This window comes from Xiphophorus maculatus, chromosome 5 (assembly GCF_002775205.1).
Source record: "Xiphophorus maculatus strain JP 163 A chromosome 5, X_maculatus-5.0-male, whole genome shotgun sequence".
Classification (NCBI taxonomy): Eukaryota; Metazoa; Chordata; class Actinopteri; order Cyprinodontiformes; family Poeciliidae; genus Xiphophorus; species Xiphophorus maculatus.
This window is the reverse complement of record NC_036447.1, coordinates 8,677,661-8,815,792: the sequence shown is the minus strand read 5'-3', so window position 1 is coordinate 8,815,792 and position 138,132 is coordinate 8,677,661. Positions and strand designations below refer to the sequence as shown.

The following is a 138,132-nucleotide window of genomic DNA, read 5'->3' as shown; positions in this document are numbered from 1 at the left end:
TGATTTTGTGATTACAGCTAATAAACAAGATTTAAGATCAGAAAATTACATTAGAACAATTGAAAAAAAAACATTTTAATACAGAAATGTGAAGTTAATAAAAGGTATGTTTAAAATCAACTTAAGGGTTATTTTAATCTGACGAAACACAAACTAATTTATGAGATATAACTTCTTTTTTGGGACATTTGACTCAAAATGAGGTTAAGTAAAATGTTTTTACAGATAAAGTTAATTTTTTTCCTCACCACTGTTGACTAAAAAAAATAATCATTTTTGCTCCAACTCTGCAACTGGGATCTTTCTGGGAAGGTGAATGAAACATCTTGTTTTCTCTCAGATCGATTCCTCTATGATTGGTTCCATTTCCTGGTTACTTCCCCAGCAGACTTAGGAGCAGAGGTATCACAGCTTCTCACCCACTTAAGCTAATATCATCTTCCATTATGTACTACTCCGGCTTTGCCTCATGTTAATGGGTCTGTGAGAGACCAAAGGAAATGCTTCTCAGTTTTATGCATCCCACAAACCCGACTCATCTATCTCTCCCCATGCGTGGACATACAGAATTTCCTCAGTGACTTTAATGCAGACTGAAAGCGCAGAGGAAGTAGCTAATTCAGAAGCAACTAATGGTCTGCCAGCTGTTGCTTCTGTGTGCTAATGTAAGATCCTTTGTTGATTCCCAGTTTGATCTCGGTTTGAATTGAAATATGCTCCATTTGCTCAATTGTGACTCGGTGTTTGAACTGCAAGGCCTTTATACCAACAAAGCGCCTCAGATCAAAAGTAGGTGCCTGCACCAGCAAGCCTTTCCTCTTCCTGCTGTATTTGTGGGCTGAAATAATAAACTCTGCAGGCACCTGAGTGTCTTTTACCGTGCAGCTGTCTGAGCTGTGGGGTGTCCTGCAGCCCACGCACAAAAGAATAGGAAGATCTAAAAGAAGCAGGTCTCTCTAGAAGAGGCTTTTGAGTTTTCAGCCAGTCGTGGTTCTGTTTAGGATTGGAAGAGCCCGGTTCTGAGCCACACCTCTGGGTAACAACATTATGTAGCAACATTATGAAGCTATCTGAAATGGATGGAGCCCATTAGTGTCAGGCTTTATGAGGAATTGCACAGGAAAAACACAGACTCTTACAAAGTATTTTTCAAATGCAAATATCTCATTACACTTGAAGTAAGACAAAACGATCTTAAAAGCAACTTTTCACCAAGATATCAGAGCTTGTTTTAAGTCAGTAATTCTTTTCTTAATTCATAAAAATATATATTTTCCAACCCTTAATTTTACCACACTTTTCAGTTTGTAAAAACCACAGGTATTTCCTTCTATTTCACAATTATGTTGTATTTTGTGTTAGCATGAGATCAGATTTAAATACATGGAAGTTTGTTGTAATGTGACAAAAAGTGGAAAAGGTTTCCTTGACTGCTTGACTGAGATTATGGTGAAACCATGACAGATAACCACTGGTTACCAGTCACTCCGATTTCCAATCATCCCTTTCTTTTTACGTTAAATGTCTTTGTTCTTCTTTCTCAGCATTTCAATGCAGAAAACAAGAGTTGATGTCTGAATCTTTTCACCCTAAAAGTCTTTCCAGGGAGCTGCGTGTTTCCCCTTTGTCTCCGTTTTCTATTCTGTGCTTGTGTTTTGCTGCAGCTGCATGTTGAAGAATCAGCATTCACAGAAAAAGCATTTAGCCTTCGTCCATTCAAAGCTTGTACCATAGGAGAGAGAAAACTATAGGAAAGTTTGGGAACAGGAAATGAACAATGTAAACCTTACAGAGACTTTCCCATGGCTCAAGTTTCAACTATCCAAATTTCAGAAAACAGACACTCCTTTATTCAGCTCTTGCAGTTTAGTGTCTTGGATTTTTTGTTGTTGTTGTTGTTTAAAGCAGGAATTAAACACAATGGTGGAGTGGGGAAAAAACCCAGCAGGGAGGAGTTAGTGTGGAGATTCACTGATTTACCAAAGTGCACAGAAATTTTGGAAATGTTCAGTCTTCTAAAAGATTTAAAAACAAAACTGGTGGATGCAGTTTTACTCCTGAAGACCCAACTGAAACATTAACTTTTACTAGAAGTGGGAATCAGTGGCGACTGGTGAAATAGATTCTTGACAGCTTGCCATCATTAACTTTATCACCATAGCAACGCAAAACTTTCCGGCAGTTTCTATGGCAGCGGTGGAATTCCGAGAACCCCAAAGACTTTAACTTTAGTGATCCTGATTGGTCAAGAGTTCTTCTTTTCCCCTAGCAACCAGACATGATTGACTATTTAGATTCTCTTCTGGGGTGAGAAATGTGAAGAGTCTGTCAGGGGAAATTTCTTGGATGGCTACTTTTTACTTTTACTTGAGTAAAAAAATATGCTGAAGTATTGCTACCCTTCCTCTGAGTTGGGTAGTAACTAGTTACAGTAAATTCTTTGAAAAAAAAGTACTTTTAAGAGTATTTTTACGACGTACTTTTTTCTTCTACTAGAGTAATTTCATTATGAAGTATTGCGACTAACTTCACCGAATGAAAAACAAACATGTTTTTTTATAAGGTTTCATAAATGTTTTATTGAAAAAAATATTTTGCCTGATTTTTGTTAGTTTTTGTTACTTGTATGAATTATTGTCATTTTTACCAAATGTTCTACTTAACTCTATATTTAGTTATGTCATTTTTAAATATTAAATGATTAATTCGATTACTTTCTCAGTACTTCAGACAACATTTTACCAAATACCTTTTTACTCTTGCTTGAGTATTTTCTTGGTTGGGTACTTTGTACTTTTACTTGAGTAAAAATATGTTGAAATATTTCTACTCTTCTTGAGTATAACTTTGGGTACTCTGCCGCCCACCCGGGGCCTTGTTATGAAATAATCCGCCTCTGTTTCAGTGAACCACTAATATCCTTTAGCATCCAGGCAGTGCATGGAGGCCCCCCTCTGACTGGGCGGAGCTTCCTGACATGGAGCTCGAGTCTCATTTTGACGTCACCTTTGTTTTGCATAACCACCACCGTTTGGCGGCTTTGATTGGACCTTTTACATGATTTTAAGTCCATATCTCTGTGTGTGTGTGTGTGTGTGTGTTTTCTTAATCTGTGCAGACCACGCTTCTTCGTTGTTCTGCAGCTGGACGCTTTGTCACTGCCTCCGTCCTCCTCCTCCTCCTCCTCTTCCTCGCCCCTCCTCACCCGGGTCCATCCTTCAAGAAGCAGAACCGCCTGTCGCCGTTGAAACGTGGAGGGAAGGGCACGCGGCGGGACGCTCGCATCAGGGCGCGCGGCTCCATTGTTAATTTGGTGCCGGTTTGTGTCGACATTATTTGCTTCAGGGCTGGTTCCGGTCCGGAGGAGCTGCTCTCATCTTCAAGTGGTGCTGAAGAGCAACGTCGCTCGGTCCAGAAGGTAAAATCTCCTTTAGTGACGCTTTTGTCGTTTCTGTTCAGGGTGATTTAATTTAAGTCACGTCTCGGCACCTTGTCGTCGTTGTTTTCTCTGCTAAAATAAAGTGCATGTTGGGTTTGAAGAGGCTGTTTTTGTTTTTGTGTTACGTTTGTTTGCGTTATTGGAGTAGCCGGCTTGTAGCCAGACGGCTTGGGTTCGGCTGGGCCGTGGTTGGAGTAGCTTTTCCTCCCCAAAAAGGACATTGGTGTCTGTCTCCGGCGGTAAAAGAGTCGTCTGAGGTTGCTTTGCTTTCAGTTTATTGACTAATCTCATGTGCTTCACCCTGCAGGCTCCCTTTGCGCATTATTGCTATTGTTCTGTCAAGGCTGGACCGTCCTCTTTTTATTCTGCTAAACCAGGGAGGGGAGGTTTGGTATTTTTTGTTTTCAGAAACAAATGGCGTTATTAAAGCTCCACTTGAGCCCCCCCCTTTAAAAAAATCATAAACAATCGGCCTCCTGGGGCCACACTGAGGCCCCTTTTGGGGTCCCATTAGTGCAGTATGCGTCCCTCAACGACCTGCTTTTAAAATATTTGTATCTATTTTGTAATTAGGGATTAAACGCCATGTATTGAGTGTTTTTAATGGTAAATCTTTTTGGGAAAAGTGTACCTTTCCTCATAACTCCCTGCTAAGATTAAATCTGTTTTTCATATTTGCATCATTGTTGACTGTTCAGGGCAGAGTGAAATGGGCAGTCTATCGGGAGTACAAATCTCAGTGATGGAGAGATGCTGGTTTGGCTCGCAGCCTGCATTACATAATCAGAGTGTTGTGGACATGGCTGGGTGTGGTTGGCAGGGTTTAGATGTGACGAGCTGCACTTCTCCTCCGGCTTTAGAGTGTTTGACAGGAGAAACCCTCAGCTGGGCGTGGGATGTCTTCTCTCTTCACCTAAAACTTTACTCGCCTCCCCCAGGGTGTGAATTGCATCCTCTTTGTGGTTATTCTGATTGCTTGATGAATTTCCAAAGATTCACTTTAGAAGCATAATTTCAAATTAATTTATCACCACTTTCCTAAAATAAAGACCCGAGTCTCTTTTTCTGTTTTTGTCAAAATCGGTTCATTTTTTTTCCCCCATAAATCACTTTTGGCAAAAAAAAAAAAAAGACTTGGGTCATTATTTTAGGAAGGTGATAATATATTAATCTAAAACTTTTGGGTCCATAAAAGACAGGTTTGTATTTCTGGATGTGAAATTGGTGTCAAACATTTGTTCAGCAAAAATCTTTGTTCGTGCTGCTATAATTTTAAAAGAGATTGTTTTCAAAATTCAACCAATAACCCACATTTACAAAATAATACTAAATTTGGTTTGTGCTGTTGTAAATTTTAAGATTTAGAAAAAGTCAAAGATCAACCTACACTAACAAACTCAAACTAAATTGATACGAATTAATTGTGCTGCTTTGTGAAGCTAAAATTTTAACTCTTTGTAGCACAGTTGATTGACAGTTAGTTTTCTTTGACCTTTGACCCCTGGAAATATTTATTAATATCTTTTAAAATGATGGCTGCACAAATTTTAATTGGAACGTGGATGAGGCAACCTCACTCGGGTGTTAAACTCTCTTTAAGCCTGAATAAATAACTTGTATTGACGTTTTAAAGTAATGTTTAAATTCTAACTTTCTATAACGGATTTTAGTTTTAATATTTAACGATGAGCAGGCTCTGTTTTTTGTTTGGCGTGTTCAGCTGTATGTTTTACTTCATCGCAACTTTTCCTTTCAACACCTCTGTTTCCGTTTCCCTCTTTCCTTTTCCTGATGTCACAGCACCGCAGAGGAGCTAAGGAAACATTTTTCTTTTATTCAGAAAATCTGCTGAACTTTATGGTTCTCACTGATTTAGTTTACATTAGGAAAATGAAAAGTAAATGGTGATAACTCAGTCGTTTTGCTCTGACTTTTTCTAATGTAGTACTTTTTGAAATTAAGGAATAAATGTAAGTTATGTGTCTCTGATTGAAGGTTCGTGTTCATTTTAGGGGTTCTACCGGTCTTTAGCAATCGATTAATCAGTTGGATTAAATAATTGGCACCTTCTGCAGATTTTTAGCAAAAAAAATTTGTTGCGTAAAATGCAATAACATGGCATTCCTGTAGTGGATGCTTTTTTTTTTTTTTTTATAGCCATAAATGCAAAATGTATATATTTGTACAACCTTTGGCTTAATTGCTACTCTGCTTTCTTTCAACAAATTTAATTTTTTGTGTCTGTATACACCATTACGCCATTAAAGTATTATTCAGTTACTAAATTAGTTGACAATGTATTTAATGCAGTAATGGACATTCCCTATAGAATACAAATCTTCCTTGACTTGAATTTCAAAGGTTGGTAACATTTACAAATCCATCCTGTGTAGACAAAGGGCTTGAAAGCTAAAATGATAAAACAGCAAATTTATTTTACTCGTTTCAGCCGTCCTCTTATCTCCTGAAAGCCTCTTCCAGCCTGAATGAACAGCAAACATGTAGAAAAGACGGGTTTCCTTTTAAACGACACATAAAGGAGCTAACTTTGGGCTTTCTCCCTCAGTAGTGGCTTCAGCACCCAAGACAGGGTTTCCCCCAGGTTATTATAAGCCTGACGGGCCACCAGGCTTTACTTGTGCCCACACCAGGCTAAGCATTGCTTATTCATTTAAGTTTTATTTTTTTAAAGTTTGCATTTTTTAAGACTTTGTAGTTGGTGTTCAGATATTAATCTTCCAAACCTTTAATAACACATAATTACCAAGTGATATTTTGAAATTTCCTGTCACCTTTGAAAATTTTTTTCACTCAAAAACATGGCGGACCGCTGGATGACTGACTGCCTGAGCGCCCAACCACCGGACTCAGCAAGTTTTCTGGGGGAAACCTTGTAGCAGTGTTGGTGCAATGCCTTGGTAGTGTTTGATTGAGCTTGGACAGATTAGATTTTTGAGTTTCTTTCTGGTTTGGAGTTTATCAAGTTGGGATTGGCTAAATGTTGTAACATTGAGTGTAAAAGCTGCCGCTACATTTATACAAAGCTCAAGTTTCCTACTTTTACCCATTAGTATTTTTCCCTCCTGCATTTGAAGTGTTGCATACTTCTAGGTAAACTGCAGGAGTTTACCATGAAAGTACCAGATCTCTGGTTAGTTGAGGTACATTTAACACTGATGTCCTCATTGTTTGCATACTGGAGTACTTTGTATTATCGAACACACAATGTACCTGATTCTAATCTACCTCCATGAAAACACCAGGAAGGGGAATTCTTCTTAACTGCCTCTTGCTTTTGATATGTTATACTTTACTTTGCAAGACCAGCATAATGTTTCTCTCGGTGAGAAACGCTGAAACTTGCTGGTAACTTTCATTTCAGTCCATTTTCAACATGAGAATGCTGTTAAAAAAATGTAAACTGGATTGGAGAAAGAATCATGTTTTGCATGTTAGATGCTGGAAATAAAAATCTCAATTTGTTGGAGCCCTTGATTTGGATTATTTTGGTAATCGGTTAAAAAAGTCGTCACATTCTGCAGACTTTTCATGTAACCGCCTAAGATTTCTTTTACATGAGTTAGAAACAAAAGATACAAGTAAGCAAATTAAAATGAGAAAATGTTTTTATTTCCTGGAATAAATTAAGACACAATTATTTTCGTATACTCCTGATCATTTGCTGTATCCACAGCTAAAAAAATACTGTCTACTAATTGGTTTTCTTTATAATAATTCTATACCAAGAGGTGCTTATTAGGAGGTTTTTAAAATTGTTTTTCACAGAATTTGGACCAGGTGAAGCTAAAGCTGCCGTTTGAAGAGATCTGGGTGGAAGATATTTATAGACAAAGCAGATTTTTCACCTTGAAAGCAAAATGTGCACCTTGTTTGTACAGTTTTGGTTTTATTGCTGTCTTGGGTGTGGTGTTCTTTTAGCAAATGGTAACTTTTAGAGTATGAATACTCCAGTTAAAAGGTTAGACAATTATTAAATTAGATTATTTTGATGGTCGATCAATCATTTTCTCAACCTTCATTCCTCTTTTTACTTCTGAATCACTCTTCTTCTTGCACACCAGAAAGGATTTGCATGGGTTTGGATGTTTGCTCTGCTTGTTCCTCTGCAAACTGAAAGCAAACTCTCTCCTGGCTCTCTGTATCTTTTTAGAGAGCATTTAAGAATAAAATCATTAACTCTGAAAGTTTTTTTGTTGTTGTTTTTTAAGTTGTGGGATGAAATAATGATGCCCTGCTGCATCTCTCATCACTGGTTTACAGACTGGTACTTTCCTACCTATTAGGATAAAGTGGTAGCTGCTAACGCTGCAGTTTCAGGAACCCAGTCTGAGACTGAAACTGGGACCAGTGCTCTGTAATTATTTAACGGGTAATTTGGCCCTCTAAAAGCCGGTCTGTTTACTTTCAGTTCTCTGGAAGCTCATCGTTATGAATAAATTTTGCTGCTTCTTGTGCAGTTTTTTAAAAGCGTAACGTTTTGAGGTGTGGCAGCAAATGCAGCCGCTGCCCATCTGGCCTCGGCTCACCCTGCCCGCTCACTGGGACGGTAACGGATCCGGCCCAGAGGATATCCAGTGTTTTATTGACGAACTGTCGGCTTGTTTATCGCGAAGCGGCCAATTCACAGGAGAGCAATCGGTCTTGGACCCAGTTTTACTAAAACATGTTTGCTGTCCCAGGATTTTTTTTCTTTATTTTTTGTGCCAGCTGCTCCTCCTCTCTTTTTTGCACCAGTTAATCCAGTCGTCACCCACCCCCACACCTCCCAGCACCGGCCCGAGGCTGGATCTTTGATGCAAAGCCAGACAATAGAGCTGCTGGTCTACCATTCTCTGGTGACTTCATCCATATCAAATATTTACATACTAACGATGAGAATAGATGGACTTATTCTGAGATTATTAAAAATACAATTATTTGTGTTCAGTGTTTAACTTTGCTGTGGTTAGCCTGTGATGTTGCCAACGTTGGGTGTTTGTTTGCCGGGTTTAGGACAGATTGTAACCCAGTTCTCTGTAGCGTTTTGGGGCCGCCGCTCTGCCAGTAGCTGGGGTTACCTGGCGTTTTGACAGCCACTCCCTTTAAGACTTGCTGGCTTCGTCTGTTCAACTCATAGCTTCACTCAGCCACCTGCTTTAGAGCGGCTTTAACGAGACGCTAACATTCACTTAACACGCCGTCTTGTGTAGATTTGATTAAGTAAAGCGTCTCTAACAGTTTGCTCACCTTACTGTGGCACAGATGAGACAAAGGCAGAACTTTACAGATTGTAGTGACCAGAGCAGTTTGGTATTTTATTCTCCAATCCACTTTTTAGATATCATGCTACAGTAAGGCTGTTTATAGTTGAATCTTATAATCAGCACACTGGAGGATATGGATTGAAAATAAAATGAGATTTTTTTTTATACCAGATAAGATTTTTTTTTTTCTCCCCTCATTGCTTTATGTACTTCACAAAAATGTAAAAATATAATATAAAAACACAATCTTACAAGTATTTTTGGTTACATTTCAGGTGTCAATATATTGGAAAACACTGAGAATCCTTTCTGTAAGAAATAGGATCTTGTTTTAAGTCAATAATTGCTTAATATTTAAGAAAAAAATACTTCATATGTGAAATTATCTGCCATATCAAAAATTAAAATGTATTAATTCGATCAAACCGATTAATTTTTTTTGTGGGAAATTTTGTTTAGTGACAAAACTCATTTTGTTTTTTATTTTAGACAGTTAAAATGTCTTCCAGCGGTAAGTGTTCTTTACAAAAGTAATGTTTATTGGATAAGAGAGTGAGAACTTGCATTATTATGCCATTATTAATATAATACTTGAAATTAGTCTTGCAACAACAATGTTATTATTTATCGCTAGGCCTGTCGCGATAAACGATAAATCGATTAATTGTACGATAAATTAAAACTATCGAGGTCATTTTAATTATCGGCATTATCGTCTCTTCCGGTCTTTTTCTCTTTCTGTTAATGACACCGAATGAAAAAAGGGCTCTGCTCCGGTGCTCTCCACTGACCCTCCCTTCCTCATTTCCTCAGTGTAAAGCCCAGCGCACACGACACGAGCTGTCGGCCGATTGTCGCCCATTTTCAAAACCTGACAGACCAAACATTAGCCGACAGAAATCCTTGGTATAACGGTTCGATCGGATTCGTTCCTGCCCTGTGGTGTCCAACAATGGGCACAAAATAATGGCTACAAGTCCAGTTAACTCATTTTAAAACCAGGCATTAATCAATGCTTTACTACAATCTACCTGCAATGCATGTGGCTAGTGTCAGCGTAAAGTCCTGACTGAATGAAAATCATTATAACCTATTTATGTCACGTTAACGAAGAACAGCTGAAAAGTTACCGGGTTTATCAACTGCGGTAGCAATTTCGCTCCAACTCCTCCTCTTGTCATTTCTATATTCTTTGCATGTTGAATAAACATTAATGTTGTTTCCAGTATCATCTCCAATGGACTTCGTGTTGCGCTGTGTCAGCTGTTTGGGATTCCCCTCAATTTTCCCTCAGAAAACACGGAGGAGAATCCGCGCTTTCTGATTGGCTACCTGTCACATTCAACAGGCTGCGTTAAGATCCTAGTCGGGGGAAAAAACCTGATTTGGAGCGGCAACGACGATCTACTGTAACACACCACACACTCTTAGAAAGACCAACTTATTAAGATTGTCATAAGGGGAAAAGTAGGAGCAAAAAATCATGTAGTGTGAATTATTGCATCAGGTAGTCGATGTGCCCATCTTCTCTATTTAAATCTAATTATTACTGAAGGGCAACATAGTATACAGACTTCATAATCTGCACTCTTTTGGTTGAATGCAGTATTTATTTCCACTTTTACTTTATGTTGTTTAGTTTTTTTTTTCCAAGTGCATTTTTTGTTAATGGAGACTGAGAATATATTTTATTTTCGTTTTTGGTTGTTTTGTTTATTTTGTTTATCAGTTCCAGTGTTTAGTGTTCTTTTGAAAATAAAGTGTATCTACCTTTGGCAAGAAATCGCATGGATTATTATGTCATTTCCATTAAATCAGTGTAAAAAGGTTTTCAAACAATATTATCATTAATCGCAATAATTTTTGAGACAATTAATTGCTGAGCAAAATTTGCTATCGTAACAGGCCTATTTATCGCAATAAATATTGGGACAATTTATCACCCAGCTGAATTTATTGTGCCAGGTCTGTGTGATGACTTATTTGTCCGAACTTGAATTAAGTTTCTTATCCTTTGCTCTCCTCCATCCATCCATCGGTGTGTGTGTGTGTGTGTGTTGTGTGTGTGTGTGTGTGTGAGAGAGAGAGAGAAGTCCTCATACTGACAACAGAAATGCCACTTCCTTGTATGGTCAGTCTGAGCAACAGGAATCTACACACAGCTTCTCATTTGTAGGAGCCGACTGAAGTTACTTGAGCCAGCATCAGTTTACTTTAAAAGTCTTCAATAAAAGTTGCCTGTGAGAATCTAAAAAGGACACAAGAAAGCAGTTCTTTTGCATCCTGTGTTGCTGAATTTTCTCCACAGGAAGTGGGGAAAACCCCTTCCTTTCCCTTTTGGTCCCCCCCACCCTCCCTTCCGAAGCATAAATTTATGCCACCTGGTTCCCGTCAACTCTTTGACCATTTGAAACACTTTCACTGGGATTTACAGTTGGGTTGAATTTACAGCAGCAGGAAGTGCTGTTTTTTTTTTTAACTTTCTGAGCTTGTAAAGAGGGAATGTGTGGTTCTGTAATGTAAAGATCAGTCATGTGTGGTGGTGGAATTAGGAGCATGAAGGAAGTGGATTCCACGTCTTCATGGCAGCCATTGATTGTCCAGTCACTCCTCGACATGCTGCTTCTCATCCATTAACTTATCACTCACTCGTATGTGTAGGTCCGTCTGACCTCTCTGAGATATAATTTGCTGCACACATGCATGAGCCAGATGTCTCTGCCTTAGGATTCCTCATGAGAGCTGGAATGTAGGTGGGTCAGACGTGTGTTTACTGCTGCCGATGCTGAGCTCGTTGACTTCCTTCAGTCGCTGCAATGGCTTCAATCCTCAAATAAAAGCATCTGTCACTAATTGGAACCAGTTGATTTTTGGATGGCAAATGCGTGCCAGTCATGACTGTGTCTGAGTCCAAGTTGTTTCAGTTTGGGAAACTTTTACTGGCCATTAAGCTGTCATGCAATACGGGCTTTTCAGCACAACACCCAGCTGGGCTGGTATGTAGACCGGACATCACTTTTGGAAAATAACTCGATTTTTGAGTTTATTCCAGATTTCCTAACCGTAGCAAAAGTAAATGCCAAAAACATTTGAAAACTGAAGCAGTACTTGCCTCTTAGTTGGACTTAAATAATCTCAAAGGGGATCTATTATGCAAAATTTGGTTTTTTAGAATATTTTTTCCATTTGGGTCTCTAATGCTTTTAAAGATGGCCCAATGCTTAAAAAAAACCACCAGGCTGTTTTTTTTTTGGCAATAAGTTTATGTTGAGCCGTTTTAGAAACCTACTGTCCATTACCTAGCAACCAAAGAGGAGCTCCAGCATGTTTGCTCAGTTGGTTTTATCGCTGTGTACAATGGCTGCTGGAAAAGACACACGTTTTGTTGTGGACTTGTCATCCAGAAACCGCTTGCTGCATTCTTGTTGTTTTGTGCAGGAAGCTCCACTTTTGCTTTTCAAAGATGTATGGTTGTAATTTTGCACATCTGTTTGCAGCCGTTTTCACGGAGTATTAATGTCGAGTTGAGAAAGCGTGGCCAGCAGCAGCTTATTTGGATTTAAAGTGACAAGAGGCCCTGAAACACCTCATTCTGGAAGGAGCTTAAAATGGTCAGAAATGAGCAGACTAAAATATCATTATTTAAGAAAATTGTTGACATGTTTTGTGATCCATCCTAACCTGTTCAAGGAAGCATAGAAGATCATCTTTAAGCTTCAGCTCCCCAGAATATCAAGTCAGACGTGACCTCAGTCTGTTTGAAATGCTAGCTTGTGATTCTTGGTTCACCTACAAACCAACAAACCCCTCTTCTTCCTCCTCCTCCTCCTTTCCGTCTGCTTGGTGCTTTCCTAACTCCTCCTGTGGCTGCAACACAGCGTAATCTCTGCCTATGATAAACGCAGCATTAAAACTGACCCATTTTATCAAGCGCACACAATCCAGCACCTTAACATGCAGAGGAAGGGCAGATGAAACTAAACTGCAGACGGCTGTAAGATTTGAAGACAATAAATCTGTTAAAGATGGAATGTAACGGATTTGGTCAATTTTATATTTATTCAATATAAACAGGCTGTTTTTTCTAGTTTTTGACTGTTTTTAAATAGATTTTTGATAAAGATGTCAATTGGATTTGCATTTAGATGTTTGAGTAAAAGGTAGGGGAAATGCTTTTGTTTCGACTCCCGTACTTATTCAGTTTGTTTTTGATGCCTAATGGGGCTGAAATGATTGATGCTATTGAAATAATTGTCCATTAAGTTAGTGATGAATTAATCTGTAACTGGAGACTCAAACAAGACAGTTTTCTGAAAAAAAGAGAGCAGTTATTAAACAAAAACTGTACATTTGTATACAAATGTACAGTTTGTATTAAATGCAAAATGTATACAGTTTGCATTTAACTCAAGTGGCCAATTTTGTCACCAGGTTTAAATTCTGTTAACTTTTATTCTGCATTTTCTTATGCATTTCTAACACTGTATAAAATAAGCTCAAGCACTTAAAAGAATAATCTGCACAATGTGTGATTCTTAATCCAAATAATTGATTAGTAAAATAATTTAGTTGCTGCCCTAAGGCCTAAATTAAAAGGGTGTTACCAAGGTGTAATCTGATGAGATAAAAGTTGATTGTTTTTCCCTTATGTAATTAAGCAATCAGTTTATTAGTGTGAAGGGACATTTGATGAATTTCTGCCCCTTTGTTGCACCATATTGTCAGCTGGTTGGGTTTTTCTTGTGGTGATTGCATGAGGAATGTGAGTTGGCCCAGAGTCTCTACAGGATGATCTTATATCACAACCACTCCAGACATTTGCTGCTCCAGCAGAACAAGGATTGCTGCAGAGAGTTTCTGTAGAACTGCTCAGGTTTGAACTGAGCCGTCCTAACGAGTTGGTCCAGGTTGGTCTGGGAACAAAGAGTCCTGTTTTACACTGGACTGCCGGCTTCTGAAATGCCCAAAATGGAACCGTGAATCTGTAGCTTTTTAAAGTTTTTTTGTTTGTTTGTTTGTTGTTTTTTTTCCCAAAAGTGCAAAATAGGTACAGACCTGTTCAGTAAATTAGAATATTTAGAATATTACTGAAAATCCGTTTATTTCATTAACATTATCACAAACCGAAACACAGACAAATGTTTGCATCTCTTTGTTTCTGATAATTATGATTATATGATCAGTGGGCTGCACAGTGGCGCAGTAGGTAGCATTGCTGCCTTGCAGCAAGAAGGTCCTGGGTTCGATTCCCGGCCCGGGGTCTTTCTGCATGGAGTTTGCATGTGTGGGTTCTCTCCGAGTACACAGTCACAGCCCAAAAACATGACTGTGAGGTAAATTGGTCTCTCTAAATTCTCCCTAGGTCTGAGTGTGTGTGCATGGTTGTGTGTCCTGTCTGTCTCTGTGTTGCCCTGCGACAGACTGGCGACCTGCCCAGGGTGAACCCCGCCTCTCGCCCAGAACGTTAGCTGGAGATAGGCACCAGCACCTCCCGACCCCTGTAAGGGACAAGGGTGTAAGAAAATGGCTGGATGGATGATCATTTTCTAATTACACCAGTAAAAATGTACATTTAGTTCATTAAACTAGGTTTAATGAAGCAAGTTTAATACCTTCTTAAAGGGCACTTCTTTTGGGTGGCTGTAAATGAAACTACCTGGCAAGAAAATAAATGCTTGTTGGCATTTAGAGAATTGTTGCATCGACTAAAACCAGTTTCTCTGAACGTTTGAGAAGAAGATTGATAAAGAGCCACAGCATTTCCTTGAAACCTGGATTACAGTTGTTTTATATAATGTTAGATTATACAAGAAGCATCAGAAGTTATTTTCCTTGTCAGCTGGAGGACCGCCAACATTAAATTTATTTAGTTCTTTATCATGGTTTCTTTTCCTTTTTCCTCTATGTTTCTTTCTATCTGTAAATTTAAAGGTTGGCATGTAGCCACAGTTGCTTCAGAGTACAAATGGTTGACTAATTTGTTGAGGAAACAAAAATGATTTTTCCAAGGTCAAAATTAACTTTACAGGGTTTCTGCGCTTCTTGTCAAAGACACTGGGCAGCTTCAGCTTGTTTCTGCTGCTGTAACGCCCTCGTATCGTCATTGGATGAATCTGTGTTCAATTTCTACGTCTGACTTTTTTTTTTTTTAGTAGCTAAGATGCTAAAGCTTAGACTGATGAGGAAAAATCAAGAGAATAAAGTTACATAATGTGTGTTAAATGATTGACTCAACCTTTCTCAGCTTAACCAGGCTTTTTTTTTTAAATTAAAGAACAAATTCAAGACACAAGAAATTACACAAACATAACATAGCACTGACTAGGCTTTACTTGAATAAGCTCTTATGAAATGTATTTTGTGATTATGCTCACATAAATTCTTCACTGCAGCTTTCTCTAAGTGCATTTTTCTTCCAGTTCTAGTTTTATCCCTGTTTTTCTGAACAATCAGTTAAAGAAACGGTAGGAAGATGTCTATTTACATTTAAACAAATTGAAATGTAAGTTGCACTGCAGAAACAAAATCTTACTAAGTATTTTTGGTCTGGTTTCATGTGAAAATATTTTAGTTTTCTCTTCTTTCAAATGTACCAACTTAGAGGTAACTTTTTAACAAGATGTGGGAGCTTGTAAGTAAATAATCCCTTAATATTGATTTTAAAAGTCCGACTTCCACTGGCGGACTTCACTTATGAGGAAATATCTTTTTAGAATTTAAATCTGCCACAGGAACTTGTATGTTACCATCAATACTAAGCAATTATATACTTAAACTCTTATGTTGTGTTGAAAAGTTACTTGTAAGTTAGTTTTGACTTATTTCAAGATACCTGTACCACAAAATAGACCAAAAATACTTGGTATTTATTTTCTGCATTGTGGACGATTAATGCACTGAAGTTCTGGCTCTTTGCTTTCAGCACACAATCCAGTTTTTTTTCCTCTTTTAGTTTCCAGATGCCTCCAGATGTTTTAGGGTTAGGAATGTATGTTTATTAGGAGTTTTTGTTCATTATCGTCTTACGATTACATGTTGGAGTGTCACAGTGGGCAAGCTGTTTCAGTTATTTGCTGCCAACTTGTTCGGCTCACTTCCTGCTTTGCTTTCTTTCTCTCCCACACTCTGAGAACTCTTGACCATATTTGGTCTTTCCTTGAGATTTTTTTTAGGCTGTTTGTTGCATGAATTCCTTCCAAGTTCAGAGCAGTACATTATGGAGTATTATTGTATTTTGGATAACTTAAAGATTATTTCCTTTCCTCTCTCTTCAGGGCACTAAATTGTTACAGGAACTGGCCGGTGTGACGCTCCACACTGAACATACCAACCTGCGAAGGGGATGAAGCCGGATGGAGCTACTATGGAGACCCCAGAGCTCGGTGAAGCTGCTGCTGTAGCGGAGCGCTCATCTCAGGAAAACATAAACGAGGAAGCCCAAATTCAACCGGAAGCAGCAGCACCTGCAGAGACTCAAAAGGCCAATGGGAAGCCCTTAGGAGTGGATCCCAAAGTCAAACCAAAAGCAGCTGGAAGTAAAATCCAACCAACATCCTGTGCTGGCGCTGCTGGGTCCACCTCACGGCCGGGAACTGCTTCACACCGCACAGAGAGGGATATTAAATCTTCCTTTGCAGGGAGGAAAGCAGCAGCAGCAGCAGGAGGAGTTGCAGCATCAAAACCCTCTGCTGCAGGAGCTGTGCCTAAAAGACCAGTAGGTGTGCCAGCAGTTTCATCCACAGCTAAAAACCAATCGAGAGCTCTTGACAGGAAGCCAGTTGGACCCGTGAAGACTGCTGATGCAACAGTAACCAATGGTACCAAACTGAGAGTGCCACCCAATGGCATTAGTAGGAAACCAGCAGCTGAGGCTGCTAATGGAGCCAGACCAAAAACCACAGGCAAGTGTTCTCAATAAAATAAAATCAAAGGTTTGTGATATGATCATTGCTTCATTGGCTTTTTTTTGTGTGTGTAGCTGCTACTAATAGACCGGTTGCTTCAGCTGCTCCAAAAACAAACGCATCAACCACAACGAAACCTGTTGCTCCAGCCTCATCAAGAACAAGGTATGGGTCATATTTTCCAGTAGGCAGATGGATGACTTCATATCGTTTAAAGTCGAGGTCAACATGATAAAAGTTGAATCGACTAGTGAATGTAACATCTTAGAAACGCAGGAGAAATCGCTTCACAGCAACTTAGAGGCTTTATTTCCCCTCTTCAGCCGGACAGAAGTTTTTTATACAGAGTAAAAAAGGGACAAAACATTTTTCTGGACTTTCCAGCTGCAGATAGCCTGGCCGTTGTCTTCCTGTAAAACTCTGCATGATTCTAATCTCACTTCCAGCTCAGTGAATGGGCTTTCTCCCATTGAATTTCAGCACGAACAGTTAGCAAACGACGTCGATTCTCTGCGTTGTTTTAGAATCATAGTGTGTCTGTTGTTTTACTCATGGCAGAGGAGGAAGTGAAGAAGCTGTCGAGTCCGTGTTTGCCACGCTTCCAAATATTGAATCAACTTTAACATCCATCTAGTTTGGCTCAATATTTCTCTCTTTGCAGAAAGACGGTTCTTTACAGCGCAGACTGTTTCTGATAAACTTTACAGCATCGATCTGGCCCATTAAATAGCCAAACGTTAGCAATTGAGAAACAATTTCTTCCCGGAGGCGTGGACTGTGAAGCTTTAAATTTTACCCAATTGCTGAGACCCTGTATGCAAAGGAGCAGAGCGCTGAACTTCTGCTGCTGTGGTCTGAAAAGTTGCACAAACTAGAGTCCGACTGTTTTTCCTCAAACTCTGGTGGTTACTGATGGGTATATTATAATCTTGGACAGCTGCTGCATCTATAGGAGTTAAATTGACCACAATTGCAGACATTTTAACTTTATAAACTAAACTTATCGTAAACGGATCACCTTTGATTCACCCACCTGCTGCTCAAGGCGGCTCTCCCTCAAGGTGTAGCCGGTGGCTCTGGACAGCAAGTAGGGAAAGATTGTCAGATCCCCAGAACGTTTCTTAATCTGTGCCCAGATTTGAATTGTATAAAAATATAAAGTAATTTACCAAGGTGGCACTGCAAACTGTGACAAAGGCTGTCGAAACAAGACATGGCCTGGTGTCTGGCTCTTTTTCATCCATCCAACCTGATCAGCGCCAAGCTTTTGACCTGTTGTCTCTATGTTTTTATAACACTGACAACAAACTCGCCTAGATTTTCATTTTCTTGAGTAAATCAGTTTTGTTGCGTGATTGCGACTTGTTGACGTGAAAGAAGCAAAAGAATCGAGTAGTACGTTCAACCCATAAGAACGCTTCATTAACACTTTGTGAGTTTGTCTGAAGAACAGGTTTTTTAGGTCTTCCTTGGACATTTTTATTGTCTAGACTTTATGAATGCTTCGTCTTTATGCGATGGAAAAAAAGACCTGTGATGGACATCTGCTGGAGTCTTAATGAATCGGATTCTCTTCAGCTACATGAGTCACATCAGCAGGAATGACCTGAGACAGAGAGCCTTAACACAGCATGCGAAACCGAAGAACCAATGCTTTGTCCCTAATAACCCCCCTGGCAGAACCAGACCTACCTCCCCGGGGCAGAGAGCTGTTGACTTGGATCATAAAACCCCTCATAGTGGGCCAATACTCTTGGACTTCTTTTTGAATTCTGTTGGGTTTTTTTATCCATTTTACACAGGAAGTTGTTTTTAGAAGTGGCTGTAAAATTTAATAGTTTTGTTTGCTGCATGTTTTCCTTAATTTGTTTTTTTTTTTGTTGTCTTGTAGATGTAATTTCTATTACATTAAAGCGTCGGTTTTCCACAGAATGTAATGTTCTGTGTTGAAACTTGATTAAATCCTGCCGTCTTCCCAGCACAGGGTCACTTGATTCCCATTTTCCTTCAAGCCATTGCTGTCTTTTAAAAATGCTCATTATGTTCTCCTCAACAAAACATTCTACGTAGATCTGTAACATGGAAAGTAGATGACTGTGACGAGGAACGGTAACTGTATTTGGACAAGAGACGTTAAAGGACAAGATTATAAACTGTTCCAGCTGATGCCTTTTTTCTTTTTTTTTGATGATGGTTTTTCTGGTTTTTGTATTTATGATGCTTGATGCCAATCAATTTCCAGTTGGGATCTGAATAAGAGTGAACAGATCAGAACCGTTTAGTCACTCAAACACCCTCGGTAATCCTTGCTATTGATGTCGTGAATTTCTTTCTTGATATCAGACAGAAATGTGAACTTATTGCACCGGTTTCTGTTTCATCTCTTTGTCGGAGAAAAAACTTGAAGTTAGTTGGATTCTGACATATGAGGAGAGGCATATGCAATATTTCCGGCGGGGTGGGGGAGCTTTACTTAATCTGTATTTGGAAGCTTGAATATTTTCAAATGTGTGTTGAAAATTACAAAATGTCAAGTAAAGTGTTGCAGAATTAAACTACATTTAGCAAGTAGTGCGGAACTCTGCTTATAATACCAGGCTTCTTGTTATTTTTCTTCAGCTGCTATAGCTTGTAGTTTGTTTTTATTTTTTGTTGTTGTTGTTATGTTGCTCAGGAGCGCACATCAACTAGGAACCTGCTGGGAAGGGTATCAAACTCTAAATCTAAAAAATATTATCCATTTCTTAACAATTTTACTTTCAACTTTTAAATCTTTTTTTTTCAGTTTCTTTTTTCTAACTTTATGGCCCCAGTTTAGTTCCATATTTAACCTGCTATGCCAGATGGTTCATATATAACCAGTGGGGTTTGTGCTTTTGAATGGAGAGGATTCCAGGAACAAAGAACTTTAGAAAAGATTATATTTTCATCCAATCATGCATCAGTCAGCTGAATATTTCAGGGCTTTGTTTTTACTTTGCTCTGCATCAGTCTCAGTCATGCCTTAGATTGGACTGATACAACAAACCAATCTACGCTCCAATCTCCCTTGCAGGGCAGAGCTGCTTTAACTGAGAAATTCATTTGAAGGAGGACCAAAACTAAAATCCTACTTCAGATTTAATAAGTGTAGAACAGGATGGATGGATCCTGATTTGTTCCTTCAATCCAATTTAAGACCCTGAACTCTAACAAGCATAATGTATTGGAATTACAGAAGTTATTAAATGTTTGTTGTGATAAATGTTTACACTGATCAAGTTCAGCTTCAATATTAGGGCTGGAACAGTCGGTTATCGAAATCGTCAACTAGTTCAGTAGTTTATTAATTAACCAGAATATACACAAAAGAACAAGTCAGAGCACACATTTAGTATTTAAGATGAAAAACATCCTTTGTACATACTTTACCCAGAACTTCTCTAATATCAGTTGTAGCTTCACGAGTTTCAAATTCTGCAAAATAAATACATCTCCGATTAAGTAGCTTTTCAACATGTTAGCCCTCACAGTATTATGTGAAGCAGAAAAGGGTTAAGTTTTTCACATCTTGATCTTACAACATGATTTTATTTTTTGTTTTTATCTGCAGATGCATATTTTGCTACAAATTACCAAACGTTCACTACAGGAATGCCATCATTGCATTTCAGACATAAAGATATTTCCTATTTGAAAGAAAAATTTATTTATTAGCATTTTTTTAATGAATTGAACTTTATCAATTTTTCATCAAAAATACATAGTACAGTTCCACACTTAGCATAGCACAAGCTAATGCATGCTAAACTGGAGTAAATAAGAAAATAAAAGAAAAAGATGATAGAAATTAACACTAACAGAAACTCTACACACATAAAATAATAATGCTCTATAATCCAGATACATCTAGATAATTACAGCATACCAGTAAATCCATGCAGTTAAATTCAATTATTTGGATTTTTTTAAATGCATGCATATAAAAGGTTAAGTATTAAAAATGAGTGCCAATTTGTTATATCCTTGAATAATCAATTACAATAATTAGCTGCAGCCCTAATCATTAGTATTTTTTTTTCTTTTTTTAATGAACAGTGTAAATTCAACCAAACCACAGCAGTATATTTTGGATTTTTCCTCTGTTTTACATTTTCTCTGAAAATGTAGTTTCTCCCTGTGAGAAGTCCAGTGTGCTCTGTGACGGCTGCAGAGCCAACACAGAGTGCCTGACGGCTGCTAGGCTGCAGAGCTTCCTCTGAACTCTCCACTGAGCCGCTTTAGGCATTCGGTCTTTGTGAAGGAGATGACAGATCACCCACACAAGCGTCAAGAATGTGTGCTGCTCTCAGGACAGAGTAAATCTGCTGGTTTTGGACGCTTTACAAGCAAAACAAGGCTCTGCGTTACACTTGAATATCTAGCGTGCACTGAAGCATGGGAAAACGGTATATTTGCAAAGCAAAAAATATATTTTATGCTTTTAATTTATGAGGCATTTAATAGTTTGGAAAACTAATTAACTGGTTTATTTCCTTCCAGTAGGTAAAAAAACCATAGCAGTCACAGACGAATGGTTTTTAGCTTTTAAAATGCTCCTTCTGCGTTTAATAATTGGCAACCAAATGCATGTGGTAGGCTAGCTTTGTTTTGTGAACAATAGAAGTGTCATCTCTTGTAAACACACTCAACCTGACAAATCATACGACTTTTTTCTGTCAACAGTGTTGGTCATTCAGGACCTGCTGTTTATCATTAAAGTTTCATAGATGACTGTGTGAGGCTGATCATGTTCCTTTTAGTGGTGGTTTGTAATGATTTGAACCTTCTGCTGGCAGGAAATGTAATCTATACTAAAACACAAGCGCCAGTCAACACCCGCAGGCCGCGTGTGGACAGCCGGCATTAGCGAGTCTTTCCTCGCTGCCATCAGTCAGATTAAGGCTTTGAATGATTTCTCCTTATGAAGCGATAACTTGATGCCTTTGCCTTCATGTTCACCAAAGAACAGGTTCCTTCCAGAAGTCAGGGGTTAGTTTTGTGGCGGCCATCTTGTTTCTATTTAGTAAAAGGAGATGGTGGGCTAAAAATTTTTAAAAACCGTGGCAATTTGTGACAGTCTAAACTATTTGATTTCTTATTGGTTAAATCTTAACACTTTTTTTGTTTTAAGTCATTCTAGTTTAAAATTTTCTTTTACATTGTACCAGGATTTTTACTGGCAGATCTCAGCTTTCAACCGTCCAACAAGACTCAAGTAAATCTTTGTTTTGTTTGTTTCCACCAATGGGGGGGGTAATAAAAAATAATCAACACTCTTTCGCCACAATACAGTCACCTTTAAATCAATCACGTAAAGAAAATTGGCAGATCAAAATATGTACAAATGGTTCATGTTGTCCCCATTTTATGTTTTTCTCCTTTTTAAACGTAATTGTTTTTACTAAATATTGCAGCCATTTATGTTCCAAAACATAAATAAAAACCAAAAAGCATTGGTTGTGTTTTGTGCAGTGCTTAGCACCACTAATTAATTGCCGCTAACCCTGAAACACTAATCATAAACATTAGCTATGCTAAAGCAGTTTACCAACAAAGTAATTAGTAGAAGTGAATGTTGAAGCTAATTTGAATTCAAATTAAATCTGCCTCTCATACACTAACCCTCCAGTATAAATAAATTTTAGTTCGTACTCTATAATCCCCTTAGAAATTATATCTATTAATATCTTAATTATAGTTGGGGGGAGGGAAGAAACTCTGAGTCGAGGAAATGGAACTGCTGCATTTTCACCCACTTCAAAATAAGAGCATGACTATAAATATCTAACTGCTTGACAAATTGAACCCAGATGTCGACCTCTATCCAACTGAGAGGTTGTAAATTAGTGCTTTAAAATTTATCCAGATAGTTAAATAGTTTAGGGGAAGCAAAGTGTACCAAATGTTTTCAAAGTTAGCTAAGGTGCTAAATGGAAAGATTAGCTCTGCTATTAGCAGAAGTGTGCCCACCACTGTTTTTGTGTGAAGTAGCCTAGCTTAATTCAGTAAACGCCTGTTAATGTTGCACTTTCTGTTGAAAGTTGGAAGGACTTTGAATCTGTTTCAAAGTGTAACCCAGAGTTGAGGCCATATTTTAAAAAAAATACTACAAAATGGACACACCAGCACAGATGCGTTTGGTTTGTTTGTTTCCACCAATGGGGGGGGGGATAAAAATGATATTTTTTGACTAAATATCATCTTAAAATTGTCAATATCAAGTACAACAGAGGTGGTTTTCTTTTATTGACCATGTTTTTGCCTCTATTTTGATCCCAAAACATCCAGTGTGCTTTACTCAACGTGTCGAGTCGGGAGCACACTTAACATTTTTACTTTAGGTAATGACTGCAGTATTAGGTAATGCTCCTTACGGCTCTTTGAATGCTGAGATCAGTTAAATAAGAAGACTGGGCCAGACCAATTAAAAGTTTTAAAAGTCCATTTTAATTAGTAAACAAATGGGAAGTCAATGGAGAGATGATGGGATTGGAGTGTGTTCGTGTTTTTTAGTGCCACCTAAGCAGAGCTGCAGGATTCTGGACAGTTTGGAGTTGATGGAGAGAAGAGTGATTCAGACAAACATGCAGCTAAAGCACATAAATCACTTTTCTTTTTTTCTTTACCCTAAGACCTTTGATGGGTATATATGACTTCACTTTCACAAGAACACATTGAAACTGGTCCAAACGATAAATGGTACTCCTGCTACACAAAGCATACTTGAAATTTTCAAAAACCTATAATGGCTTTGGTGCATCTTTCTCTGACAGAGCAACTCACACAGATGGTGTCTAAATTTGGAGTGATCTTCTTGCAATTGGTGGGCAAATTTACTAAAAACAGCTGGAAATGCACTAAACTGCCATCCTGGAGAGATTAAGTTCAGAGTAAATGCATTTTTGTTTGGGTAGAATTCGAGGAAGGCATCACTAATTACAGTGAGTAATGCCACCTTTACCTTTTTATTGCGTTTATATTTATTTACATCCCCTTTATATCACAGTTTTGTCTCTCGGAAGAGAATCAAATGTGACGGACATCAATGGCTCCACTTTCTTTAAAGCTCTTTCTTCCTTATTGAGTTTGTTTTATTGTCTCTCTATTTCCTTGGCTGCAGGCCGAGGTCAGCTGCGTGTCAGACTGGCTTTGAGCCGTTTTGGCCAAACTAAAGTCCGGTTCTACGGTCTAATGGGAGCCAATTAGAACATGCTGCCGCTCTGACTTCATGTCTGTACACTGGTTGTCTGATCTTGGAGGAACAAATGGTCATTGTAACGGTTGATTGTAATGTGGGAGCGGCATCTCTTTGCAGGCATGCTGCCCCGCTAAAAGTCAGAGTTGTCCCAGATTATTCCTGCTGCAACTTCCACATCAGCGGACAAAGTCAAAGGAAACGTAATGCAGATTATTGTCGTTGATTTGATCACTCAATTTCTGAAGCAAACTTGGTTGGAAAATGATGCCGTGGATATTACTTGCAGGCCTATTACTTCCTGATGACAAATGGGAGAAGGTTTAAAGTTGGGTAAAGTTTTCTGGAAACCTTTTCTTTATCATCTTCTAATTCAAAAAGAGGGCAACCTACATTTGCTAGACAGTCAATCTCATCAGTATGAGACACAAATGTTTTTGATAATGAACTTTCATTCCTGGATACATGACCTTTTTGTTTGAGTGGATGCATCAAAAAAGTCCTGACAATATTCAAAATGTCTTTTTTGTTGTGTGTGGGGTTTTTTTTTTTGTTTTTGTTTGTTTTTTTCAGCAAATATCCCATGGAAAGTTGAACTTCTGCTTGCAACTTTGAGCTATTTTCCAATTAACTAATTATTCAAATAATCAATTCTAGACAATTGTTCTACCAAAAAACTTTTATTTGTGTTTTTTTATAAGAGTTTGTTTCCTCCAGCACGTCAAAGTGAATACATTTGGCTCTCCTGTTGATGTATTTATAGATTTTAAAAAGTTGCATTTTCAAGAAGTCAAATAACTTTTTTTTCTTTATGGTAATAAGAAATAACTCTGTTCAGAGTTATACTCCAAAGAACAAAAGTCTTAAAGCCTTTTAGCCAAAAGGTAATAAAGACTGCAAATATATTTTTTATAGGTTACAGCATTTTCCTCCGCAGCGTGCCAGCTTTTGCAGAGGCTTAGTAATAAACCATTACTTTGCATTAGGTGCATTAAACCAGAAAATGTCTGAAATATATGGGACTGCTTTTTGAGGACTGGAACTGGTAGCGGTCAATTTATTTTTATTTACCTTAGCAACTCGATGATGTCAGACTTGGTAATAAAATGCAGTGAAAAGCATCGTTTCCATGCAGTTCTAAAGCTTAGAGTTTGATTTTTATTATTTTTCAGGACTGGATAGATTTTAATGTTTTCTACTCCACCTGCTTTCTTTTGATTTACTTCAGACAAAATGATACTTCAGATGTTATCCTTTCACCTGTTTTTCTTTTTCAGTTCTCTTTATTCTTCATCTCACTGGACTTTGCAGGTGGACATTTAAAAAAATGCTACATCCTTTCTAAAAAAAAATTTATTTCCTTTCAGGCTTGCTGCAGGTCCCTCAACATCTCGAGCAACATCCACCTTTTCAAAGCCGGCTGCTGCAGCAACGACAAAGATTTCCACCACTGTAACTTCAAGAGTTGCTTCTTCAAGAGCCACTGCAGCGCCATCTGCTGGCAGGAGTGCAGGAGCACAGCTGAATAAAAATCCTGCTAATAAAGGTGGGAAGGTCATTACCATGTGGAGCAGGTTTTTCTTTGCTTTAGTGATTTGCTTGAAGTCAGAAGTTTACATACATTGCATCAGTTTTTCCTCCAAATGTAACTATGATCAATATGGCCAAACAGTTCCACCTTAATAAAGAAAATATTTTACCATCTTGTTAATTTAAATTAATGCTTTCCAATTTATTAATATAAAACAACTGTACGTGTATTTATATACAGTGTTAATGTTTTATCTGCAAATATAAAATTGTTTTGCCTTTTTTACTCCAGATATTAGTCGACCACCTTCTGCTGCAGCTGCCAAGAAACCCCTACCAACAACACCATCAGCATCACCTGTAGCCAAAAAGAAGGAAACATCAAGAACTACAACTACAGTGAAACCAAACTCTGCTCCAACGGCAACCAAGGCAGCCGAACCTAAAGCATCGCTGGGCAAAGTTAAATCCGTGGCAAAACCGACCCAAGCGAAGAAACCTGCAGCCACGGTTCGCTTCCCTCCGTCGACCAGACCGCCGCTTGGCCAAACTCCACCCTGTTCTCCAGCAGGCAGACCTTTGACCCCCGCAGCAAAACGCGGAACCAACAAACCGACTCAGACCGTCTCGCCTTTCGCACAGAAAGCTGCAAAAGTCGCGTTGCGTTTTGCCGAACCGCAGATTGCAGCTCCTCCAGCAACAGCAGCTGAATCTGTTCAGGTAGCAGACACCGTAACCGAGGTTACGACAGCAGCTATAGTTTCTGCTGTCGAGAAGGTCCAAACCCAGGTCCACAGAGATGCAGAACCAGAGGAGGTGGCCCAACTCATCAACACGACATCGCCACCAACATCTCCTCCTTTTCGGGAACAATCTGAGGACCGTGCCGAGCCGCTTCCTGAGCCAGAGCAGCTCTCTTCCCCAGCCAAGCCTTCATCACCAACCGTGGCCTCTTCTTCTGCTCGCCTCCCTCAGGAAGTGGATCAAAACGCCTCTACACCTGCGGTCAACCCAACAGAACCAAGCACCGCTGCACAGACGGAGGCTGCTATTATTAATCTAAATGAAGAGGAAGATGAGGAGGAGCGCGAGGGAAGCCAGTTGGTGTCTGTGTCGGAAATGAGCGGAACCACACAGCCGACCGAAGAGTCCCGTCCCGGGTCAGGCGGGCCGGTCGGCAGGGCCGCCTGGAAAGCCGGAGGCGCCTTGCTCTCAGAATTGGACTCCGAGGATGTGAGCGGGAGCCAGCAGGGAGCGTCGGAGCTGAGCGCGCCCGGCGTCCTGGAGGGCACGGAGAGCACGGACGACCTCGGAGACGGCAGCCTCAAAGGAGCCATCGACATAGAGTTGGCCTCGGTGGGTTCCCCCGACTTCGAGAAAGTTCCCGACATTCCCGCCAACGAAGACGAAGATGAGGACGACAGCGACCGGGTGTGCGACATGGAAGTGGGCTCGGAGCGGACAGACGAGCCGCGCAGACCGAGGCATGACAACGACGTGGACGAAGATGAGGACGATGATGACGTGGAGATGGCGAGCGAAGGCGTGACTGAGAGTGGACTGGAAAGCTACGGAAACGCGGATGAGGATGACTTTGCCGAGGATAACTTGGATAACTTGAACCGAGTTCTGCAGCCGCTGCCGCCGCCACCGGTGCTGCCCTCCGCCCCAGCGGCCCAGTGGGACCAACCCAACCCATTCGCTTCTCCGTGGGAAGAACCGCCACAATCACACATTCCAGGAGAATCTAAAGCCTCTGCAAACTGCGACGCTTTAGCTCAATCCGCAGCGCAGACCTGGCTGGACGTCGGATCTGCACCTTCTGCTCTGGAACGACAAGATGTCTGCCATCATTCATCGTTGCCAAACGAACCTCAGAACGTGGAACCGGCGGGTCCAGCCCCGGAAACGACCCTACCTGGAGACCAGGGTGACCGGAAGCAGGAAGGGAAGCTCCCAGCTCACGTTTTTGAAACTTCGGCACATTCCTCACAGCCGGACGGAGACTGCCAGGACGCTCAGGCGGAGAGAGGAGAGCAGGAGGAGGAGGTAGGAATGTTGTTGATTAACTGTTTTAGATTAAAATTAGTTCAAATCGATTTACTAATAACGTCCGTTTAGACATTCTTTCAGTGTTGTAGTTTGGCCTCACAAGGCACCGCTGTTGATCGTTAAGCAGAGCCAGCTGATGGAGAATCAAAGATGGCGGGGATAGAGAAACGGTCAAAACAGAGTCCGGTTTGGGATATAAAATACACTTTATGCGGGTTTTTTTTAAAATACAAACACTTCACAAGCTCATTAAGTTATTACCTTAATATCACTCATTCAGCCCAGCTTTATGGCAGAGCAACTTATAATTTAAAATTTACTTGTATGATGACGAAAATGCAGCTGACGTAATACAAAAAAAAATTAACATTATGGAAAAAAAATGTGCCTATTAGCAAGGTTGATTTTTGAGGGCGGTCGCCATATTTAACATTCTTTTATTTCAAACACAAAGACTGTACTTCTATATGAATATTTCTGTTCATGGGCAATTGTTTCACATTTTTCCAACTTTTATTTTTTCATTCAGTAGGCTAAGAGATGGTCGTTTTGTTACATTTTATAAATATGTCTAAGTTTAATGTGAGAACCACAATGTTCTTTTTTCTTTTTTTCAGTCAGTGTTTTATACACCTGACACAAAATGATGTAAAATCTAGAGGTGCAGATTTATCGTCGCTAATTTCCTCAATTTTGGGAGACTGATGATCGGCCGATGCCTTCAGGTGAAGCTAATTTTATCTATTGATCTTATCGATGTCAGCAAAGGTCTAAAAATTATCCACTTCTGCTCTCCCGTTGGAGAGGTCTGACTAAGAGACCCGCCCACCAGGTCATGCATCTCTGTACGTTTGCAGTTAACAACTGTTCCCAACATTTCTTGCTATATGTAGCGACATTTCAGACAAAAAAAAAATGTAAAAAATGGTACCGGCCAAAATCAGAGTCAGCAGGCCAAGCTTTTTAAAGATCAGCCAAAAAACTGCAATCGATGCACCTGTTGTTAAAACTTCATCTTAACCCTTCATGTTATTGGAAAGACAGTAAACTTTCTTTGTACAAAAGAAGACTCTTTAATAAAACTTATCAATTAAGTGAAGTCAAGATTCTTTAAGTAATTGATAACTTGCATCCCTAGGAGGAGGAAGAGGCTGAACCTGAAACTCTGCCTGCTGACGAAGTTCTTGGCGGCCCCTCGACGGCGCCAACGTCCAACCCCTCCTCTTCCTCTGTAACGGAAGATGAGGCGAGCGACACAGAGGGAGAAGCTCAGCTGGACGAATCGCTGAAGTGCCCACCAGTCTCGAACCTGACTTTCGACATGCAGTCTCCGCTGCCCCAGCGCTGCCTGTCCACCGTGGAAGAGGGAGAGGAGGTGGAAAGTTTCCTCGCCGACGAAGCCACTCCACCTTCAGCGGCTTCACTGGCGTCCTACAACTTCGACTCTGTAACCACAGCTTCCAACTCCAACGCCCAGTCCACCGGCGAGAGCTGCATCAAGAGCCCCGGCATCTTCTCCCTGGAGGAGCTTTCGGAGGAGGCCAAGGAGCCGTGCCTCAACCCGGAGCCTGACGCGCAGCGCTGCGCCGCCGAGTACATCGAGTGTGGGAAGCAGCAGGAAGCGGAGGCGGCCAAGCGCGTCGAGACGGAACTGCCTGGATCTGAAGACCCCACAGCAAAGCCGGAGGAAATCGCAGAAGACATCCAGCCCTCGTACTATTCGACTATCTGTGAAAAGACTGAGGACTCTTTTGCAGGTAATGTATAGTAGCAGAGCTCGCTAACTCACCTTTGACCCCTCAGCTTCCTCTCTTCACCGTAGTGATAGTTCCTGTCTGTATAAACCTCTGGGGGTGGATGTATTCAAACCTGAATCGATGAAAATCAGAGAGCAAAAAAAAGGAAAACTCCGACCGCATTGGCACTTCCTCTGTCATATTTAAACTCGGAGCATTTGTCTTAAGTAACTCCTGTATGTGCAATAGCTTGGTGCGTCTACCTTTAATCGACGTGCGCTGGGTTTTTGGTGTCTGTTTTATCTGATGCAGAATCATGTTGCATGTATGTGACTCATCTGTTTACAGTGAAAACATATCAAAACAACTGTGGAATGAATTGTTTAACACGTTTCCATGCACATTTATCATTGTACGTTTTTTTAATAAGCAGAACTAATGAGACTATTTGCTGTTTTGAAGCTGCTCTTACTAGACATAGGTACTTTTCTTTAACCAAGTCTTTTTGCACTTATGATTGTATCAACTTCTTCCCTCCTTTTCCTTTGGAATAATGAACATTAAAGCTTTAAATAAAGATTAGATTTTTTTACCATCATGTATTCTTACTGTACCGTTATTGAAATGCGCAAATTGCACTGCATGAATTTGTTCATGTGGGATCATCGAGGTTTGTTAATGAAGTGAAAATACAACAAAATCAAAGTATTTCAGAACCAAATCTTTAAAATAATTACATGCTTTTATTTATTATTTAACTTAAAAGTACTTGCAGGACAAAATGAAATATTAAAAAGTGAAAATGAGACATAATTTTTAAACACACGTCACATTTCTTTTGTATTGTAAATCCAAAACTGAAAAAAGAGGTTTTGCACATTTGTCTAATTCAAACTAAGATCCACAGTTTGCAAATTCTGCAGCAAATTTGGTTTTAATAAACAAAGATGATTGTAAGAACATTTAAAGTTAATAATTATTCTTTAATTATACAAAAAGTCTATCTGCATCAGCCTTCTGTGCTGGCGGGCCAGATGTGTGTTTTCTTTAACTTGCAATTGGGCCCACATAAATCAGCTCAGGGGCTGCAAATGGCCCCCGGGCCACACTTTGGACACCCTTGAATTAAAGCATAAAAGCAACAATTGTTCCTGCTAATTAAAGTTGTCTTTCTTCAGTCTTTAAAACATTCTTACCCTTTTAATAAGTTATTTTCTACGCCATTGTTCACTAAAAACCACGTATTTTGGTCTTGCGAGGGGGAAAATGCAGTGGCATATCAGCCAGCTGACCAGCAGTGTGTAGTCACATTTACATTTAAGCCTTTTTCTACAATATTAGAAACACATTAAAATATTCAAATGAACAACTCAGTTCCTTTAAATAAAAATGTAAACTTTATTTCCTAAAATGCCATAACGGCATTCCTTTAGTTTATGCTTGATCATTTTTTGATGCGTCTAACATGTGAAAAGTTCATCTCTTCTTAACTTGTACTTGTACTCTTCAGTACAGTGAAGCAATAGGTGATTTTTACAGAATCTAAACGGATTAGGTTAAGTTAAATATTTGGTTTGGCATTTTCTACATGAAAATCCCCCAAAGTCAAAACTCTTCACCTGTTGGTGCCTGAACGGTTTTCTTTATAAAATACTAAAAAGCATTTCTACAATAAATAAATTAAAATATCCTCTGCTGAATAAAACGTCTTGAACAAATGCTGCTGCATGTCGACTTGTATTCATGTTCGTTTCCACAAGTTGTGACTTTCCTGTAAAACCTTGAAGATCAAAACCGTTGACCACAACAAAGACGCCATCGATCTGTGAACTCGACCAGAAGAACGCAGCTGACCCTTCGCTCCACCGGACCGGGTCGCCTCGGGAACCGCCCGGCTACGTTACAGAACTCAAGAACTGTAATTTCCCTCCCTTCGGGTCTGTTGCTGTTATGCCTCCTTGTTGGTTTGTTTGTTTGGGGGGCTTTGCTGCACTGAGCTTCTGCATGTCACCGCTGCACAATGAGTTGCACCTCATGTTTATGGGATGATGCATTCAGGGTCAGCCAAATAGCTCGGCTCTGGGGCTCCTTATGTAGAAATGAAATCCAGCTGTGAATGTTTCCCAGCTAAAGCCAAGCTGTTTGTGCGTCCCTGTATGTCTGTAAATGCATGGGGGAGCTTTTGCATGCATCGAAGGTGGACTAACTGAACTTTATACACGGGTGATTTGTTGTTGAGCTGGTTGAGAGCGTCTCTGTGGGTGTCCATGTCTCACCGGGCTGATTGCATATACAGGAAGATCGGCTTCTTTTTTTTTTTTTTTGCACTAAAGTCTTTCTTTTCTGGGTCTCATTTCTGAGAAAAGAAAATGGGTTTGCACTTTTGCTCTATGCACAAATTTCCCCAACACTTGACCACCCCCCTCCAATCACCTCACTTTGTCTCTGTATAAATAATAAGCTTATTCTGTCACTGCTGCACAAAAATACAGTTTTCTGTTCATATAAGTTTATTTAAAAAAAAAACAATACGGCTTACTGCTGGTTGTTTCCGGGCTGTAGGCAACCGGAAAAACTCTTGAGCTTGGCTTCACAATCCTTTCACTATTCCTCTGGTATGAGGACCACCCTTCTTTATTTCACATTGCAAAAACACAAAATATTACCAAGTATTTTTGTCTAGTTACATCTGCAAATATATTACTACATCTAAAGTAAGACAGAAGTTACATTCCAGCAAGATAAGCTTTTTTTTCTGTAAAAGAAAAAAGATCTAATATAGGTAAAGTACTGGCAGACTTTTGAAAAATCTACTAGTGGTTCTAATACTTTTTTGTCTATATTAAAGAATTGTCGACTTAAACATATTTATCCAGCTGAAGCTCAAGTTATTTTTGTCTTATTTTAAATATATTTGCACTGGAAACTAGACAAGAATTCTTGGTGATATATATATATATTTTTTTGCAGTGTATTCTGCTCCTCCTCACACAGCTGTGGTCTCTCTATGCTGCTCAACAGATGTTTCTCTACAGTATGAATAATTTATTTCAGCAATTTAGTTCAAAAAGTGAAACGCATATTTCAATTGTACAAATATATTTGAGTTTTTGCAGTGTAAAGAACCATGTGCACACTGCAAAAGCACAATCCTAAGCATTTGTCTAGTTTCTAGTGTAAATATCTGAGTACACTTGAAATAAGACAAAACTAACAATATTGATGAAAACGTACTTTTTCCATTGGAAGATTATTTCACTTATAACACTTACAAAAGGTCAAAGTGAAATAAAGAAATTATTCCCTTAAAATAAGCTCTTATATCTTATTATTTTGAACTTATTTTTGTCCTAATTCAAGTGTACTAACATATTTGCACTAGAAACTAGACAAAAAGACTTGGTAAGGTTTTGCATTTTGAGTGTTTATGACTCATTGTCCCTGCACTGCAAAAATACAAACTTTTTCCAAGTATTTTGTCTAGTTTGTTCTGAAAACATTTGAGTCCACTTGATTTAGAATAAAAATAACTTCAAGGTAAGTTTTCAGTAATATTTTAGAGCTTGTTTTGACCCTGAATATTTATTTTCAAAATTACTAGTTCCACTGACAGATTATTTAACTTATAAGAAGATATTTTTCTTATTTTAATTTAAATACTCTGATGGTTAGTATTTTTAAAAACTGTTTTCAATAATAAAGTTCTTATATTTTGCTGACAAACCTTTATGTTTTTGTCTTAATTTAAGTATACTAAAATAATTGTAATATCAACCAGACTAAACATTCTTAAGATTTTTTTTGTTTTTGCAGTGTATTGTTATATAGACTTTCTGAGATGGTGAATTTCAGAATTCACCGTCTCACTAACAAACATTTTGCTCCCTGTTATGAAAGAGTTGGACTTTTTGAATTGGATTACTGATAAAAACACATTTTTCTGTCATTGTGTTCCGTCTCTGAGGCGTTTTCTGCTTCCTGCCACTAACAGGCTTTGCGGCGATCCCACACCCTCACCGCCGCGATCACTCGTCCTACCCCAGAACTTTCTGTGACCTCGTCAAACCCGTCATCAGCGCCGCCGCTTCGCCCAAGCTGACCTGCACCGACCTGCCGCCCCGGAGCCTCGGGCAGCAGGCGCTGAGCCCGCAGCTCCGCAGGCTGGAGCAGCACCAGAGGCAGCTGCAGGAGCTGCAGCAGCGCCGGGCGCAGCAGAGCCGGCCGCTGGAGGAGGCCGAGCAGGAGAGGAAGAGGAGGGTGGAGGAGGAGCAGAGGAAGAAGAAAGACGAGGCAGAAGAAGAAATAAAGAGGAATAAGGCGGATGAGGAGAGGAGGAAGGAGAAGGAGGAAGAGGAACAGCTGCAGCAGAGGAGAGGTCTGGAGCGGCAGCTGCAGCAGCAACAGCAGGAGCTGCAGCAGAGGCAGCAGATAATGCAGTGGCAGCAAGAGCTGCAGCAGTCAAACAAATCCCAGACTACACTGCTGTCCCCTTCGTCTGGACTGTGCACCATATATGAAGCTTTGGAGAGCAGCGAAGACGAAGAAACGCCGGAGCAGAACCCGGATCCAGACCCGACCCAACCTGAACCGGATCCACACCAACAGATGTGTCCCAGCTGCGACTCTGACCGACCATCTCCGGAGCGACCGCCGCCCCTCGATTTGGACTGGGGGAAGAAGGTGGACATCGTCCAGCAGCTGATCAACCAGACGCTGCTGCTCAACGGGGACGGGTGCTCCTCCCTGCTGCTGCTGCCCGGAGGGGCAGGGGGCACCCTGAGCCCCCTGGAGAGCAGCCTCTGGCCCAGTCTGCTGCCCCCGCTCACCCCTCAGTCCGCCACCGTCACCTCCGTCAGCAGCTTCTCCCCTGAGGCCACCGGCAGCTCGCCGCAGGGCGAGTGGACGGTGGTGGAGCTGGAGACGCATCACTGAGGCTACAGTGTGTAACTTTTAGAAAGAATGTTTACATATTTATTAAACCTATTCGGACGTCATGATGGTGTAATATGAGATGGATAATCTGTGGAACAAAACAACCAATCAGAGCCAGGAGGAGGGTCTTAGCGCTGTCCACCATCCTCATGTCTTTATTGCTCATTGAGAAACAATTTACCCTTGCAGGAAAATGTTTATCTGCCATCATCGGTGGCCATGCTAGCTAGCCTGAGCATTCATGACAGGCTGTGCTAGTTGTAGCGTAGCAGAGAGTAACAGGGGATTAGACTAGCTAAGGCTAGTTAGCATAGCCACCAATGTTGGTAGATGACCGTTTTCTCTGGAATGTTGTTTCTCACCATTAGTTTATTCAGCACGGCATACACAAATTGATTGACGGCGCTAATACCATCCTCCCAGCTCTGATTCGTTTCTAGCAGAGGAGCTAAGAAAATATATTTTTCCCGTTTTAGATTATCCGTTTCACGACATGGTGACAGTTTCAATAAGAATGTAGAAAAGTCTTTACATTTTAAACGATCCACATGCCGTGACGATATGTCATGAGATGGATAATCTGTGAGAATTAATCTAGCTCCTTCCTTAGCTACAATTGCCGTCTGAAGAAATGCACTGCTCCCGGTCAAAATCAACCAATCAGAGCCAGGAGGAGGGTCCTAGCGCTGTCAATCTACTTGATGTGTGTGCTGCTAAATGTGCTACAGGTGAGGAAACAACTCAAAATTCCAGGAAAATCGTTTATCCACCAGTCTGAGCATTCATGACAGGATTTGTTGTGGTGAACCAACTGTAGCATAACAGAGAGAAAGGGGGAGAATGTAAACAGCACGTACACAAGCTTGATTGACAGCACCAAGACCCTGCACTTGGCTCTGACTGGTTGTCTCTAGTTAGCATTGGGAGAAGAAAAAGCAGCATCACGACATAGTGAAAGTTTTAACAAATATGTAACAAAAAAAAACGTTTTCTTTCTTTTTAAAAATAAAAGTTACATACTGCAGCTTTAAGGGGTAGTTGTGGAGTACACACACTGCAAAAAACAAAATCTTACCCAGTATTTGTCTAGTTCAGGCATCTGCAACTTTGGGCCTTCAACAATGGCTCTTAATAAAGAACCAACTAAAGATTCAAAATATAAAATTAATCACAAATGTTGGTTTAAACAGCTGTTTTCATGTAGTAAATTAATTTTCCACAACATAATGGCACTAAAAACACCAGCGATCGTTTTAGATGTACTATATTTTTAAGTTGGAAATCATGTTTTGTTTTTCATTTTCCATAAATTTAACAATCCCATAGAAGGAAACGTACCGGTCTTCCTTTTTCTCTTTTTAATTTAAAATCTAAAAACAAACATAGAATGAAGTTTCTTTTAAATTACAAATTTTCTGAAGTGGATATTTCTAAAAAGTTTCAAGTTTTTTTTCTTTCTTTCTTTTTAAGATCATGCAATATTTGCAGCTCTTATTTAGTTGAACTAAAGGTAAATTTGGCTCAAGGTTGTAAATGTTGCAGATTCCTGATCTAATTTCTGGGGCAAATGCAGTTTGACACTTCAAATAAGACAAAAATAACAAGTAACTTTTTAGCAATCTATAGTCAATAATTCTTGAATATTTATAAAAAGTACTAATTCTGCCGGCGGATTTTTTCACTTGTAACAAGACAATTTTCTCACATCGTAGGTTAGATAATCTGCCAGTGGAATAGATTAAATATTCAAGAATTACTGACTTAAAACAAGCTTGCTGAAGTTACTTGAGAGTTATATTTGTCTTATTACAAGTTTAATTAAATGTTTGCACTAGAAAGGAGACAAAACGGATTCAGATTTTGTGTTTTTGCAGTGAATAACAAGTGTTCATTTTGTCGCTGTTTGGATTTAAAGGTTTTGATGGTGAAAAATGCTGCATACCTTTACAAAAAACTGGAGACCAGACTCTGCCTGAGAGCAAATCTGACTTTAATTCAGCAAAAAATTACCCAGAGGAGTAAAAAAAGTGTCAACATTTTTCTACTTAGCCTTTATTTATTGTATAAGTTAATTATACACTAAAAAATTAAATATGTCCCTTTTTTTTAACCACCTTCTGCCTGTTGAGAGCTTCCAATCCAAACATTTGTGTATATTTATGAAGGCACTTAAAGGCATCGTAAACACCACAACACCTGTTAAAGCAGCGGCGCGTTCAGCTGCTGTGAGCTAATCCTGGATTAGGCCCACTGTGGATGGGATTGGGGTTTTCTTACACCCAATAAAGGCTCTTAAACTGCAAAAACACAAAATATTACCAAGTACTCTGGTCTGGTTTTTAGTGCAAATATATTAGTAAACTTGGAATAAGACAAAACTAACTCACAAGTAACTTACCAAAAATATGGGAGTTTGTTTGTTTTAAGTCAATAATTCCTTAATATTGATGAAAAAGTATTAGTTCCATTAGATTATTTCACTTATACAAAACATTTTCCCATGTTATAAGTGGAACTAGAACTTTTTCCGTCAATATTAAAGGAATTAATTATTTAAAACAAGCTCTTATATCTTGCTGTGAAGTTACTTGATAGTTTTGTCTTGTTTCATGTGTTCTGAGATATTTGCATTAGAAACTGGACCAAAAACATTTGGTAAGACTTTGTGTTTTTGCAGTGTAGGTGGTGATTCAGCTCTGGAAAAAGAGGCATAATTGTTGGCAGATTTCAGGATATAAAAATCAGTTAAGTTTGGGTTCATTTTTTTAATTGAAAGCTTCATATTTGATGTGAACAGACTGAAACTCTGCTCTAAAAGTGATTTCTTCAGCTCCACAAACTGCCTCTGCTTAGTGTCCAACTCATCGGGCTTCATGTTTCACTCAGAAATATGAGCGCGCACGAACGCATCGTGGCGCCGCTCGCTCGTTTTCTCACTGGATGCCTCATCGGGTTGTGAGATCACAACAGGAAGGTGTTGCTCATCAACACTGGACACTGGATACGACCGAACCGAGCTAACCGGTTCGGTTCCTCATCAAATGAAAGGCGAGACTGTTTGAATCCTTAGTTTACTGGTCTTGTAGCAGATTGCACTTAAACTCTTGAAGTTGTTTAAATATATCTAAATATATCAGACCAAATCAGGCGGGTATAAGGGACTTCCTGTTGATCACAACCCACTGGTGTAGATTATTTTTTAGATTAAAGAAAACAAACAATGTTTGATCTCAATCTGCATATTAGCTTTTTGATGAAACACTGGAGCGCGGCTCTGATAAGGCCTTAATTCTTCTGTTTTCAGATATGTCGCTGTATAAATGCAATTTAAAGTTAATTTTGGAGAGGTTTTATTTTTCATTGTGCTGCTCTGGTTTGAAAAAGAAAACTCTGGTGGATCAGACGTCCTTAGCTTGACCTTTCAGAGCGAAAGTCGGTGCACTGCAAAAACCCAAAATCTTACCAGTGTTTTTGTCTAGTTTCTTGTGAAGGGGTGTCAAAAGTGCGGTCCAGGGGCCGTTTAAGCCCCTTTGAGTATTTAGGAGTGGTCCTGGGTGAAGCCTATCAGTGGTTTAAATGGTACTTCAGCAAAATGAGCTGACACAGAGGGAGAATTTTTCTTTTTTATGAGATTTTCAATGATAAATTTACATCTTATGTAGAAAGTTTTAGGTACAAAACAAGCGTTTTTCTTTTATTAGCCATGTTATTTTTTGTTGCTTTCATTTTAGTGTTCATAGTAGGTAGGGTCACAAATCTCCCAATAACGTTTTACTCAAAAACAGATTTAGTTTCATCAAATAATTAAGATAAACTAAATCCGGTTAAGTGTTGTCAAAGACTGTTCTCATTTTTGTTGCTGGGAATAAACTAAAACATGACGTCTTAACCAACAATTTAGGAAACTGTCCACCTTTGAGACCCTTTTAATGACATTTTATATATAAAATATTACATGTTAATCTTTCCGAGCAGGTAAAAAGGAAAAAATTCACAATAAAATTATTTTCCTGTTTTAACTGGAAAAATATACAAAAAGTATTTTCAACTTGGCGATTTTAGCACATGGTGCAAATCAACGTACAAGTAACTTTTCAGCAAGATATAGGAGTTTGTTTTAAGTAAATAATTCCTTAATATTAATTTTAAGAAAGTACTAATTCCACTGGCAGATTATTTCACTTATAATACAATATTTTTTCCATGTTATAAGTGAAATAATCTAACAGTTGAGCTGGTACTTTTTCATCAACATTAAGGAATTACTGCCTTGCAACCACCTGTATCTTGCTTAAATGTTGTTAACTTGTAAGTCAGTTTAGTTTTATATTAAAAGTACACTAAGATATTTGCACAAGAAAGCAGACAAAAATACTTTGTACTGTCAGAATATTTTGTGTTTTTGCAGTGTTTGGATCTCTTCAGGAAACAAAGCACAAACAAACGGCTCGTCGTCGTCGTTTAAAAGCTTGACGCAGTCCTCATGTTCAGGAAAGAGTTTTCCAGATTTCTGGTTTTTTTGTTTTCCCTTTTTACGGCTTTTGCTCTGAAGATGAGCCGAAACTTTCCAAGTCTTCTGATTGTTGTTAAAACTGTGAAAAGCTGCAGAGCGCATGGCCTGTGCGGCGGTTTATCTCTTCATGTTGGACTGTCCTGTTGCGTGTCCGTCAGTCTGTGCTCATGTTAAACCTGGAACTTTTTAATTGGTCAATCAGTCTAGAAATTCACTGATTTGACTTTAACTGGACAAAAACTATTTCCAGCTTTTTTTCCTTTTTCCCTCTGGGGATAATGTCACTAATGTCTGCAACCTACAGCGCTTCTAGACCTTCAATGGCTCTTTAAAAATCTGGCTTACATTGATTTTTAAAAATCAACCAACGTTTTAAAAATACATTTAATAATAAATTATGATGAAACAGTTTTTTTATGTAATAAATTGATTTTCCACAACAGAATGACACTAAAATATTGTGATATTGTTTTAGATCTATTATTTCTGTCAGTAAGTTGGAAATTATGTTTCCAGAAGTTTCTTTTCTGCAAATGTTTTGTCTTTATTTATTTTAAGCTCTAAAAACAGAAATAAAATCAGGATATTTTAAAAAATGGCAACAGGTTTCCTGAAGTAGGTACTTACCAAAAGTTTTAAGTTCATCTTTAGACTGATTAAAAAGTATTAGTTCCACTAAAAGACTTTTCCACTTAAAATTTCAACATCTTACATAAGGAAATGTTTCCACCTTATTTTTTGCAAATGTTTTTATTTTAAAATCTAAACACAGAAATAAAACGGGGAAGTTTAAAAATGACAAATTTTCATTCATGAAAAACTTATTTTTTTTGAAGGTTTTGTTACATTTGCGGCTCTTGATTTTGTGAAGGTTGCAGACTCCTGATCCAAGACGCTCAGCCAGGTTTATGTAGCGTTTCCTGTAACTGTAGTTGTTTAAAGACTGATCACTGTATTGAGCAAAGTCTCTACTTTACTTTTCTACGTCAGAGTTTTAGGAGTATAGCAGCAGATTTCTATATAGATTTTATTGAGTAGCTACTAAAATGATTTATAGGTGTTATTCTTTATACTTAAATTGCCTTCAATTGTCCGTGTAGAAGCGATGAGTTTTTAATAGTTTAAGGAAAATAGAAGTGGCCCGAAAAGGACTGCAGTTGTTTCTCAGGATCAGAGTTATTTTCTTCACTCAGATGTTAATTTATTAAAACATCAAATTTGGCCTGTTTATTAAAACCAACCTGTTGAAGCAAAGTAAACGGGACAATTTCCTCCAGGACCCAAATGATGGCAGCTCGTTTAAATTGTGATATTTACTGTTTGTTTTTTGAGAAAATTTGTGATTGTAATCATTTCAATGCAATGTTTCGTGTAAATAAAATACTTTTTTTTTTTTTAATAACATGTCTGGACTTATTTGCACCAAACAGCAACTCTTAAAAACAGCTATAAGCAATCTACAAACAGAGAACAGTTATATTTTTTACAAATCAGTAAAGAACAGGTTTAGCAGCAAACATGACAGTAAAGCAGTAAAAAAAACATTTGTAAAAAGAAATTTACTTTCGCTCAACATTGGTGCTGCTTTTTAACTTCAGGTTAGAAAAATTACAAAACCTAAATGAATGTCAGCATCATGCTGAGGGTACTGACGGCACAACATGGAGGAAGAAATGAAGAGGACAACTTAGAAACTCTTCAACCTACCTTCTTATCCGCAGCTAGATGATGGACACTGAGTGTTTCGGCAGAACAAAGATTCCCAAAACATTGCAACTGGTTTGGTAAGGATTTTATCCGACTAATATTAAGCTTCATAAACGCTTTAGGCCTCAACATTGTAAAACATTTCTGAAAAACACAAAATCTTACCAAGTATTTGTTTGTCTAGCCTCTAGTGCAAATATCTCAGTACCCTTGAAATAAGAGAAAACTAACTCAAAAGTAACTTTTCAGCAAGATATTAGCTTTTTTTTAAGTCAATAACTCATTAATATTGAATATAAGAAAGTTCTAGTTCCACTAGCAGGTTATTTTACTTATAAAAATGTTATAAGTGAAATAATCTGGAACTTTTTCATCAATATTAACAAATTATTGACTTAAACAAGCTCCTATCGTCTGCTTCAAAGTTTCTTGTAAGTTAGTTTTGCCTTATTTCAAGTGTACTAAGATATTTTCACTAGAAATACTTTAAGTTTGTGTTTTTGAAGTGAGATGATTCAAACCTGAGTCATTTCCAGGAAACCAAACAATTTGAATGAATAATCTTATTTCCAATGATGAGAACAGGTCAAAAATGAAGCCAGGGCCAATTTTAATGGCTACAAAAACAATATAAATCTATATTTTATATATATCGATATATTTCCGCACAATGTTAGCTTTATAAAATCCTTTAAGTTGTATCTTCAATCCAGGGAAAAGAAAATCCTTCCAAATCTTTATTTCCAAGCCCTAAATTATGTACTATTCAGATGAAACTTCTGATCAGCACCATATGTTTCAGTTTAGCCTGATAGCTTCAAAGCTACATCCTGACACTCCAGGTTTTATCCTAGCTACAGCTGCTGCCGTGCATTAACTAACGTGTGTGTCCTCCTCCTGCAGGCCTGAGCTCAGTCGGCGTGGCACGTCAGCAGCAGCTGCTGCAGATAGTCCGTCGCCGTGCAGCTGGACGGCTCGTTGCGGCCCAGGAACAGCAGCCTGCGATAGCTGGCCTCGGGGACTTCGCACAAGATCCTGGAACAAAACCACAGCGAGACGTCACGAAACACAAACTCACTGGGTTCACACACTTTTCCCTCAGTAAAAAGCTAGTATTTTTCAAGCATTTTCAAGGTAAGTTTTCAAGCACATTGGAGATAAAAACAATCCAAGTATATTAAAAAGAACTGTTTCAATTCCCTATGCAGTTTCAATAACGTTGTTTGACATATAAAATATAAGAAACTTTTGTTTTAATCACAGATTAATAAGTAATTGAGGCCATTAGAAATGGTAAATATTTATTACATTGGAACAATCCAAATAAATTGTGTTAAGGCAAAAGTACCTTAAAGCTCGAGTCAAATGCTTAAACACAATATACAAAATATTTCTAAAAATGTTCCTGCTAAGTTTTCTGCCATTTAGCAAAAAGAAATAATTTTGATCATTCTAACTAACCTGAATCAACAAAAGCTTAGCGTGATTTAACTTTAGACATCAAGAAAGAAATGCACCCGGTTCATCCGTAAATAACATTTTCCAAATTCAAGCTTCAGACGTTAGATTGCACTTTTTTTTTTTAACGAAAATGTCATGTATTTACAAGGATTTCATAGAGAAATCAAGCACTTTCCAAACCTTGAAATTCAAGCATTTCCACGATTTTAATGAACCTTGAAATTGTGGTTTCTTACAAAAAATCCTCAAAGTAGGCATGAAGAAAAATTTGCATATTGATGGATTTCAGCTTTACCAGTCGTATAAATTGTCTGTAGTCCGTTCTGGCTTCACCTGCACCCACTGACCGATGGACCACATCCTCACCACGTTATCGTTAGAGGCGTCTTCGCTCTCTGAGTCTGGGTCAGCATGTGTGTTCTGGATGTCCTCATAACACAGGAAGTAGCTGAAAGAGGCAGTTTGAACACATAGTAAAAGTCACCTATTATACTTTCTTGGACAGGTTAGGAATGGCTTACGGACTTAAGATTACGGACATTTTTGCCACAAAATCATTCTTTGATAATGAGATTCTGGTCTAGTCAATTCAGCCTGTTTTGATCTCCTTTCCCAATGACTTGTTTTAGAGCCTCTTGTCTCTTTAAATCCAAATAAACTGCTGTTAGCCACGCCCCTTAGGCCGGGAGTTCCGCTTGGGTTGCCAAGTTACCGGCTGGGGTTGCTAGGTAACGGTGGAGGGCCAGTGGAATGTGACTTAGTAATAAGGTGGTATTTGAAACAGCTCATTTTCCAGACACCAAAAAATATTAACAAGCTGCCATAAAACATCTTGGTGTTTTTTTATGGACTTTTTTTTAAGAAGCAGTAGGAGTATAAAAATGAGCAAAATGTGAATTTTGCATAAAAGGCCTCCTTTAAGTGACAAACACACATCAAATAAGCTTTCCAGACTCACTAATCAGTCTGGATCTCTTCTTCTTCCTCGCTGTCCTCTCCTCTCCGCTGATCCTCTTGGGGTCTCTCCACATTCCAGCGCATGCGTTTGTAAACCCCAGTGTCGACGCGGGACAGATACGGTGTCGGCTTGCAGTAACGGAAGGTGATCACCTTCATCTGGCCCAGCTGAACCTGGCCAACGCAGAAGTGAGATATGCTGGAGGGAGGCAGACAAAGGAGCACGAAGGGTTAAATGGCCTTAGGTGGTCACAGACATAGAAAGTCAAGCAGATTTCAAATCTACCTGTTGGGTTCGGCCTCATCCAAACTGATGAGATCATGGCTGGCGTAGGTCAGCAGCAGCTGCTCCAACTTGTCACACAGCTGCTGAGAGAAGCTCAACAGCTGCAAGCAGAAAGAGCGGCGATGCAAAGTCGACATGTTTCACTCTGAAACGACTGATTTTAATCCACAGAGCTGCACATAGACAAGTTTCTGCTTATTAAATTATAATAAATTAATTCATATAATTCATTACAAATAATTATTGCAATAATAATTAATACTGCAATAATAATCATTACTACTACTACTAATAATAATTAGTTATTATTAGCAATTATTAACTACAATAATCAATTAATTATAATAAATTATTAATTAAAGCCAATAATTTTTTATAAAATTATAATTATAGTAATACCAATAATAATTACTATATAATTATACTAATTAATCAGTTTATTTATTATTGTAGGAGCCATTTCTCTATTTTCAGTTAAATCTTAGAATTTCGATGATTTTGTTTATTTTTATTTACTTACTTTCTGGTTAATTTAAAATTAGAACTTTTGTTTAATATTAGTTATTTATAATAGTTTTTTTTGCTAGTAACTTGTTTAATTAGTTAATTCATTTCAGTTTGGGACATGAGTGTTTCACAGTATAAATACGGAGGGATTGGGCAGGTCTTTATGCACGTGGGGGGTCACATGGTTTTTTACCAGTTACATTGACAGTCAGTCTATCCAGCCAGTCAGTCGTCAGTCACCTGGTCAGACAATCAGGTAGCCAAACAATAGGGCTCCTGTGAAGTTTGCACCATGTTTTACCTGCAACTATGCAATAAACAGACAAAGAACTGCATTTCTGACCTTTGATCTTTTTTAGAACTGCGTAAGCCAGAAAGCCACGGTGCTTCCAGTGGCTGTTTGAGTTGAATTCACTTTTGCTTTGATCACACTGAGGTCTCAAGTTTTTGGATTTTGGGTTTTTGGACAAATAGTCAATACAATTGTTATTTATTTATTATTAATTTTATTAAATACATCTTATTTAATCTAGCTTAATTAATCAATTTGCCTAAATTAAAGTTTCTTATTAAAGAAATTATTTTAGACACTTCAATTGGGAGAAATTTAATTAATATTTGCTTATACAGGCAGTGCCAGCCAAACAAATCTAAGTTTAGTGCCTGCTTAGGATCCCCACACCACTGGGGATGTTTTTTTTTTGTTTGTTGTTTTTTTTGGTGAAAACATTAGATGATACAAACTAAATGGCAATATACATGAAAAAACAATTTCTATATTATTTTTATAGTTGGTACACATATAATAAATGATGAAGCATCTGGTGCTGATCTGGTGATATGGGGGGGCCCCAAATGAAAGTCTACTTAGGGTTCCAAAAAGTCTTGTGCCGGCCCTGCATATACAAGACTAGAAAACAGCTCTAAGTTTGAATTTTTAATGGAAAAGACCAACATAAAGTAGAATGTAACCTATTCACAAAAAAGCTAAAGGGGACATAGTTCATAGAGGAAAAAATAGCTAAATAAACTGAAATTATTATGCTGTTCTCAATAGCAACATAAAGTAAAATTTGGATTTTCCAGGAAACATTTACCTTTGAACAAAATTCAGCTGGGTTATGGGCGCACAGTGACACTGCGCTCCGACCTGTGGACTCCAGGTGGTTAAAATAAGGCTGACAGGAGTACAGCAGGCTGGAAACTGCAGCAGCAAGAGCCTCTCTGTCTAGATGGCTATTCCTGCCAGAACAAAAATCCAATGAAGTGAGAAAACTAGACAAATTAAATCAGTCTATCACCATCATCACTCCGACACTTACCCACTAACGAGGCTATCCTGCAACTCGTCCACTCTGCTTAAAAAGAACTGGAGCTGCAGCTGGAATGAATGCAAGTTCCCCGTCACCCCACTGACCTCTGGGCAGCTGAAGGACACAGACCTGCCGCAAGATGGCGCCAGAGCAACGTCAGCCAACAGCGCCAACGGCTCGTCCTCTACATGGAAACAGAATATTATTTATGCCATTAATTTACTTTTTGGGAACTATTAATGTTCCAACATCTTTGAGAGAGCACAGTGTAGTTTCTGATGTGATTCTGCCTCATTTTATTTGCCAGCTGTCACAAAACAGAAGAGAACCAAGTAAATATACAAAACTAAAAAAGACGTTCTTATTTAACCCCACTTCTCGCCCGGAACATTAGCTGGAGATAGGCACCAGCACTCTTCCCGACCCCACTAGGGACAAAGGTGTTAGAAAATGGATGGATGGACATTCTTATTTATGGCATTAATATTTTGGATTTTAAAAAAGTAGATAAAATTTTCAGATGTGTGATTCGTTGTCTTTAAACTCCTTGTTATCAACTTTATTGCAATAATAACTATGGATATCAGGGTTTCCCCCAGAAAACTTGCTAAGCCTGGTGGTCGAGGCGCCGAGGAACCACCATGTTTTTGTATTAAAAGATGTTAAGTAGACAGGAAAAGTAAAAATATTACTGGGTAATTATATGTTACTGGAAAACATCGCCAGTGAAACGCTATTTAAACCCACAACTAGTCTTTTATTTTTTTATCTTTGTGTGAATCAACACTCTTCAATTGCCCGGCCGTTTGCCTATTTCCTCAATGAGGGACAATACGGGTTATTTCTATTCTAAATATTTAGACTGAAACTGAACACTTAATTCAACTGTAATGTGGCATTAAAATGAAACTATAATGATTTATTCTCATATGATGGAACTCTCCCTCAGCTGTTTCTATTTCCATTTTATAAAATTTTCAGGCTGCAGTACATATAGCTGCTATTCTCATTGTTCATATCACTGGTTCCTTCCGTTATTCTGTTTCCTGGTCCCTGCTCCTTTTTCTCTGTCTTCCAGCAGTCATTTCACTGTAAGTTTACTTTTGTTACTTGGGTCCTTCATTCAAACATAACAACACAAGCCTTTAGCTTTCTGTTGTAGTTATAACTGTTCTCATGTTCATAAGGTAAACGGTATGAACATGGCAACAATAGGTGAAAGGTTCTGTCCTGCACCTTTCATCTTTAGCTGAGTAACTTTATTATAAAGTATGGCGACTCGAGTAAAATTTCTGGATACTCTACCCATTGTGAGTAATTTCACTGAATGAAAAACAAGCTTGTTATAACCAAAAAAATCGCCAGATATAAACACACTTGCAGTTTTTGTAAAAGTTTTCTACTGAAAAAAAAAAGAATCTGAAATGTTTTTTCTGTTGCCTGATTTTGTAATTATGTTATATTTACATAAATTATTTTTATTTTGGTCTTTTAAAATACCAAAATTTCCAACTGTATATTTTGATTCATCTGATGTCCTTTTTAAATATTAAATGATTTTGATCAGTTTCTCAGTACTTGAGTAGACTTTTCATCAAATACTTTTTTACTCTTACTTCAGTCATTTCTTGGACGTTTACGTTTTTACTTTTACTTGAGTAAAAATATGTTGAAGTTTAGCTGCAGACTACAACTTTGGGGGGCTACTCTACCTAACTCTTGTGATCGTTATGCTTTATTATGTTTTTTTCTGACGTATGCAAACTGTACAGTTACCAATATTTTTTAACAGTTATTATTAACACAGAAACAACTGGACAGTTTTTAATGTGTTTCACCTTAAATGACAGGTGCATTAACAACAGCATGTGGTTCTACAGGTGATGTGAGCAAACCTCGGAGCTCAGGGTTTTGATGTCCCTCCGCGAACTCCGGCGCTTCTCCGACCGCGTCTTCTCGAAGCAGGTCTTTGAACGCATCCAGGGACGGAGACGAGATGTCCGTCAGAACCACCAGCTCGTCTTCGCTATCTGTCATATTGTCTGTCGGGTGTTAGCAAAAAAGCTCCGTCGAAAATTAAACCTCTGTAACTTCGTGCTAATTAAAGATAGCAAGCTCGTTAGCTAGCTTGCTAACAACAAAAACGGAAAGAAAACAAAAGGCACGCAACACAAACAAAGCCACAAATATACTAGGTGGATTAATTAGTAATAATACTTAAGAAATATTTTATACCCCTATTACACGTGTAGTAAGTGTCTATTCACAAAGTAGACTGCTAGTTCCAAAATTATCAAATGACGTTACGTTCGTTGCTAACCTTGTCCTCCTTTTCGTGGGTCGAAGGTCAAAGGTCACTGCGCTTCAAAGTTTTTAATTATAAATAACGACACTTCATTATTTATTTAGAATAATTACTTGATATTCACAATTATTTGTCTTAGTTTAATTTTCATATTCATTAGAATATATTTTAATACGGGCAGAGCTAATTGCTTGGAAGTTACAAATGTCAATTCTTCAATGACGGTTCTAGGTCAGAATTTACCGAGGAGAGTCTAGGAGAGTGGCAGAGATATTTCTTGTTTATTTGTTTGTTTATTTTTTCATGGAAGCGTAGTACAAAAGAACAAAACAAAAGGAAATAATAATAAAACAGGGAAATATTTTATAATTTAATCTATCAAGTGAGTCAAAGAGTCACTTGAGGCTCCACTGCAGCAGGTTGCTGACTCCTGATGTACCAGATGAAAATTTTGTTCCTATCGCAATGTGGTGGAAGTTAAAAGTGCAACACCCTAATTTTTTATTCATTATTAGAGGAGGGGGAGGTTGTGTGTGATTGTTCATACCTATCATATGTGACTGCCATTAGACTTCTTTGTGAACGGTTTATGACCCTAGACCAGGGGTCTCAAACTCCAGGCCTCGAGGGCCGCAGTCCTGCAGTTTTTAGATGTGCCACAGGTACAAACCACTGGAATGAAATGGCTTAATGACCTCCTCCTTGTGTAGATCAGTTTTCCAGAGCCTTAATGACCTAATTATTCTGTTCAGGTGTGGTGCAGCAGAGGCACATCTAAAAGTTCCAGGTCTGCGGCCCTCGAGGACTGGAGTTTGAGACCCCTGCCCTAAAGCGACCCACTCACACAGATAAAGAATGTAGATGTCACACAACAGTGCACTGTTTACAGAAATAATAATGGAGCCCCTGCTGCCGTCTATGGATCGATTTTAAAGTAGTCATAAGATCATGACAAGATAAAGTAGGCAGAGAAAAAAAACAAATGTCCAAAGTGTCAGCACTGCTTGTTGTAGCCATTCTTTACATCTTCTGGTGCAGAATGCATGTCTCACATCAATGACATAAAAGTCGAATAAAATGCAACATGGCCATTCTGACTGTGGATGCTTTGAAAACAATGAGATTCATATCAAATTTAGTACCACCTTTGGAAGTGGCACAAATACAAATTTTTGGAGGGAGGTGTGAAAACGTTGGTATATATTTCTGTGGTATAATAAACATTCACTAAAGCACAACAAAGATTTTGTGAAAAGCTAATATTTACAAGCATATAAATATTTTTTAATAAATTCTGGATAATGAAATCCTGGTGACCCCTATGTTCACTTATTGACGTATTCTTCCTCTGTGTTTCCTTTAACTTGTGGGATACCTCAGGGCTCCATTTTGGGGCACATATTCTTTTCAGAACATTAGTCTTTTCTAGCAGAAGTGGCTTATTTGCTGCCATTTGTATGACAGTTGTAATTGTCACTGAACACACCTTGCACTTCGTGGATATGTAAGAAATATTTGTTTTAAGCTGTGATGTTGCTGGTGCTTTTTATTAGCATCTTTTTAAATATATATATGAGCACATTTTTGATGCAAAGTCATAGTGCTTTGCTCAATTTCAGAGAGTGACTGTCATATTTTGGCTGGATTTGTCCATACATGAATTGGTTTGCTTGTACACCCAAAGGCTTGGTTTTGGTCTCATCTGATCAGACAATCTTTTTCCACATATTTGTTGTGTCTACTACATGTTTTCTGCGAGAAAAACAAACAAACTGGAAACCTTTCATCCTGTATGACGTGGTGACCTTAAGTGAAAAGGATCAAATTAAAATACACTTAAGTACACTAATATGATAAAATGTGAAAAGATTAATGTGATGGGAATACTTTAGTTTACTACTGTGTACATATTCTTCCTTGCTCCACTGGTGACAAAAATATTAAATTTGACTATAACTGTTTATCAAAATGTAACACAAGTTCTTGAATGATAGGAAAAAAGGACCCAACTAAATGTGAAACAGCAGAAGATCCGCCTGTAAGAAAGTTTGGCCTTTCTTTAGTTTAAAATAACACTCAAACCACAATGCAGAGGAACTACATGCAAATTACCCTGCCAATGAGAGAAATGTCACATGCTGTGTTGTCATATTTTTTTTCATGCAACCAAATCCTTTTATGCAGGCTTTGATTAATTGTTGAACACTGATATTTTGAAATGTTTTGATAAGCTGAAATATGATTATAGAATACAATTACTATAATATTAGTTCCAAGCTTAAGAAGTTTGACGCTGATTTAGTGTTTATCATTTCTGCACTATTTTTCTGGCACTTTCAAATCTTGAAAATGTTCTCACCTTATTCTTTTTATGATTCATTTTTAGTTAGAAAATAACAACTTTTAGATTTTTATAATACACCTTAAATTGTTTTTGTCCTACTTCATAATTGTGCTCTTCTTTGTGGAATAAGGAGTAAAAACACTTTTTCAGGGCACAACCTACAGATAACTTATTTCGTTTAGATTTCTTGTGCCGCTCACGTGTCTGTGCCGCCCTGAGCAGTGAGCCACATTACTCATATAAAACATGAACACTGCTTTGTGAACTATGCCAACAGCAATCTGAGGCACATTTTCTTTTACATCACAACTCCCTCTTCATATGTGTTTTAATACATTTTTCTATTGCGTTTGACATTTTATAATGATGTCAAATAAAAGTGTAATAAATGAATGTGCTGTCTGTAAAACCAAGCCAAGCTCTATGCATTTGATTTCCATTTGGTAACACAGTTTTTATGACGTTTACAGGATGTGTTTTTACAGCAGAGTGTCAGGTTGCTCTGTTTCTGCTTCCTGCTTCCCTCCTGCTCAATTTTCATTTTGCAAATCAGTTATTCAAATGTGCTTCACTTCATCCATTTCAAACTGCTAGCACTTCCTTTATCTGCCTTTTGCACTCTGGCTTCAGTGGTGTAAATTTAATCTGTTACCTCAGCTGTCATTTTTCAATTTGACAGTCTTACGTTGACAAAAATGTACATTCAGCAGAGATTCATAAAACAAATACAGTTTCCCTCACTGTTCCTTTGCACTACAATTTGATTATTTCTTTAATGTGAGATTTATTTGAAATAATTTATTTGGGGAAGTCATGCGACTGGAAGGAGAAGTAAAATAATGATAAACAACACCAAGCATATAAATTAGCACAAACACAAGCAAGTTGATATGAAACTGCTGAAGAGGGAAAATAATTGTTATAATTTCAGAATATTTACAGTCTTTACTCAGACTGTAAACAACTGCACAGTGAGTCAAAACAATTTCAGCAAACTTTAAATAAGCCAAGCCTGCTGCAGCTGGTTTGGCCTTTTATTGATATTTCAAACATTTTCTAAGAAACTTATCAGTAAAATCAACAGCAGTATCAGTTTATTCAGCATGCCTGTCCTAAAATACGAAACGCTGAAAATGTTGCAATCAGGCTTTCTTGTCATTTAATTTGGTTTGCAACAGGAAATAAAATGTTATCAGCGACTGAAACACAAACAGATTATAGAGGGTTTTTTTTTTTATCTTAGTTATAATATTTTGTTTATGCTTCAGTCCATTACTTTTCAACACTGACCTAAATTGTATCGTTTAATGTATATTCATATCACCTACATTTATTTAAATTTCAGCAACTGCAATTTATCCTCCCTCAGTTCCTGTTTTGCTATTTCAGTTGTTGAGTCTGTTCTCAATTTTATTCCAACAAATTTTGAGTGATTTTCTCAGCAAACATGATTGTGTGGTTCTTATTATTTTTTAACCAGTTGACATAATAACAATAAAAAAAGGAAACATTTTGGAGAACCTAAATTAAAATTAAATTAATTAAAGTAGAACCTGGTTTGCATGGCACTCGTGCATTTTTGTAAAGGAGAAGTAAGGCCTTGAAATGTCACTGCATCATTTTGTATCACAATGTTGACACATGATAGGCTTCCCTCGGAGCTGCCAGTTCCCACTTCTGAATAAATGGTTGAATTTCAACCATTGCAAAATCAATACCAAACAGTGAAACATGGAGGCGACCGCATCATCTTCTGGGATTAAATATTTGTCAAGGTGGATGAAATTAGTTACAACCCAGATTTTGGGTCGAATCTGGAGATTTTGGGTTAAAACTGGGATTTTGGTCTGTCTGGCTTGACAGATCAGCTTGGAAGCTTAAAATAAAGTTTTGTTTTTAAAAACACATCCACTCTTCTATAAACGTCCACACCAAACACAAATGATTTATTAATCCCTACACCATATGCATTATTTTTTGTGATTAATTGTGTGTTGTTTTGTTTAGTTTTTTTTTTTGCCTCAACTTAATTTATTCTATTAAAAACAGTTAATTGGGTTTGAAAACCATTCTGTCACCTCTCGCACCTTTTTATTAACGTTTTTTTTGTTTGTTTTTTTTTTACTTCAAACTAGCTTGTTTTAATTTTAGTGAACCTGTACAGGGTCATTGGAAGTGAAAAATGGTTTTATCTTATTTTTTATGCTGCACAAAAAAGGAGTATTTATGGAAGAGGATTAGGAGGCAACAAGAAAAAATTTACTTTTATCTCAGACTTGTTTGACCATAGTCACAGTTCCGAGAATAAATTCTGAATTTAATCTCAGAATTCTGACTTTTGTCGGGAAGAGTCAGAATTCCAAATAGAAAAAAAATTGTTGAAAGAATACGACTTCTGAGAGAAAAACATATTTCTCGAAATTAAAACAAAAAAAAAATCCAAGAGAATAAGGAATTATGACTTTGGTTAAAATAAATAAATAAAATGATAAAATCAGAATTCCGAGGAAAAAAGGCTGCAATCTTCTTCCGTACATATTTCATGGCTGTATATTTTGAGTGTCCTGTCACGCTCAACAGTTGCTCGCATAAAGGTTGCCGTTGGCAACGGTCGCTCCTCCGGGTCACCTGACACACCCGGGCGCGTTCCCGCCACCCCTCTTTGGACCAATCAGCTAGCTTACGGTTCAGTCTACCGTCGGGAGCGCGCGCGAGTGCGTTAGCTCCGTGTTTGTACTGCAGCCCTCCTCTCCTCACACACAGTCGCTTCACAGGCTGCTATAAGGTCGGAAAGTGTTGTGCCTCACAGTCCGGGTCTTCCTGCTCCAAAACAAAGAAAAGCGCCCTCCGTGCTGCCCGACTTTAACCGGATCCCGTGTGACATTTGACGGACACTCTTGCTTTTTGTTTCCCCTCATTTTGCTTGAGTGAGCGGCTTGTGAAGGGGCTGACAGGCGGCTTCTTTCCCCCCTTTTCCCTCTTCTTCTTCTTTGGAGGTATGTGATACATCCAGGAGACTGAGGCGTGTTTCACGGATGTTACCGGGAGAACAGGAGGAGGAAGGAGGCTTTTCTTTCATTGTGGATGCGCCTCACCGGAGGAGAGCTGGTTTTTCTCGGGGCACTAGCTAGCTGTTGCGTGGCAGACACGTTAAAAACAGGATGGACATTGAGTCTGGAGCTGAAAAGCTTTATCTTAACGTTGTGACGTGAATTATTTTTTAACCCCGCACTGACAGTTGCTTTTGGGGTTTTTTTGTTTTTCTTTTTTGTGAGGTGGCGGCTAAACGCTGGTCAAACACACCGGGAAGGAGCAGCTCAGGCGCGGCCAGGCGAGCCAACAATGCGGATTACCTCCTGACTGTTCGCCTTTGTGTGCTCACACTGCAGAAAGTTTCAGATAAAAAACTCGCGGGACGAACAGCCACTCTGCTGCTCCGTTCATTGTCTCGGAGAGTAGACACCGTGTCACACCGTGGGGGGCTGTAATCCTCACACGTGCACGGGAACTCTGTGAATCTGCGTGGAGACTAGACGAGACTCTACAGGGACAGCAACCATGGCGAACGACTCGGTCCAAGTAAGTTCACACCAACAGGGTTAAGTGTCCTGCGACCTTGCATCTGATTCGCAGCAGTAAAACGATCAATTGATCAGCTTCATCTTCAGTTGACATGGTCTAAATGGCAAAAACAGATTGAAACCACATCCTTTTGATTTTGTTCTGACTTATTATCTTAGGTGAACAATACGGTGGGTCCAGTTGCATTGCAGTATCAGTGGTATATTTTTTTGCCGTGGAAGTTGAGTCTAAGTATTGAACATTTACCAGAAATATCCCTAGAAATGTATGTTTCAAGTTGGAGTTTTAGAGCTTTCTCCCCACTCCTGATCTCAAAATCCAATATGGCCGCCTGGCTAATAAAACTTGATTCTACTGACCAGTACTCTGGGTCTCCCTCAGAGTATTATAAGCCATCTGACTTTACTTAGGCTTTACTTACACCCCCAACAGGCTAAGAAAATGGCAAAGTTTATTATTATATTATAGTTTTTATTTTATTTACACCAGTAAAAGTGCTGCAAAGACAGGTTAAGGAGTCCCTTTGGTGACACGGTTGGAAGCATATTTTCAAATTTCCTGTCAACCTTAAAAAATTTTAACACAAAAACATGCCACCCCTACCACTGGGCTTAGCATGTTTTCTGTGGGAAACCCTGAGTGCTGCATGGGTTGGTGTGGTTCAGTACACTATTTTATGGTTTGTATTCAGGAGAGCATTTCCATGGCCAGTCATACTACTGCGACTACAAACTAATTCCACTGAATTATATTTAATGTTTGTATTGACAACTAAATAATGCCAGAATTTGAGTACCACTAAAGCAGCCTGAGAATTGTCCGTGGTACTTGTACCACAGTTCAAGAACCTGCGTGATTAATTGAATTGATTTAATTGAATTTTTGGTTTTTAAAGATTTAATTTTTGGAAAATCTAGATTTTTATTTTCCCCCATCAGTGCACTCCTTTGGTTTCCATAGTTCAGAGTGATGTCAGCACTCCCAGTGCCTATCATCCTATTTGACAAGCGTTTTTACAGCTTCTATTTATTTGAACTTTGAATTTATGTCAACTGTACAATGAATTGTTAGGGCTGGGCAAATATATATATTTTTTTAAATTTATGAAAATAAAGTTATAGTATTACCAGAATAAAGTCAGAATTTTACCATTCAGTTATGAGAACTCCAACACAAATAATAATTGTTAAAATGAGGGATGTTGATCATCTTGTGAAGATAATACTGAATATCAGAACTTTAAAACGATTGTGCAAATGACTGAATCTCTCGAAGAAAGATCAACATAAACTGAACTGGTTACTTCAAATTCTTTTGTCTATTTAAGCTTTTTTGTCATTAAAACAACTTTTGTTCTTGGTAAAAATGAATCTTTCTGCTAATAACATGACTCTTCTCCTAGATAAACAAACATTCTTGCAACCTGTCCCTGATACCCTGTTGTGCAACTCAGAGAAGGGTTGTTTGATTTCTATAATTTCCTTTTTCTAAAAGAAACTGAGCAAAAAATCTAATAAAATCTATTATAAAAACAATTGATATTTAATTTTTTAGCCACATCTCCCATTTCTAGCCCACTCAGATTGTGCAGTGGGCTGAACAGAGTCACCTTGGTGTTGTCCTGTGTTGCTCGTGCTGTAATGCTGCCTTCCCATTCTCTTTGTGCTCTTAAGGTTTTCTGTGTACTGATGCAGAGGTTAAAGGCAGGCACAATACTGGTATTTGCGGTGAAACCACTCTAGTTTCAGCCACAGTTCACTTTGAGTGCATCTTCCAATAATTAAAGACAACCATGCTTCTCCAAAAACAGCTCAGCAACATTTAGATATCTGGATCTCCATATCGAGACGCATGTTTTGCTGAGACATCATGCAGGTGTTGCAGGTTTACTCTGCAGTCATGCGTTTCTGTGTGTAGTTCACGAACATCAATGCTGCTTAGCTGAATGAAGCAGGAGGCAAGTTGGCCTTTGTGTTTTCTATTATTAGAAGCAGCCCATTGTGGAAAGGGGAAACGTGCGAAAAATGCAGAAGAGGGAACAAAGTGATGTCGGCTGCAGCACGGAGTCACTCTGCTGGTGTGCTGGGTGGATCGGCGCGTGGTGTGTGTGCAGAGTTATTGCGTCACCAAATGTTGACTAAACACAACAGTTGTTTGCTCACTTTAGTTAGTTCACATACACCTTATCTTTCCAGCATTACAGCCGATCCTGTCTCGTCTTTGATGTCTTAACTACACGCTGTTGAAAACCCTTTCATTCAGAAAGATTTAATTTAGTTTTCAGCTACAAACACAAACATATGTCAGTGATAAAACAGCTCTCCTTGTTTATTGGCCTGCCTTTAGTGCGGTATGTTATATAGCTTCTTTGAAAAGCTTTTAAAGGCTCAGTTCCGGATTTGATGCCTTGATGTAAAAGTGGAGTTGTGCCTGTTGTCAGAGCTCCTCATATGGAAAACAACTGAGCTGGAAAGTATTCGCCAAGCTGATACAGCCACTCTATACTTACCTTCTCCTTTAGCCACATCTTTATATCAAAGTCTCAATGTGTGCCTTACCATGCAATAAAGATATGACTTCACGTAACAAGACATCTCTTTTTAGGGGTTGGGGATATGGTTTGATGTTTTATCACAATATTTTGTGTTACTACTGTGATAACGATGTAAGTGACAATGAGAACAATTTAATGGTTCTTTTTTAGGTAACTATATGACAGACTATGTGCCACATAATGGCAAATTTTGGTGTCCCGGATATTATTACAATAAATGTTGTCATTTTGAGTCAAATTTCAACTAATGTAACAATAATAATGGTATATTAATGCAATTATACACACTCAAATATATTTAAAAAATGACATCTAAAGAATATTTATACAAGTTTTATGTTAATTCACCTACACCCACTCAAAGTAAAAAGAAAAAAACGTTTAATTTCTAAACAATTTTTAAGACTGGAAGTGGAAGATATTTTAAATATACAACTTAAGTAAAATATATTATTGAGTCTCTGTTACCGAAATTGCATTTGAAAAAAATAATCATTCAGCTTAGACAGGGAAAACAGGCAAAAGCAGCAGTCTGGACTGTTGCTAAAAATATAAAATAATAAAAGTCCAAACTAACTATTTCATGCTGGGTATCAAATGTTTGCAGTGTTTATCAAATTCCAGCTTTATATATATATATATATATATATATATATATATATATATATATATATAAGGGGAGCTTCTCTAACAATTGTTTTCCAATTGAAAATTATTGGGCTCATTTTAATTTATCATGCGATTAAATTATTTATTGCTTATTGTGACAGGCCTATGTGTCACAGCAATAATGGCTTCACAAACACAAATACTGTTATTTAAAAACATTCATATTTGTAAGACATTAACTTAGGACACTATAACAAACCTAAGTATGACTTGTATCATTGAACTGCAAATCATACCTGAATTAAATCGTATTTTCAAATTTACTGAGATTTATCCATGCTTTCATTGGATAAACAGTGGAACTAACAATCCTGACAATAGGGACTGTTTTTAATTGGAATTTATCATAATAACAAAATTCTTACCATGATAAGGAATGTATCACAATAAATGATAAACGATACAATAAATAATCACTTCTACCGCTTTGGCTCCTATAATATTATTGCAATATGTTTAAAGGTCTGTTGTCATAATATAAACTGGGGTTCTGAAGGCTCCAGGATGCTGGTGTTATTTTGCATTTGAGTGCCAACACCAGGCTGATGAGGAAGTGACATTTTCTCGTTGGACCGGTTCTGATCAGACTGGGCAGCAGCGCTGTGACTGAGATAATTTTGGGCTTGCCTGTGTGGTTGTGTTTGACAGTTTTCTACCTTGTGAAAGCCTCAAGGGTTTGTGTAATTATATTAGCTAGGGCTGTGCAATTATGGCATAAAAATTTAATCTAATATTTTTTTCATACCAGATTTTATTTTCTTGTTTTTTTTCTAAAAGAAATTACAAATGAAGAAAAACATTTTCAAAAACTGACCTTTAATTTAATCGTTCCTTCTGTGAGTTGTACAATGGAGTTCTTAGTTATGAGAATATAGTCATTATATTAGCAGAATAAAGATGGAATTTTACCAGAACGCCTTAAAATTACCAAGTTACTGCAATTTCACACATGATCAGTCTGATTTGAAAAGGTTCATAAATAAAATCAGTAGTAGTAAATGTGATTTTGAATCTCCTCCATTGATTTTGTTAAATTATTTAAGAATAAATCTGTAAGGGGAGCAAATACTTTTTCACAGCTCTGTAACTAGTGGGTAGCTTCTTGGAGCATTTAAACATGAAGCAGGCAGAGAAAGACCATTTATTTGCCCCTTCAACATTAAATAGCCCCCAATAGAGCCTGACTGCGTCACACTTCCTCAGAAAGGTCAAAGGGCAGACAGGAATGGAATGGAGAAGACAGATTTCCCTTTTTTACTTTTTTTTTTAAATCATGAAGTATGAGAGCGCCTCAGTGAAAGTTGTCGCTTTCAAGAGTTGAGAGATTTCGTGAAACGTATCACATTTTTGCCTCCTCAGACATACTAATATAACGAGCGTTATACACATACAGAGTCGGATACTCCTGGGAGTCTATAGGAATATTTCCCATAAGCCTCACCATGACGTAAAGACACAGTTATGCACACAAAGTGGGGTTTCTCACTGCTGCCTCAAGGCCGTGTTGGCAGACGATCCAAAGTAATAGATCAAAAAACCTGTGAGGGAGACCAGACAGCAAATACATTCCTCACTGTCAACTTGGTCTTCTCAGTTTAATAAACACATAATCATTTTGGCTTATAAAACATAAAGAATAAATGTGCATCATTATCAGGTGTGTAACGATACCTGAAACTTTCAAGATGAAACGCAACATTGACTTCACAAGGACAAGATGAGACATTAATATTAACATTCAAGAAAATTTAAAGAACAAAGCTAAAAAAAAAGGCTTTTATTCTGCATTTTTATTGATTTTTGTGACAAACTCGACATTTCTTTTGATCTCTTCAAATCGTTGGACGTCGTTTCAACAAGGGCCGAAACGATTAATCGTGATTAATGATTAATCGTTTGCTTAAATAATCATTAACTAATTTAATAATTATTAACTGGAGTATACAGACTCAAAAGGCGATTTGCTGAAAGAATAACATACTCGGAGCAGTAATTAAGCCAAAACTGTACAAATATTCTATGCATTAACATTATAGATAAAAAAACCTCACTCCTGCCTGTATGTCTTTTTTTTTTTTTTTAAATAATCGATTTGATTAATGGGATAAAAAAAATTGGCTCATTCTTAAGCCTCTTATGAAAATTTCTATTCATATTGTTTGGGAAAAAATAGTGGTTATTGCCATTTCAGAATTGCACAATAATATCACAATGTTATTTTTCCTAATATAGTCAGGCATATTTTTTGTGGCTATGTCAAGGACGGCAAAATTGAAGAAAAACAAACAAGACCCAACTTTGGAACTCAATAAAACTTTCTTTAATCTCTTGTGAATCTAAGTGCAGATTTTATTTTATTTCTAAAGTTTCCCTCTGTTTTTTGGTCAGCTGCTTAACCTATTGTGGAGTAGCTTCAACCGGCTAGCTGACAATATGTTTGTAAGAAAAGAGTAATAGAGCATATTTTACCAGTGTGAACTGGAGATTTACCAAAATGAAGCATTAGCATCAACTTATAAATCAATGTTGATGCATGATTCTGAAGATGGATGACACCTTTAATCCAAGCATTCCTGCACAAACTAAAAGGGCGGCTTTGTTTGTCAGACACCTGGATGTTTCAGGAGATATTTATCCGTCGATCTCTCACACATTTTGCCTGGTTAACTTCTTGAAAAGCAGCACTGTTGTCAGATGATTACAGCTCAGATGAGAGACGTATTGATTCGGGGGGCGATGGTGGGTTGACGGAGGCCGCTGTGCCGACGATGAGGCCCTACAGGCGCAGGAGCACAATAGTTTGTATTGTCTGATAGCAAAAGCCCAGATCACATTTAGTTCACTGTGAGTTCATTTTCCTCTTCCTGTCTGTGTCATGCTGGTGACCACACCCTCAAAAGCCAACCCAGCTCCCAGCGTTGTCACGGTTGTAAATCCCATTAGACTATCTAGATACTGGTGAAAATCTTGTGTTGATTTCATGTTTTTGTTGTCATTGGTCAGTCTCCATGAGATTTTTGTTGTTTTTATTTTGCAATTCACATCTTTCCCTTACTTGAAAATTCCCATGACCTCATAGTCACATACCCTAGCATTCCAGTTTCAGATGCACCCCCCTCTGCTTCCTTCGCCCCAGACATATACAGAACCCAAAAATATAACGTGATACAACATCCTCCTGTATCACCATCGGAAACCAGCAGACGAGGAGGATGGAGGAGAGCAAATGGGTCAGGGTGCGTCACCCAACCAGACATTTTCCAAAAATGTCATCTGTTTGGGTTTTTTAATCCCAGAAGGGGATTTGGGTTTTACATGCTGAAGTTTTGTCTTTATAGCTGGACATGGTAGCTTTTTGCTGCTGGAAGTTTTACTGTAAATGCGTTACTCATAAAAAGTCCAAACTTTTCCAGATTCATCTATACAGAGCACAAGGGAGGAAAGAAAGAAAGAAGGAAGGAAGGAAGGACAGAGAAGAATGGATGAAAGCAATGACTCAAAGAAGAGAGAATGGAAGTACACAAGGACAGAGATGGAAAAAATGAAAAGGAATTATGCCAGGAGGAAAACCATTAAGGAATACCATGCAGGAAAGGAAAGCAGGAGATGAGGAAAGATAAGACTTAGACTTAGACCGACTTTATTATCATTTTGCATGCACAGGGTGTATACAGAACAAAATTTCGTTGCATACGGCTCAGAACAATGTTTTGAGGTTCCAATGTTATGAGGTTACTCCGGAATATAAATATAAATATAAAATATAAAGTGCAGGAATGACAGTAAAATAGAAGTTATTTAGTTATGTACATGTGCAAGGTATGAAGTGGAGACCAGTTTTTGGATAATAAGGAAGGAAATGTCAAAAATATGGCAAGAAAAGTCGAGGAAAAAAGCAAGAAAATAAGGGAGAAAGGACACAAGGATTGGGAGGAGAGTAGGACAGAAGGAAAGAAGCATGGACACAGTGTTAAAGAAAAGGCAGCGTGGAATAAAGTCTGGAAGTACAAATATTACCATATTTTTCAGACTATAATTTGCCCTTTTTGTTATAGTTTAGCTGGTCTTGTAGTCAAGAGCGACTCACTTATGGGTTTTTTTTCTGTTCATGACACATTTTTTTACTAATGTGTTAAATATTAATTTATACTGATGGACATGAACCAAAGATTAAACATTACTATCTGCGGACTGAAAGCTAGAAGGTCAGAGCTGAAGAAACAATTCCACAGCTGGGTACACATGACCTGTGCTACCTTGTCAGATTTTCCTACAGTACCACTTCTTTGTGCTGTCAAATTTGCAATTATACAAGCGTACATCTTTGAAAAGCAGAAGTAGTGCCTCCTGCGGAACCAAGAAGAATGTAGTAACTGATTCGTAAATGGTATGTCATCAACGAAACATTAGTCTTTTCCAGCAGCCATTGTAAGCACACAGAGCAGTAAAACCAGCTGACCAAATGTGCTGGAGATTAGCTTGGGCTTATAGGTGACAGGCTGGTAACAGGTTGCGAGGTAATAACCTAGCTAAGTGAGGGGTTGCGCCTGCTGACCTTTTATATAACATTCCAGAGGTTTTTCTAACGTCTCATTTTCACCCAAAAAACATGAACTTAACGCCAAAACAATCGGTCAGTGGGGTTTTTTTTGTAAGCGTTTTGGACTGTTTTTTAGAAGCAGTGAAGACTCATTTGGAAGTATAAAAACATGTAAGATGTAAATTTTCCATAACACTAACAATTTCTAAATAAATGCGACTTGTACTGCAGTGCGTCTTTAGGATTATTTTTCCTCTTCATGTAATGACTTGCACTCTTGAGCACTGTACATATGGAAAATACAGTATTCCACGTGTCAATTTTCTCAGATAGACACAAATTTCCAGGATGTGTAGGAACCCTGTGTACATATAAACACACTAAGTCCCTCTCCCTCGCTTTTCTTTTAGCCCTCATCCTCATTATGCCGGTGCCAAGCGGCTCGGGGCAACATGCATCGATCCCTTCCTTCATCGCCCAGTTCGGCCGTCCAGTTTAAACAGCCACTCTGTTAAGTTGATGCTTTGTGAAGCTGTTGGGGAGCCACAGCTTTAAATGTCTTTAGAAAGTCTGATATCTGCCACAAACCCACCTAACGTTATGGATGGGAAGATTTCTGATTGGATAGTTGCTTGACTTTCAATGCATTTTTGAGTGAAAATTAGTTAATAGCATTAAGCTTTATCACGCCATCAAATTGGACTCAAAATTGAGATTTTACGGAAGTTCTTGCAGTTTTAGAGTCTTGATAACCGTAATGATTGGGATTTGGCATGTTCCCAGTTGGATTTTATGTCAAGTATTTGTGGTCTGACTGCAGGATTAAAGGAAGCGTTGAGTTTTGTGTCCACCTCCCACCATGCCAGCTTGTGTTCCCATTATTCTCCCCACATTGTAGTGTTTCAGTCATGACTGTTCCCCCTCAGCAGGGGGTCAGCTGGTAAACACCTCATTAACAAAGCAGCACCAGAACCCTTAATGGATTTAACTAGGCCTAATTTGTTTAACAGAAAGCAGAAAGTACCAACTAACAGCCTCTTTTTAACTCAAGGATGGCTGTTTGAGTGTTTATTGATTTTAGTTAAAATGTTCTGAATTATTTCCAGAAGTAGTTGACATAATTGATGGTATGAGAAACCATGACGATTCTTTTTTCTCAACCATGACACGAGAGTATAAACACTTCAAGTTTATAAATCATTTAAGTAGTGAAGTTTCTTTTTTTTTTATTTACTCTTTTAACTTGAAACAGAAATCCAATGAATTTATTGTCCAGCAAAATGTGTTATTGTGAGAGGCCTAGAACTGCATTATATTATTTTAGGTAAATATTGTGATAACTATCATTTGAGATATGATTATTTTTCTTAATTCATTCTTTCTTGTCTGTGCTTCCATAACTCTCTGTCAATGAAGAAGCGCAGATTATTTCCACCCAGCCCCTTCAGACTAGTGGCAGTCAAATAACTGGTGGTACTGCGCATCTGCTGAGCTCATCACATGCATTACTTTTCAGCTCAATGCGCCCAAGAAAGATCGTAAACTGCATAAAGGAGAAATGCTGTTGTGTTGGAGGCAGAGTGTCAGATAGAGTAGGACTGTCTTAAAGGGACGGAGGCCCAATTTCAAAGCCTCAAATGCAAAGACATGTTCCACTGAAGGCATGTTTTATGTATACAGCATTTTTATCACAATTGAAGGTAACATAGTTAGTTAATGGTGCTATAAAATGGTACCAAGTACCTGGAAAATACATAATACCACAGCTTTAAGTTTTGGCAAACTAAATTTGTTGCCTTTAATATTTATCTACTTTAAAATGTGAAAAGATGGTGGCTGTGATCAACCAGGGACAGAACGAGGCTCCGGTTTTTGATTAGAGGAATCTGATGCAGAAACTAACATGGTATGGATTCATTTTTAAGATAGACAAAGCACGGAGAGCATTTGGAGAGCAAGTATGAGTATGTTAACACAGTGTGGGAAATTCCCCACAACAAATTTGGGACATTGCTTCAGGTGAATGCTGAAAGTTGTAGGCCACGCCCCTTTGGTTCCACGATCCCAGCTGCGTCGTCAGAGAGCGCAAACCTCTTGTGATTTTATCAGATCAGCCTGCAAAGATGTGAATGATAACAATGATCCGTAATGGAGGCTAAGTGGTTGTTTATTACCAGCCAATGATTTGAAAAGGGGGTTGTCAGTCACTCTCAGTTGTTCATCTACAGTTGTGAGCGTAAAGTGATCCACCATGTTGCCCGTCTGTTATCTTTCCCTCCCCTCCTTTCTCTTGTGGCCTCTCTTGCTTTCTCTCCTCCTGCTGTCCAGGCTGTGCAGCAGCTGCTCTCTGTCCCTGCTGCCTCTGCAGACCTCTTCTCCATGTTTACCACTTTGGCTGGTCGGACCTCTGGAGCCGTTCTCCAGTGGGAATATTTACAAGGCAGACTTTTTTCGCTTCACGTTGACTAAACATTTGTTGACTAAAAGCGACTAGTGATAAATTCAGTTGTAATTTAATGGGGTTTTTTTTTAGCTCTATTATTTTATATTTTAAAACATACTTTTTGAAAAGAGAGTAAGAAGTATTCTGAGATCTTTGACAGCAGTCCAGGCGTCCTTTATAAAAGTTTGTCTTGAAGGGTGTGTGCTCGTCTTAGGCCGTTTTGTTTGCGTCATAAGCGGGCACGGTGGCTTATAGGTTATAAATAGGGTATGGGAGTTATTAACGTCCCCTTCACAAACAATCCAGCACATTACAATAGGCTGGAGATCCAGTTGTGCTGATAACTAAACTCAGGCCTGAACGAACGGATGGTTAGATAGCTGGGTGGAGCTGCAAGTCTGATCACATGCAATTAAATCAACTCATCACACAGGAATACCTAAATATTTGGATTTGACACTTGAAATAATGTTCTAAAGTAATAAATAGTTTTGAATGTAAGTAAACTAAATGGAAATGCATCTTATCGTCTTGTATCTTAATGGAAATGCTCAAGGATAATTTGATTTGAACACATCTGTTTCAGTGGAAATGGGAAAATTAACTCAAAGACCCTTATCTGCATCTAAGCCTGAAACAATTAAACAATTAATCGCATGATGAATTAAACTGAGCTTGACAATTTCCATTCTGATATTTTTTGTTTATAGATGCTACGTAATCCTTTTTATTAATGGTTTTGGTTGTGTGTGGTTTTTGTTTCCTTTTTATTTATTGTTTTTGGTTGGCATGTTTTATTTTGGTTATTTAAAAATGTTTAAAATGTCTTCCAGTTCCAGTGTGAAGTGTTTTTTTTACAAAATTAAACTTTATTTGCCCTTGAAACGTCAAACTTGCACTATTATAGGTCAAACAAACTTGAAAATGGTCTCAAAACAACATTATCGCAATTTATCATCTAGCAAAATTTGTTTTTATCTGTATCAATTATTCTTCTCAGCCTTCCATAAAGACAATCCCTTTAGTCTTATTATCATACTATTTAATATAGCTCAAAATGTGATCATATAGAAGTGGTTCCCAAAGATTATCTGGTCCCCCCTGTAGACAACAATAAAATCCCCCCCAAAAAGAAAAAAAAATCAACTGGGCACACACATCGTTCAGCCAGACATAAACCTATACACATATTTTGTTTTCAAACTCCACTGAAATTTATTTCACACTTCAGGTTGCAACAAAGCACACTACAAACTATCTTTACAGTGAAACACTTTTGTGTAACTGATTTTTTTTTTTTCATTCATCCATACTGCTTCCTGCGCCCCTCTGCAATGACACGGCCCCACACTTTGGGAACCACTGTCATATAGCAACTTTTTTTCCTTTCTGGAAAATACATTATGGATGAGCTGTAAAAATGTTAGCATTTCTGCATTATTTCAAGTCCTTGATGTGTTAAGATAAGTCTTTTCTCTTGCCAGTCATAAGTTGTTTAATTATTTATCACCTGCCAGATGGAGTAGTGTGAAAATCTGGGCAAGTGGTTTTTCTTGAGTGGTGTCAAAGTTTCATGAAGTTCAAATGACTTTATCACATTTTTAGACATATAGTACAATTTTATCTTGCATGTTTTGCCCTGGACCCTAAACTAGTGAGTTCAACAGTTGATCGGACTGGTGCCTTGCAGCAGGAACATCCTGGATTTCAATCCCTGGGGTTTTTCTGCATGACGTTTGAATGTGTGCGCTCTATTTGTGTACTCTGGCTGTCTCCCACAGTTCAAAATCATGACTGTTGGGTCAATTGTTCACACTAAATTGCCATTAGGTGTGTGTGTGTGTGTGTGTGTATGTGCATGGTTGTTTGTCCTGTCTGTCTCTATGTTGCCCTGTGATGGACTGGTGACATCTCCAGGGTGTCCCCCACCTACCAGTCAATGACAAATATTTATTATTCCCGAGTTTGGGTGATGTTTATGTTTGAGATATTGGTGCGTAAATAAAGAAAGCGGTTGCTCAGCCAATTGAACCGAACTGTAATAAGCTAACTTATGAATCTGGCTTGAAATGACAGATTAAGTCCTTCTGGAAATTTGATTTACCGTATTTTTCGTACTATAACCCACTACTTTTTTCCCACTCATTGAACCATGTGGCTTTTCTGTGGATTTCTTTTCAACCACAAGGGGGCTCTTTAGCAGGAAGTGAATCATTGGAAGTCAAAATTGGAAATCAAAGAAGAAATTAATTTTCATTTAGAACAAGCACATGCTAGCAGCAGACATGACAGAGAAATGTTTTCAAACTCGTACTCCCTCATCATGGAAACAACACGAAGACGTTCATATGATGCAGCTTTTAAGTTGAAGGCTACCTATCTGGCAGTACAGAGCTGTAGCTGCTGCACGTAAGCTCGGCGTGAACAAATCCATGGTTCAGCATTGGAGACGCAGGGCTCCATTTATTAAGGGCGTCCTTGTGGCAAACCGAAAGCGGCGGAGATACTAGCGGCTTATAGCCCGGTATGGCTTATATATGTACATTTCCTGTTTTTTTTTTTTTTTTAAACTTTGTAGATGCAGCCTATAGTAAGGTGGACTCTATAGTCCGGAAAATATGGTAATTAGACCACTCAAGGGTGATCAAACCTTTTCTGATTTGCCAGGGCTTCTCATATTTAGTTCAATGTGTTTTGGGTTGTTTTGGTCTGCGTGTGTTTTGTTGACATCAAAGGATTCGGATCCTGCAGAGTAAAGTGTTACTGAAAGCATCTTCATAAAAGTTTTATAGCCGCCGGAATCAATTTGTCGGCGTTGTCATGATGTCACAGATAAAGAGGTTGAAAACAGGATGTAACTAAATCATGAAGAAAATGTTCCGAAACCTGTTCCAATTGCTTACAGGAGGGTGTGATCGTGTCTTTACCAGAGATGTTTGCCAGATGTTTGCCAGAAAAGGTGGAGGTTAAGAAAAACAAATTGAGTCAGAGCTCTTTGAACAGCAGGTGTTTTCAGATAAAACAACGTGCTGCTTAATGATTTTCCGCATATGCCCACATTTCAGTGTAAATAACTAAACAATATGAACTCATAACGTGAATACACAAGCCTGTGTGAGGCCTTGATTCTGTTTGTGATCATTTATGAGACTTTCCCACAGCAACACGTCATTTCTGCAGTCAGAAATCAGATGTTCTCCTGCACCGGTTCCTTTATTTAGCACAAAGTATGCATGCCATCTGGTTTTAGTCAGCCTCCATCATCAAAGCATTAATCAACAAGCCTCACTGTAGCGTGTTGAGCAAATGATGATATTATATCAGAACCACCACAAGGTGTTATCTCATCTAAAGTCGAAGGTAGTTTTGGTGTTTGTCTCCTCTTCACATGCAACTATGGTGACACACAGTGTTTTCCCTGCTGACACCATTTGTATGTCTCCACTTTGTTTGAAGCTCTAATTAAAGTGAAAAATGAAGTGTGGGCTGCGTGATTAGAGATCGAACTGAAATGCTTATCTCCTTCACACGTAATTAAGCTGTTATTACTCAGTCATCATTCCCAGATCTATTAAATAACCTGACTTAAACCAACAAAAAATAACATGAATCGTTTAATTTAAAGAGGATCACATTCGCTTCCCATCTACCATGAAACCAACTTGTTCATTTTATTCCTGTCGCAATATTTCCTAGCTAAAATTCTCGTTTTATATTATCTTTAAGTCATTGTGGATTGCTCCGTGTGAGACGGTGAAAAGCAAAATGCTTTTAACAATATTAAATGTTGGGATATTCAGATTAGGAGCAAATGATGTAATAGGTTAAGCCTGGATGACTTTTTGTTCCTTGTGACTAAAATGGCTCTTGCACAACAAAGGTGATGTTGGATTTTTGTTCTTTTTATCAGCTGGAAGCTGATGGCTGTCTGTGTCCAGAGAGAAACTGCTTGCAACCATAAGGTTGTGAGTTTGATAGCAGCTTCATTTCTGTGCCTGATGAGTAACTGTGACTGGTGATAAGTGCTGTACAATTAAAATCAAGACAAAGTAAGTTTAATTCACGAATGGTTTTAATTATTCTCTAAAAGATCTGCTTCAGTTAATGTCATCAAGTTGCACCCCAGTTTAAGAAATTAATTCAAACATTTCCATGACATTGTTGCTACAATTCAAAGTACTGTTAATGAAATGAAAGACACACTTCATGAACACAGTTACTGATGTATGTTGGTGCGCAAGTTGCTTTTAGACTTGGTCCCTTTTGCAAAACTGAAAGTTTGCTCTTTAAAAAAAAAAGAAAGTCATAATTGCAAAACTGAGCATTTCCCTTTACTGTCTGTAAAATTAGGCTTTCTTGAAATAAATTTTGCAAGCAAACATAGAAAAACATGTTAAGCAACAGACTGCAGGCTAGCCAACTCTAATCTAACTGCCCTGATATCTGCTGGTGTTTTTCTTTTATTATATAAGAAATACAAAATTATACATAAATGAAACCATAAAGTTTACAAATCAACAAAATAATGTTTATTTTCTACATAACACACTTAATTTATATCTACCTGTTAGTAACAGATTTGCACCAGAAGATTCAGAACAATAAGCAATTATAATCTGCACCACAACAACTGCAACAAAACATTTTCTTTTCTATTATGATTAAGAATGACTCAAGTTGCACAGAAGAACAAAGACTTCAGACTTTGTGTTCATTTAAGCCATTTTTTGGCATCACATTCCTATAAAACAATGATTGAAATGTTTTCTCTCATCAAAATCATGCCAATTCAATCACTTATAATACTGAGAGAATAACTCAAAGATTTGAGATCTGACTTGACAAAAAGGACTTGCATACATCTCAGGTAATTTATGGTTATTTTAGAGTCTTCAGGCCACAATATTTGTTGTGCTTTTGATATCTTAGAAAACCTAGAATTAAACATGAATTCAGCAAAAAATAGACTCATACCGAGTTTAGAAAGTCTACTCAATATGTCACTACAATGTATTTGCTTACATAAGTGACAAAAAATTTTTTTTACAATACAATATTTTTTGTGTATAACTTCGCTTGTCAGTAAAGTATATGAATTAGATGTTTCTGTTTTTATCTAAATTGCCTAATATGGGCCAATAAAATGGCTCATTTATTATCTTGTATAAAATCTCATTACAGCATTTGTAGATGCTAGCGCGCAAGATGACAGATACTAAGGCTCGGTTATATTACCATCAAACATTGAATCGTGAGTATTAATTTAATAAAGTCAATGGTAACTTTATTATGATTGTGGAGTACAGATGAATTAACATCTCCATATTTTTCTTATGTTGATTTTCAGTCACTGGAAGATAATTTGTTATGCATGTTACATGCTATTGTTAAGTTGCAACAACTGCTATTACTAGCAGAAATATGTTATAGAATTCAAATTTTACTATCAAATTGTTTTGATTTCCAGCCTTCAGCAGCAATTAAAAGTTCATCCTTGACTTAAGGTGTAGTTTAGCATTGTCAGTTCTGATTATATCTTAAAAGATGGGATAAAAACAAATTCCCACCATGAGCCAGTAGCATCTCTGTGGCCAAATAATCACCGGTGCGTTCTCAGCTTGTCCCAGCAGGTCTCTAAAATACAAACAGGCAGACTTGCTGCTCTCTGCTTCTGCTGCCACACCTGAGGCCAACTGTCATCGCTGTGTATGCAGTGACACACACACTCAAAGCAGAGGATTCCCAAAGGCGTCGTTGTGGCACATCAACATGCACTTTTCTGTCATGTTCTTCCGTTGAATGCCCCACACTGAGCCTCAAGCTAGCAGTTGCTCACAACTGCTCTTGGAGCACAAATGCAATGCGCTTCATCGCACGCATCTTTCCCAACACACACACTCACACACACACATATACTAGTTTCACATGATGAAACTTGCAGCGTGACTTGCTTGGAGTCAGCTGCTAGTCATGGCTCTGCTGAAGGAACAGAAGTTGTATTAGAAAGCGATCGAAACTGGTTAGTTTCATTGTTTATTCATCTCCAGACATACTGTGGAGAGTAAGTATCAACCTAAAACTTTATTTCCATTCCAGCCTGCTGAGGAAGAGTTACTTCACATTGGAATGAAACATCTTGGACATGTCTTGGTCAAAATACAACAGTGTTCAATTCTATTGGTGGGAATTTCCACTCCTAGAACAGGTTCTATTATCAAATGTGGAAACAAAAGTCTAAATATGGAATTTACAGATGAAACCACATATTTTCAAACGCCTAATAAAAAGAAAAAATCTTTTTTTCTCAGTTTGGAGTTAAATCAGACCAAGCTTCTCTTGTTTTTAGGTCAATTAGTATTACAGAAATTATTTATGTTTGCTAAATGCCAGAAAACTCAGCGAGAACATTTTTATAGAGATTTTTTATTTTTGCAACTTTTTTTTTTTACAATTCTGGAAAAAATTGAGACAAATTTAAGTTACCAGTTCCTCTGATTTTAGTCTTTAAAGGTTTATGTTTGAGCAAGATGAACATTGTTCTTTTATTCTATGAACTACTGACAGCATGTCTCCAAAACTCAAAGCACAAATTTAGTTTTTATTAGCAGAAAATGAGAAATGATCAAAATAAGGAAAAAGATGCAGTGCTTTCAAGAATATTTATTATTCCCAGTGGCTTATTACTTGATGATCAGTGTCATTGAAATAAAGGTTAGCCTATGTTTTTATGTCAAGTTATTGAAATTGATTTTTTGTTTTTTGTTAAATTAGTGTTTTGTTCTGAAACCAGTCAGGTGTGTGAGAAACAGTCTCAAAGTTGTACAGTTTCCTAACGTGTCAGTCAACATTTCAATTTCAGTTTATTCCCAGCAACAAAAAGGAACTGTGACTTAGCCGATTTGTGTGTAAAAAGTCACTGGAGTTTTGTGGTTCTGCTTACTACGTCATTAAAATAAAAGTAAAACATTGGTTTTGTCCCAAAATATAAATTTGTCATTGAAAATTTTATACAAAGAGAAACACAAAAACTCTCCCTCTACAGCAGTAGTTTAAAACATTGCTAAATTGTGTACATTTGCCACTCAAAGCTACTCAAGGGACTCTTTCATTTCACTCGGCTTCTGTTCTTATATTTAACTTTAAATTTTGAAACGCCTGGTGCGTTCTGCGGTTTGTCACGGCTGTGAACCCTCAGCCTCATTCTCTCTTCCCTCTCTTGCAGTCACATATACGGTCTGACTGGCTTTTGCATGAGGGCTGCAGGATGTGCAGAGGCCTTACGCTGTTTTCAGAGCGAACACGTTTTGAAATGCGCCGAGTAGATGTGTGCCGCAGACCATTCCAACATCAACACATGAAGCAACTCCTGCAGCTTATGATTATATTTGGTTTGGTGACGTTTAGGGTTTTAAATTTGCTGCCCTGAGTCATGAATGTCAGACACTTTGCCAAAAGCGATCAGAGTGAACTGTTCTCCACCCGTGAACTTGAGCTTTGTTGCGACCTCGTCCCCTCGGTGTCTCTGATTCCCGTCTCTTTGGCAGCGAGTCGGGCCTCCCAGCGTGCTCTCGCCTGCTCTTTTATCCATCGGTCGCCTCCTGCTTTGTGGCCCAACCGGCCTCCCTCCCTCCTCCACCTGTTTCTTTATAATTTTTTTGGCATTCCTTCTTTCTCTTCCGTCCCTCCCTGCTGTCTCTTTCTCCCTAGCTGTCCACCTCCTCCAGTCAGTCAGTCTCTCTCTGCTCAGAGGCTTCCTTGGCCTTTGTCTGCCTCATGGGGAAGGGAGTTGTTTGGCTCTTCTCTTCTCATCCCTCCCTCTGTTTGCAGGAAAAAATGAAAAGATGTGTCAGCAAGGAAGCTGGGTTGAAAGAAAACAACCAGAGGAGACCAGAGAAGTTAAGATGAAAGAAGTTTGATTTTTATTTAGACTAATTTCATAAGAAATAGATGTTTTTGTTTGTCACAAATTGAATATTTTTATTGAATGTTTTTTCATACACAAAAAAAGTAAAAGTAGGGGGTCGTTTTATAGTTTCAGGATGATTTTTAAGCTAGTCCATGATGTTTCCTGTCTTTCCATGTATGTTTGTCTGTCTAAATGAACATATTATGTTGGTCTAAATATGAGGAAATTATCTCTAAAACGTTCGTAGCAGCCTGGCTTTGCTGAAGATTGAATTGGAATGGATCTTTTGTACCTTTGCCTTTTCTTTTTTAACCATCTGTTTTACTTTGTCCCACATAGACTGTATGTTATTACAGCTGAATTCCCAAAACAGAGCTAAAATGTTCAGCTACGTAAATTAAACACATCTTATTTTAGCTACAAACCTGCGTGACGATCTGAGAGAAGAGTTAGAAGTGATTAAATACTTTAACTCACAGTTAAAATCATGTGCTCATCTCTGCTTTCCTGTCAAGTATCAACAAAACCGGAATGCATAAAAACTTTGTCAAGGTGAAAGTGATTGGTGTGTCCATCACTGCTCAGCTGTCATCACAGTCTCACCTTGGAGGGAAATGTTGCACACCTTCTCTGTATAAACGTACCTAAAGTTTTCTCCCTAGTCTGGTTTAGATCTCACCAGAAAAGATCATTATTAGTGACATCAGGATGAGCTGCACTCACTGTGAGTGCTTCATGTAATAAACATCATCATAAACATCACTTACCTCAAAGTTATTAAAAAAATTAATTGCCTCACGAATTAGTTCTTTTGAATGTATGCACAGCGTTGTCTCAAGGTTTTATTGATGAAAAATAAATGAATATATAGCTTTATGCTGCTGCTAAGCACAAACCTACTTCCTCAGAGGTTCCTCACATGCAGATGAGTAACAAATATTAGCTGTATTCTGTTAAGTGTAAGGTTTGCTTAACTACGAGTATGAACTCTGACAATGAAACCATTGTACATCTTTTTTATAACTATGCAAATGCTGGCTGCATTAACAGTTAAGTTCAATACCACACTTTGGACACCCCTGGTTTGGGGTAATGTGATTAAAATCAGTGGTCATTCTAATCTCTGACATGATGACGGTCCCACAGTGATTGTGAACAGCGTTTTTCATATATGACCTTCATTTAAACACTTTAACTAGAATATTTCCTTATATGGAAACGGGTCAGCATTAAAGACCTAACTCGTCTTTCCTTATCGTATCACAGCCTGAGGTCTTGCCTTGTCTTTCCTCCCCGTCGTTCCTGCCAGGTTGGCTGCTGTCACTGCTCAGACGTCTCAGGAATGCCTCCAGATGTTTTCTCTGACTCAGCCAAACTCATTCCTATCCTGTGTTCATAAACAGCAGCACTCAGGAACAGGTTGGACTTAGCTGTTAAGTGCACAGATATAAGAACAGAATCTCTAAAGATAATGCACTTTTTTAACAAGTTGTCGCAAAACTAGATCGCCTATCAACATTGGTTCAGAACTGCAGCTTTCTTCAGTAACAACCCATTTCTGGTGCGCCACTAAGACACTTGAGCGCAGAGGGGAAATGCAGTTGTATTAGATGGTGTGTGCAGATCTGGAGAGCTGCGTTTCTTTGAAGCTTATCTTTCGACGTACCCCAGACCTGTCAGAGCGATTACACAAACATCGCTTCTGAAGGCAGAACATGCAGATGCAAAATCTGAAGCAGGAAAGCTCAACTGAGCTGATAGTTCTGCACTAGTTTGTATCATGACCTGTTTGGGATTTAGTTTTTATCTTACCCCCTAAAATAATCCCGTGTATTTTATTCCTGTAACACTGGAAGTAATCACACCTACAAACTGGCTAAGCTGGCTAAGCTTCATTTAAAACGTCACCACAGAAATGGCCGCCTAAAGCTTGCAAAACAATGTTCATAAGTAATTTATTTCACTTATTTCACTCAAAAACTAAATTATGTACTAGCTGCACCGTTATGTATTTCAAGTGTACAGTGACTGTAAAAAGTCAATGTTAAATATTATCTAATTGTCATTAATTTATAGAAATTTGTTTCACTTTTTTTTTTTAATAAAAAAATATTTTTTTTTTGTGAAACATCCCAAAGGTTGAATACTTTCTATAAACACTGTACAGTCCCTGAAAAAATAAGAGACCACTGCACTGAACCCAATTGAAAATCTCCTGTTTATTCTACCAAATATTGATCTCTGAACTCTTCCTGAGTTAAAACATTAGTATTTTTATTTCTAAATGAACTTGAACTTGTTTTCTTTGCATTATTTGAGGTCTGAAAGAACTGCATCGTTTTTGTTATTTTGACCATTTCTCGTTTTCTGCTAATAAACACTAAATTTTTGCTTGGAATTTTGGAGACATGTTGAGTAGTTCATTTTACTCAAACATATACTGTACCTATAAAAAGTAAAATCAGAGAAACTGTTTGGAAACAGCTTCTGAAGAGCTGATTAATTAATGACTTTTTGTGGCGTTCCCTCCCTGTGAAGGGTGTTATTCACTATAACCTGAGCTGTCCTTCTCATGATTGCATATTTTTCTATGAAGTCTTCACAGTTTAGGAAAACATATCAATCATATACCATTTCAGAATATTGATGTAATATGACATCATTAGCTTCGTTTCCATTGACCATATAATTGCGCAGGTTGAAATTTTGAAAATAAATTGACTTAATGAAAACTTGACAATCTCAAAAAAACTAAATCATTGTGCAAGGATGAGGTGCTTTATTTTGCAAAACTGCATCGGGAACACTTTTTTTTGTAACACACAAGTCACAGCAAACAGATGTTACTACTGGTTCAAACCATGAAGAAGAAAACTACAGGAAGTAGTTAGTCAGGGCCTGGTTTGTTTTTCAAATGTGATTTTAATTATGTTTCCTAGTTAATGGAAACACCACAATTGTGAAATTGTTCTTTCAACATTAGTGGAATATTGACAGTTTTGCACGCAGTCGTATTGACAATTTTTCCATCATTGCATTTTCACTAGGGGTACACCGTTTTATTGGCCAGCTGATTTATCGGTGCCCATTTCCTTAATTTTGGGAGATCAGTGATCGGCCAATTTTTACATGTGAAGCCGATCTTATCCACCGATGTTATCAACCTCAGCAAAGGTCTAAAAATTAACCACTATGCTTTTCTTTTCTCTTGTGAGAGAGGTTTGACTGACAAACCGGCCGATCAGGTCATATCTGCCTATTTACAGTTAACAATAGTCACCCCATTGTTGCCAATTCAGCAACTTTCTTGATATATTGAGCAACATTTCAGACAAAAAAAATGTTATCGGCCAAAATCGGAATCGGCAGGTTGTTTTTTATAAAAGATCAGTAATTGGCGATCGGCCAGAAAATTGCAATATGTGCACCCTAATTTTCACCTCTATTTTCTCTTCATTTTAGTATTCCAAAAATTTACTTATGGCATCGATCAAGGGCAGGTAGAGACCAATCAACTATTGAATATTTCTGGTCATGTTATACATGTATAACACACAGTGTGGTGCATTTTTTGGGGAGTGTATTGAGGCTGACTGACAGCAGTGGAGGTTGTCGGCGGCTCAGCGGGGATTGGACGTTGACTGATGGGTGTCGGCTCTGTTCACTGAACACGTCTGGTGCAGACGGTGATGGACGGGGTGCCTGCTGTGCTGAACCCTCTCTTCTCGCTGCTGAGGAGGAATCGATAGGGCTGGTGAGAATGCCAGCCTCAGCAGGTTTATTGTCATTGGATAATAGAAAAGAAAGGGGGTCTCTTTTTGCCTCAATCGGCCCCCCAGTCTCAATATGACTTTAACCTTCCTCAAAGATTATTCTAAAATTGCTTCCACTCCTAATATTTGGCTCCACGTGGTTCTTGTTTTTATTTTATTTTACTTTTATTAAAGTTTAAAGCAGGTCGTCACCATCTTCAGTTTCTCTTGGTCTCCTGGCTGAGTCATTACCAAGGTGCTTTTCTTTAACTAGAGATGCACCAACTGGTTTGAATGATTTTCCCTTTTCCAGTTTTTAGAAAACTTTGATCAGCTAAAATGTTATTTTTAATAACTTGAATAAAGATCGCTCAAGCACTAAAACATAGTGTTTTTTACATATATCATGTAGACAGGTGACGACGATACACTGTATTAGATCACAAGCGCCATAAAACTCGATGTTACGATTATTTGAATACAACATTATATCAGTATCTTGTATTAGCAGCTAGCAGAGTTGGCAGAACTCACTGAAAAGATAATTTTTTCAATCTTAGTTTTAATTTAAAAACAATCAGGGTATATACAGGTCAAAAATAGAATGATTTAGTTAAATCTGTAGTAATTTGTAAAGCCAGTCCAAATTCATAGGGCACATTTTTAGAGAAACGGTATCTCACCAGGTTTCTGTCATTTTTCACCAGATAAAACTCAAAGTATTTGAACTGAAGCTGTTTTTAGAATGAAGATTTTCAGCTGCTGTTATTTATTATTTTAACAAAACAGAATGGTTTGGAGGTGAAACGAAAGACAAACATTTCCTTTTCAGTCGTTGTTACAGTAAAACATGAAACTACAGTAGACCCCTGCTACTGGAGGATAGGAGCTGCCTGTGAACAGCTAGAATCTTCAAATACCTGATATTAACTATAAAAGTGCTTATGCCTTTTAATAGTTCGAAAACCAAATATACCTTAAAGTGCATTAATATGCACATTGGAAACTGTCTTAGCACTATTTCAGAAACAAATTGTCTTCTTTATTTCCAATCTTGAGGGTTCAGGCAATCAGCAGCAACAAAAATAAATGGTGCTCTAGGATTGGCTGTCTGCCAAACAATAACCAATAGCCTATCTCAGTTTCTCAAGTTGCAGTTTCTTTGAAATATTTTAGATACGCTCTAGGAAAGAAATCTGCAAATTTTCTAAGAATAATTTGGAGTCGTCACAGAAAAATCCAAAAATAGGTGAATCTGTGAATATTGAACCGCAAATAAATGAGCATTCACTTCTTAGGAAACCCTGACTGTTCAAGACGCACTAAATCAATAAAGAGCAACGAATTAGCACTTTCTTTTGTATTGTAGCTAATAAGACTACAATAAATATGTTTTTATTGAAACAGACATTTTTTTTATCCACATCTCTGAAGAAACTTGATAAAACTGGTGCTCACCAAAACATGCGGTGACGTTTCCAGTCTGCTTTCTTCAACTGGAATGACAGATCCAGTGCAACATGTGATGGGTGTGACCCAGACAAAGCTTCAAAGCACGGATGTCGCAATGCTTCGACAAAAAATCCCTGGGATTTGGTTCAATTTGTCCATCTGTGTTTGTTTGGCCTAAAATAAGTCCTTCAAAGCAAACCAACAAAAACTGTTGCATTTGTTCTGATGGAACCGAATCAATAAACATTAATAATGGAATAAAAATTTCAGTCTGGCCTCATGATTGTTTCTCAGTTGACTTAATTTGTGGTGTTCAAGCTTTAATTCAGGTGAGATTCAAGTCCTCCTCCTGGATGTTTGCACAAGAAAACTGCTTAGTGACACAGCAGGGGAGGATATGCCTTATAGAAGGAGGAGGGATGCTTATGAAATATACCCATCTCATGTTCTTCCCCTGGGCATTTCATCCATTTGGCAGCTATATGCAGTAAACAGAGGTTTGTTTGTCTTTTGCTCTTGCCTTTTACTCCAGATTCCACTCAGCTCTCCATGAGGCAGATGCTGTTTGTTTCTGAGTCCAGCTCCTCTGTTCAGACAGTGACATTTTCAGTGGGTTCCTTTGACCTGGAAGGGATTGTTTATGTCCCCCATTGCAAAGTAAATTCTTGAAAAACTCAACATTTGGTCTGGTTGGTCTGTCTTCCTTATGAAGTTGTGGAGGACAGTTTCTGTCCACTCTTGCCCTATATTGCAGCCTCTGTGTGGCTGCTGATTCATTGTTGTTTTCTGTCTTGTTCTGCCTCTCTCCCCCCCTCTTCCTGTCCTCACATTGCTCTCTCTTCAGCTCTGCGCTTCAGCCTCTTTCTTTTTGTCATGAGTGACTGGACACGCGTCCCATTGCTCTTGTACATTTAAAAATAATGAGCCAATGGGTTTATGCTTTGAGGCAGTTTTTATTTTATATTTTTATTTTATTTCACTTCTTTTCTTCTCCCCATCCAGACAGTTTACTTGACAAGAACAGGAAGTTGTATTTCCCGTTGGTTTGACTTTTCAGGAAAATGACTGGGAACTGAAGACGTCTGCAGGAAATGACCTACAAGTTCCAGTAAATAAATTAGGTTGAGTTTTCTTCTGCTGATGTCATTGCCTTTGGGACAAAACGGCAAAAATAGCTAAGTTCTCCTGTAGCTGGAATTAAAAGTTACAAGATGTTATGGTGAGATGACTTTAGATTAGTCTAATTCTTGCTTTATAAATTGAAACATTTGGGAAATATGTCTGTACGTTATCTAATTACATTTTATTTTGCACAAAATCATTCTTAGTCCATGAGATTTTAATCTGACCAGTTCTGCCTATTTTGAGCTCCTTCCAGAATTAGATGTTTTAGGTCGTCTTGTCACTTTAAATCCAAAACAGCTGCTGCTGGCCTTGCAACCTAACTCAATATTCCACTCTGTACACGTGAAAGTGACTGCGAACAGATGCGCAATTGCATAACTGCACATTTATGGCCCTGAGTCAGACCCAGAAGCAGAAGAAGAAAATGTGCATGGACTCACTCATGTTGTTCATTGTAGCCAACAACAAAACATGTAGCTGACCGAACATGCTTGTCTACTAATAATGAAGTGGGCGGAGCTACTCTTCGGTTGCTAGGCAATGGGCAGGGCTTGGAGATTATGAGCTCGATGTTGGAAGATTTTTGAAACGGCTTGTTTTCCAGACACCAAAAAACATTAAGTTATTGCCAGAAAATGACTAGGTGTTTTTGTTTGCACTTGGTCTGTTTCTAGAAGTACAAAAAATGTGCAAAAAGTGAATTTTGCATAATATGTCCCCTGCTGGTCTGATATCGATTTTGGCCCAGAGTTTTGTCAGTGCATCCCTAACGAGAAGTCTGCTTTTTGCCAGCAGACTACTTTAGAAAACAGCTTTTCCTAGTTAAGGGAAATTTGTGAATTATTAAATCTTTGCAGCTGATAAAAAAATAATATAACCGTTACAACAATTGGGAATGGCATTGGTAAAGATATTTACAGTATGTGGTGTATACCTCAAAGACTGCGGTAAACAAATATTAACAGAATATTAACCGAATAGCCCAGTTTGATGAAATAAAGAGACTTTACAACAAATGACTGAGTTGCTTCATAAGCATCATTCTGTACGGACAGATATCTGGAAGTATCTGTAAAGCTTTAGACAGCCCGTTGCCCTGCATGGGTCGCAACAAACTACAATGCATTTAGATTCTGGTACCTTCTTATCAGAACCTCTTCAGTAATCTGAGCGGCTACAGCTCAACATGCATCATTAGGCTTTGACGCACTTTGACCCTGTTGGTGGTTCACCCCTGCTTCTTTTCTTGGATCACTTCTGGTTGTTCCTGCCCGCTGCAGACTGGGAATATCCCGCAACAGCTGCGGCTTTGGAGACAATGTAACCCTCTCATATCTGACTTGACTCAAATCCTTACAGCTGCCCGTTTTTTACTGCTTTAACCCGTTGACTTTGAAGAAAAAATGCTCTGTTGGTTCAGTATATCTCGTAACCATAATATGATACATAATCTGTGCATGAGAAGGTCATTTCTCCTCCAGTTTTTGTATTTGTAATACTGTATTTTAGTATTTGTTCTTTGCTCAAACTTTTTAACCAAACTGATGGTAGGAACAAACTTGCTTTTTTCATGGAATTAAAATGTAAAATATTCTTATTGGTCACCATAACCTCAATTGTTCTGAAAAGCCAGTTATACTTTGCAAATGCTGTTTTAATAATTCAGAACATTTCATTGAATATGTGTTATCAAGTTGGGAAAATTCAATCCACTTTAATTTCTTGTTTTATATATTTTGTAGGTATCCCAGGTATATTGTGGGGGTTTTTCTACATCAATTTCTATTTTGGTTCATTTTCATTTAATTTTAATCCAAATCATTTAAAAGTTCTTAGTCTCTCTTTTTTTAATCAAATTATTTGGTAAATCTAATGTTGATACATTCCACAAACATCCTCCAAAATCAGGGTGAAACTGTAAAACCTCTGCCTCTCATCCCCTTCCTCAGTGAAAATACTAATAGAAATATAAATAGAGAACAAATATATATAAACATACTGTGCCTCATCAAATTTCTTCTGTTTTTGAACTTCTGTGACACTTTAAACCTTCAGATTAAGCAAATGTTTATATCAGGTAAAGATGACATGGTTAAATACAAAAGGCTATCCAAATCAATCTGGTCCTGCATTAGAAAGTTACTGCCTCTTGTTAGATTATTTATTGTATGACTGTCATTTTCCGGGTTAGTTTCACTAGGTAGCGCAAACCCTTTTAAAATCAGAAAATAACTGAATGAAAACCTGTCTGCTACCATGAAGAAGGCTAAAGGACCTCAAAATAGCCAAACAGTTGCCGAGTCTTATCAGTCTGGAAAGAGTTGGAGCAGTTTCTAAAGGGGTTTTGGACTCCAGAGAACCATAGAAGAAGACGACATGGAACAGTGGTAAAGCCATGCGGACTAAAAAGACCCAAAGGTCCATCTCACATTTGCAACTAAACGTCTTGATTATTGCCAAGACTTTGAGGGCAATAATCCGTGGACTAATAAGACAAAAGGTGGAAAGTTTTGGGAGGCTGTGTCCCTTTTACATATTGTGTAAAAATAGCACCATTTTTGAAAAACAAACTTTATTCCCAGAGTCAAACTTGTTGGGATTGTCTTGGGATATATTTATATCATTAATATTTATATTAATTAATGGACCAGTAAGTTCTGGTCATGACCAAAATAAATTATAAAAGGGAAATCTCTAAACATCAGTTTGTGACCTTAAGATGGAAGGTGCTTGGATTATACACTAGTGCACCCAAACACACAAATAAGTCTACTATTATATAAGTTTAAAAAAAACCAAAACAACTAAATTAAGATTTTAGAGTGGGCTTGTCAAAGTCCAAACTGAAATAAAGATTCTTTATTGTGGCCAGAAACAGAATATCAATGTGTGAAAACTTCCCACTGTGGAGACTTAAAGAAATCCTGTAATGAAAGTGGCCAAACAATGATGGCTGCTCCCTGGTGCCGACGGTTACTTTTTCACATAATATCAGATTGGTTTGGATAGCTTTGTTCCCCCATTAATCAATCAGGTTTATTTGTATCGCACATTTCAGAAACATAATAGTTCAAAGTGCTTTACATGAAAATGCACACAAAAAAACATAAACAGCTCATACAGTCAATAACCAATAACAGACATCTAATTTTGTCAAGTACCATTGCTAAAATCATCCATACGCCTCAAATATGTTGGTCAGTATTCCATCTATTATGGTTCAAAAGTGACTCTTAACAAGTGGGTTTTTAGTCTTAGTCTTTTTAGTGAATTTTTTATAAGCATAATTGACTATTGAAACTCTGCTTTTGCATTAACTCAGGATATATTTGAAATCATAATTTTGTTTGATCTGAAACATTTGTTTGGGGGAGGAGGGAGCAAAAATGGAAATCGGAGGACTAGCTGTTTTTCGTGCCGCCATGTTGTAAACATGTTGTGAAATCAGGCAGAGTCACTGCAGTTATTTTCTCCAACATAAACACAAATTGTTTGTGGCTAGGACACCTTTCTGTCTTAGTTGAATTTCAAGCACATAGTAACCGAAGACATTTAATCTATACCCCAAACCACTTCTCTTTTCTTCCTCCTCTTTCTTCTTCCTCCTCTGTCTGATACGGGCTGCGACTTCTAACTCAGACAAAGGTCTTCTGTCCTTCCGCTGTCACGTTAAAGGCATCCCATCGCTGCTCTGAGGGCATTTTCACTTGTCGTCACAAGAGGCACAGATCGCAGTCCTCCAAGCGTGCCATGCTCAGCGGCCTTGCTCTCACAGTGACATGTTCTCACGTTTCACTGGAAACTGAGAGGGGCTTTGTGTTCGTGTTCATTAAAAGTGAATATCTCCTCTCCTATTTTTGTCCGTTTGCACGCTTGCACAACTCTGTGACCTCTTTGTGGGGATCTGAACTCTGTGGTCAGCCCAGTTGGGGTGCATCAGAAAGAAAAATATTCAAATATTTCACTTTACACGTCGTTCCTCTCTGTCCGGCCCCAGGCTTCACTACGCCACACACAGTCTGATTGAATTACACTCTCTTGGTGCTTTTATCTATTGAATTAGCCTGTCATGGCCTCCCTGAACACTATGGCTGAATGTTCTTCCTTGGGCAAACTTACTAACAAGATGCATGAGATTGAGATTAGCTATTCATGCCCGGTGGATTTTGCCATCTTTGTCTTCCACGTCTTGAAATGAACTTGAAGTTTTACGCTTTTACAACAGGGGAAGCAAATTTGGTGCAGAGTAAAGCTTCGCTGTCACAACCACCGATGTGACTCGGTTACTGATTTGGTCTCCTTGCCTTGTTGCATCTTGTGTCGGATCACAAACATCTGCTGCTGCCAACACGTCTGTAGCAAATGGGTCGTGAAAGTGACAGGAGGCATGTTCCCACCAACTGGACGATTTTAGCCTGTTGAACTGAACATAGTCCTGTATTTATTTCTGTTTTAATTTTTATGTTTTTGTTTCATTTTTTTATTTTAATTATTGAAGTTAGATTTTTTTTTTCATTTTTGTTTCTTTTTTTGTTTTTTTATTTTATCTAGAAATATATTTTTTAATTTTGTAGTTTTAAATGACCATTTCTTTTATTTCATTATATTATTGTTTTTGCTTTTTTCAAATAATTGTTTTTTTAATTTAATTTGGCATTTTTGTTTTCTTTAACAGCTGTATTTATTTAGTAATTTTAATCATTCATTTATTGTTTTTCATTTAGAAGTATCTTTTTAATTTTGTGTATTGAATGGCCATTTCTTTTGTTTTATTCTTTTATTTATTTCCTTTTTAAAATTCCTCAATTTTTCATTTTTGTTTTTTTTAACGGCTATATTTATTTGTTAATTTTAATCCTTCATTTATTGTTTTATTTTTAAGTATTTTTATTTTATTATTTTTTATTTTAAAAAACATTTTTAAAATTTACTTTCTATTTATGTTTTGCTTTTTAAAGGCTGTGTTAATATCTGAGTAGCCTGGCAGGCCCATTTGAGGGTTGGTGTAAAACATGCGCTCCAGTAAGAGTCTTTAAATCCAGCTTGCATTGATGAGTCGTAATTTGAATGCACAACTTTTTTGGTGAACATTTACATCAAGATACATTTATAAAACGGCTGAAGTCATTTATTCTTCCTAAAGTCTAAGGTCCTTTCAGCAGAGACAGCTGGATTGTAAAAGGCAACCGCACTTTCTCCCTACTTAAAAGATGGATAAATTCAACAGTGTGGAAATACTTTTGCTAAAAAAAACATTGATGTTGTCAAACGAGCATAATCCATCACTCTCTTTAAGGTAACACAACACTTAGCGGGCTACTAAGTACAAGTAACAACCAACTTAAGAGTTTAAGAACTACTGTTTTTTCTCAGACTAATTTGTCTTGGCATAAATTACAGTAAAATGTCACTACATTGAATAATTTGATGACTTAACCTGAAATATGACAGCCCAAATAACCGTTATTTAAAAGCATAAGCAACACATTGCTATATTTGAAGTTGCCATTTCCTCTGTGTATCATATTAAGCAACAAATGCGCTGGTTTTAGTGCAAGGCATTTTGTCATTGTAGCATTTTTACCACAACAGCTAAAAGAAGCTGATTTTCTGTCTGAAGCCACCTCATGGCCTTAAATGTACCGAGCCAATAGTTGCCTTGAACTTTTTTAGATTACAGGAAGTAGTCTTATAGTTTATTCTGTGTCACTGAGGCTCAAAGGGAAATGATTAGTCCTGTCTTTATCCACTGCTGCGACAGTGGTGAACGTTTTCAACAGCCAGCTTTTGCAAAGCGCTAAAGTTGGTTTACTGTCAAAGGACTTCCCATTTTCATGATGGATAGGTTCTGCTTTTATTCCTTTATCAAGTGAAACCACATATCAGACATCACATAGACTCTTGTTTGTAATGATGAAGGCTTCTCTGGTAAGCTGTCAGTAATGATCTATATTATTTTGTTCGATATATCGAAGTTGTGGTCAGAAAATGGCTGATCTGTTCATTTTTACTTTCAATAAAACATTTTTTTTTATCTTTAACTGGATAATTTTTAATTCACCCATTATTTTTAGTTTGTAGCCTAGCAAAGAAGAACAAAGTCGGCACCAAAAAAATAAAAATGTCACTCTAATATGTAAAGTTTTGCATTAATTATCCAAAAGATAAACTTTATGCATATTTGCTTTGTTAAATCCAGGTGGCTACTTATGTTTTTGAACAGGTGGTGTATGTGACATAAGCCTTTTTCTAGTTATATTTAAATTGATCAGTTCCTGGGAATTTCTAATCCATAATCCATGGCTTTCTGGTGAGTTTGAACAGCATTTTATTGAGATTTAAACAGCGTTTATCCTGCGGCCTCATGCAGTGAGTAAGATGGTGAGGTGGGTGACATGTTTTGTCACAATACATTATAGTACTATATTTTGTAATGATAACAATGACAATAAGAACTAAAAGTAGCATGATAGAGGAGTCATAGCCCCACAAACACAAATACTGCTTTTGAAAAACATCCCCATTTGTAATGTGCTTCTTTGGGACACCAGTCACTCAAAAAAGTGTGATTTATATAGCACCATGACTGCTTTTATTATACATTTTCAAATTTATTGCAACTATCATTGAACAAACAGTGGAGAAAATAGTAAAGCTAACAATCTAGACAATATGGACAGCTTTGGGTGAGTTTAAATTATCAATTGGAATTTATTGTGACAACGATAAATCAGAATTCCTATCATGAGAATAAATTAGTCACAATAAATGATAAACGATACAATAAATGCCCAACCCTCCTGCAAACTACAGCCAAAAGGATGTCAAGTACGATTGCATCAAGATATTTCAGCTACCAATATCTAGAGGTCAATATTGTACATCTTGAATCCATGTTTCTCTCCACTTTTAAGTAGAGATGCACCAGTCCGATGTTAAAAATAATTCTAAATGGTGATGATGTGCCTCAGCCATAACGGCAGACCTGTTTGGTCTAATTTCATGCTTTGTGCCCAGAGTGATATTATGCTTTTTCAATTTCTAATTGCACTTTCTGAACCATTTGTTTGAAATGTTTGTTGCAGTTTATTTTTGGCATGTTTGATCAAGGTAGTCAACCTATTGTTTTTGTCGGTTTCAGTTTCTTTACTTATTTTTACATTGACCATTAAACTCCTAATTGCACTAACTGAATAAATTAGCGGTGCACCGATTTAACAGTGCCAATTTCCTTCATTTTGAGATTGGTGATCGGCCGATACTTGCATGCAAAGCCGATCTTATCTATCTCCCAGTCATCTGCCACCACTGTTCTCTTCTGCTCTCTTCTGCTCTCCTGTGAGACTGATAGACTGATGTGTAGTGTTAACATGTATACATGACCACCAGGTCATGTATGCAAACATGCATACATGACCACCAGGTCATGTATGCATGTTTGCAGTTAACGATACTCACCCCACTGTTACCAACTCAGCAACTTTCTTGCTATATTTAGCGACATTTTAGACAAAAGAAATTGGTATCGGACAAAATTGAAATTGGCAGATTGTTGTTGTTTTTTTTAAATTGGTATTCTGCGGTCAGATAAAAACTGCAATCGGTGCACCGCTGGAAAAAATTAAAGTTGCTATTTTTGCGCGTTTGACCAAGCTTGTGAAGCTATTGGTATATTTATGCGTGCTGCTGCAGAGATATCAAATAAATTTGTAATTCAGCACATTTACGTTTGTAAAGTAACGTTTTAAGTCAATTCACTGTTTTTTGGATTGTATCAGCTGATTCTAAACCTCAGATATCGGTATTAAAAGTGGTAAAAGGGAATCAGTGCATCCATACTTTTAAGAACATAGGAACCCATTAATAGGCATTTTGCTCCACCCACTCCTGTAGAGATTTTATCATGCTTTTTCATCTTTCTGCAGAAGTGGAAGCTTGTATATAAGAGGAAACAAGTAATCCAACTAGCAACATTTATGTGTCCCAATATTGCTGTCTGGCTTTGATCCAGTGCTTGGAAGTCTCATCCTTCTGTTGTTTCTGCCCTTAAGATAATATCAGCGTCTCAAGTGAGAGCACAGGAAAGGTCACAGTTTGAACACAAACAGGCCTGATGCATTAATTCCAAGAATGATTACCAAATCCTATAATGGAGAGCGAACGGCTGCATTCTCTTTATCTGACTCGCCACTGACAGCAGCAGAAATCGCAGAGGAAACAGGAAAGGCCTGAGCAGCTTGGTGTTGGGACGGATATCCTCTTTTGGAGGCGTTCCCCTCCTCTCTCACTTAACTCTCCCTCTCTTTATCTCTTTTTATCGTGTCACCCTCCGCCATCACATTTTGCTCTTGGTGCGGCATAAACCGCCTGCCTGAGCGTGGAATCGAACCGCAGACATTTGTCCCCCTTTTGTAACTTTGTGGACTCGTCAGATCTGAGTCGGTTATGTGTTGGCATGGGGACGAGGAGGATGAGGACAGCTCCGAGGTTGGTCTGATTTCTGCTCAGTGATGATTTGGACTAAGTTTTTGTGTGTTCCTGCCTTGATGACTCTCCACATTTTGATTATTTTTTTCTTTTTGCCCAAAAAGACGACTAGGGATGTATATTTCACTGGGAAGACCAGTCTGATTAACCCGATAGAGACAAAATCAGAGGAAAAATCTGAGAACAATTGACAGCCTGGACCGTTGTTCACCTTTTTGGCCGATAAGGCAACATAACAAATACTTTTTTAATTTGAAATACTATAAAAACCAGTTGAAATTTATTTTTTTTCCATTTATGCTTTGTTTTTAAGGTTTCTCATTTTTACCTAACTGGCCTTTTCCTCTCCTTCCCCCATCACTATCTCTCTGCCTTTCCTCCCATTACTGCCTTATCAGGCTGACCATCTCTTTCTCTTTGCTCCTCCTCACTCTCAGCTCCACACATTAACAGGTTAAAGAGGATTAATTCAGGATTAATCAACATTAATGATTCTTCTTTTGTTTTTATAGTGTTAACAATCACACGTTTTAACCACCGTTTCCTTTGTCCCCCATTTTCCCTTGTTTTTCCCGCCCTTCCCTTCTGTTCCTTCTCTTGCAGAGTGACCCAGGCGGGCTGTCTGTTCTGGAGCAGCTCGGTTTGGACCAGAACTCCGACTTCTCCGACTCGAGCGTTCAGCAGCTCCTGGACGAGCAGCGGGAGAGGATCCGCAGGGAGATCCGGAAGGAGCTGAAGATCAAGGAGGGTGCGGAGAACTTGCGTCGCGCCACGACTGACAAGAGGAACGCACATCAGGTGAGAACGAACGCTTGCAGAAGACTCATCAAAATCAGGGAAGCACCTTTCCTTGACTTTGTTATCGGCTCAACGCAGAACTTTACTGTCCTGGAAAGATCCTCACTCACCGGTGGTGGTCCTCTATCTAAAGAATGTCATTTCTTTTTTTAAAACTAGAAAAAATGAAGTTTAGACTGACATGTTTTTCAATCATTTATCCACTACTTTATTCCCTTGAAGACAATTACACCAAACTAAATACAAGTTTCATGGTTCTTTTGTTCCTGTTTTGTTTTGTGTTTTGTCTTATTTCTGTCTGGGGTATGGATTGGTTTCAAACTGATGGTTGGAATTGGGCAAATAATTATATATTTTTTTAATTTATTTTTGAATACCACTTGTATCTTAACCTGTTTGTCAAACTAAATGTCAACATTTATAAATAGAAAAAAAAATCAGGGATGCACCAATATGAAAATTTGGGCCAATATCGGATATTAGCATTGCTATAATGGCTGATAACTTATATTATATACATACATACATTTCGCTACCTTTTCGACACCTTGAAAGAAACAACCACATGCTAACATAACCACTACTTCAGTTAAAATACCCACAATCCTCTTCTGCATCACTGTCACATAACTAACTTCCTCCACTCCCCATTTAGAAACAAATGACAACAAGACAGAAATAAATATTGGTTATTAATATCAGTCCAGTTTTATTTATCAAAGCAATACCAATACATTATAAAATGACAGATATCAGTCGATACTGATGTCAGTTCCGATATATCGTGCTTCCCTAATCAAAAGTCAACTAATCTGACAGGGCTTCTGACTGAAGGCTGTTGCTGTATCATCATGGTCTCATTATGAGCTAACAGCTCCATACCACAACCTGATACCACACACAAATTATTAGATTTCTGCAAAAAAATCAGAATTGATCACCTGCTTTGTGAACGTAGCTCCAACATTTTGAGTGTGAATTAGAGCTGCATAACATTAATAAAACCTGTGATACTCTAGATGAATTTAATAATATGACTTGCAATAAATAATCAAATATGTGAACAATGATAATGTCCTGCTTTGAGTTCACTGAAGGACTTATCCAGCTTTTTGGGGGGGTGATGCAACATTTTTATCATCTTTGGCTTTGGCAACAAAAACAACTTCTCAGTTACATTCCAATCTCTTTACTTTTTGTTATTTTTATGCAACATTAAACAACCAGTGTCACCAAAAAGAGAGTATGCCATAGCTACAAACTTGCCAAAGTGTAGCCATTAGCCTAAAATGGTTTAAATCCACAGCTCAGGAGGAAGAATATGTTTAAATTCAGTTATCAAGAAATTAAAGTAGGAATGTGTGCTTTAAGATTTTAGTTGTAATGTGACAAAATGTGGATGTTTAAGTCTTATTAATGCTTTTTTAAGGCCCTGTGCTGTTTACATTTTGAGTTATTTGTTATTCTATCGACTAATAGATTTTTAAGGTGGGTGTGAAGGCATCCAATTAGGTCAAATTTAGGATTAATGATGGAGAAGCCCGAAAGCTTTTAGCTAAATATGTAGGATTAGAGTGAGGAGAGAATTATGTCCCCTGCAGAATGAAATGGTTCTTCACTTTGGATTAATTATTCCTTTGGTAGTTTGATGGGTACCATGATGAAAACTTAAATCCAGCAAAACTTTAAAAAATATATATTTCTAAAAAAAATTACATAAAACGAAACTTTTTTTATTTTCTGCTTCTTGTTTAAGACTGCATATTTCAAACAGATGATTCCTTAATTTGAGTTATACTCTGATAGAGGAAGTAATGCTGAATGATGTCTTATATCTATAAATAAATGAATTACTTCATGCTGTTTCTTCTTTTTTTGCCTTTAGGTGGACAGTCAGCTGCGCTCTTCGAACCGAAAGCTGGACAATCTGCATGCTCAGCTGCAGGAGCTGGATGCTCATATCGTGGTGAAGGGAGGAGAGGAGAGCAAAGGTACAGCTACCACCGCTACAATCGCTTCTTTTTTAATCATCACTTCATTATTTCCCTCCATTTTGTAAAAAAAAAAAAAAAAAATGCTTTAGCTTACATTATTTTGTGTATTTTTAAGATTATTGTGAATCAACAAATTGCAGGTAGGAAGTAAAGCAGATTTTGTGTTTGGTGAACCAGTAATAGCTCATTTTCTGAGAGTCCAATAGATTTTGAGTTAAAATTTCCTGGTATTTTAAGGAGTTTATGATGCCATGCACTCTGACAGGGCCCATAGATCCACCAATATGCTTCACATTGGACCTGAGGCTATTCCACATATTCATCCTTTGTTTCATACCAAAACTACCTGAAGCGTTTGCTTGAAAGAAACTAAATCTTAGGGTGCATTCACCCCAACCCCGCTTCAATAGAACTCGAGTTTGTTAGCATAGAAAGTTTGGTTCGTTTGGGGAAGTGAAAGGGCAATCGAACTCTGATGTGAAACAAAAGAGCAAACTCTGATCCGCCTAAAGTGAAAGCCTTGGTTTGGTTGAAGTGAACTCTGATGCGGTTTGAATGCATATGTGAATGCCAAGTGGACCGCAGACTGCTCCAAAAGCAGGAAGCGAACTACAGTGCAGGGAATTCTGGATTAGCCTAGCGCTAAAGGGAGAAACGGCTCATGGTCTTTTACAGAAGGCAAAAGAAAAATCCTAAAATTCCCACTCCATTCTTGTTTACATTTTGAAAAGAAGGAAGTTGCGCTCAGTGTCTTCTGAAGTTTTCATGTCGTTTCCTTCAGTATTTCTTGCTGCAGCGCCTCCACAGGTGAGAAGGTGAACAGATGTTTCAAAGTGGTTGGTTTGTTTAACACAGTGTAGTGTGAAAGTGAACCACACCAGCTGCAAACATAACAAATATTGCAAATTTTGGTCCGCAATCGATCAAAGTCTACCGAACTATCAAGTATGAAATCACCCTTACTTTCATCTGACCAAATTTCACGGTTCTATTTAAAGACCCTGTAAACTTTAGTAAACTCTACAGGGTCTTTAACTGGGTGTTAAACCGTTTACGTTTGTGTTGCATCATATTTGCAACTTATTGCAACACAAAGTCATGGATTCATATTTAAACGTTCGCAGAAAAACTTCAACTTAAAGTGAAGTATGCAAAAAATCGATTCTGTTAATTTATGTTTTAAAGAAATAATTATGGACAAAAATCTTTTTGTTTAGGAACAATTGTTTAACATGTTTTTTTTTCCTGCACTGTATTAATTTATTTAAAATAAAAGTTGGATGTTTCTAAAAAAAAATGTTTCCATGTGAGATTATGCTACTGTAAGAGGAGATTAATTTGTTGTCAAGTTGTTCTTATATATCTATACCAAGGATGCCAACAAATTTGTCCAAGTCTGTAGATTTTTATTTAATTTAATTTTTTCTCAATTGGCTCATTTGTCCACAAATGCATTTTTGTTCATATTTGTCAGCCATGCATGTTGCATACAAGTTTTTTTGTTCTAATTTTAGTGAAATTGTTTCCTTTATTCATCTTTTTTTATAGTAGTTAAAATAATGGACATGGTAAAAACAAGTGTTTGTGTTTGAGGCTAAAAAAATGTCAACGACAACTTTAACTTAAATTATGATTAGGGAAGCAAATCCAAAACTCCTTCATCTCTCTAATCTTGATTAATAAATGCAATGCAACTTTTTCTTTTTTTAAAATAAAATTTAAAATTTTTTTTAATAATAACCCAAAGCCTTGGAGCATTTTAACTGCACGTACATATTTACTACTGACCTCTTCAGACTTATTACCACAATGATTCTTTTTGAAAATGTCAAATGTTGCTTTTGTTACCCAAGTATAGCCTCATATTATTAGATGCTCCATTGAATTCCCAGTGGAGTAATTTCCCGTTTTCCCCCCCCACCGTGTGAACCACCATCCTATTCCTTATTTTATCGTCTCGAACCTTGCTGTCTTTCCACAGATGAATGTCCCGGGTCTCCGGGGGCGGAGAGTCGCACGTCAGCCCACAAGGAGCGCATCGCCGCCCTGGAAAGGCAGCTCAACATCGAGCTCAAAGTCAAACAGGGGGTGGAGAATATGATCCCCATCTACGCCAACGGATCAACAAAGGTAGAGGAATGTTTCCCTTGATACACCACACACGCACATGTTGCGTGGCTATCTTTGTGGGGACTTTCCATTGACTTCCATTCATTTCTACAGCCTAAACCTTACCCTTATCCTAACCCTAACATACCTAACCCTATCCAAAACTCAATTCACACTTTAGTCCTAAATCTAACCCCCGATCCAAAAACAGCGTTTCCCCCTGTGGGGACCAGGCTCCGGTCCCCACAGGAAGCAGACGGTCCCCACAAGGTATTACATACAAACGCACACACACCCATACATACTAAAGTCGCAGTGTCACGTTCAGTAGGATAAAGGACACATCCATCACATTGTCTCTCCAGGTGACTAAATCCTTTTCCATCTTTTTCTCCCCTGCCTTTTCATACAGCTTTGGTTTTTGTTTTTAGTTTTGATGTCACTGTTATACTTCTGCTTCCCTCACAGTTTTTGTAACTGACATGTAACGGTAAACTCTGTGATTTAGTCTGAACCGTTTCATGTGACTTTCTTCTTGTTTCTGTTTTCAGGATAAGAAAATGTTGCAGACGGCCCAGCAAATGCTGCAGGACAGCAAGACCAAAATCGACATCATCCGGATGCAAATACGGAAAGCTGTTCAGGCCACTGAGCACACCGAAGACACACAGGGTGAGTCTAAAGAAATTACACCTCTTTATCCTCCTCTGCTGTTGTTTGAGGGGTTTTTGTTCTGCAGATGCTCTGAACTTTATTGCTTTTTTTGTGGTAAACTCACCAGTGCAAAAGTTCTGGATCGGACACCAAACATATACAATATGTGGGGAAAATGCGTTTAATTTTTATGCCGGCTTGTTGGTTTTTCAGTTCACTGTTTGCAGGACAAGTGACAAGAAATTAATACACTTCATTCATTCTACACATTAAATCAGGAAGTCTCATTGCTGAATGGCATCTAATGTAGACAGAGTTCAGTACTTTTACCTTTGGACCTTTCTACAGTTTTTATGTTGCAGTTTAATTTAGATTTTACGTGCTGGATCAACACTAGAGAGGATAAGATTATGAAGTAGAAGGAAAAGGAAGGTAACATTTTGATAATGAGGGGTGCCATTTGTATTCTGACACCCCTAAATAAAGAAGGAAGAGTGCATTTTTCAGAGCAAGAACTCCTGTTTCACAACCAACATGTCGAAAAATGCTCTCTGGTTTGATGAGACAAATTTTAAAAAATGACATCAGACTTAGATAGGACACTCTGATACTTTACAAATCAGTCATTAAACTCACGATGAATGAAAGAAAACTAAAAAAAAAAGCAATCCTCAGAGGTCAGAGGTTGACCTTCCTGAAGGAGAATAACGCCAACCATCCAGTTGTAACTGTGCTGGTTTAGACCAAAACACATTTATCTGTCAGAATGGCCTAGTCAAAGTTCAGACCTAAATTAAATTAGCAATCTGTGCACCACTTTGAGCTGCTGTTCATACACTCTCTGCTCAATCTCAATAGCGTTTAGATCGAGCCTTAAAACATTGTGAACCGAAAAGAAACCTCAATAATTATTTTAATTAGGATTTTGCTTCTTTCATTTCATTTTTAGACCATCATTTCAGTAAGCAAAGTATGTGTAGCTTTTCCTGTTTTTAGCTTTTAACAACTTTAAGCTCCATTTTGTCGCTCGTTGCAACCTCAGAGTGAGTCTTGTGTAAATCCTCTGGGATGTGTGATTGATGGGAACGGAGCCGGTTGGAGGTGCGTTAACTTCTGCTCCTTACTTTCTTTCTTCCCTCAGGAGGATGAGCTGCCAACTCTTATTTAGACTATAATAAATAAATCAACACAACTTTATGTTGTGCATTCTCGTTTGGTCTTCCACAGAAGCACGAATTCGACCATCAACAAATTATTTTGGCCCGAGCCGGCCCATATTTCTGGTCTGGCTATAAATCTAAACTGAGCTTGAACTGCTTTCAAAGAACAGGAGAAAAATTTCAGTCTCTAAATGTTTGAAGTTGTTAAAAACATGCCGCAAACAAGAAAAACTAGCAGCTGTGAAGGTGGCTGAACAAAAACAGTTTTAAACCAAATATATTTAGCAACATTACATTTGCAAGGCTGTTTAGGTTTGTAAATTCAGTGTTTTTGCTTTCTGATGGTTGTCAGCTGGCAGAGATGGGTCAGCTCTTTTTAATTTATTTATTTTTTCATCTTCATTTTCTCATTTGATCCGGAGCCTGGCTTTCTTCAGCTCCGTCCTGAGCACGGCGGACACACAGCAGCATAAACAGATCAATGAAAAGAGGCCCGCTCTCTGTCCTCACATGGCTCTGCTGGTTGTGTGTGCGGAGGAAGATGAAGAGGAGGGCTCAGGTTGAGGCACAGCAGAGCGTTCGCTCTGCGTGAAGGTGAGGTGGGCCTTAAATGGAAGTGAGCAAGACAAAAAGCCGCCCACCTGGCACATTAATCAGGGTCTGAACCATTATATCCTTCTGATTTTACCTTTTAGCATGTAAAAGACTTAATACGACTGTTCGCTGCTGGCAAGAGGAAGCCGATGGACATTTAAATCCTTCTGCTGGAAATAAGAGAAGATTGATGAGGGTCATCCAGAACCCAGGAGGTTTTTAGAGAATAAAACAGGACAGAAAAGGAGAAAATCCCAGATTTTACGGGAAATCTGGATTTTCTGCTGATGTCAGAGTGAGGGAGCCGACGGCTGCTGAGAGTGTCTTTTTAGGTGCAAGTAGAGGTTACTGGAGGCCTTTTAAGGGCATGCTTTATTCATCCATGTCCTTCATGTGGAAAACCTGCAGGGTTTTTGATGATGTGAGGAATTATTTCCATTTCTGCAGGGCAGAGTTGAACAGATATTTTGTTTCATTTTTAGCGTTGTTCTCTAATATTGAACAATCTGGGTAATCTGAGTATTTGAACGAAGTTGTTTTATTTGTTTACCGGTTTTCCTTTTGAATTAATGTGTAGTTAAGATCATTGAACTCTAGGGTTCATATTTTAATTCCAAATAGGTGTTTTCAAGGTTTGGAAAGTGCTTGATTTGTGTATCAAGTTGTTGAAATGGGTTTATATTCAAACTGCACAGTTTTGTAATAAAATGCTTGATTAAAAGTCTAAATTTAAAACCAGATATTTTCATGCACCCAATAAAAAACTATTTTTTTCTCAATGTCTGAAGTTAAATCAGTGGAAATGCCTTTGTTAAAGTTTTCTTCCATTTTGCTTTGTGTGGGTTTACCATAGGGCTGCAACTAACAATTATTTTAGTAATCAATTATTCTGACGCATTAATCAGTTAATCAGATTTTTTAAAAATTGACACATTCTGAATTTTTATTTATTTAATCCTATTTTATAAAAGTTTTGAAATGAAGTAAAAGATACAAATAAATAAATATATAAATTTTCTTTTTTAAAAAGGAAGAAAGTTTACTTTTCTTTGCTTAAAATGTAATAATCCTTCATAATTTGTAGCATCTGCAGCTAAAAAATACATCTAACATAAACATGTGAAAAGCTCAACCATTTTTGCTTGACTTAACATCAATACATTGTAGGTTTGTTCATCTGTTTATTTTTGGATTAACCAATTAATGGATAACAAAGGGTGCATAATAGGATTATTTTAAAATTTTTATTTTTACAGAATCTGAACCAGGTGAAACTAAAACTATGCTACTTGAGGAGTTTTGGGTTTTTATCTTAAGTGCAAAACATATATATTTTTGTAATTTATTTGGTTAATTGTTGCTGTGAGAATGTAGTTTAAGAATTTGGACATTTTTTGAGTCTGTATACTCCAGTTAATGATTAATTGATTCTTAAATTAGTTGACGATTATTTCAATAAGCGATTAAGCAAGATTAATCGTTTCAATTTATTCCATTAAAATACATTGAAGTTTGTGTTGGTCTGAAATAAAGACTGGGGTGTGAACACTTGTATGAGGCACTTTCCTGCTCTACTTGGAGGTCATTCTGTGTGTGTGGCACGCTCACTAGAGAGAGAAAGACCTCCATGTTTGACCTCAAATACTTTTCACACATCAGAAACTTCTGTGGGATTTGGCAACATTGCATTAAAAATTTTTTGTTTTTCCTCCTCTAGCCGGAGAGGCAGGTTCTGTCTGTCGTATTTACACCATCCTGGGCCTGAGTTGTGTGCAGTACACACACCGTCTTCAGGCACCACACCCCGTCTAGCCGGGTCTGAGCTCCAGGCGCAACACCTTATTTGGAGATGAAAGGACCCACATTGCTTTCCTCTACCACCTTCTCTCCTTCCTCTCTTGTCTCGTCTCTCTCAAGGCTTTGAAAAGCTGATCTTCAGAAACCTAATCTGGATTTTGAAAGTCAAACTCACCTTGTTATAGGTTAATTACCCTGTTTGTTGCTTATCTCCCACCTCTCTTCTGCTCCATTGAGTTTATTGCCTGCTGTGCCATTAAGCTTTCCACTTAGCTGGGAATTTGCTTCATGGGTGCGATTGGATCTGATCCTGTGTCTGTTTCTCAAGTGAAGGTGCACAACAGTGTTTTGACTGTGCACCTGAGAGCGCCACTCCTCGTTTTCTGCATTACCCGGGCTTCCATTAGCACTTCATTACATCCCTGTGGTGAAATAAATAGCCAGTGGCTCAGAGTCAGGGGTAAATGGACATGCCCTGCTCTGCATGACAACTTTCCCTTCTTCTGGAACAGTTGGGGTAAAAAATACACTAAAATACTACAAAAGCAAATTTGCTATGTACTATGGAAGAGGATTAGAGACCCAAAAAAATTTTGTTTTTTAAATCTGACTCTTTTTTTTTTCTCAGAATTTGGACTTGAATCTCAGAATTTGGACCTTTTTGCTCAGAATTTTCTCTTTATTCTATGAATTACAAAGATTGTTATCTCAGAATTCAGACTTGAGCCTCTGAATTTTTGTTTTAATTGCGAAATTCAGACTTTTTCACAGAATCAGGACTTTTGGCACAGAATGCTGAGAAAAAAATTCTGAGAATTCTTTACTCAGAACAGAATTAAAAATTTTAATTCTGACTTTAATATCAGAATTGTAAATTTATTGTCAAAATTCAGATTTTTTTCCCCCTCTGGATTTTCACTTTAAAATCTGGTTTTAAGCTCCTAAGGACACTATTTTTTAAAATTACCATTACATTTTAGGATTTTGATTAATCAAGAGGAGTCACCGTGGAGGGTCACATGCGGCTGTGGAGCCACGGGTTGCAGACCTCTGGTTTAGAGTGAATTATATTTTTGATATGTTACATTTTTTTAATAGAACCAAGTTGTTTAAATAAATGATCAAATCCTTCATGTTTTGTCACAATTATTCAATTACACAATACTGGAGTTGTAGAGACATGAGAGGGTTTTAGTTGCTCCATTTGCTGTTTAAGTTGTTCTTCTCTTAGCAATCAGTGGTTGGAGTTTAATGTTGGTTATGTTCCATCAGATGCCTTAATGTCTTTGCTCTCTTACTCTTATGTAATGTACAACATGCATTAAGCCATTAACCAAACTCAGGATCCACAGGGGAGTTCACTGCAATGCAGAGAGCCTTGAACATCCGACTGATGAGGCGCCTCATGTGAAACTGAAGTTGGTGACTGTTGTCACTGCTGTTTGGTCTCACAGGTAACCACGACCTCTGTGGGGTGGAGCTGCGCATCGAAGAGCTGAGACATCACTACAGGGTGGAGCACGCTGTCGCCGAGGGGGCCAAAAACGTCCTGCGTCTCCTCGGGGCCAACAAGGTTCAGGACAAGAAGGCGATGTCTGAGGTGGGACCAAAGAGTTTCAGCTCGCACACATCAAAGCTAGCTCTGCGCTGAGCTGCGTCTGTGACGTGTAGCTGACACAGTTTCAAGTCTTTGCATTGGTTCCTTCAAAGAAAACATGCTCTGCACTCTTCCATCTTGTGTTTTAAGCTTTTTTAAATGTGTTAATTTGTCTCTTCAGGTGTTTATTTAGATCATTTCTGTTTTTGATACTATTATGTAATGGACCTTACCACCTGAAAGGCCATTTAGGGTGTTTTCACACCTGGTGGACTCGTTATGATTGGAAACCAGAATTGAAACATTTGTTACATTGGCTACATTTGTCACTGCACTGTGTCAAACAATCCAAACTAATTAAACAAGTTCTTTTGCAGATTTAGTTATTTTACTTTTGAAACTTAGAAATTTCCCTTTGTTTTCCTAGAAATTTCTGACATCAACCTTGAAATTTGAGGGACTTTTTTTTAGCAGGTTTTTGAATATTCAAATTTTTTTCTAGCAAACGTGAGACTTTTCAACCTCAGAAATTTCCAAGTTTTTCTCTAGAAAATTACAGAAATTAATCTCAAAATCTTAGTCTTTTTCTAGTATATGGCAGAAATGTACTCCTCCTTTTTTTCTATCTTCGATGGCCCTAAAACGCTATTACAGTTGTAGAATTTCTCTTTTGTTTTTGACCAAAAAACACGAGCTGTTTCTCCTGCTAGTGCTAGATTTGCACGTTTGTTTAGTTTCTATAAATCCAGGATGCCGTGCGCTCTAGTCCGCTTGCTGCTTTTAGATCGGATGGCATTCACATTTGCATTTGAACTGTGCCAGATTTCACGTGAACCGAACCGAAACCGAGGTTTTTAGGAGCATAAGAGTTCACTTGTTTGTTCCATCAGAGTTCAGCTGCGCATTCACACCTCCCCAAACGAACCGGACTTTCTAGGGAAACAACCTAGAGTTTGATTGAAGCGGACTAAGCAAGGCCGGTGTGAATGCCACCTTCATTCCCTAACAAGCTAGAGTTCTGACATTTGGTACTGTGCTGATTCCAGGCTCAGTCCCGTCTCAGTGAAGCATCTCAGCGGCTGGACCTCCTCAGGGACTCCTTGGACCAGCGCTTAGCAGAACTGCCAGAGGACCATCCAAAGGCCAGCATCATCAAGGAGGAGCTGGTTCTGGCCTCCTCACCGGCCTTCAGCTCCCGCCACGGCGCCCCCTATCTGCAGAACCAATACAGCACCCTGAACAAGCCCTCTCCTCTCACTGGTAGGCAAACACTTAATAAATACAGGGACATGGAGGGTTTTTCCATTTGGAAAGTGAAATTCCAAGATCCTACTATGGATTATTAGAGCCGATGTAGATAATTAAAAAAATCTGATCATGGAGGAGTACATTTTCACCAAAATAATTCAGGAATATCTTGGTTGTTTTCACACATTTATGTCCAAAATTTTGGATATCCTTTCATGTTGTAAAAATATTTTTTTTATGAATAACAATAAAAACTTACAGTATTAAAAGTGGAATATTTTTTTACATTATAAAGTCAAATATTTTTGACCAAAACTGCCAGAAGTCCTCCAAGGTTAAAGTGGTAAATTCAGGAGCTTAACATCTGGATGTTTTCCGGTAAAAATGTTTGAATCCAGGCTCTTGATCTCGTCGTCCAGGGTGCTGACCCGATGCGGCCATGTTAGAGCTTCTTCTTCTCTTGTCTCAGGCGTGCATTCTGGTTCCTATTAGAGGCGTTTATGGCGGGTCTGGACCCAGGAAATGTAGTTCTGATACAGGAAAAGAGCCCAGATGGACCACTTTGGAAAATATCCAGATGCGCATCTCGTGACCAATTATGTTGTAAATTTCTGACATTATAATCTTAATTTTATAAAAATTATGCAAATTTCTGACTTTACAGTGTCGGATAATTTGTTGATGTTAATTTGGTAAAATATTGGTGGAAAATTTACGTTTATTTCTTGCAAATTTACACCTTTTTGACATCAAAGAATGTCCACGTTTCTTATACATACGCTAAATTAACGTAGAAATTCCTGAGTTTTTTAGTGGAAATTTAAGTCAAGTATATTTTATAGCACATTTCAGCAGCAGGGCAGTTTAAAAGTGCATTAAATCATAAAAACTAGGGTTGCACCGATTTATTGGCCAGCCGATTTATCAATGTCGATTTTTTTATTTTAGTTATTTTTTTATTTTTTTTATTTTGGGAGATCGGTGATCGGACGATTCTTTCTTTACAGAAGTAGATTGTATCTACTTTTGCAATCAACCACTCTCCTCTGATCTGCCATGAGAAAATTTTATTGATAGACCGGCCCACCAGGTCATTTCTGCGCGTTTGCAGTTAACAATAGTCACCATTCTGTTGCTACTTCAACAACTTTCTTACTATATTGAACAACATTTCAGACAAAAAAAAATTATTGGCCAAAATTGGTGTTGGCAGATTTTGGCCAGATTTGGCTTTTTAAAAGATCGGTAACCTGCGATCAGCCAGAGAATTGCAATAAGTGCATCTGATATATAAGCGACATACAGTCATCAGTTATGTGACAATCAATAGATATTATAATTTCTCAAATGCCCTCATCAAGCAAGTACTCAGCGGCTGATTTTGTTTTATCTACAGAGGCACTGACTCGCCTCCATAACAGTCCCCCAAACTCTGTCCAAGTTAACATTAAATTGGAGTCTATAAAAACCACAGTTGTGTGAAAAAATGTAGAAATCCAATTTGCAGTTCACATGCTTGTCTATGTGAATAAAAAGCTACCAGTTGGGGCTAGCATGATTGTGTTTGTTTGACCTGCTGTGCTCTGACCTGTAGTCGTTTGTTACCTGTGCTGTTTTCTCTCTCTCCTCAGGCACCCTGCAGGTGCAGCTGCTGGGCTGCGTCGGATTGTTGGAGGTTGTCCCAGGTCGCAGTAAAGGGACATCTGTCACGCTGCCGTGCTACAGCCCTGGAGACACCAAGTCCTTCATGAGAGGCAGCAAGGGACTGTACGGACGCAGCGGCTCTGTCAGCGGGAAGACGCCCAGCAAGACGGAGGAACTCTCCTGTAAGCATTACTCTTGATTTCAGGAGGTGTTTTATGCTTTAATCCAGTTGCTGCAATGTCTGCAGGGAGATATTTGTTCCAAAATATTTTTAAAATGATAGTTTTAACCTTCATTTCCTGCTCCAACTAATTAACATGTTCTTTCCATTCTTCAAATTAATGCTATTAATTAGAGCAGTCTTGTTTTAAGTCAATAATTCTTTAAAGTACAAGTTCTAAGTGATATCAAGACATTTTAACTTATAATATGGGAAAATATTTTGTTCCACTGGCAGATTATTTCGTTTATAACTAGCACTTTTTCATCAATATTGAGGAATTATTTACTAAAAAGAAGCTTCTAATTCTTTCAGAAAATGTATTTGTATGTTAGTTTTGTCTTTATTGTACTAAGGTACAAGCTTTTTACATGTTGATGTTTGGAGTATATTTTAGCTGCAGATGTTTTTTTTGATAAAACTTTCACCAAGGGAATGCTGTTATTGCATTTTAAGCGATATAATGTTTATTTTATTATTTAAAAAGGGATTTTAATTACTTGTTTGCAGCTTTTAATATATTTCTAAAAATCGGTGGAATGTGCCAGTTTTTTTTACTCAATTAATCATCAGAATAGATTAATTGATGACTAAAATAATCGTTAGTTGCAGCTTTATATTTATTAATGTGTTATAATCGGGGAAATAGGGATGAAGAAGGCTGAAGGGACTCAGTTTGCTCTCTTTAGCTATAATAAAACTAAAATTTGCCACAAAATACACAATGTGGCCCATTTTTATGCAATTTCCACCAGTGGAGGCAAAGTTAGGTGCAAGTTTTCTTAAAACCAATATATAATTTGTCTCATAGAACAAATAATTTCTGTTGTTCATAGCTGAGGTGAGCGCGGTGCTGAAGTTGGACAATACCGTGGTCGGACAGACGGCGTGGAGGACTGTAGGAGAGCAGGCCTGGGATCAGACCTTCACTGTAGAGCTGGAAAGGGTCAGCACACACACACACACACACACTTCCAAAAGTCTGTACATGAACATATAAACCATAAAGGTAGCAATAAGTAAAACAAGTATGTATGTTTTAGTCAAGAGAGTTGGAGATCGCAGTTTACTGGAAGGATTATCGCTCACTTTGTGCCCTGAAGTACCTGAAGCTGGAGGAGTTCCTGGACAACCAGAAACACCGAGTCCAGCTGGAGCTGGAGCCTCAGGGCCTGCTGCTGGCCGAGGTACGCCCATCATTGCCTTCATGCTCTGATTACCACAACCTATCCAGTGCTAATTACCTACAAGCTGTCATCTATGCTGTCTATGTTCGTCCACCGTTTGCAGGTGACCTTCTTTAACCCGGTCATTGAGAGAGTTCCTCGCCTACAAAGACAAAAGAAAATCTTTTCAAAGCAGCAAGGTGGGAGAAAAGACTCAACATTAATTTATTTGTCCATTCCATTCAAATACAGCTTAAAATGAACATGTCGCATGTTGATATAAACAAAAGTTTTGAATGAAAAGGAGTAGTTGGAAGAAAAAATACTCTTTTGAGAGACTAACCCTTCTCCCAAAAGGCATTGTACCATAAATATCATCCATCCATCTACAGCTCTGGGAAAAATTAAGAGGTCACTTAAAATGATCAGTTTCTTTGATTTTATTCTTTATAGGTATATAATTGAGTAAAATGAACATTGTTCTTTTATTTTATGAACTACTGACATGTCTTTGAAATTCCAAACAAAAATGTTGTATTTAATTTGCAGAAAATGAAAAAAGGTCACAATAACGAAAAAGATGCAGAGCTTTCAGACCTCAAATAATGCAAAGAAAACAAGTTCATATTAATTTAGAAACAACAATATTAATGTTTCAAATCAGGAAGAGTTCAGAAATCATTATTTGGAGGAATAACCAGGAGTTTTTTTTGGGGTTTTTTCCAGAGCCGTAGATACATCCTTAAACAAAAAACACTACACAAGGAAACAAAAAAGATATATTATGTTACTGTCCTTACACTTAGAATAATTTATTATTTTTCTTAGAAGTTAAAATTTATCTAATCTCTTTGATTTCAAACAGATTTTTCCCCAAACACAAACATGTTCCATCTGTTTGTTCTAACTTTATTTTAATCTACAAAATCTCAAATTTCTGACTACAAATGTCATCTCTTTTAATAAATCTTTTTTGCAAATGTGTTTGTAATATACCTTTTTGTGTTTTAAACATAACTTGCAGAAAATAGTCCACCAACTCGTGAAATGTCTTAAATTTTAAATTGAAGAGTTGATTTGTTGTAGCATTTCGTGCTTATAATTCTAACAGCACTTTGTTGCAAAAATAAAAATGGAACATGAAAAAGTGTTTTTAAAAAATCGACAAGGTGTATGTTTTTTTTTATTATTATTTGTTTAAAATAATAAAGGAAAGAAAGACACGTGGCCTCACAGCCACTAGAACTGTTAGTTTTGTTCGCTTTGGTGCCACAGCACCCTCTAGTGTTGAAGTCATGCAATGCTCATTTAGAGAGGTTGTGTGGTTTTTCTTCTGGTTTAAAGCACCTTTCAAAAGTATTCAGACCCATTAATCTATTTTACACTTTATGGCTACAAACATCAGTGGATTTTACTGGAGTTTTAACTGTTGTTCTACCACAAAGTGTCAAGACCATTACAGATTTAGAGGGGGAAAATGCAGTCACAGAGGAGTAAATTTCTGCCAAAAATCTGAAAGTTTATAGATTAATTTCACATATTTACAAACAAGAAAAATGTTGGCTATGCTCTTATGTGGAAAAGTCATAAATTTGCAAGAAAAAATATAATTTTCCATGATTTAAAAAAAATAACATTTCAATATTAAAACTGAATTGTAAAGTTCTAACAATTTTTAAGACTTTGTCATCATTTTTTTCTTGTTTGAATGCTAAATTAAAGTAGAAATTTTTGAGTTTTTAGGTAGAAACTTGCTTCTACATGGCCAATATATTTTATATATTTTATATACAGTGACCATAATACTCCACAAGTATGGAGTGCATTTGTATTTATCCTCTGCAGCAGTTGTTCTCTTTCTGGAAGGAAAACCCTGCATGCAGGCCTGTCACAATAACAAATTTTGCTGGGCAATAAACTGTCCCTGTAACTATTGCAATTATAAACAATTATATTGTTGTGAGACCATTTTTAGTTGATTACGGCATAATAATGGAAATTCGACTTCTCAAACACCAATAAACTTTGATTTAATAAAGATCCTTTTACACTGGAACTAGAAGACATTTTAAATATCCCAAATAAAAAACAATAAATACAAAAATAAATCCCACTCACACCTGAAACCATAAATTAAGTGGATTATTATGTCTCTTGAATAAAATCTTCCTTCAAGAAATATTAATTAGAATGGAAATTATCAAGAACATTTAAATTTATCATGTGATTAATTGATTAATTACTTATTGCGACAGGATCCGGCCCTGTTTTAAGTCTACTATAGCTTATGAAGGGTTTTCTTCTCGGGCTCCCCTTTATTTAGCATCATCCCCACAGCATGATGCTGCCACCACCATGTTTCACAACAGAGATGGTGCGTTCAGGGTAATATGTAAAAAATTTTTGTGTTCGTTTTTGTTTTAAGATTTACATGACCAGAGCACCTTAATGAAAAGTCACTTGTAAATTTCTTACCATTTCAAAATGATGGGTTCATATGGATGTATCAAACAAAAATAAAATGCTAACTGAGTTACAGAAAAGATATTTAAAGCTGAATAAAATGAAAACTAAAGTAATTTAATGTCATTTTATTTCCCAGAAATGTTCAAACATTACAGTTTGTGAGACGATAACGGCTCTTCCTGTTTGTTCTTCCAGGCAAGGCGTTCCTCCGGGCGCGTCAGATGAACGTGGACATCGGGACCTGGGTCAGGTTGCTCCGAAACGCAATTCCCACCGTGAACAACTCGGGAACCTACAGTCCCAACGCTCACAGCCTGACTCTGAGCTCTGGGTGAGACGAGAGTTTTCCATATTTCTGTTCACCATTCAGGTCAGACGCTCCAGACGGCTGCGGCTCGATGCGGACATGAAACCTTTCCTTGATCCTTTCTCCTGTGACTGATTGTGATGCTTTCACGGCCCTGTGTCTAATGCTCCTGTTGTGTTTTGTTCCGTGTCTGTCCGTTGTCATGCCAACATCCTGTCGGCTTGTCGTCATGTCCGTGTGAAACTTTCAGGGAGATCTCAGTGGAGAAATTGAGTCTGGACAACGACTTTCCGATAAGAGGAGATTTCAAGAGAGAAACGGACACTCTCACTCCAGTGAGGCAGGCAGAGAAAGAGGAAAACCGGGATGTAGGGGAGGTGTGTGATCAGGGATTTCTAAAATTTGCACTTTCAGTCTTATTTTATGATTTAAAAAAACAAAACAAAGGCTGTCCCTCCACCAACTGATAAACACTCAGTGTGGATGCAAACGCAGCACAGTTACCTCCGAGCCTTGTCCCTCGTCTTCCATTGTGCGTTCTCACCTCTGTCTTGGCATGTTTTTTGTCCTTTATGTCTGTTTCCTAACGTTCTCCTAAAGGATCACCCGGCAGTCATCGAGTCCCTCTCTCCCCAAGACCAAATCCCCGAGTCCCCTGCCCGAACCCCACCTGCTAGCAGGTACAAACACACTAAAACACAACCCGGGGTGCATTTAACTCTTTAATATGAGCTGCAGTTTCCAAAGTGGATGTTTGGTTTGTTTCTTTTACGTGCAGTGGAGTTTGTGCTTTCTTGCAGCCTTGTGTTTTAAATTTTTTCCATTTGTTGTTCTTAGGCAAAAGAAAGGACCTCTGTCCATTCAGGACTTCAAGCTCATTGCTGTGCTGGGAAGGGGACACTTTGGGAAGGTACAGCGTCACAAATGTACTTTTCTTTCTCTTTCTTTAGCTTAAAGGTATGGCTATATGGACTCAGAAATTCATTGTGATATTTTGTGGTGCTATTGTACGACGGCGTATTGGAGATAGAAATAGAAGGAGGAGTTAATTTATGCCAAAAGAATCAGAAATTATTTAGAAAAAACATCGTAAATTTTTACTTTTGGAAATTTCTGAGTTTGAAAAGTCAAAAATGTTTGACTTGTTAATTTTAAAAAATTACATGGTTTTTTTTCTGAGATTAATCTCAATTTTATTGGGTTTTTTACATGGAGATTTACTTTTTTTCTTGTACTATTATGATAACAATAAAGAATTTGAATGAAAATTTCCTTATTGCTTCATTTTTAGGTAATGCTATGGCACAGCATTTATAGTACAAGCTCAAATATTCTTGAAAGTTTTAATTTGAAACAGGCTTCTTCAAGATGTCACTTATTTAAGAAAATGTGTTATTTGTGTCACTAAATGCATTTAATTTGAAATTTTATTAATTTTTCCATTTAAAAAAACGTTATAAATTCTGAAATTTATGAGTTAATTAAATGCAGTTATTGTGTGCATCTTATTTACTGTGTGCCGAAAACATCTCACAGTCACTGCATTTAATCAGATTTCTAAATTTATTGATATTTATACACGCATTTGTGGAACAATAGAGTAAATCAGAAAAATAAAATTTCCAATGATATTGTCAGTTTTGGTTTTTACTTACCATCAACAACTGAATTTTACCATGACACAATAAATCAAACTTTTTGTCATAATAAATTAAATTAATGTCCATCTGAGAAGAAAAATGCAGAAGATTTGCATGGATATATTTCTGCTTAATTAACAGACTATTTATCTACTCCACAAAAATTTAGGACATTATTTGTCAGTTGTTTGTTTTTAAAATGCAAATGAGACATTTATTGTTCAAAAATCTCTATTAACATTTAATGAAACCTATGAGAATCATCAGAATACATAAACCTACAAACAGGATTAGTTGAAAGTTTTTTTTGGTGTTCCTCCCGTGAAACAAAATGTGTTTGTGTGTCTGCAGGTGCTGCTGTCAGAGTACAGGAAGACGGGCACAATGTACGCCATCAAAGCCCTGAAGAAAGGAGACATAATCGCTCGGGATGAGGTGGAAAGGTGTGTGTGTGGTGTGTTTATGCCTCAACCGTGACAATGTGCCAGTTGTGTTTGATCAAAAAGGTTTAAATCTTTTTTAGACACACAGCTCTGTGTGCTTTGTCCTGACTTGCAATAAAAACAGCTCATCTTTCATCTGAGTCTCAGAATCTCATCGACCAAAATAAAGCACTTCTCTGTAATTCTTTGTGTAATTCAACTTTTTCCTATTGTTTTAATCCCTTTCGTTTTTTTTCGCTGCCAGCCTGATGTGTGAGAAGCGCATCTTTGAGATCGTGAACATGTCTCACCATCCCTTCCTGGTCAACCTGTTTGCATGCTTCCAAACGCCGGAGCATGTTTGCTTCGTCATGGAGTACACGGCGGGAGGCGACCTGATGATGCACATCCACACCGACGTCTTCACAGAGCCGAGAGCCGTGTATGTGATGCCTGTGTGTGTGCGTGTGTTTCAGAAAGACAAACCTGCTTTCCAACCAGAATTAAGTTGTTTCTGGTATTTTAGTGCAATATTCCACATTTTGTTGACTTATTTAACTAAAAAAAAGGCATTACCTACATTTTAAAGAAGGAATGGATACAGAGTATTGCATTGGAGTATCGTATATTTTACATATTACACCACAAATCTTTCTACAGATAACGTTCTAATAATCACTGCTTTGTAGAAACTGTTTTATAGTCTGTGGATCTGCTTAGGAGCTTTAGCCAGAACTGATTAACATAAACACAAAACATGCAGCTAGTTCTCTTTTTTTATTTCGAGTCAACCAGAAAAAATATCTTTACTGTAAACTCGGGCTGTCATGATACCGATGCAGAGCAAAAATATTCAACACCTGATACCATTTTCCAATACCGCAACAACATATTTTGAAGGAGGGAGTAAAAAATATTATTAATTACAAAATGATAATATTTTAATCCTCTTAATTAGGGACAAACTAAGAATTCAGACCTCATTTATATGAATAAATTAAATATTTTTGCTTTTGCTAAGATAAACTTAACATAGACCATAGGTGTTAATGTTAAATAATTTTAATAACTGTACAAAATATTTTTCTTGTATATTTACTGTACAGTCTCTTATCCTGTTTTTTTAGATTTTAGATTTTAGATTGAATCTAAATGAAAAATAAGCAACTAATTTAGTAATCGATTAATCACTAACTAGACTCAAAAAAGGTAATTTGCCGAAAGAACAATACAGAGCAGTAATTAAGCCAAAAGTTTACAAAAACAAATTAACATTTTGCATTTAAGATTTCAAAATTATATCCACTAATAGAATACTATGTTATTGCATTTTAGGCAACAAAATATTTATTTTCTTACATTGAAAAGATATTTAAGTATTTGTTTATTTGCATCTTTTCATGTATTTTAAATATTTCATAAACAAAACTTTAGTGGTTCAGTGAAGAATCAGTAGAATGTGTCAATTTCTACATACGATTAATCAATTAATCGCCAAAATAATCAGCTACTAAAATAATTGTTTGTTGCAGTTGTGTGTCTGATCATGCAGAAAGTTTAGTGACTGACTTCCATTCTTTAAAGATTTCATCTCAGTTCCTTACGTTGCTCCTTTGGTTTCAGATTTTACGCTGCCTGTGTGGTACTTGGACTTCAGTTCCTTCATGACCATAAGATTGTGTACAGGTGAGTGAAAGTCACTCAAACAGACATTTGATCTTTACATTGGTGAGAACATGAGCTACTGACTCTTCTAACACCTGCAGCATTGTCCACGAAGTATCTTCCGTCTCTAAATCAGTTCTAATTACAACCACTAACAGTGCTGCTAAAGAGAGCCCTCAGAGTAATACACAATGCTAGTTTTCTTACGCACATAAATCTTTTAAGTCCAATTTCTTAAAATTGCAGGACATTGTGAAATATCAAACTGTACTATTCATTAAGGATGCTCCGATCAGGTTTTTTGCTGCCGATTCCGATAACGATCATCCATGATGCCGATCACCGATCTTTGCTGATCACTTGGAATGGCTGTTAATTTTTCGGTTTAGATATAAATGATACTATGTTATCTGGCAAAATGGAAAGATTATCTGGCTATAAATTCACCTAATTTAGACATAATAGACATATTTTAATACATATCTAAACATTTTTTTTAAGTTACCTGCTGCAGCTTTAAGTAGACATTCGGTGTAAGAGTTCACTCTCTGGTGGAGGTTGACCGATCTGTGAAATATTACTACCAGTAGCAAGTAGCGGCGGTTCACGAGTGACAGCAGTAACAGCGTCTTACCTCCAGCTCGAAGACTTGAATTATTTGTCAGGTCTTTTTTTTTTAGCTTTCTGACTGTGATGCTAGTCCGGGTGAATGTTTGTAGTAGCATACTGCTTTACCTGCTATCTGGCTGCTCCAGATGTAATTTTTTCCTTGCGTTAAACCTCGATGTAGCCAAACTCTGTCAAGTGCTTGTTTTATAAATGTCATATTAGATTCGTTGTGTTGATGCATTTTGACGCGCTTCACCCCCGAGGTAATTTTCAGCTGCAACACGCAAACGTCCCCATTCACTCTCAGAGCGTTAAAGTTCCACACGACAGGATTTGTTGCTGCGCGCTTGCGCAGTGTGAAGGAAAGAAGAGATCAGCTGCACACGCAGGCTGCGAAGTGAGATACAGGTGATCGTTTTGGTGATCGGCAACAAGAGACGGTGATCGGCGATCATCGATCATCGATCATACACTTTTTCATGGAAATTGGCCGATTATGATCGGTGGCCAACTACAACTTAAGGGGATCGCTGAATTTCAAAATATGTAGCGTCCGAACAACTATTAAAAGATTTTGTATCACTGTAACTGGACAATGGAATGAAATGAATGTGAAACTAAAACAATGCCCACGCATCAACCAGTTTAAAAATAAATACAAAGCTTTGATACTTGCATTGAGCAGGGAAGAAGGGAACGGACACAAATATAAGTGTGCTTTCAACTTTGAGATTCTGGCTCATTGCAAAAAATTTGGACAGGCCTAAGCTAAAGTGCCAGAATGAAAACATACTCTGAAATATTTTTACGTACTTTATGATGGTAAAGACGCATCTCACTTACATTTCTTGTCGCTCGCAGAGACCTCAAGCTGGACAACCTGCTGCTAGACATGGATGGTTACGTAAAGATTGCTGACTTTGGGCTTTGCAAAGAAGGTGGGTATAGATGATGCAGAGTGGTAGGTTCTTACTTTTCGCCGGCTCACAGAAACCGTTTGTTTTGTTTGCTTCTTTTGGCAGGAATGGGCTACGGGGACCGCACAAGCACGTTCTGTGGGACCCCTGAGTTTTTGGCCCCAGAGGTCCTCACGGATACGTCTTACACCAGAGCCGTGGACTGGTGGGGACTCGGGGTTCTCATCTATGAAATGTTGGTGGGAGAGGTGAGGACTGGGGTTGTGTTTCACAGATTTATAAAGGCAGAAAAATGGCCGCCTAAAGGATTTCAGTCGGTATTTAGAACCAAACTTATAGATTTTTAACAAGAGTCTTTCCATATCAGTGATAAAGATCTAATTTTTTTTCTCTTTTTTGCGAAATTTTATTTATTTATTTACTTGTTTGTTTATTATTTGCGCGGATGTTTGTGATCTCCCGTGTAAACTGCAAATGACATGAAAGTGTCCTGCATGAGCAGCAGAGGGCGCAATAACGCCAGTGACACATAGAGAGCGTGCTTATTGTTTTGCCAACCGCCATAAAAAAAAAAGTAGCAGAAGAAGAAGTGCTGAGTCTGCGGAAGTACACGTCGATGCTAATGGTGCTATTTTGAGGTTGTCGTACGACCGGAACCAGCACATTAGCATCTTAATCGTCAGAAAAACCTGACAAGGTTGTTGTTTTTTTTTTCACGCTAGCGCGTTTCAGGAAACGGAATAGTGAAATTTGTCGAGCATCAATGACGTTCAGATAACTATTGGATTTAGGACCACATATCAAAGTAGACTGGGTCGCATTAAAAAAAATGTTATTTGTGTTGTTCAAACTGCCATAAAAAGATCAGATCCAGGTCGCATTAAGGTAAAAAAGAAGAAAAAAATCGGATTTGGGTCACTTCAGGCTGCAGTGTGAACATATCCTTAGATTGGCGTCTGATAGGCTTATTTTACATGTGTGCATCTCGTTGTTCTGTAGCCTCAATGACAATAAAAGGCTTTTGACTTCGACTTTTTTGATGATCGGGTCCAGCTGCTTAAATTATCGACATAAAGTCCTGAATTAGTGATATTTCCTGCTGCTGAGTTCTGACCAAACTGAGTTTTTTTTCCTCAGATCTGAAAGCTTTATTCATGGAGTCACTTTGATTTATCATAGCTTAGCATTTAGTGCCACTGCTAGGAACTTGGAGTCATTTTTGTCCTAGGTGCTTTTTAAAATGTTTTCTTTTTTTTAACCAAATTTATTTACTGTTTTCCAGAACTGTCTTGAAATTTTGCACATTTTGTCCCAAATCTCTTAGATGGATTGGACATAAATTGTTTCACAGTATTTGTGTTTGTTCTGTAGTCTCCCTTCCCTGGTGATGATGAAGAGGAGGTGTTCGACAGCATTGTGAATGATGAAGTCCGCTACCCCCGCTTCCTCTCCACTGAGGCCATTGGCATCATGAGACGAGTAAGAATATTGTTCCTCTCGTCTTCGGCATACACAATAAAGACTTTATTTCCATACAAAAAGCTGAGTGTCTCATAAAAGTGTTTAGAGCCTTTAATTTTTCACATTACACCCAAAAATCTTAGCGTTTTATATAGAATATTTAGGTGTAAACAATTGTAAAGATGAAGGGCAATGTGTGTTTTCCAAAATCCTGTTAAAGTCAAAAATCTCAGGTTCAGTATTTGTCATGTTCACAATAAAAACATGTTTCCCTGAAAAACTTACTTCGCTGTCTGCATGAATGCTACTTTATAAAAGAGACAAAAAGTAAAAAATATAACATTATCTTGTAAATATAGCAAAATATTATCTACAAGTACCAACAGCAAAACCAAAAATATATATAAATTTATAGAGTAAATATTGCAATTAAAATAAATAAAGCATGGTTTATTGCAATTTCTTTTTTTTTTTGCAGAAATGGTTAAAAAAAACAAAAAAACATTAAGTGACTTACTTTAACTTTTACTACACTGCTGTCTCAGCCATGATGCTTCTTATGGTTGGTGATCGATGTGGTGAGTAATAAAACTCTAGAAATTTAAGTTCTTTAAAAATATAAATATTTGTGTCCAACCTGCTTGTTTTTTTTCCTCAGGTTTTTTTCTTTTATTTGTTGATTTTAACAGGGATTTAAAGGAACATTTCTTGCTAATATTTGTATAATAGGTCGGAAATTGCAAAAAAATCACAAAAGTCTCTAAATTCTGGAGGGGCTGACTGTTTTGAGGTAGATAAAGGGGATTGCATAAAATATTCAAGTGCATCAGCTGCAAACGACTTGGAAATTTACACACAGATGCTCTTCGAAGCATATTTTAGAACGTACAGCAAATATCAACCCTTAATTATTCTGCACTACTTTACTTTGTGTTGCTCTGTTTCATAGAATCCCAATAAAATGCGTTAAAAGTTTCTAGTTGCCGCATGACAACATATGTAAACTACATGGATTAGCACAGCTGATTAGTGGAATAAACTCCTGGTAATTTGTTGGTGTTTGTGTGCAGCTGTTGAGGAGGAATCCAGACAGAAGGCTGGGATCAGGAGAGAAGGATGCAGAGGAGGTGAAGAAGCAGCCGTTTTTCAGAGTAAGTACGATTGAGTCGTCACTAAAATACAGTTTGTCTCGGTTACTTAAAATTAAAACAAGGTCCATACATGTCCTTGAGTTCCTTGAAAATGCTTGATTTCTGTATAAATTCCTTGAAAGTGCCTGGCATTCAAACTTGACAGTTTTCTAATGAAGTGCAATCTAATGTTTTCATTAACAGCTTAAATTTGGAAAAAAAATTACGTTGATATACTTAATAAAAAGACAAAAAATTTTCTCACCGTCTGAAGTAAAATTAGATTAAACTTTTCTTGTTTTAGATCAGTTGGAATTACCAAAAATAATTACATTTTATGTGCCAGAAAACTTACCAAGAAAATATTTTAGAGTTTTTTGTGACTTCCTTTGTCTATTATATTTAATTTAAGCAGGAAGGTAATTTACCTTAACATGATTTGTTTGAATTGTTACAATGAAATAAATTTGTATTGGTCCTAATCTCTGTTACTTATTGATCTGTGTAACTGAAATAATGGTCGGCTTATATTTTATGCGTTTAACAATGTTACTAAAATTGGGGGATTTCTTTGTTAAATTAGTGAGGGGTTTTTTGTTCTTTGGCCTGTCAGGTTTGTAAGATGTGAGAGATATTTCAAAACATAAATTTAGTTATATTTTATTTTATCCCTGCTGTCTAATGTAGAATACTGTCACAAGACATTGATATTAGTAATACATTTTGCCACATAACAGTGGATTGAAACTGTCTTTTTTTTAATTCATTTGTATTGTTTCCATCTCCAAACTATGGTGCTGCCAAAGTTTGAAAACTTACCTTGAAAATGCTTGAAAAGTTCTCAAATTTTACGGTGGTTTACATCGACCCACTTTTTTCACTTTCGATAATGATACAGATACCTTAGATTTGGTATCGGATTGGTACTGATCCGAGACAGAGAAACATCGCTGAATTAATTTTGAACGCTTCGTTTTTAAACGCAGACATAAATATATTGAATTGGAAATTTCTTTGATCACCAGAACACATTTAAATACAGTAATAGCTTCAGAAACTTGTCCAAATATGTAAAAACAACTCAGTTTTAACTTGTTAATTCAGTGCAACCAGGAGTATTATTTATATGAAGTAAATAATAAAGAAGCTGAAACTGACAAAAACAATATGTTGACTACTTTGGTCAACTATGTAAAAAATTAACTGCAGCAAACCAGATGGACAATTAATAATAAAGCATGATGTCACTCAGAGCACAAAGCATAGAATTAGATTGAATAGATCTGCCCTTATGGATCGGTCTACATTTTGTTTTCCAATATCAGAACTGATACAGATATTGATATGGGATTGGTGCCTCTCTGATTTTACTGTGGGGAAAAGTGTACAAATCCTGGTGACTGTGGATCTGTGGGTGGAGTGGTTATCTTATGATCTTAAGGTTGTAGGTTCGATTCCAGCTTCTTCCTGCCACGTGTCGATGAGCCCCTGGGCGAAGCACTTAACCCCAAATTGCCTACCGAACTGCATATCGGTGTGTAAATGTGTGTGTGAATGTGACTACTGTAAAGCACTTTGGGTGGTCAAAATGATTGAAAAAACTCTATACGAGTTCAATCCATTTACCATTTAAAAATCGTTTGAAATCACATCCAGTCTGCCTTTTTAAAAAAAAAACAACCAAAAACCGATCATTTCTGTGTTCCTGTCCATCCAGAACGTGGACTGGGAGGCGCTGCTGCAGAGGAAGGTTCCCCCTCCCTTCGTCCCGTCTATTCGCAGCAAGGAAGACGTCAGCAACTTCGACGAGGAGTTCACCACGGAGCCTCCGGCGCTGACGCCGCCCCGCGAGGCGCGCTCGCTCTCCCGCAGAGACCAGGAGAGCTTCAGAGACTTCGATTACGTCTCGGACCTCTGCTAATTTACCGAAACCGCGGGCCTCTGAGGAAGGAATGTTGGGTATTTTTAAAGGCTTCGTCGAAGATTCAGCCTCCGCCAGACGATACGAGCTCTCGTCTGCTATTAATTACACTGTGAATGAACGAAGAGACTGAGGAGAGTTTGGTGTGTCTGCTTTTTAAAGATAGTGATCTGACTAAATCAGAGCCAGGGCAGGTAGTTGTTGGGCTTAGACGCTCTGTTACAACAAAGAAACATAAACGTAAAAATCTTCATCCAGTCGGCGTACACCAGAGAGAAAACGCTGGCCTCTGATTGGTTCGTGTACCGTTGACTGTTTAGGGTTTTCTCCGTGGCCTCTCAAACCAATGCCTTACATTTTTACTTCTGTGTGTTTTGTCACCCTTTGTAAACTGATTTAAAAAGTGTGCAGTGGTAAAAGAAAAACAGTCTGTGCTCAATATTTGGTGATTTATGGGGTATAAAGAAAACCACTGCTGTGGATTATTCTGATGTCCACAAACATCTTTTTAAAACTGTGCTGCTTTGATTTTATGTCTGTAATTTGCAAATAAGTTGTATTTAATGCTTCATTTGTGCATTATTCAGCATCCAGCACATTTTTCTTTTTTTTTTAATTACGTACTTTGATCGGTAGATGTAATTTAAAAGTGTAGCAGAAAAACACTCAGAAGTCAGCATTAAAGCTATACTGCACACAGGTTAGCAAAGGAAAACACTAAACTGTAATGCATCATGTTGTTACCTATAAACTACATTTTACCAAAGTGTCTTCTACATCAGGGGTGTCCAAAGTGTGGTTCGGGGGCCATCTATGGCCCTTGGAACCATTTTGTATGGCCCTCTGAGAACGCAACAAACCTGACCCTCTAGTGGGAACTTTTTGTCATTTATAGCACATTTTTAATCCTTCACAAATTTAATTTGTCTTTAATTGAAAATGTTGGACAGAAAGAATTTTTCTTTTACTAGCCATATCTTTTTAAAATTTTTATTTCATCGTAAGTAGCTGTAAACATCCAGCAACTTTTTACTTTAAAAAAACCAAAACAAATGTTTCTCGGTCCAGTAAGCCAAAAATTTCAGAAACTGTCCACCATTTATTATGACAAAAAAGTTGCCACTTTGTTTAATTAATGTTTAATTTGTTGAGCATATAAAAAAATTTACTTATTTTGCGCTTCAAGTCAGGAAAATGTAAGATCAATTTTGGGATTCTGGCTCATGTTGCAAATGTTTGGACACCCCTGTTTTACATAAAATAAGCCATTTCATCCAGGAGCATTAAATCTTTAAGCTCAATGGTTGCACACTTGTTTTTTCCCAGGATAAGACTAGTTTATATCAAAGTCATAAGGATAACAAACCTTTTCTTTGTGCAGCAGACGTCGCTGCTATACATTTCTTCATAAATGGCCCCATGAGAGTACAACAGAGGAATACTTGTTGTACTAACAACAATTGATCCCATTTTATAAAAGACATTTAGAGTACAGGAGTAGTTTGTTTTGAAACTGTATGATTGTGTGGATTTTCCTTGCGTACAATGAAGAAGTACCATAAAACAAATAAAATTACATCTTTTATAAAAAAATCCTGCAGTGAACTTTATGTCTGTTTATTGGTGTCATCGTTTTCACTTTTATTTTTAATATTTAAATGTCTTTATTGAGAGTAAAAGCAGAAACAAACTGAAATCCCTTGTTAATATGATGAAGCTCAACGCTGAGGAATAAATAATAAATTTACAGCAATAATACACAACCCAGAAATAATCAGAACATAAACACTTCTGGATCATTAAATATATTACAGTAAGGATAGAAATATTTTGTCCTGGATGACTATCAGTTATTGGTAAGCACTGCTTATCCATCTCATTTGATTCTGCAGCACCTCTTTAAATCTATTTGGCAGTATAGCTAGAAAGCCGTTGTGAGAGATGTTGGACTTGGGGATATAATCCATATTGTCATTGATGGAAAAAATGGTTTGAACTTCCTCCTTCTCCCTCTGCTCTTTCATCCTGCTCTGCATCCACAAATCCTCCTTTTCAAGCTCCTTTAAGATTTGAGGTCGTAGATCAGGTATAATTTGAGCTTTTGACATGCCAATCAGTTGCAAAAAATATATATCTATACCATATTGCCAAGGTTATGCGTCATAATTACTACCCAAAAGTAAAAATGTAAGCGCAAAAATCATTGCAGATGTACAGTATCCAACACCAGAGGAAATAATTGCTCTAACGTGCAAAGCCTAAACAAAAAATGAATTAAACTACCTACCCAGTCCAACATAGTTCCACAATGAGCAGCGTAATTCCAGCGTAATAATATGTTAAATGTTAAATCTGGTTAGTTAGAATACTATTTAAAATGCAAATTTTTACTAAGAAGAATTACATTTTAAATGCTTACATACATCAGAGACCATCCTGTGCTATTAAATGTATAATCGGTTTGCCATAAGCCCTGCCTGACTGCCTACCAGGGAGGGGAGGCGCGAGCTCTGCGGGCAGATACATGGTGCTGAATTTTTCAAGATGTCGTCGCTGGAACAGAGGTTGTCGCGAATCGAAGAGAAGCTAAAGCAAGAAAATGAAGAAGCTCGGCGGAGAATCGACCTCAACATCGACATGAGTCCGCAGCGGCCACGTCCGAGGCCTAGTGAGTATCTACCGAAGCGGGTCCGGGGTGTTAGTAACGGTCAGAATCGCACCAGGAAAGACCCAAGAGGCGGAGAGAAGAAGCGGGGGGTGTTCTGCTGCTCCTAGCAGTTAGCTGCGTTGCTAACAGACTATCTACGTAAACAAACACTCACCCACCTTGGTTGTCATGTCAAATAGTTAACATAACGACTAGGACAGCTGGCAGTATAGCTAACGTAGTGCCGAGCTTAAAACCTAAAACATGATCGCGGTAGTTCTGCCTGACATTCTTGTTGCTGAATCAATTTAACACTAGTTCTGTCAAACATGCTAGGTTAGCAGGCTACACGGTTTGTGACAGGCCCAACGTCAATATGAAAAGTTTGTCATTTTCCCTTTATTATTGTGAGGCTAACGCCGTGTCATTTATTCCTAATAGATGTGTCTGTTAATATTTTTAAGCAAGCGGTATATTTGGTTGAGGCTTCGTGTTTATGCCAGTTCCTGGTAGGATTTTGGATCCTTGACCACACAGACGGTAATTAGTTGAAGCCACCGCAGGTTAGCTAGCGTCGGTTACTGGTTGAGCAGTGGTTTAAGCTCCAATTAAACGGGGAAAGACTTACTTTTGTTGTAGATAAGGTGGCATTATGTCTTTAGATCAAGGTGTGAAATATGTTTTACTTATTACACATTGAACATTCCTCTCTGTTTTGTCACAGCGCTTCATTTTTACCCCACATTTTATGTTACAGTTTTATTCCAAATTGTATTAATCTCTTTCCTGAAAAATTAATAAACAAATACCCCATTATGACAATATGGGAAGCGGTTTTTGAGTTTTTTGCAAGTGTACTGAAAATAGAAAACCAAGAAATCACATTTAGGTAAGTATTCACAATGAAGCTCCAAATGTATTTGTTTCCACAGCTTAAATGAAGTGAGCCTGTGGTAAATTCAGTTGATAGGACTGGATTTAGAAAGGCATACACCTGTCCATTTAAGGTCACGCAGTTGACCTCTGAGAGAGGATTGTCTTGAGGTTCAAATCTGGGGAAGGATAAAGAACAATTTCTGCTGCCTTGAAGGTCCCAATGACCTCAATGGCCTGACCAACGTTATTAAAGTTTTAAAGCTGTGAATACAGATGTAAATGTGATTTCTTGGTTTTCTATTTTTGATAAGTTTGCTAAAAATAAATGAATAAACCCACATTATCATAATGGTTTATTTGTGTGCAGAATTGTGAGGAAAGATATTAATTTAATACAATTTAAAAGAGGCTGTTATATGACAAAACATAGGGAAAGTGAAGCGATGTGAATACTTTCTGGATGCTTTGTATGTCTTGTTTCAAATGTTGTACACAAATGAAAAGGCCTGACTTGACAGGAGCTGCTCAAGTTGTAATTATGGATGTTTGGGGGGGGAACTCAACACAACAGCCAGAATTGCTCAACAAAGAAATTTGCTGGTGTTAGACTTTGCTAAAGCAACTAACAAACTTTGCAGACGCAAAATAAGAGTAGAAAAAAAACAACTACGGCATTTAAAAAAATAGTTTACACAAAGTTTTGGTTTGTGTGATACTGAAACTGGGTGATATGGAGAAAAATAAATTGTATTTGTACAATACAATCTGAAATGAAGAAATGGTCTGCTGCTGCAGACCTCTAATTCCAGTCCAAACGTCAGAAACATGACAGTCAGCTCCACATAAGTCAAATCTGTATACAGGGTGACTCTCACATAAGTATGGTCATAGCAAAGTTATTTCTTATCAAAGCAGAACAGTTTTTACATGAGAAACAACAACCTTGATTTTTAACTAGGGGTGCACTGATTGCAGTTTTCTAGCCGATTGCCAATTACCAATCTTTTAATAAACTTAACCTGCCAATTCCTATTTTAGCCGATACCAATTTCTTTGGTCTGAAATGTTGCTTAATATCAGAAAAAAGGTGTCGAGTTGCCAACAGTGGGGTAACTATTGTTAATTGTAAACGTGCAGACATAACATGGTGGGCCGGTCTGTCAATCAAGGTTTTCTCACCAGGGAGTAAAATCAATCAATCAATCAAATTTTATTTGCATTGCACATTTTAGTGGCAAGGCATTTCAAAGTGCTTTATGTCATAACAAACACAAAGTCATGCTACATAGAATCAACAATCAAAACATTACATTAAGTCAAGTGCATTCATTAAATTTGTAATTGATTACGTTTCAAATACAACTCTAAACAGATGGGTTTTTAGTTGCAATTTAAAGGAAGTCAGTATTTCAGCTGTTTTACAGTTTTCTGGAAGTTTGTTCCAGAAAAAGAGAGCAGTGGTTGATTCTTAGACCCTTGCCAAGCTTAATAAGATCGGTGGATAAGATCGGCTTCACATGTAAAAATCGGCCGATCAACGTTCTCCCAAAATTAAGGAACTCGGCACCGATAAATCGGTGCACCCCTATTTTTAATCCAGTGATTTTTAACACGCAACACGTCGATGACCGGTTCTGCTTACATCGGAGCGAGTCTTCAGAGCAGCTGACATGACACTTTGTATTAAAATTCTGCTGTGAAGCACCAACTTTGTGTTTCTACAAGTGAAAATATCTTCCAGACAAATTAAAAAAAGACTACCTTTCCTTTTGGTTGTTTCTTAAAATAACCTGTTTAAGAGAATCCCTTGGCTTATTTTCCATTTTGGTATTTTCCGGTATGGCTTTGTGAACCATAAAGGGGTAGAAACCTTATTTTTCTGTTTTATGACGTTGTGCATGTGGGGCACATGTGATTGTCTGAGCAGAACAGTGCAGTAACATCCGTGTGTGTGTATATTTTCTTTCTTCTGTCTAGTCATCGTGATCCAGCTCAGTCCTGCTCCAGCCCCCTCCCAGCGTGCAGGTATCATTCAATCCATCGCTCCTTCTGCCACTGCACCCCGTCACATCTGTGCCCCCGTTTCTGCTCTCATCCTCTGTTCCCACATCGTCCTCTCTACTCCATATCATCTTTTATTGAGATAAAACCATTTATAATAGATGAAAGGTTGGGATATCTCCTTATCCAGCATGTTCTGGTCAAGATGAGCGTTTACAAAAGGATAAAACAGAACAACTTTGCTGTAAAACCTTCAGCTTCCTGTTATCCACTGTAGTATAAATCCTCATTATGGTTACCAGATGAAACGGTCTCCTTCCTAGAAACTCCCGACTCTTTTGACATTCGTTCAAATCATAATTTATTCTTCACTTACATCAGCTTCCACACAGAAGTGTGGTGTTGTATAAGCGACCTGTTAGTGTTCATAATTGAGCAGAAAATATTACATATTAGAGGCATATTAAGGCAGAAATGATTAATTTATTATTGAAATAATCAACTAAGTTAGTAATTGGGTAATCATTAACAAAAAAAGCTCATTACGCCAAACTGTCCAATATATATATATATATATAATATAAGGTTATAAATAATAAATTTGTAAATATGTTCTTCCCAGAACAATTTGCTTCACCTGGTTCAAATTCTGTAAATAAATGAATTAAATCAAAATCTCCTGTTAAGCATCTTTTGCTTTTCAATTATTAATTTAATTAAGAAATTAATCAACAGATTATTCTTACGCTGAGAAGTCGAACATAAAGAACTGAGCTTTTCACATGTGGCTGTTAGAAGTATTTTTTAAGCTGCAGATGCATCCTTTGCATACACTAATGAAATGCTGTTGTTGCATTTTAGTTAATAAAATATTTATTTTCATATTTTAAAAGAAAAGAAGTCGTTTGCATTTTTAGTGTAACTATAATGTACAAAATATAAAATCTGCAGAATATGCCAAATTGTATTATCCAATTAATCATCAAAATTATCGATTTACTAAAAATAATTGTTAGTTTCAGCCCTAGAAATAAATAAAATATAAAGCTACTGCCATCTCTCAGTACTTTAATCCTCCACCTTTCTGTTTTCACGGCTGGATAAATCATGTCTGTGACACCAAACCTCGTAGCTCATCAATTACTCCTCCAGTAAACTCACCACATTCCCCCTGGTCTTTCCATCTCTCCTCCTCCTCTGTCCATCTGTCCCCGTGTGTGTGTGGATGTGTGTGCCAGTGGCAGGGCAGTGTTGATATGTGTCGGTGTGCGAGTGTGCAGGACGATTAACCCTTTTTTTTGCTGGCGGCAACGGAGTATCACGGTGCATGTGGCTTTCCTGCACGATGCGATGGAATGGGTTTCCTGTTTGACATGGTCTCTAATCCAGCATCCCCTCTGGTCCGTCTGCAGGAGTGCTGTGAAAACTGTGGCCTCCTTTCTCTCAGCGTTTTTCTTTCCGTGCCGACTGAAGACCCGGCTTTCTGTCCAAGTCTGACACCACTGTCTGACTTCGAGCTTAGTCTGTGCCACGCCGTTTTGGCTGAATTTCTCCTCTCTCTTTCTCACACGTTGGATTGTTGGATGTCTGTTTTCCGTGTACTGGCACCCTACGTTTCCTTTTGCAGTGGCACTGTGTGAACTGGAGGCCGGGCAGCAGCGCCTCCTCTTCTCCCTGCTATGTCTGCCTGTCAGTCCTCCCAAATCTGTCTGGAGTCGGTCAAACCGTGGAGATGCTAACTGCTAAAGACTGCCTGAATCTTCCCGAATCTCCACACTAACTCCTCCTTCGTTTCACTAACTGGTTCTCTTCTTACAGGCTGATCCATCCAGGTGACAAAAGGATGCAGACGTCTTCTGGCGCTCTGGGAGGAGCTGCAAACCCGTTATAAATTAGGAAAATAGGAGTAAAATACCAAATGTAGAGCTCATCATATGACTGGAAGCTGGTTGTGAATATTTACATTGGATTTTCATCTATAAATAGAGACTAAAATGTTTGTGTTTTTTTTTTTTTGGTCTGGTAAGCCATCAAATGGATAAAAGAATTGTTCAACTTTCTGTAAATAAAGCAGAATTTGCTTTCCATTGCAAATAATATTCTAACTATACTGCTGAAGTTATTTTTTTTTTAATTCACAACTTAAAAAAAAAGTCAAAGATTATTAGATTTTGCTAAATTTTATTTAAAAACTTTTGTGCTACAACCACAAACTATCATGTGTCATTTTCCTTTTGAGTCTCAAATACGCATTTTATTCTGTTTGTCTATCATTATTTCTGTGAAATGTAAGAAAGTTTGTGGTTGTAACCTCGCAAAACTTTAGTAGATATTGCCTAATTATACTCAGCAAAGATGCATAGACTTTACACCTCAGTTGAAGATTGCATTTTTGTTCTTCAGCTGGATTTTATTCTGCCAATAGTTTAAAATATCCAGGATGATGTTTAAAAAGAAAAGCTTTGATGAGAGTTAATCCCAGAACTGTTTCCTGTTAGCTCACTCTTTCCTGCGTCTCGTTTTTTTTTTCCCCATGAGAGCAGTGTTTTGAGGTTTTGCTGCGAGATAACATTCCTGTTTGTTTTTACACTGGGTTGGGACATCAGCAGAACAAAAACAAAGCTTTTGACTTTGTGGGTGTGGCTGTGAAAGAACTCCCTGACCGGGCCAAGGCCAGTTTCTCTGGCGGGTCTGGGGAACCGGCAGAAGAGATTACAGTGAACCTCGTTTTCTGCGGGGGTTGCATTCCGAAAAGAACCCGTGATCGGCGAAATCTGTGAAGTAGTTACCTTTATTTTTTTACAATTATTATACAGCATAATTAAATACTCTACATTGAAACCAAAGAACAAAAACTGTTTCCAGGCCTAAGCATTTTTTTAAACAAATAGAACGCTTTCTTACAAATAACTACAGTAAAATAATCATTGTAATCATCAATACGAAGTACAGTAGGACAAATTGTAACTCGCGTATTTCACTGTTCCTCTGACTGTGATGCTGCGGCCGGACTCCGCCTGTGGTGCAGGTGTGTTTTTTCGAGAGAAGAACATAGTTATCGGTAGTTGTTGTCACTCTTTTTTTCTTCTGGATAAAAATATTTGCCAAAATTTGCCAATCTGTATATTTAAATACCGTAACGTTATTGGCACACAGGTAGAGAAGAAGCGCGGAGACTGTTTAGCCAATCAGGACACAGAACACAATGCACTGTGAAAAATAAACTGCACAAAAAAACTCCGCGAAGCAGCGAGGCCGTGAAAGGTGAACCGCGTTATTGCGAAGGTTCACTGTATACCCAATCATATGTTCCTCATGTGAAGGAGTTAAAAGAATTGCTTAGAAAAGCTCTTGAAGACAGAACTTCTGCATCCCGGTCACCAACAGACGGTCCAAATTCACCAGAATAAGAATATAACTGCAGTCAATGTGTCGCTCACTGATATTCAATGTTGTACTTCAACCCAGCTCTCCAGCTGCCCCTGGTCAACGATGGAGGCAGCCGCTCATCATCCTCAGAGAGCTCGCCTCAGCACCACCCTTACCAGAGCCGCCCGCGACACATGCTCACCCTGCCCACGCCTCCCTATAGCCTACAGAAGAGCCTGGAGAAGTATGTTTGATTTTTAAAACGTTGTCATGTACATGTATGGGAAGCTATTAGTGCTGAATGTCATATCATGAAAAAAAAGCATAAACATCTGTTGGGAAACAGAACGGGGAAACGCACATAGCATCCATTTGTTGATGGGTACGATAACAAATTTTTCTGGCAGATAAATTATTCCAGAAGTTATTGCGATAAATGATAATGTTGTTTTGAGACCATTTTCAAGTAATATAATAGTAATAATGGCATAATAATGCAAGAACACTTTGTCAAGGATCAATCAATTTTAAATTCTAATGAACATTTAACACTGGAACTGGAAGACATTTTAAATATCCAAAATAAATAAACAAAATAAATTTTGAAGTCTTTGTAAGCAAAATTATTCATCAGAAAAAGAGCTAGTTGAGACCAAAGCACCAAACTGAAAACTTTTATCATCCAGTTTTTGGTAGAATGAGAAAAAGAAGAGATAAACAATAAATCATACTAATGGAAATGATTGCTTTTGTATTAATTTATCATGCGATTAATTGACTTATTGATTATTGTGACAGGCCTATGGATAAGAAGCTACCAGCTGTTGGAGGCTCTGGTTGGTTTATACTTCCTGTAATGTTTTCTCACTCTGTTATTTTATCTGTTTGTGTTTTCAGTGTGGAGATTGACCAGAAACTGCAGGAAATCATGAGGCAGACAGGTTACCTGAAGATCGATGGACAGGTGAGATCACAACAGGGTTCTCATTAATAAAACGTCACGTAGGATCTGATCTAAAAGAGGCAAAAAGGGAAACGCATAAAAACAATCCAGATTTATTAAACCAAGCTGCACCTCAGCATTTGCATTGTGTATCGTGTTTCTATGCCTACAGATTTTAAACCAGAAGAGGTGAATTTTTAGATGGTTCAGAAATGTAACCTGAATATTTTTACTCTTTTGTTTTGCTTATCGTTATTTGGTGCCCTTTTAACAAAACAAATCAGTTAATTATATTCATACAGATTCTTGTTAAAAGAAAATTTGTTCGATTATGAATCAGAAAACAGGAGACTGCGTCACTTTTGGTGCTTTATTCAGATTATTTCAGTTTTAATCACCTGATATCTTGATCTGAATGATCTGAAACGTTCGGACCTCCACAGCGGTATCCAGCAGAAGTAACTGACCTCATCAGTGAGGGAGAGATCGGCAGCGGGACGTGTGGACAGGTCTTCAAAGTCCGGTTCAAGAAGACGGGCCATGTCATCGCAGTCAAGGTAAGAGCACTCTGTGTGTCTGAAGGAACAGCAGCTACCTTCTTATAAATCTCTGCTTCCTGTTCCTTTACTTATTTATATCTTTAAGGAGTTAAGTTTATTTATGCAGGACCATTTCACACGTCAAAAACCACAAAGTGCTTTACAGTGAATACAAACATAGTAAATACAGAAGACAAAATCAGGATACATAGAAGATCATACGGCAAAATATCAGCTAAAAGCTACTCTGAATAAATTAGTCTTTAATTGCTTCTTAGAATGAATGAATATTATGAATATTTCTTGGCTGAAAAATATAATTTCTGACTAATCCTAAGGGAATGATGCTCTAGTGAAGGACAGAATAAAGAATAACACCAAGATGTTAGAGGTTTGGTTTGACTGAAGACGCCAAAACACAAAGATGTTGCTTGATTTCAGTTACCTGGTTTTCCAGCGCAATAATCAGGATCTCTGTCTTATCAGAGTTCACCTGCAGGTCGTTGTCACAGAGCCAATGTTTGATGTTACTACAGCAGTTTATTAATGATGACACCTTTAATTTTTCAGCTGATTTAAAAGAACAGTAGAGCTGAAAATCATCAGTAAAGAAATAATAATTTACAGGGGGAAATTTACAGGAAAAAAGCAAGTAGGTTCCAAGACTGAGCCCTGTGGTGCCCCACATGCCAGGCTCCCTGAGTCGGACATGATGTGATTTCCCAGAACATAAAATGTTCTGCCATTGTTTTTCTTGTTTTTCCTCAGTCACAGCTTCCACACTGTCACATCAACCTGTTAGTCCTGTTATCGGATACTTCCCTGTTCAGAAACAAGATCTCCACAGTCTAAACACAGATTAGTCGCATCCAAGGGTAAAAATATCTGTCTCTGGCCAACAGCTAATTGGTTTCTTCCCACAGATAAACGAACATATGATTAGGTTTCTAATATTAACCATAAATGGCCCATATACTTTGCAAACCAGGTCACCGAAGATCACCTTTGACTAATGGCAGAAGCAGCCACAATTCTCATGTTGCTAAACAATTCTGGATTAATGCTAATAAACTGTAAATGGTTGTTTGACTGCTAACAGAAAAGCTGATGTTGCACTCCTGAACTATTTGTCGTAGACATCAAATATAAACATGGAGCCAGACGCTTAGCTCTTACTCATCTGAGCAAACTATCCTGGCACTGTTAAATGAATGCAGAAATATGGAAACAATCTAGAGCCAAAACAAGTGATATAACCTTTTGAGACTTGTAGAAACGCATCTGGTTTTATTAAATTCAACTTTTTAGCTTAGAGCAGTACACTTTGCTACATCATTTACAGTTAAAGAGTACTGGTTAAATACTCCAGTTGAAGTGTTTTACTGGTCAAAAATGTCCTCATATATTTAAAATAAATGTTTATTTTGTTACTTCGTCCAAACAGAAACTTCCTGCTAAGCTTAATTTTCTTTAACAGGCTGTACTGTAATTTTCTCAACTCAGCGTTCAGTTTAAAAATACTGTTGTTTGCTAACACAGTGACAGTAATGACCCCAAACAACATTTAACAGCACATCAACCAGCAGGAGCAGCTGGTTTCCCGTTTAAATCCTCTTTCATTTTGCTAAAACAGACCCGGCAGAGCAGTTTGAAGGAGCTGTTTGCTCATCCAGCAGTAATGTAATCTAGAAATATTAAGTTTTGTACGTTTTGTGTCAACAGCAAATGCGTCGTACGGGAAACAAGGATGAAAACAAGCGGATCCTCATGGACCTGGATGTGGTGCTGAAGAGTCACGACTGCCCTTACATCATTCAGTGCTACGGTGCCATAGTTACTAACGTGAGTAACTCTGAAGTACCTCTTAATGTCAGTGTTGATGCGTTTGTGTTGATTTCAGCTGCTACATATTAAGTGTGTGTGTGTTTGCGTGTCCAGACGGATGTTTTCATTGCGATGGAGCTGATGGGAACCTGTGCAGAAAAGCTGAAAAAGAGAATCCAAGGCCCAATCCCAGAGCGAATCCTGGGAAAGATGACCGTTGCAGTAAGTCACAGATTCACTCTGACTTCTGGCACGTTTCACTTTAACCAATCGTTGTTTGTGCTTCTGTTCTGCAGATAGTGAAGGCGTTGTTGTATCTGAAGGAGAAACACGGCGTCATCCACCGCGACGTCAAACCGTCAAACATCCTGATTGACGCCAAGGGTCAGATCAAACTGTGCGACTTTGGCATCAGCGGTCGCCTCGTGGATTCAAAGGCGAAGACTCGCAGTGCCGGCTGTGCTGCCTACATGGCGGTGAGGAAACACCCAGTCAGGAATCTAAACTCTTCCTAAAATATTTATTTGTCTTCATTTGATCTCTTTGTAGTGTCATGATTGTCTAGGGCTTTAACTAATGATTAGTTTCGTTATTGATCTGTTGGATAAAAAAAAGTCTGCATGTTCTGCGTTTTCTTTTATCCAACATTAGAAATAAATTAAAAGATGCAAATAACTAAATATTTAAATTCCTTTTTAAATACAAAAATAAAGATTTCATTGCCTAAAATTTAATGACTTTGCATTCCTTTAGTGTAGGATGCATTTTCAGCAAAATAAATATGTTTAACATCAACATGGAAAATCTCAGCCTTTTTGCTTGACTTGGCATTAATGCAGTGTTGACTGATCTGTTGAATAATTTTTTTAAATCAATAATAGGATAGCAAAAGGTGATTAATAGGAGATTTGCTTTTACAGAATCTGAATCACAGGACGCTAAAACTATCACCTGAAGAGTTTTGAGTAAAACTATTTATAGACAAAGATGTTATTTAATCTTAAATGCAAAATGTGTTTATATATTTCTTTGTACAGTTTTGGTTTATTTACTGCTCTAAGTATTTTTTTAGCAAATGGCTTTGTTTTAGTGTTCAGTTAATAATTACTCGGTAACTAAATTAGTGGATGATTATTTCAATCAATTCATCACAATTAATTTCTTCTGCCCTATAATTGCCAGTTTTTTATGTGATAAATTACATTGAATTAGACGGTGTGAAAAACAGGAAGTTAAAGAAAAGTCAAATTATTGAACAGAAATTGAGTTACATTACTGTTTTTGTTTTGTGTTTTTCGCCAAAATATTTTTATTGAGATTTTCCACTTTGGAAATACAATTATGTAACTAACTGAACACGTTTTCTTTGTAGTTATTACATGACAGTAAGTATTCTTTCTCATATCAGAGAAATGAAAAACAAAGAAAGAAGAAAAAAAAGACAGACAGGAACAAAAAACAACTTCTCAAAAACAGGGGTATTCAAGCAAATTACAACCAGGTTAGATATAATTGTACATGTCTATTCAGCATGGCACACTGTAGGTTGCAGCAAATCAAAACTGAAACAAAACCTCTGACAAGTCTAAGTCCTTAATAAAATTAGTTAAAGGACCCCAAATCCTCTCAAAAAGATACTGTTTGGATTTCCTAATGTTATTCTTTGTAGCTGCAAATTAGACGACATCTGCTTTAACCGCTGCGTGGCACCAGGTCTGTTGACATTTTTCCAAGCCAAAGCAATACATTTTTTGCAGATAATAAGCTTACATCTATAAAAGTCCATTCTGATTTACTAAAGTTATGCTTCTCAGGGTATAAAGCTAACAGGATCCAGTGAGATTTGCTTTGAGATAATTTTTTCAATTATATCTTTCACCTCTGTCCAAAATGCATTGATTTGTCTGCATTCCCACATGCAGTGTATTAGAGTCCCTTTAGAATTACACTTTACGCAAAGATCTGGGATGTTATTATTATATTTATTTAAATGCACAGGCATAAACATAAACATGCATTAGCCATTTAAATTGTAGGATTCTAAGACGGCTATTCATGGACATTGTGTGGGTTTTATTGCAAGCCTTTTTCCAATCCTGTTCACTGATATTTGATGATAGGTCCATATACCAGTTTATAAACGTATTATTTGAGTTCCCTAACGAGTTAGAGAACAGTACATTATATAAGTCTACATTACTGATTATCTTTATTAGAAATGCTTGTGTGCAGATGAAACATCCACAGATTTTCTGAACTAAGTTTTCCTGTTTTTCTTTTTTTTTTGCAGCCTGAAAGAATAGACCCTCCAGACCCCACCAAACCTGATTATGATATTCGAGCAGATGTGTGGAGTCTTGGCATTTCTCTGGTAAAACGGTTGATTGTTATTATTTACAGTTTCTTTCTGCTCATTTCTGTTTGGGTTTTTTTCTATGCATGTTGGAGGAATGGGTTGATTTCAAGTATCAAGGTGTGCCAGGGTTTACAAAAGCTGCTTGTTGCTAAAGTGACTTGTTTTCTCTGTATAGAGCAAAAACCAGAACCGTTACTGCGCTGCATTTTTCAAAGAAAAAAATATCAAAATATTGCAATTTCTTTTTATTAATCCCTTTAATATAACTCTTTGTTCTTCTTTTAACATTAAGACCTCCATCAGAACATTATGAAACTTTCCCCAGCTATTCTAATTTACAGCAGCACAAAAAAAAGCTCTGTGTTCCCTATCTGCGCTGAGAGAGAGAAATTACATATATATATATATAAAATCACAGATTTGTACATCAAAAGTTTACTTAGACTGGAGGAAACATGAAGGCCCCAGATCTGTCTCAATAACCTAGATCTTAATTGCTTCTTTTCTAGAAAAAAAAAGCAGCATGGTTGGATTGTTTTAAGCATTTGCAAGTTAATTTTCTGCTCAATATTGTTAGACTGAGCTCTACCTGCGTAGTATAAATTTGCGTACGTAACAAAGATTGGCTCCACAAAAGTGTAATTTTAAACCACATTCCTTGACTTTTAGTGAAATTAGTGCTGGGTGGATTCAGCATCTCAAACGAAGAAAGAGGGAGGAATGAATAATCATATTTTTTAGTTTAGATGTTGTTTGTTGTTTCTAGGTGGAGCTAGCCACAGGACAGTTTCCCTACAAGAACTGCAAGACAGACTTTGAGGTTCTGACCAAAGTGCTGCAGGAAGATCCTCCTGTGTTGCCTCTAAGCATGGGTTTCTCTCTCGACTTCCAGTCCTTTGTCAAAGACTGGTGAGTATAAATCACACTCTGCCTCAAACAACCAAATCAATACTGGTTTCAAATAATGTTTTCTGAAGAATATTGACTTGCTAGTTGGACAATGAAAACATTCAAGAGGAGGGCTGTGCAATTAATCTATTTTATTAAATAAATATAATGGTCAGACTGAGATTTTTCTTTTTTTTACAAATATAAAGTCGTATGACAAAATCATGCCAGAATAAAGTCGGAATATTTAGAGAATGAAGTAGTAATTTAATGAGAAGTCAAACATGAAAAATAACAAAAAAGAATTAGCCAAGCTTTTTTCTCAAAATTTTAAAACATTAAATTTAGGGGTTTTTTTCTGCTAATATTATGACTATGTTCTCGTAATTAAAGAGGAATTTTTTTTAGCCAGAACTTAAATCTCAGAGGTAAAATGATTGAAATAAAAAACACTTTTTGAAAATATTTTCTGTCATTTGTAATTTCTTATTTTTTTTTTATTATTATTATTTATTTATTTTTTAAACAAACAAGGAAAAAATATTATTGGAAAGCAAATCTGGTATTAAAATATCTGAGGTTAATTTATAAGCCATATCACGCTGCCCTATTCACGGTGTTATTTTCTGGAACATGTACATTTTTAGGAAAACATCCAATCATGTTGTAAAGATTTGTGCCTGTTTTTCCCCACAGCCTCACAAAGGATCACAGAAAAAGGCCAAAATACCATCAGCTGCTGGTAAGTTGCACTTTATGTGAACTAGTTCAGAATTTCTGATTACTTCAAAAGAATCTATTATGCAAGATTCATATTGTGCATGTTTGTGTGCTTCCATTTGGGTCTCAACTGCTTCTAAAAACAACCCAAGCTCTTTAAACAAAAAACGAGTCGTTTTTTTGGAAATAAGTTAATGTTTTTTAGTGTCTGAAAAATGAACCGTTTGAAAAACTTACCCATTGTTAAGTCACAAATCAGCTGATGCTGCCCCTCACCTAGCAACCCCAGCAAAGCCTTGTCCGTTGCCTAGCAACCAAGCAGAGCTCCAGCACTTTTGGTCAGTTGGTTTTACCACTGTATTCTCAGTACAATGGCTGCTGGAAAAGAATTTTTTACCATTTAGAAACCACTTGCTGCATTTTTCTTGGTTGTGCAGGAGCCTCTTCTAATGCTTTTCAAAGATGTACAGTTGTGTAATTGGGCATCTGTTTGCAGCCATTTTCACATGCGAGTTTAAACTCTGATTTGGGGCCGTGGCCAGCAGCAGCTTATTTGGATTTAAAGTGACAAGACGCCCTAAAACAACTTATGCTGGAAGGAACTCAAATAGGCAGAACTGTACAGACTAAAATCTCATTATCTAAGAATGATTTTGTGCTAAAAATGTAATGAACATGTTTTGTTTAGCACTTAGATCTCAAATAATCTGTTTAAGAAATCATAATAGGTCACTTTTAAAGAATAACTGGTCACTCTCTTGTTTCTCCTCTTTGCCACAGGAGCACAGTTTCATCCGGCGCTACGAGGTTCTGGAGGTGGACGTGGCCGGCTGGTTTCAGGTGGTGATGGAGCGCACCGAGTCGCCTCGCAGCAGCCAGTGCTACAGCCATCAACACATGCTCCACTCGCTGCTCAGCAGGTAGCCTAACTCGGCATCCGCCTGGCCTCCACTCGGCCCGAAAGCCAGACCGGACCGGCCGAGCTTTAGCTTCAGCCCAGGCTCGGTCCGATCTAGTCTAGCTGTTCGCATCGACGAACCCATCCTGCCTGTCCACCAACCAGAGGACTCATGATGAACAGATGGAGTGATGGACAGAGGTGTGCTAATGGATGGATGGATAGCTTACTTTAATATTTAATCATGTGTAAAATTTGGACTGGAAGAGGGACCAGAAAAAGATGCACACTTTAGCTAGCTTCGTTCATTCAGACAAGACGATCTCCTTGTCTTATCACACAAACTATCTCCTGTACTTCCTCCAGGTTTTTGTCCTTCTATTTGTCGGTTTCCAGCATCGATCAATCAGCAGCGTAGTCACTACACACTGGAGTAAAACGTTAAAAAAACTAACGCTGCGTTGGCAAGGACAGGAAAACTGTGCAATTCTGAACCTTCAGGTGTTTTTACTATCGTACGTTCTCAGGCGTAGAGTAGATTCTCCATATGAATGAACAAATATTTCATAACCACCTTCACACTACAGTGCTAACACCCACAAAAAGGGACTTTTTTTCTTCATATTTTTATGTTTGTAGCAACTTTAGGCGACATTAATTTATCTACAAAGTATAACAGAAGACAAGTTATTTTAATTAGAAGATGCATCTTTGGAAAAACAAAAAAGTTCCTAAAAAAATTAGTGTTGCACCGTAGGTTTTTAGACATGTTTGTCTCTTGTTTTTGTGTTTATCGAAATGTTTTATGAAGAGCCTAAAAAGAAGAGAGATTAGTTGGAAAGCAAATTGGTGGAGAGCAGCTAGAAGATTTATTTAAGAGAAGTTGGATTGAAAATGGAAAGTTAGGCAAGGAGTTGGCAGATGTTTTGTAGGTGGAGCATCCTATTCCAAACATCAGTCTGTTTGACTACCTCTTCCTCTTTGTCCGCTGTTCAGTCTGCCTCAGCCCTTGAGCAAGGCAGCATCGTTTCCAGACCAAAGTCTGCATGCGGTTTGATGTTCAGGATGGAGCAGAAAGCTTCAGATGTGACGATTATGGCGTTTATTGAGCCTCTGGGAGAGACTGTCAACATAAAACCTTTGTTTTCACACGCAAGCCTTTACTAATTAACTCCATAAATGAGTTGAGTAATGAATTTTTTTTAATTTTTAAAAAAATTTTAAGCTAAATTTTGATTGTGCTGAATTTTAATTCTTTTTAATTCTCAAAAAGAATTAGAATTCTGAATGAACAGCAGACATGTTAATTTTTAAAATAAGCCCCTTTTTATTTCCTCTAACTTCATTCGTTTTAAACGTAAATAATATCCATAAATTTAAAAAAGGGTGATTTTTAAAGTGTATATATTATCCAGGTTTCTAACTGGTCAGTCGAGATGAGAAACGTGACCGATTCATTTCTAAAAACTACTTAAGTGTTTTACGTTGACATCTCCGACCCGGAGGATCGTTTGTATGAAAGCAGATGTTGGTCCAGCAGAACCGTTCACAGCACATCTGCCACGGCCAAAGCCTTTAGACGTAGAGCCCAGCTTTTCACTCCCACCGAACCAAATCACAGCTAGACGCAGAACCGAGGAGCGGCGGCAGACCGGAGGATGTTTACTGTTGGCGACACACAGGGATGTTGTTGAGAAAAGCAGAAAATATGAGAGGAAATCAAAACGACAGGAATATGAGGAGAGAAATGAGGACTGAGGTGAGAAGGAAGCTGGAGAGTGTGAAGAAAGTGTGACGACATGATAAAGAAAAGTTGCAGGAAGGATGGAGATGAGACGGAGACTAGCTGGCTTCTGTAAAGAGCTTTCCTGGTGTTGCACCAACTTACCAATTATGAGTTTAGTTAGTGTGGCGTTCTTTTCTGTCAAACTGCATTATTTATTGACGTGTTTCTACTGCTGCTACTTTTGATTGCTTTAGACGCTGCTGTCGCTTCTTTTCCCCAAAGTCCAAAAAACTTTAATCGTTTGTTATTTTTCTTGTTTAAAGCCAAATAAATAATCATGCAATGTCTGCATGTCTTACCAAATACAAAAACACCAAGTCTGAGGAGAGCAAAGTTAAGTGAGAGATGGCGAAAGGGAAGTGCTGAAAAAGAACTAACACACAACGTAGACGCACGCCTCACCTCAAACTAAGTAGGAAGTATTTTTGAATAACCACACCGCACTACAGCTCTGTACAGTGTACATATAGCTTTCAGTCCAGTCCATCCAGTCCTCCATCCATCCGTCCATCCCTCCGTCTGTCCACACCAAAGGCCACCACAACTCGACTAACGTGCAAGAGCAAAGCTGTCATGACTGCGTTTGTGAGGAACATTTGTAACGCCGAGCTGCGATAAACTCTGTAACTAGTGGGAAAGATTGTGTGTGTGTGTGTGAGGGGGATGCTGTATTATAGCGGTGCTGTGTGTGTGCAGAGGGAGACTGGTGCACGACCAACAGGGGGCAGACACGCTCAACCATCTGCTCAGGGAATCTGAACAGAACAAGAATCACACACACAAAAGGTTTTGTTTCTCGTTTGAGTCGCCGGAGCAGATGTGATGTAGAACTTCTTAACCGGCTGTAACGTTTTCACCAGATCCAACTTGGTTTGTCCTCACTGCGGAGCGTCAGCTGCAGCTTCGTTTCCATTGGCCATAAAATATTTGCTTAAATTAAACAAAAATTTTAATAACAAAACTCAAGTCTTTGAATAGTTTTTTGCGCTAGAATAATGAGAAATGGAAACTTCTTTCGCATCATCACACAGTTCATCAAGTGTTGAGTTTGTCGTTCGACTCCATCGCTCTTCAGTAAAATCACAGACTATAATTTCCCCAAAACCTCGCAGAAGAAGCCTCTCCACCCTGTAAATGGTTTATCGCTCCAATGCCTAAATAAGTCGCTGACATTTCCTCCGCTGTGGAATTTTTAAATAACTTATCATGTAAACTAGCTTTTTTTGTTTTGTTTTTTTTTTACACGTGATTTTAATTTCATTTTTTTATGAAAACACTGTATTTGTGAAACTGTTTTTCCAATTGGAAACGCAGTTAGACTACAATTTTTCCAAAATGCTTCACATATATATACATAACCACTCTCACGTATAAGCTTTGATATCTGAGTTTCCATTGAATATATAATGGACAAATGGACAGTTTGACAAATTGAAAATAAATTTGCTTAATGGCAATTTAGAAAAAAACTTTTTTGGTTAAAAAAAAAGTTTTGCCGCTTTTTTTTTTTTTAGCTGTATTAAAATGAATTTATTTCAAATGTAAAATTGGAATTGAAAACCTTTTTATTGCGTCATGAGTCACATGACCAACATCCAGATGTTTCTACTGGTGAAAACCACAAAGAAGAAGAGGACAGGAAGTGGTTGGAGGATGCTAATTTTTAATGTCTTATCATGTGAATATGCTTATCCACGTAGGATTTTTATTTGTGTTTTTTTTTTACAGAAACACTGCAATTACAATTTGTTTGTTTTTTTACATTAGCAGAAAATGTAAAACGTTTTGCTCACATTCGTAATGGAAACGCAGCTGCTGTTGGTTCTCTGCTGCCCCCTGTTGGTTATAAACCAGGATTGTTGTTGTTTTCATATGTAGGAGACTCTTTAAGTGCAGAGTCGGTAGATTCAGTCTCCCGCTGCTGACTTTTTTTTTTTTTTTTGTGTATTTTCCAAGCGCACACATTGCACACACTCCCTCGATGTTGCTGAGTGTGTTTTTTCTTTTCCCGCTCCTGATTGGACGACGGCTCATCCGTCGTGAAATGTGATGCGACTGCGTGAGAAAGTAAGAATAAAGCTGATAGTCTACGTTCACCAAATGTATAAACTATCCCATCCCACACAGCGACGCTTTATGTATATTAGCCTGCCAGGTAAACACCAAATGTGAGGCGTTTACCTGCCTTGGCACAGTGTGTGTGGGTGTGTGTGTGTGTGCTTTAAGTCCATCTGTAAGTAAACCAAATATCATTTTCACTATGCAGTCATTCAAACCATGTCGGCTTGCTTCCTGTAAATACAGAGTCCCAGATGAAAGTCGGCGGCGGAGCAAGAGACACGTTTTGAATGAGCTGACAGATATTTAAGGATTGTATCGGGGTGGGCCGACCCGGGTTTGTAGTGTGGTGCGTTTGGGGTGGGTGGGACACATCAGTGCTGTAAAGTACATCAGTTGCTTGTTATCGTAACCGCTATAACTGCCATTGTTTTGTTTTTCTGCTCGAGATTGCTTCTTCCTCTTTTTTTTGTTTTTTGTTTTCAAGACAATGGCCGGTTGGGACGGGATGCACAAAACTTTATCCTTTATTTATGATTTTTACACTTACAGTATGTATTTGTTTTTCCTCTTTTTTTGTTTTGTATTTGAACATTGTTGTGTACTTTAGGAAAAGAGACACTTGTTTGCCTTTTTTCGTTGTTTTCCTCCATGTTTTCTGTCCGTTTACTGTTTGGCTTTGAACCCATCGCTTGTTGATGAGCAGCAGGAGGAAGAGGAGGAACTCAAACCTTCGTCAGCAGACGGTAGAAAAACAAATGTCTGGTCATCTTGTTAATCCCCGTTTTTGTGTCATATTTTATTTCCCCTGGTTGTGAGCGAGCGGAGACGCTGTGATCTTTGTCTACCAAATGTCTTTATTCAGAGGGATTAGCTTTTAATTTTGTCCTTTGATTTTATTATTCTTAATAATATGATTACAATTTTATTATTAATATTATTGTTATTCAGGGCAATGATGACACCAAATTGAACAATTGAGAGGCTGATCCCACACAGACTCATCTTTTTATTTTTTATTAAGTGGCGAAGTGGATTGATGGCTTTTCTCATCATTCCACTATAATCTGCCCACTGTTAGTATTTTTATTATTCTTATTATATATTTTTTTCCTTTGGTAATTAATTTTTATTGATTTATTTCTTGTATGGGTCATAAATTACATGCTGTTATTCTCCACCGCCCCGTTTTTCCCCGTTACTTTTGTCTGATGCTGTAGTTGTGAGCTTCTGGTGAAACGCCTGAGCTTTTTATTATTTTTATTTTTATTTAATGCTGAGACTGTGGTGACCGATGTTGCACTTGTGATGGGTTTCTTATTGCAGAAAGGAGAACATTTTCCTCATTTTCTTAACGTCGCAGCAGTTATTTTATCAATCATAAAGCTGTGACACGACGAGAAAATGATTCGACAGTGTATTTTTCTCACTTATTTATTTATTGGTCATTTTTATGTTTGTTTTGGTTATGATTTTTTGTATGGAGGGCAAACAGGACATGAAGAGAAGAGTAGACTCTTTGGCATTTAACTTGTTGTGTACAGAAAGCAGATTATTATTATTATTATATTGAACCTTCAAACTAACTTTCAGCCATTTTTTTTATTTATAAAGTCTCAGCAGAAAGCAGAGCGTTAAACTGCTGATTTTCAGTTAACCAGGTGTCCAACTCTAGCTTTACTAACATCTCCCAGTTGAAACCTGGGCGACTTTTAACCCGTTCGTCCTGAATGCCACTCCACCTGTCTATTTTTTAAATAGATATTTCAACTGATAACTGCTATGATAGTGAACTGATTGCCTTGTGAAGCCCCTTTTCCCCTGCAGTCGGCGGTAAACGCCCTCGTTAAAATATCTAAAGTTTGTTACTTGGTCTCTGTAAAATCCCGTCTGTCTCTTGCATGACTTCTTCACTGGTTTGCAGGTTTGTTTTGGGACGTTGCTCCCCTCTGTTTAAGGGCCTCCTGTATGTAAAACACACCATGGATATGTTGTCTTGACAGATCTATCAAATGACAAAGCTTTACTGCCCTTTTGTTTAACTTTTTCCTTTTTTTTTTTGCTGTTTTATCCTCCCCAACACCGTAGTCTCATTTTAAACAGAATAAATGCCATTATATTGTGAATACCTCAGGATTTCTTTTTTTTTTTTTCCTTTTTTTGAGAAAAATAATAAAACACTCAAAAATCAAAGAAATAAAAACTCATAAAAAGCTTTTGTGTTGTTGTGTACTTCAATTTTGAAGTAAAAATCTCATCCTGACTTCTACGTTTTGTAATTCAAACTTTTGGCCACAAGAGGGAGAACTTCTCCGTCTTTCTGTGAAACGTCTTCTGTCTGACGGTGTTTTAAATCTAGATATTCATCCGTCCAGCTGTCCGGTTCTTAATTACACGCTTTCTTGCACGTTTTCAGATCTAATCTCACTTGTTAATGAATGCATCTAGAAATGTTCGTATCTGATTTAGCTGAAATACAGAGTGATATAATCTGTTCCGTCTGCCAAACACCGTCACGCTTCTCTTCCTGGAGCGTCGTTTCTGCTCCACTCTTCTGTTAAATGAGCCGCTGCTCCTGACATGACATGTAAAGAACATGACTGGTTCTGCTTTTATCTGAAAACCTCCGCAACAAATCATGCAGATTTGAACTTACGTGATTCACTTTTTACTGAACTCACATTAAGAACAAATCACACTGAGGAGAGTTTGACTCGACAGGCTGAATATTTGATCCAAGGCGATGAAAATGAGCCGTAGAGATTTCATCTGATTGAGATTCAAATTAAATTTCCCTGCAAAGATTTTTACGTGAAAGTTCAAACAATAGTTACGTGTAAAAGTGAGAGAAGAAAAAAATGGACACAATTTGTTCACATATTTACCAATGGGAGACCTGAGTAAATACTTTGTAATATTGAACATCCTTGAGCATGTTTCTTGAAGGTACAAACATTCACATACTACGACAACATATTATGGCAGTAGTAGTACATTTTTGCCAAAAAAAATACTTCAACATTTGAAAATTTGCGTTAAAGAAATTTAAAGTTTTAAAAATGTTCAACTTTTGAAACGGGAACGTTTTTCTTGAAAATTTCTGAGATCAATTTCAAAAGTTGAGGGTTTTTTAAAAGCAAATTTTCAACTTTTGAAACTCAGAAATTTCCACGGATTTTTTTCTACATTTATTGAATTAAGCTTTTTTTTTCTCACAAATTTTTGACTTTTGGAGCTCAGAAATTTCCATTTTATTTTTTAATTTCTGAGATGAAACTCAAAATTCCAGTTTTTTTCTGACAATTGTTTTACTTTTGGAGCTCAGAAATTTCCATGTTTTTTTTTTTCTTTCTTTTTTTTTTAGAAAATTTCTGAGAATAATTTCAATTTTTTTTTTTGGCAGGATTTTTTTCCTATATATTCAATGGCCCTAATATGCCATCATGACAGACTAACATTTCTGACCCTTCGTTGGTAAGTCTTTCCACAGATTCTCAACTTGATTTATGTCTGGACTTTAAATAGGCCATTCTGGCAGAGGAATATCTTCCATTTCAGCTTTTCCCTGCATCATCATGGTTGCTGTCCAACTGGAAAATGAACCTCCACAAATGAATGAAACTAAAGACAAAGGAAAGAACAGAAACTATAAGATCTTTAAAGGAATACTAATGAACTGAATGTGGTAAAACGTTTTGAGCAACACAGGAACTGAGTGGCACAACCTGGGAA

At 37.7% G+C, this 138,132-nt stretch overlaps 4 protein-coding genes across 6 annotated transcripts; 3 read left to right on the top strand and 1 right to left on the bottom strand.

The window, feature by feature from the left end:
- Positions 1–3,110: 3,110 nt before the first annotated feature.
- LOC102230890 (treacle protein) lies at positions 3,111–34,073 on the top strand. Its single transcript, XM_023334237.1, has 8 exons — positions 3,111–3,418; positions 15,978–16,604; positions 16,682–16,772; positions 25,191–25,369; positions 25,646–27,402; positions 28,544–29,162; positions 33,133–33,431; positions 33,531–34,073. The coding sequence occupies exons 2-8, from the start codon at positions 16,046–16,048 to the stop codon at positions 34,071–34,073; spliced, it is 4,047 nt and encodes a 1,348-aa protein (XP_023190005.1). The 5' UTR covers positions 3,111–3,418; positions 15,978–16,045.
- Positions 34,074–40,967: 6,894 nt separating this feature from the next.
- Positions 40,968–46,854, bottom strand: c5h19orf67 (chromosome 5 C19orf67 homolog). Its single transcript, XM_014476153.2, is given in 7 exon segments — positions 40,968–41,328; positions 42,050–42,202; positions 42,713–42,910; positions 42,998–43,170; positions 44,602–44,746; positions 44,827–45,001; positions 46,713–46,854. Coding segments are annotated over 7 exon segments (1,110 nt in total). The 3' UTR covers positions 40,968–41,204.
- A 5,339-nt stretch (positions 46,855–52,193) lies between these two features.
- Positions 52,194–115,084, top strand: LOC102238285 (serine/threonine-protein kinase N1-like). Of its 2 annotated transcripts, none has more exons than XM_023334018.1 (23): positions 52,194–53,045; positions 86,580–86,774; positions 88,660–88,765; positions 90,750–90,898; positions 91,429–91,549; positions 96,537–96,682; positions 97,726–97,939; positions 99,559–99,753; positions 100,628–100,737; positions 100,835–100,978; positions 101,082–101,157; positions 103,619–103,754; positions 103,981–104,107; positions 104,331–104,410; positions 104,568–104,640; positions 105,722–105,813; positions 106,058–106,234; positions 107,416–107,478; positions 108,928–109,004; positions 109,089–109,231; positions 110,355–110,462; positions 111,515–111,595; positions 113,292–115,084. In XM_023334018.1, exons 1-23 carry the CDS (start codon positions 53,025–53,027, stop codon positions 113,493–113,495), a joined length of 2,838 nt encoding a protein of 945 aa, XP_023189786.1. In that variant the 5' UTR covers positions 52,194–53,024; the 3' UTR covers positions 113,496–115,084. The 2 variants fall into 2 exon arrangements, with proteins under 2 accessions (XP_023189786.1, XP_014331620.1); XM_014476134.2 differs by lacking the exon at positions 52,194–53,045 and adding an exon at positions 85,851–85,976.
- A 908-nt stretch (positions 115,085–115,992) lies between these two features.
- map2k7 (mitogen-activated protein kinase kinase 7) lies at positions 115,993–131,758 on the top strand. Of its 2 annotated transcripts, XM_005797491.2 has the most exons (12): positions 115,993–116,163; positions 118,996–119,043; positions 122,488–122,632; positions 123,286–123,352; positions 123,775–123,888; positions 125,593–125,712; positions 125,809–125,916; positions 125,991–126,170; positions 127,985–128,065; positions 128,817–128,959; positions 129,635–129,680; positions 130,439–131,758. In XM_005797491.2, the coding sequence occupies exons 1-12, from the start codon at positions 116,040–116,042 to the stop codon at positions 130,580–130,582; spliced, it is 1,320 nt and encodes a 439-aa protein (XP_005797548.1). In that variant the 5' UTR covers positions 115,993–116,039; the 3' UTR covers positions 130,583–131,758. The 2 variants fall into 2 exon arrangements, with proteins under 2 accessions (XP_005797548.1, XP_023189991.1); XM_023334223.1 differs by lacking the exon at positions 118,996–119,043.
- Positions 131,759–138,132: the final 6,374 nt, after the last annotated feature.

What these genes read in the sequence shown, in the direction of transcription:
- LOC102230890 (XM_023334237.1), top strand. Translation starts at nt 16,046, where the DNA reads ATGAAGCCGGATGGAGCTACTATGGAGACCCCAGAGCTCGGTGAAGCT. An exon ending in GACTGAGGACTCTTTTGCAG is followed by an intron (nt 29,163 to 33,132) that starts GTAATGTATAGT and finishes TGCCACTAACAG; the next exon opens with GCTTTGCGGCGATCCCACAC. An exon ending in AGAGGAAGAAGAAAGACGAG is followed by an intron (nt 33,432 to 33,530) that starts GCAGAAGAAGAA and finishes CTGGAGCGGCAG; the next exon opens with CTGCAGCAGCAACAGCAGGA.
- LOC102238285 (XM_014476134.2), top strand. Translation starts at nt 85,935, where the DNA reads ATGTGTTGGCATGGGGACGAGGAGGATGAGGACAGCTCCGAG. An exon ending in TCACTGTAGAGCTGGAAAGG is followed by an intron (nt 100,738 to 100,834) that starts GTCAGCACACAC and finishes TGTATGTTTTAG; the next exon opens with TCAAGAGAGTTGGAGATCGC. An exon ending in TTCACAGAGCCGAGAGCCGT is followed by an intron (nt 106,235 to 107,415) that starts GTATGTGATGCC and finishes CTTTGGTTTCAG; the next exon opens with ATTTTACGCTGCCTGTGTGG.
- map2k7 (XM_005797491.2), top strand. Translation starts at nt 116,040, where the DNA reads ATGTCGTCGCTGGAACAGAGGTTGTCGCGAATCGAAGAGAAGCTAAAG. An exon ending in GCCATGTCATCGCAGTCAAG is followed by an intron (nt 123,889 to 125,592) that starts GTAAGAGCACTC and finishes TTGTGTCAACAG; the next exon opens with CAAATGCGTCGTACGGGAAA. An exon ending in CAAAATACCATCAGCTGCTG is followed by an intron (nt 129,681 to 130,438) that starts GTAAGTTGCACT and finishes TCTTTGCCACAG; the next exon opens with GAGCACAGTTTCATCCGGCG.